Here is a 144179-nt window from a genome sequence, read left to right as displayed (position 1 = left end):
ATGTCCGATCCAGTGATTTTGACCTGACTTGGACCTATACCGATACTGGCCAATACCCATCCCTGGTAGCCGTCAGTGCCACGTTTACTGTCTTACATTAGAGGTGATAAACACTTTGAGTCACAAAGTTATTTGTAGGAAAAAAAGTGCTCAAATCTAACCGACTGATTAACTCCCATCATAGAATAGAACCCTGTTATTCCACCAAACAACATGCTGTAACATGTTTGTCCTCATCGGCCTTTTAATGCTTCATGCAGCGCCTCATGTAATGTCCACATGAGAGAGAGAGAGAGAAAGAAAGAGGGAGCAATCACCAATCACTGAGTCTTTAGCTGCTGTGTACTAGACCAAGCATCACCTTATTAAATCATTAGGCCATATTTCATAATCATAAGGGGCTCCCAGCCAAAGGCTGACTTGAATCGATAAGCTGTCATCTTAGAATGGAGGCTGTGCAGCTGCGAGGAGTCACTGCTGCTGCTGCTGCTGCTGCTGCTGCTGCAGCACAGGCTGCAAGTGCAAGAGGCATGTGTGACACAGGTGGTGATCTTTCACCGATGTGCGCGACACAAGTCAGTCTTTCACCTCAAGACGGAGACAGACGGCCCCTACGTCTCCTCCTCTCCTCTCCTTACGTCCTATCTCCCACGTGCAGCTCTAATATGACGTTTGCACTGACGCACAGGCAGCGCGCTGAATAGAAGGAGTGTAATTATGGAGCCCTGTCTGTGTCTGAACCAATCTGGCGGATGCCTGCCTCAGACACACGGGGGCCGTGTGCACGTTCTACACAGAAACAGTGTGGGCGCGCGATAATTAAAACATTGTCTCACAAAATAGAATTACTCTCTGGCCATTTAAAAAAAAATTAAATTTAAATTTACAGAGGTTGTAGCCTGTGTTAAAGGTCTAATCATCTGCATCAGTGTGAGCACGAGACTCAGCACAGTTTATCCTCCTCTGCAAATTACTCATCGTGTTTGATGTGTTGATTGCAAAGATAAGCACTTCACAAATATTTATATTTACATACAATTGATGATATTTTTTCTCCCCTTGACTAAGCAGTCAAAAAGTCCCTCATTTAAAAAAGTTCAAGGATTTGATGCCTCAGTACAGATACATTAGAATGAGCAAATATGAACGCGTTCGCTCCTCAAAAGTCAGTTTCTCGGTATCGGTGCGCGGAAAATGAGTTGTTGAATTTAGCTTAAGGGAGTAAATAGATATTATTTCACTGAGTTCCATCATTGCTTTCACTATATGAGACACGGAGAGTGATCGCATGAAGTGTGAGGTGTACACCTGCTGTAGTTTAATAGAATTGGAAGGTGGATTACTGTTTTCAATATTGATTCTGTTGAATTTAATATTTTCCCCAATTTTCCCACGGCTGATCACAGTCATTTTTTGTGTCGCTACAGTAGTGCAGTCAATTGTTAATATTATGTTCTAGTACACATCAGTCATACATTTACAGCCACAAAAATACACAAATCAGCCACCTGTCATGCAATCTGTGGCCATTAAACAGCAATTTCCAATACTTTAATGTACAGTTATCCATTGTGTTGACTAGTTGTGGATTTTATCTGAGTGATTGACATTTATTTAACTAAAGATAAAGGTGGGCCATTACTGTTACTATAAAACGGTGGTGCTTGATAAGTCATCTACAGAGGACTTGGAAACAGAGAAAACAAAGTAAAACATCGTCCTGGGTGAAATAAATAACACATAACGTTATATTTTGTTTGGCAACTTACTTGCAATTCTCAGTACACATAAGTAGAATCTACTTAGAAACACATGAAACAGCCATGTGATGTAGAATTGTATGCTCTTTTTTTTTACAAAATATAGGCGTTTATACACCAAAAAATTAATAAGTCAAACGACTTGACCTTCTGTTGACTTGTTTTTTTAATTCAACCACTATGAATAATAACTATAACCTTATAGCCTGTGTTCTGACCTCTGCACACCCAACAACCGTTGTATTAGTCCAGATGAATTATACACTGGTGCTCTCTAGTGGCAGCTTTGGTGTTTGAAAAATAAGAGTCTGCGGTGTCTCGTGCATGAACACCACATCAGAGTATAGTATAGGGAGATTAAATATAGGACAGTGTCCTTTTTTTCTCCCCTATTAAAATAGCACAACAGGTATTTTCATTGCAGAAACAGTAAAATAAAACAAAACCAGCTGAATTTACTCAAATATTTGCATCTTTCAAACGTCTGCATTCTGTTTGGATTCTGGCTCTGTGTCACACATTCATACAGAATGGAGGCATTGTTGATGTTATCAGTAACATCCGTGCAGGGAGAGCTCAAGAACTCATTCTTTTTGTCTCCACTGTCTCATATGTGTTATTTATTAAGGGTGACTGTTCTCTGTTTCTAATGATAAATGGTCTCAACCTCAAGTCTAAGAATAATATATGGTTTACCGAATTAAATCCAGCCCTAGTTGGACTGGGATTTCTTTGTCTGTGTGGGTCTCTTCCACAGTTTCTTTTTTTCAACTGCAGGAAAATACGGACACATGACAGATACAGCACACAGCTAATAAATACAGTTATAAGAAAGATAATCTTAAAACAAAAGACCTGGCATTGAAAGATACCCAAACACACACAAAAACACTGTTAGAAACAAGGCAATAAAAACTGGTAACCAAAGTGCAAAATGTGCAGAAGTAAGACTTTAAGACTTAAGTCAGGGGTCAACGGTTTTCTCTGTTGTAGTTCTTAAATTTCACAAACGAAACAGACTTTAGTTATTATGTTTATTATATATAAATAATTATACATGATGTCATCTTCATTTTATGGGTCAAATAGTTTCGGTGGTCGCAGCAAAATATGATACGAAAAAAAAGAATTCAACATAAAATAAGTGTATGAATGTAGAGTAGAGTCTCAGCTGCCGAGCAACCACGGGTTGCCAGTTATGTCTGAGCTACAATGGCGGAGAAAACGAAACCTAAAAGACCTCGGTATTTTGAATTTGGGTGTATTGATTGTTTTTGGCCACATTCTTACATATGGCGCCTTTAAATTGTCCTTAAACCAAACTTGGATAATACATAGCATTGAAGTAAACACTGCAAACACAAGTGTGTAAAAATAGATTGTATTTTGTGCATTTTACTAAAACTAACTTTCCAGCAGGATCAGATATACATCAATGGAGACAGTCATTCTGAAATGACTGACTGATCAACAGACAAAAAGGCTCCTTGTCCTTTTCTTGTCTCATAAATTAATAGTCCTGTCTTTATGTAATATTAACATCATCTCTGCTTATTTGTCTTTTTTGGCTGCCAAGCTTGCTGGATTATAAGAATTAAGCAGAACTTCAAGAACAGATAGATATGTGAAGGAGTTTGAACAGCAAAACAGTCCTTTTCATTCATTTCATAAGCACAATAGGAAAAAGTCAGTCTTTTTTGTGTTTTTTTTCACATGCAGCATATTTAAAGAGCCTTTATTAAGACATCTTAAGTTTACTCAGTACTGTGTCACTGCATAATTTTACTGATTTCTAAAGGAACCGCTGCCCTTTTTACTCTATTACTTTTATTCCAGAGCAGTTATTGATCCAGAGTATGACCACCGACTGGATGTTGTCAGCAGTGTACAATACATTTTATATTTATTCCTTAATTTATTTCAGATTTTTGTTGCCATAGCGATAACCAGCATGTGTTCTGAACTTCCGGCGGCGGGCAGTCGGGGCTTCTGGTCCTCTCCTTGGTAACTGCATTCTTTCTGGTCTGGGATTGGTCGATGGAACGCTCTGGCAACCAATAATTGTGGGAGAAGCGTCGTCCTTTCAGAAGCTGGTTCTGGATCAGATGGTGAGACATGAGATTCAGTTTGACACCTGTGTGTCAGTTAGGTGTAGATAGCACTTCCTCATCACCTAAAATAATGAAACATATTGTTGTTATTAATTAAACTATAGTTCATTATTTGTTTCTAAAACACTAGTTTCTTATTTGTTGGAATTGTCGTCACCCCCGGTAACCATGAATACAGCTGTCTGGACAAAATAAGACAATCTGGTGTATTTAGACCTTGCGATACTTAAATAAACAAAACCAAACGTTTCATTTGGAAAGAACACCTGTCGCTTTGTCACAACACTCTTTTCTCCAGTTGGATACGGAGCTTGTGCACCAAAGATAATGTTAAATTATATGTATTCCACATACGGTTTATCTCAGTTAAAATTTTACATAGAGTTCTTTGACTTTTGGCCAACATGCTGCTTCATATAAGGAGATAAGTGGAATTTAGAAGTGGAATTTTTTGTCCAGACACTTTTAGTTATTTTGCCACAAAAAAAAACCAAAGAAATGTTACCAGTTTAAAACCCATTTCTTGACTCAGAAAGTCCTTGTGTTTTATTTAAGTGTAGCATTTCATGTATTTTGGATATTTTTAGTTTTTCACATTGAGGTAAATGAGTCTAATGCGATGCTGTAGTTTCCATATGGCAATTACCTTTTTATAATTTTTAAAGGCGCCATATGTAAGATTGTGGCCAAAAACAGTTACTACATCCAAAGTCTTTTAGGCTTCATTTTCCCTGCCATTGTAGCTCAGACATAACTGGCAACCTGTGGCAGCTGAGACTCTACTGACTGCAATGATTGGTAGACGGCGGTAGGTGGCGCCACATGCCAAAACATGATTTCAAAACATAAACATGATTTGCAGTCTGCAAAATGTTTTTTTTATGCGAATATTTTGGCTGTACTGTTGTTGTTGGTGAGTTCAGTTTGTTATATGAATATTATTCATGAGTCTCTGTGACATATTAGGAGGATTTTACAGCCAGTTGCTTTAGATTTATTACATAATGCACCTTTAAATATATAATGTAAAACATGGGTGGCAAGTTAAGGTTTGTCCATCTCAGAGGGAATTGTTTGTGAGATAAGATCCTGGATTCATACTTGACAGGACGAAGGACTCTTTGAAGAGTGAGGATTAACTGCTGTGTCATAGAACATGTAAAGTTACTACTTCCCCGATCCTTTTTATTGCTGTCGTTGAAGGCTGAATGTGTCGGTGTTGATGTCACAACATCACTCAAGTGGTCATCGCCGCTTGTGCTGACTTTGTTCTCCTGCTTCCTAAATAGTAATAGTCATGGATCCTGAGCATCTCCAGAGAACTTTGCAGGATTTATGTAAAGATCGCTTGAGAATGGGATCAGTCAATTGCAGTAATCATATACGTGTTGTGGAGATTTTGATTATCAGACGAGACAACCAAGGATGGAGTTTCTGGGAGTCGGTGATGAGTTGAATCCCAGAGTTTGAGGGGTTTGTAGTTCTTAAATGTCATAAATGCAACAAACTATGGTTAATTTATCTCTCTATATTGATATATAAAACTTATTACATGATATCTTCATTGGTGAATCATATTTGTGGAGACGGGTCACCTTTTCATCCTAAAGGTTGTAGACCTTTGGATTAGGGAATGTAATATTCTTGAACACTTTGAATGCTGCACATACATGTGTGTCGTGTGTTAGCTTTTTAATTAACTCCTCAGGATCTGTATATACACTGATGTTTATGAGGAGCAGCAGTGTTTATATAGTACACACACCTCTCATTTTTGCTGGGTGGTTAGCATAGAGTTACCATTTTTATGTCTTTAATATTGAATGTACGGTATGCATATATCTTTATCCCCCCCTATCTTGCAGTGCAGTGCATTATATGACCACTTGATGTCAGTGGTGTCTTCTTTTAATCCAAGTGTCTCATCAGAGCCACCATTGACCAGCCAATTACTCAAGGAATATGAAGCAGGCGGAGGAAAAGTAGACAGATTCAAAATCCTGAGGTCTGAATCCTATAAAAGTGCAGAGACTTACCGAGGTCAAGCACTTAGAACACCTGCATGTGTGAGATGATCACTGAGTCACAGAGACACCCAGTGACAGTGTCTTCATTAAATTCGCCGCAGGCAAAAGGTCAGATGGCTCTCTTCTCAGTGGGCAGGAGGTTTGTTCATATGTGTGATTTTCACGCACCCACAGAGAGGGAACATCAGACTGCGACGCCGTCACATATCAGGCTTTTTTAGGTTTTCTCCTACACTCTTAGAAATAAGAGTTCCAAAAGGGTTCTTCCACAAGGGCTGAGGTTCTACCCGGAACCATTTGCTTGTGAAAAACCCTTTCCCGAAGAAAGGGTTTTTCAAGAGTTCTTGGTAACACTAATGGTTCCAGTAAGAACCATTTTGATCCAGAGAACCCTTTTAAACCCCTTTCCTGAATAAAGGGTTGTAAAAGGGTTCTTGGTGGAACCCTCCAAATGGGTTCCAGTTGGAGCTACCTGGAGCAAAAAGGGTTCTCCTATGAGGACAAGCCAAAGAACCTTATATGGTTCTACTTTGCACTTTTATGTCTAAGAGCGTACCATAGCCCAACATTGGTACACTCTTTTATATTACACAAAATTGTTATATATATGTAGTGAATTAGTTCATTATTTTTTCTTTTCTTGCCATTGGAACGACTGCCTTTAACTGTCTTTTCATAGTTTTTATTTTTTGTAATATTGAGTATTTGCCACATGCGATATTCAAAAAGGCCATAATAAGTATTGTGTGTCATTAAAAACCCAGTAAAAGTTTTCTTTTTTGGACAGATGAACAACCATCCCTGAATTAAATGTAACAATCTACAAGAAATTAGACTGAAGTTCAAAATGTGCATCATAGTGCTGAGGTTGGTGAAAGAAGAAATAATAATATATAACCCTCCGATGAACCGACTCAACCCAATTAACTACAAAACTAATGTGATGTTTAATTTGTATAACCTTATGTCCACAAAACATTTTATTATGAATGAATGAATGAATGAAAAGTGCTGTTTCAAATAAAACCTTTCAAAATTGCCCACAGACAAAAAAAATAAACGCACTTCATATGAACCAAAAGGCTTATGTATGAAATAAATTCACAAAGACGAAAAATAAGTAAGCTACAATAAGCTACAATTTTAGGAAACACAAAATTCAGTTTCAGTTGGTTATCGTGTTGTTTTAAACTTTAGTTTTTATTTCAGTTAAGGCCTAATCATCACAGCTGCAGTAAAAAGCACTCACAGTCAGACTCACAGTCAGACTCGAGGTGCTTGTTTTTTTAATGAACTGCTAATAAAACGGTTTGTTTAACAGCTTTCTGGTGGTTTATTGGTTGTTATGATCCGACTTCCTGACTGGCACTTCCTGTGCTGTGGTTGGTGCAAATCCACGTCTAGGATGTGACTGCTTTTTTTTTTACTTTATTGTGGCAAAAGTAGTTGTGCCTTGACCTGCGTGGGATGACATTTCAATAACATAATAACAAAAATATTTCTGCTGTGGTAATGGGTACAAAACATGGCTCCAACTTGGTGTGACCTTTTTGGTATATTATGGTTGTTGCGCTCCAGAAAAGTTAGTTTCCCTGTTGTACTCGTTGTGTTATTTCTTACAAGTTTAACACTCGGAAGATTCTTTCAATGTCGAGGGGTTTTTAGAGACAACACTACAAGAAAAGCAATATTCCTCTTTATTAAGAAAGCTGATGCCGACATAATTTTTCTGCAAGAAACTCACTGGTGTAAATTTTGGAAAGGTCAGGGGGATCAAGCCAATTTGTCCTCATACCTCTCACCATTCTGCAGGTGTTGCACTTTTTTATTACATACGTTTCCAGGAGACACTTAAGAAAGGTTCAGCTCCGAGGATGGCAGGCAGATTATAGCAGTTATAGACTATCTATAGACTCACAGAGAGACAAACAAATGCACCCATACGGGAACAATTATGAGGACTTGGGAAAAAGGCAAAGAACACTGCACAGATGGAAAAAACAGACAAGTGGAAGAAGTGGTCGAGTATAAGGACGCTAAGACGGGTGGATATTGGATTGTCATGTAGCACCACTCAAAGAGAAGAAGGGGAATATGGAGAGGAGGACGGAGAAACCAAGTGATGGAGATGGAGATGTCATCCACCAGCTCTCAAGAGAGCGCACAAAGGAAGAGGAGAGCATCCGGAGGGAGGGAGAGACACAGAGAGGTGGATGAGATGAGATTAGATGGTAAGAGCAGAGAAAGAAAGAGGGAGGGGGTGGTTGGATAGATAGATAGATAGATAGATAGATAGATAGATAGATAGATAGATAGATAGATAGATAGATAGATAGATAGATAGATAGATAGATAGATAGATAGATAGATAGATAGATAGATAGATAGATTGATTGATTCTAATGTCTAATATAATAATCCTATGGGGCTACACAAACATTGATGTGGCTGCTGCATGTGCATATACTCACTGTTCTGCTGCTTAACTAACCTTGATTGGTGCTTTAATTGCTCATTGACAGATAATGATGTGGACGTGTGTCCTGGCACAGACTGAGTCATTTTTGAAAAGGATCCCTGAAAAAATGTGTGTGCAGGAGAGCAGACACCAGAGTGTAGTGGCACATATCTCATAAGAGAATCTCCCTCTGGTTAATATGAATCATGAAACAATACAGTATGTTAGGAGTGGTTTTAATCAAATATAAGCAAAATGGCTCGATAAGGTAATAATACTGTAAAACACTTAAGCCAGGGGTGTCAGACATATGCCCTGTGGGTCCAATCTGGCTACCAGGATGAATTTGTGAAAAATACTATACTATATTTTTCAGTTCCAGATACCTGTGTGCCTTTCATAGATCCACTGTAATCTCTCAATTATAACACACACACATGTAAATGGTTAATTTAGGCATAATATTGTTGAAATTGCATTTACAACTTCATTTCTTAATCTAATTGCTCCTTTCTGAAGTTTAATGATAGGATCCAAGTGTTTTCCCCTAAATTTTGGCACAGTATGACACATAAGGCGTTACAAGTGAACAGTACAATATCCCGAGGCAGTTTTTAATTCAACAAATCCTTTGTTTTTTGAAGAATGGTAGTAGATGTGGATAATTCACATTAAATGTGTTCCATGTGTGGTTTCCACGTCTTAAGTTATAGGAGCTGCAATCGAATTTAAGACTAGCATAAAACTGCATTTTGTTGCTTGTATGCCTCATCTCTACTCATCTCATCTCAATGGGATTTTTCTGATAAAATAATGGTTAAATTAGAAAAGAAAGAAAATAAATTACATTTTTTGGGGGGAAGTAACAAACTTTCACGTCTTAAGATTTTGTGTTGGTTGTATGTCATATTTATATATACATAAATGTGTGTGTGTTCTTGTACTTGCGGCATACTGAGGACCAGTGAGGGTTTTTAACCAACAAAGTGAGGTCATTTTTACAAAGTGAGGACATTTTTGACGGTCCTCACTTTGTTTTCATTCAAATCACTTCCTTAGGTTGTAAACATGCTTTACTCTGTTTTAAACTGAGGTCCTCAATTTAGTACAAAAACCCGTTTTCCAGCCCATGTGCTTCACACACGTTTTGCTCTGGGGCTCTACCTGCAGACATGTTACTGGTACTGCACCCAGTAGTTCTTCATAGATGTCATATATGAAGTAGATATTTGTAATTGTGTTGATTTATGAAGTGGAAATGCTGGTCCTCACTTTGTCAGATTTAACCCCAATTTATGAAAGAAAAATAAACATTCAGTCCCAAGAGGTTAATGTTATTTTTATTGGCTAAAATAATTGATCTGATTGATTGATTATTCTGTGCTGTCTCACAATCTCAATGGGATTATCCTGGTAAAGGTCATATAAACAAAAAAATAAATAAAACAAAAAAGAAAGAAAGAAATGGCGTCTTTTGGGGAAACTAACAATCTTATGGTAGGAGATTTAAAAAAAAAAAAAAAAAAAAAGTAGGAGCTGCGAACAATTTAAGATAAGTATAAAACTACATTGTGTCAGTCTGGGCGGTAAAATAATCTGTTAAATTTAACCCCAAATTTTGAAAGAAAAACAAACATTCAGTCCCACGATACGTTAAGTGGATAAGTGAGAAAGTGAAAGATCAAGCTGCATTTAGATCTGTTCAGATTGTTTCTTCTGTGCCGTTTGTTTTTTTCACCCTTTTTTTCCGAGAAATAACGCGGCCTTCATCCTCTTGTTTGTGACGGCTTCCTGGAAAACAAAACCTCTGGCCTGGCCGCTTTTTTTTTTTTATGAATACATTTGTGTTTCGCTGCATGTGCCCTTCATCCCATGAGTTTTCTCCCCTGCTGTGTGAGCGCACACAGGTGTGCACAAAAACACACACACACACACACACACACACACACAGGCGGTTTCCCTGGAGGCGAGGCGGGGGGTCTGACCAGGACAGAGATGGACTCACGCTGGGATGAGAGCGGATGAGAGTGTGATTCACATCTATCGCTTTCTCTTTTCAGCCTCTCACTCTTCCATCATTGACACAGCTCTCCCACCTCTCTTTGCTGTGTTTGCCCTGAGTGTCTGAAACGTATTCCGCACACAAACTGTTGCTGAACCTTTAGAAGCAGTTACATACTTTGTCGTTTGAAGAATTGTGTATTTCCCCTCGTTTTCTGTACTTTTTTTTTTCTCTCCTCCATCATGTGGCTTGCTGGGTACCAAACCCCTCATTACTCTAATTTGGAAAACACACCGCTCCCTTAATGGCCTCTGGTGCCTGAAGAATATCAAGTGCTTCTTAATTCTTTATTTCTATTCCAGCTTTATATCAGCTTCCACCGGCTCCTCTGTCCTTGTTTCCATCAATCCAGATCCCATTTAGAGCCCCTCCACACACCGCCACCACAAAAGATGGCTCGGACCATTTTTTTAAGGCTGTATTTCAATTTATTTTAAAAGCATAAAAAGCACCATGTCAAGTCCCCCCGTATTTCAGGACATTCGTTGTTCCAAACATCCACGTGTTTACCAGTTTCGCCCGCTGCTGTTGATGCTCGGCTGAATGTGTAGTTCTTTAACCCTATCATTTGCTGAATTAGACAAAATCTCCATGGTGACCGAGGCAGCAGAGAGCACAGGATGGCCCTTGAAGATGCATTAGGACCTTCTTGTGAAATGGGGAGGGGGCGGGGGGGGATTCATCTGTAGGCTTCATGAGCTCAGCTTGAAATTGACTCCGGGTCACTGCACATCTAAATGTGAGCGGCGCCGAGAACAGAGTAACAAGAAGACAGACGTTTAAAAAAATAAGGTTTGATAAACAAGAAGAGGAGCAGGTTTGAAAACACCTTAAAAACACACAAAACTAAAGCAGTCATTCATCGAGCTGGGTCAGGTCCCACAGATGGGTTTTATTCAGGATTTATTTATTAATAACACGTGGACATTATGATATTAATTATGAAACTGCTTAACAAATGTATTAGACCACCACCCAAAGCCACGGCTACCCTAAAATAATTGTTTTATGTTTCTGTAATGGTTAATACACCAGTCTGTAGAAGCTCTTTCACCAAAATGATATTTTTAACGCTAATTATTAGTTATCCGTGCATTTTCAAATCGCCTGTTTTACAACAACAACAAAAAAAACAGGGAAAAAATAGTAAAGCACATTATTATTTCTTCATTAAGATGTTAACATATAGTTATTTACTTGCATTCCTGAACAACGAAAAAATCACTTTTAGTGGTTAAATGTTAAAAGAAGCCCACTGAGCCGGCACAAATTTGGGTATAAAAAAGGTGAGTTCAGTTTGTTATTTGCCATAATAACAATAACAGTTTTCAACTAAGTTTTTGAAATGTGTTAAGCACTGTATAGCTCTTAGAAAGTGTCTGGTTTATGGGTTTTACAGGTTGAAACAGTCAAAAAAATGTATATTATGCACAAGTGGGTCGTACAGTGAGATTTGACAACACACGTGCTGTAAATACTCACAATAAAACCAAAAAGACAAATGTTCTACACTTTTTTATGACAACTCACATTATAATAATAATAATTAATCAGATTTTTATAGCACTTTTCAGGTCACTTAAAGACGCGGTAACAAGAAAACAAAAGAAAGGTGATCAGTATTGTGTGTTATAACAATCACACATGTAGTTGGCTCTGGTGAGCTCACACACAGAGCAGTGCGTTGGCAGTTACGGTAAAAAAGAAAAAAATCAGTCATTTTAATCCAGGATTTTGAAAGAATTGTGTGTATTATTTACAATATTATCTTACAAAAGATGTCTGACTGTTTTTAATCAAGCTTGTATGGAACAAAACATACAGACAGCAAAAGCAAATAAAATGACTGAATACATGTGTGAACTGTGTTTGAAGGTTGAAGGTCAGGTGTAAAAAGATGTGACACTAAATAGAAAATAACTCAAGTTTTTATTTTAAACAATTTTCATAGTTCTCTTCGTGAATCAATTTTTTATATTTTTTCCAAATGACAGGTGAGAAACATTTTACTTGATATATGAGACATGGAAACAATTTCTCACTGTTTTTCAAGTATGTGATTATATTATATTTGCAGATGGCCACAGAAAACCTCCGTATAGAGTACAGTTTGATTTTATTTTTGTACTATTATTATTTATTTAAGGAAAGGGACAATGCATATGAATAAAAATGTAAATCTAAAGATGCCAGGTTGTAGCCTGAGGCTAATTTCCACCTGTCCCCCATTGACAGGTTGATGTTATATAAGGGATATACAAAAAATTAATTCAGGGAAACAAAAACATAGATATAAACAAGTTAGATAAAGGAGGAAATAAATATACACATACTCAGATACCTACACAAGACAGTAGTACTTACGTTATAGAACACAGTCCCTTAAAATAATATTGCACATAAACATGTTGCACAAAGCCCATTATACATCGTTACACAAATTCATATAATGTTCTGTTTTGTACGTCTGAAAATGAACCAATAAAGCACATTTCTTTTTGAACTGACAACATATATGACAAATAAACACGCCACATGTCAGTCCCTGGTTCCATCCATGTATTGTAACTCACATGTGTTCCCATAATGAAACACAGCGAAATGAAGGCTTCTCTTCACCGATCGCTCAGCCTTTTTCCCCTCAGCTTTGTCTGCACCTCTGTACACCCATCCTATAATTTCCTCTTTTCTACTCCTCATTCTCCTCCACCCCGCACACCCCCCACCACTCCATCATCCACATTCAGGCTAATTGAATTGGATTTCAGAGACATCTTAGTTTTTTTCCTCAGTAACAAATGATTGAATTGAATGGCGTGAAATCATAAGGATTTCATATGAAATGCAGACTTTTCTTATGCATGAGGAACGTTTAAGGGGTTTTTAGTAAGAAAAAACTGCATATAGTGATCTTAGGCTTTTAATAGAACTGTATAGTAGTATATTTTATAGTCAATTACTAAAGCAATGTCAGGTTAATGCCACAGCTGCCCTAAATTAACAACACTGGTGATTATTAAAATGAGTTTTTTATGTTACTGTAGAAGCCGTTTAACCAAAATGGCATTTTTAATGCTAAAATATAATGATTATTGTTGTGCATGAATTTTTAAATTGACTGTTTTACAAAAAAAAACTAAATAAATACAGTAGTAGTATATTTTATAGTAAATTACTAAAGCAGAGGGTGATTCATGTGTTTCATTTTAGTGCAGCCTGGTGCAAACTGGACCTGTGCCCTGAAAAAAAAAAAAAAAAAAAAACTGACAAGCAAAACACAGAAATAATTTCTTCCGTCCTCTTTCATTTGATTTAAGCAAACAGTGGGAGCAGAAACCGCCTCACCACTTCTCCTGGTTGTAAACCCCTGAATAAATGACTCACTAAATGCGAGATTTAAATGTGTTAACATCACGGGCGAGCTTGATAAATTACAATTAGGCAGCGCCGGGGCCTCGATAGAGAAACAAACATAGTTAGAGGGCAAGACATTTGCGAGCGTGTGATAATGAATTCTAATGGATGGGCAGGAGTTAGCGGCCAGCTGGACCACTTCTGATCAGGTCCATTACTAAGATTCGATAATATCCCCCATAGACGAGACTTGAAGACATGTTTGTCGTGGGTGTGTGAGTTTGCATAAATGAATCGTTAATTTTGATTGTTGGCATAATTTCCACGGGCAACATAAATCTGCCTCCCTAAGTGCAGTAGGACAGAGTGAGGACATTTTGGTGTGTGTGTGTGTGTGTGTGTGTGTGTGTGTGTGTGTGTGTGTGTGTGTGTGTGTGTGTGTGTGTGTCTGGTCGGTCTTGTCTTTCTATGCTTGAGTGGACCACTCCCTGGCAAAACACCTTTTTTGTGGGGACATTTTTCCTTGTGGGGACATCCAGTCCCGAACGTGGTTCAAGCAATGTGGTAAAGACGTGTGTGTGTGTGTGTGTGTGTGTGTGTGTGTGTGTGTGCGCGCGCGTGCATGTGCGCGTGCATGCTCTTGTCTTTCTATGCTTGTGTGGACCACCCCCTGGCAAAAAAACACCTTTTTGTGTGGACATTTTTCCATGTGTGGACATTATGCCCTGTCCCAAACGTGTGTGTGTGTGTGTGTGTGTGTGTGTGTGTGTGTGTGTGTGTGTGTGTGTGTGTGTGTGTGTGTGTGTGTGTGTGTGTGTGTGTGTGTGTGTGTGTGTGAAATATGTCCTCAAAATAGAAGCTGCTCCATTCTAGGTGATTTTTTTAATTCTACTTTTTTCCAGTTTAAAGGGAAAGTTCAGGTTTTTAAGTGTGGTTGGTGGTTGGAAGTCCATCCATCCATTTTCTACCACTTTATCTTCCACATGAGGGTCACTGGTGCCAATCTCAGCTGACAACCATCCACCCCCACGCCTGCGGTCAATTTAGAGCGTCCAATTTACCTAATCCCCAAACCTGCATGTGTTTAGACTGTGGGAGGAAACCGGAGAACCTGGAGAAAACCCATGCACACATGAGGAGAACATGCAAACTCCACGTAGAAAGACCCATGTTCCGACCGGGTCTCAAACACGGGTCTTCTTGAGTATCCTACTCAATTACAATAACGCATTATAATGTAATTCATTACTTTCCACCTCTGGTACCTCATACGACCACACAATAAAACTGATAATAAACCCCATATATCTTTTAATCTCAACTGGTGCATCTCATTCCCCATTAATTACTTCTTTGCCCAGTGGTTCGATGATGTGACCTTTCATTCCATATCCTGTCCCATGAGTTAACGAACATTGAGCGACACACACACACACACACACACAACAGGAGCACATATACAAGTTTAGTGCAAACTCCGAGTGAACACACATTGACTGATCTATGTGAGTTCAGAAAGTCATGTTGACCTGCACAGAACACACATTAGGCTACATCCGCTGGCTGACGTTGGCCACTTCCACATCTTGCATATTCTGTTAATGTCAAGTGGAGGTACAAGAACAAAGCTTCATGATGTTCAAGAGGCGTAAGGAGCAGCTGAAGCACTCGGCTCTGCTCGTCAAATTACCTTGCTAATGGCCGGATTGTCACACGGCTTCATCTCGCTGGAGAAAGAAAGGACAAGTGGGGGGAATGAGCATTCTCTTTCTTGTCATTCATATGTCTATTTATAGAGTATATTTCTTTAGTCCTGCTTTTTCAAGCACATCCTGCTGCTGGTGTTGAAACGGTAGCGATGATGTGGTCGGGGGCTTAAGTTGGTAATGACTTGGTGTGCGGTGTAAGTAGAGTCCAGTTGTATTGTGGGCCTGTCAGTTGGGTTTCGGCACTCTTTCAAAGTTGCCTAAGTGAGCTTTTAAATCGAGGAAATCCTCGTTCACCTGACCTGAGCCATCATCTGGAGGTCGGACGGTGACACGCCCGATTCATTGTCCCTCTTTAAAAATGCAAAATGACATCTATTAGTTTCATATCTAATCATATGCTTCACACGTTCTATATAATGGCTTTATTCCAGGATTTTATAAGCTGCTGCATCCTCTCCCTGCACATTAAGCTGCACATGGTTCACGTAGACGCGATGACCTGCTGAAGTTCAGGAAAGGTGATTTAAATGACTTTGAACATAGTTACTGGTTTTAGACAGGCTGGTCAGAGCATTTCAGAAACTGTTGACCTACTGGGATTTTCATGCACAACTATCTCTAGGACAGGGGTGTCAAACTCATTTTCACTGAGGGCCACATCAGCATAATTGTTACCCTCAAAGGTCCAGATGTAACTGTCATAGAGAATAAATGTAACTAAATGTAACCGGATATAATGTAAAATAAAGGTAACTACTCTGTAACATATTGCTAAATAACCTTCTGCATGTATTACTTGCATTATAGCTGTAACCTGGTCCGCGATGTTGATGCCGTCAATCGCCATGCATTGTGGGAAATGTAGTTTATGGTCAATGCACGCCTTAAAGCAGTATAGACCTATTTTAACACAGATTTTTAAGACCAATTAATCACTCGTGGGCCACATCTGGCCCCCGGGCCTTGAGTTTGACATATGTGCTCTAGGGTTTTCAGGATATGGTCCCAAAAAAAAAATATCCAGTGAGTCTGGTTTGAGATGATATAAATTGTGTAAAGTGTAAAGTGTGTATGTGGATCAGGTGACAATCCTTTCCTTTCACAGTCATAACCTCCAAAGATTTGAAGATCAGAGCTCACCAACCAGCTGTCATTGAGTTCTCTGCCCTCGCTTTTTAACTAATAATCTAAAAAGGTTTAAAGACGGCAGCGGCAACAAAACATGCTTAGTATTAACCACACATGAAGTCCCATTGCTGACTTTAACTTATAGGATGCTGAAGATCTGTAGAGGTCGAAAGCAAATAAGTGCAAATTTGATAGATTTTATTTGATGCTACTTAATGTACAACATTTAAATAAAGTTTTTTTTTTTTTTTTTTGTTAATGCAGGCATTTAGCTGATTATTTACTATTGCACAAACACACACCTTTAAGAAACACAGTCTCTTTTATTGCCAAATTGGTATCAACACACTTGAAATTTCACGATAACAAAATAATGCAAAATATATATAAAAGTACATCAAGAAAAGCAAAGAAGTTATTGTATAAAACACAGTCAAATGAGAAAACACAGTATAACATTAATGATGGATCAGGATTAGAAAATATTCATGATGAATATCTGATGTGAAGTGTACACGTGTAAGTGGTGTGAGGATTAATATGTCTATATGAGGAGCCGGTGCGTGCATTAATGTAAACCATAATGTCCATGAGGAGCCTCTAACCTTATTGAAAAGGCTCACATCAGAGCGGAATGAACTGTTTTTTGAAGGCATGACGTTCTGGACTGAATGGAGCGCAGCCTTGTGCCAGTTGCCCTTCCAAAATACTTACTCATGGTACCATTTATCAGTTTAAAACTTTTTTCGAGCACAAAAAAGGCTTCTTTCTTCCTCCCTTTTTAACAATAATGTTCCCCTCAGTACACACAGATGAGCCAGAACAAAGTATAGAGAAGTACTTTATTGTTAGCAAAGTCCAATTTCCTCATAATTGTCTATTCCTTTAATGACTCACATTCTCAAATCCTCAGCAGGCACACGCACAGAGAGACGCAAAGAGGTATGTTTTTGTCATGAAGAGAAACCATTTACTCATTTTGTTGGAGGCCTAAAAGAGAGGTTGAGCAGTCTAAGTGGATTTTTCATTACTAAATATAATAGGGCAAAGAAAATTACAGCTGCTGCTGCAGAAGGAGTATTGCTCCTGTTCTTTTTACAGTGATGTTTGTAATGGCCGAGGAGGTACAGTGCAGCTGCATAAGAGCATTACAGAAATTAGCACAGTGCTCGCTCTGCAGCGTGTGCGCTCTGTCCCTTCTGTCTCAGTGTCAGCCTTCACTCACCTACTATCCGCAATTTGGAAAGGTACATCCGAACTCACAAGGGGAATGAAAAAAAAAAAAAAAGAAGCTTATTTTATCTCCTGCCACAGCTCCAGACGGAGACAGAAGTGGAACCCTCACATAATCGAGGAAATAATATTGCAAATGGAAAGCTATTAGGGGGCGGTCGAGCACTTTCTCATGCTGCTTCTGAAATATGTCATTTATTATGTGCCGCTGCATGACAAGCTCGGACTCAGAAATTATCATTTCCTCACAAGACGTGTGCGCTTCAATATATACCCAGACCCTCGGCGCACATGTCGTACATTTACAAGGAATTGATGAAGGTCATAAGCTACATATAAAATTTTAAATTACAGAGAAAAGAACCCCCTCTGCGACTGTTTAGTTTGTGTCCTCGGTATTTGTTCCCTTCTCTGCTTCTGCCCTTGTAATTTAACTTCCTGGAAATAAAACACTACATTTAAAAGTATGAATGCTTGCACTGGCAGACGCAAACACTCAAACCAATGTTAAAAAGGAACTGTTGCTTAAATATAATTTTAATGATAATTGTTTTATCACTGACATTGACTACTTTAGCACCATTTAAAGTTCATTTCACAGGAAGCTAATTATTCATTTAAATACAAACTCTGTAAAAGTGATGTATTCATTCTGGTCCATAATATTATTATTATTATTAGTAGTAGTAGTATTATTAAATTTAGTTTTATAAGAACAGATTATTCATTGTTTAGAATAGTTCAATCTTTTTTCAAAAGGGTCTGAATAATTGCTAAAATATGCTTGTACAAGGACATTTTGTGAGTTCATGTTATCAGTCTATTCTCTCCCTCAATTCTGTTGTTTCTTAACACAGTTTAGAGACTCCTTGTTAGTTCATTGTTGACCTCGGAGTTTTAAGTTTCAGTATAACCAAATTCAAGGGCCTTTTTATTTATTTATTCTTTTAGCATTTCGACTGCTTTCTTCCATTACTATGTTAAAACATACAGCATATACAGAGGTTATAAGAATGTTCAGAACTATAAGAACTATATAAACACACCTGAGCAAAAAGTACTCAGAATGTTTAAAATCGGATTGAATTTGTGAAATTTTGAAACTACGTCACTGTTCAAAGTTCACTTGGCTCGTTTTTATGAACAAAAACAAAAGAAAAACTGTCTAATTGTGTGACTTCTGCACAACTATTGCGACTTTATATCGCTCCTTAAAATGTGATATAAAATGAATCATAACTTTGACACAAATAACACGTAACAAGACGTCCTTTTTAGTGCTGAAATAATTAATTACTATTTTAATAATCGATTAATCGGTTTGAAGCTTTTTTCATTATTAAAACAAGATTTCTGATTGGTTTAGCTTCTTGAACGTGAATATTTTCTTTGTTTCTTTGCTCCATAATAACTTAAAATTCATCATTTCCAGGTTTGACAAACACTGGTCAGTGTTTTTTTTACATTTTAAGGACCAAACGATTAATCGATTAATCGAGAGTCCCACGGCAAATGACCATGGGTGCACCTGCGGCACAGATCCGTGCCGTGCACTAAGGGTTAATCGAACCCTTCTCGTTTGTTTGTATTGCTTTTTATTGAGCCCACACAACAGATGACATACAGCTGCGTTTCATAATCATACACCTCACTTGTCGGACATTTTAGCAGAGAGAGACGAATATACACGAAGGCCAGCGTGGATCCTGAAACTGAATAAGTAAAAACATAAGTACATTTTTTTTTTGGTCATACATGTTCTATACTCAGCAACACTGGGCACTCATTATCTACCTGTCAGCCTAATGAAGTGTGTCTGCACTGTATGTGGCGAGGTTCGACTATAGCTACAACTCCCACTGAGAGCACCCCCCCCTTGTTTAATTTTCTCAATCACCCAATACTTATTCAAACTGTACCCCTCTTATGGGTCTCTTCTCTTCGCCTCTCCATTAACCCCTCCATTTTATCCAGGCCCATTAGCACATAACAAGCTATTGACATTCATAGCAGGGTCCCGATTTAGATTTCCAACCTGATTCTGCTTTAATGAACCCCGACCAGCTACCTAAATAGAAATCCACACAATAGCATGAGGCAGTAAACGTCGATGAACCTTCTGCACGAGCAAACGGACTTATAATGCATGCTTACATTTCGCAGCGTTAACTCTTACATGTCTTGTATCATTGCACTTAAATATGAGACATTCATTTGTGCGGTAAATAAGATCCCTAGCACCGGAGACATGGTTGAAGGTGCTTTTAATACGTTCCATGTGCTTTAATAAAACCATTACAAAGCAAATGCAACACGTCGGCGCACCAGTCCAGCTAAAGGTCAAATTAGCTCTTACTTCATATGCATTTACGCAGTTATGGAATGTGAAAGAAAAATAATAAACTCATCAGAAAATTTTTTATTTCAGCATTAGGTAAATACAGGCAAAGCATCACATATGCATGTGCACATTAAAGATAAAAATGTAAACGAGGATCCATAATGAACAGAAATAATCAAAAATCATGGCCTCTCCTTTAGCTCCCTCTCGTGTGGGGGAGTTTATTAAAGGCCTACACTGCCCTTAAATATTTAATCATTCTCCGCAGAAAATAATAGATATACTGAACGAAGTCATAGGCTGGAAATTCATTACAACAATCAGACTATGAATTATTTTGTATCCTCCAACTCCCTCCTCTCGTCTCAGATGTTATACTCTCATCTTTGGCTCACTTTTTAAATGTTATACGTACAATATTGGACGCTCGGCTCTGAAATATCCAAACTAAAATGTGAATAGCCAATTATTGACATATCCTATAGATCAAATGTTCCATCCTGCTTGGTAATGATGCCGTGCGTTCAGGCAGGAAATAGCTCCTTGAATAGATGAATGAAATGCGCCGATGACAAATAACAGACTGTCGCATTCTCATATGGCAGATGGGATGCATTGCAACACACTGCTTGGTGATCAGCAGACATTCAGTTCGCACATTCTGCTCTCTAAATCTGAAGCAGATGGCTAGATTGATTTCCAACCCTAAAAAAATACCTTTGTTTCAATTTTGTGTGAGGAGGGGGGGCCTTTTGTGGCACTGCTGCTGTGTGGTCTTATATTTTATACCATTTAGTTTGCATTTTTAATCAAGAGCAAAGTGAAACTTCCCTGTGTTTTATCTTCTCCTGGCTCTTGCCCTCGTCTCCAGCTCCTGCAGTACTTTCTCACTCACTTGTTCTGCCTTCGTCACAACAGCTTTCCCGCCCTCTGGTTCGACCACAATGGTCATAAGACAACACATGTCCACCAGCCCTTCCTGACATCGCCGCATCCCCGCGTCGAGCTCACCCCTCCGGGCCGGGTCACGCTTCAGAGACGCCTTCTCCGCCACGGAGAAGCCCAGCAGGTCCGTCAAAACCGCATCCGACAGCTCCACGTCCATGTTACTCGTTCCGTCCGATATTGTTGCGCACACACTCCAAGCATTGTTCTTGCTGGCGAGTTTCCCTAGAAGAGTAACAATGAACGCTTTGACGCAGATCTCTGTGGCGCGGGGGTGTGGCTCAGACGCCAGGTCCTCCAGGAGACACAAGTACGTGAAAGGTGGAGAGGTCAGAGTGAGAACAGGAGCTGTGCTGTCACTCTGTGTATCCTTTTTAGCAGACAGTCTGTTGTGATCCGCACTGTTGGAAGTTGGCTCGTGAGGTGCTGTGTGTCCTGTGGTGGGCCCTGAACTGTCTGCTTTGGTCGTGTTCGCTACGTCTCTTCTCGGTCCCTGTGCTCCAGGATGCACTCCAAAGTTTTCTACCTCTTGAAGAAAGCAGTCCATGTCCTCATCCATAAAATCTGTCTCATCGTCGCTTATGACTTGTGGTTCATGTGACGGCTCTGGTGTGGAAGTTGCGGCTGCTAACTGCCCGTTAGCTCCTTTAGTGCTGCCTAAAAGGTCTCTGTTCTGTGCGACAGATCTGGAGTTGCGAGAATCGGAATGCAGCCCTGACAAATGTGCGGTGCTGTCGAAGCTGCTGGGATTCGTCGATGTTCTGGTGTTACTTTCAGATGTGTTTCTGTGACTGACAGACTGCGCAGTAACATTTGCGGTTTGCCGATAAATCACACTACTGTCCAACTCATCCAGGGGAATATCGTCAAAGTCAGGAAAGTCTTCTTCGGCCATGTTGTGGTCTTGGACCACTGCCTGAACCTCGTGGTCAGAACCCTCCTGGGTCACACCACCTCTGGCACTGTGGGTCAAACCACTTCTGTAAGAAGAGTGGGTAGAGGCTTCACTTCTGTAGGACAACAGACAATAATATTGGAGTTAACAGAGCTTTTAAACCAGCTGGTCTTTTCAAAAGCATTATTGGGTTCGTTTAAATCACCCACCTGGATGACGCTGTGGAGACAACACTCCTGACAGAGGAAGTGATGTCACCCAGGGTCCCATAGCCACTGTCTCCAACAGAATCCACCAGAACCCTTTGCACCGCCTCCTCCTGTGCCTCCAGACTGGCCAACAACTCTGCGTCATCAAGGTCCAGGTCTTCCTCGCCAGGGTTAACTAAACAGAAAACCAAAGGAGACATTAGAGCATGGAAATATTGGTGATTATAGCCATAAAAAATTGATTCACAGGGATCTACCTAAGGGGTGTTTGTGGGGTCAGGAGTGCCACGAGATTTTAAACATCAAATTCAAGGATGTTCATGACACAGCACAAGCTTGTTTACGAGACAAAAAGACACGTCTTTATAATGAGATCTAAAGGGCTCTGCAAGGCTTGCAGAAAACAACCAAAAAGAGGAGGAGGTTCGTTGTGTCAACACTTATTAAGCTGAAAATGCCTTAAATTTGCCATTATGACGCCTAAAACATTGGTTGCACAGTAAATTATACTGTTATTCTGACATTTATGAGAACATTTGCTCTGACTTTGTCCAACCAGAGAATCGTTGAAAATCAGGGATTCCCTCAATTGATTCCCAAGTTTTAAGTAATAATAATTAAAGAAATAAAATTAATGAAAAGAAAAAAAAACAATACACATTTACAGACGTTGCCTTTATTATTTTGGCAACCTGAGAATTATAACACAGAGGAACTGTGATATTGTATGTTATTTTGTATCCAAAATAATAAAGAGGGGTCTGACCTACTACAGTTGGATGTGGACCTTTATAAACACATTAGCTCTGGTCTGTATACCTTGTTGTGGTGCTGTTGGTCCCTCGTTTTCGTCCTCCTGCTGCTGCTGATGCTGCTCCGCCACCTCAGCAAGTCCAAGTGTCCGGCACAGCACCCGGCCCTGTCAGAGAAGTAATGTATAAATTTATGATGCAGTGTATACTGCATACAGTCAGGATTAATGCCCTTTGGTCCATGCTAAAAAACAGTAACAATTTAGCTTTTTAACAGAAAACAAAAACAGTTTACCTGTGTATTCCTGTCCACTAGGTCTTCCACCTCACCACCCAGGACTTTGATATTGGACGGCCCCAACAGCAGCATCCCAAGTCGGCAAACCATTTGTCCATGCAACTGCAGCTTTGCGCCAGGCCTGAGAGAGCCACCAGTGTTTAAGAAAACGTACTTATAATGCAAGTAGGAGAGATTTTATTTCTTTTTACATCATTAACAGCAGACATTGCAATTGTTTTACAGATCAATTCTTTACCTGAGGGCTGTGCTGAGTGCAGGGATGGGCTGATACTCCATAGCCTCCAAGCTCTGGACTCCATCCGTTATCTGAGCAACAGAGAGAGAGCGTAAGTGACATTACCTTACAAAACGAAGTCCAACACTATTGCTGCTCTATTATTTTCTAAATGTAGTTCAATCATACCATTAGTTGTTGTTTTTTTTAGCTGCAACATTTAATTGCCGGCCTTTGGCAAACTACGTCTATACATTTTCAAAATCAATCCCATGACTCTTGAAACTGTGACATGCTGAAAATGGTCGAAGAAATTAATATTTTTTGAATAAATGCTCTCGTTTCTAAGCAACACCGGCCCAGCACTATTCTTGAGAAACCTCAGAGCAGCAACAAGTGTAATGCTGAAGACAGCATCTCATATTACAGCAATTTGATTTTTCATATATTCTCATTGCTTGTTCCTATTGACTCAGAGTAGGTCAGGAAGCGAAGCAGAAATCTTCATTATTCGACCCAACAAAACATAGAATTGTATACAGTATTTTTACACTGTATTTATATTACCGCACACTGTCAAGGGAAGTTCATTCATTATGTCAGTAAGTGCTGTAAGAAAACTGTGATCACAAACCTTTTGATAAAAAATAATAATATACCCTACTGTTCAAAAGTTTGGGGTCACCTATACAATTTGTTTTCCATTAATAGTCACACTTTTATTCATCAAAAGAGTTGCAAAATAAATAGAAAATATAGTCAAGCCATTGACAAGATTAGAAATAATGATTTTTAACCAGCAGAACTGTTTTCAGCTGTGCTAACATCATTGCACAGGGGTTTTCAAGGGTTTTCTAATCATCCAATAGCCTTCTAACACGATTAACAAACACAATGTACCATTAGAACACTGGAGAGATGGTTGCTGGAAATGGGCCTCTATACACCTATGTACATATTCCATTAAAAAACAGATGTTTGCAGCAATAACAATGTATAGAGTGTATTTCTGATTCATTTAATGTTATATTCATTGAGAAAAAACATGCTTTTTCTTCAAAAATAAGGACATTTCTAAGTGAGCCCAAACTTTTGAACGGTGGGGTATATAACAATGTTCCGTCACAACGTTTTTGTCATGAACGCCTCTCACCTGCAACAGTAGCATACGTGTTGGTCTGGCTTCCCAAGGCCTCTGGGTGGTCTGCGTGACTGCCGACACATCATCGTTGCCACAGTCTGTGCCCTTCCATTTCTGGAGCTGACCATAAGCAGGCTGACTGACGTCCAGTAATGAGTCAACCTGAAACAGAGCAGGAAAAAAACAACCACAAATTAACTTAAAAATGGTTCATTCAATTATTACATATGTGACGATGCACTCGAAGTACAAAACCATATTTATACCATTCTGTATTTGAGATGCTAGTTATACAGAAGAGAGGAACACGGAGCTTGTGGCTCCCATCATTGTATGTTCAGAACATTTTAATTAAAGTACTCTGGCTCAGGGTCTCCAGCTGAGTTTTTATATTTTCTGTCTAAAGGAAAACTGGAATCCAGGGGTGCTTTGTAATAACATGGTTTCTGACAGCCCTTCACTCATGTCGTTTCCATGAACTGCTCAACGCCCATAACTTTGCTACAACAGCTTTTTTTAAGTGATCATTTTGTGACTTATTTGTGTTTTTCACAGAAATCACACCAAACGTGAAAACGTGATCTATGACAGTAGTAAAAATATTAAAAGATTTCTAAAAACCAATACTACAAAAACATGCAATTAAATATTATAAAATGATGGCACCATTATGCAAACGCAATACATGTGAACTGTTTTTCCTCTTTCCTCTTGCCTGTGTTTTGGTGAAGGTGTAGATATTGTCCTTCACGGCTGATCACACCTGTGGTGCTTCTTCAATATGCACAAATAAACCCAAAAATAATGATTTTTTTGTTTTCTTTTTAATTAAGCCTGTACCTGAACGCAGAAGGTGCCGCTGAGTTCAGTCTTAAGTGCCTCAGCAAGTCTTTGAGGGAGAACAGGACAATCCAGGTCCCTCAGATCCGTCAGCAGCCACTGGTCCAGAGCCTAAATTTACACAAAACACAATGAAGTACGTGACGTTTTAAGCCATTAGCAATGCTGTCATTCACAGCAAGTTTTCCATTTTCCACCATTACACTCACTCGTTTCTGTAAAGCTCCGGTGTGTAACTGTGTGTATATATATATATATATATATATATATATATATATATATATATATATATATATATATACATACATATACATATATGTATACATACATACATATATATATACACATACACACATATATATATATATATTACAACCATATCTCACAACCTTACTCATGTTTCAGAGAGCCAGGGTTCATTCCTTAACCTAAAGTTCTCTTTAAATGCATGTTACACCCCATTCATATGTGAGAAAAATGGGGATGAATTTGCTTCCATTTCCCTTCAACAGCATAGCCGTTATGCCTTTTGCCTTCCCTCCGCCAGTGTTGATGGTAAAATGCATCACTGTGTCACCACAGACACAAAAGCAAAACAATGCAATACTGAGAAACAGTTGTGCGGAGCTGATGATCGGCTCAATCAAAAAAATATGTGAACTAATTTGACAATGGTTTAAATATAATGGACATTTGTTGATATGGATGTGTCATTCATTACAGCGTGAACAGCTCTAGGTCACACCTCAAAGAAATTATTTAGTAAGCAAGGGATTTTCAGGGCACAATGACTCACTGGAGTGACATGAACATGTTTATGTGCATCAATTTATTCACAACATGTTATATTTAGGCTACACTGTGGCGTACTAAAATGCGTCAATAGACAAACACACCCTACAGGACTTCACCACCAAATGAGCTGACACGAGGCAATTTGAATTCAAGCTGTTTATACAATGCATGGAACATGATGACATACAGTATGACAACCAAGATTAGCAGCTGACAAACAGGGGTGAATGTATCATTCGTCAGTAAAAAAAAATACTGATGATAGAGTTCTTAAAAGCTGATACATTTGTCAATTTTAAGCTAAGAAAGAGGCATAAACCACAGCCTGTGACAGTCAGTGTTACTCTGAAGACTGGTTTGACCTAAAAACAAAATCACCCAAAGAGCTAAATTGACTTTAAAGTGCCTACCTGTTGGTTAATTTGCTGCTGTGACAGATGACCTGGCCCACCTGCCTCTTCTTGTAGCCATTCCACACAGGCTTCCAGCCAGGCATAGGGCACCTGGACATGCCAGGAGGTCTGCAGCCAGGCTTGGGTGGCACAAACCACTGCCTGGATCTGAGGGGCCATCCTCTTTTATCCAGGAACACAACTAGTCTGGTTATTTTTTAATGAGCTGCAACCAAAACTTTTCTGACTCCAGCTATTAAATATTGAATTGCATTTATATCTACAATATTTTAAGATTTACTTATTTACAACTGCAAGAGCAAATAAACCCTTGACAGGTTTTGTGACAGCACAATAATTGTCAGATCTCTCCCAAGAAGTGGTCCAGAAATGCTGCATTTAATTGAATTCAATGCACAGCACAGTGCAATCTTATGAGGGCTTAAGGTGGGACACCGTGCTGAGGGGTCTTCTCTCTGGACCACAGAACCCACTTGACAGCTTAATAGAGAATACACACAGACTTGCTTCTGTTGCTTTCCTGTGGGCATATGAGTAAGGCTAAGCCCCGTGTCACTGCGGAGGGTCACGTCTGGAAACTGTGGAGTACAGAGGGAGAGACTTGGAGATTAGTCCAGGCGAGGCAAAATACAAAAAACGGGTCAAAAAGCTTATATTGAAGTGAGAATTGCTGTAATAACAGTTACCGGTGAAGCACGGAGACAGCCTCTGACATGACTGGACTGAAGAAGCAGGCAGCCAAGGCGCCAAAGTTAGACTAACCCAGAATGACTGTATCCGGATATGACGATATAGATGCGATTTTGAGTTATGAATACTAACATTAATGACTGTACGTGTTCTTACAAAAACACAAAACAACACTTGACGACATCATACCTTACAAACGGGAATAACTCGAATATCCGGCGTAACTGTTACAGATTTAACACAAGTCAAGTAGGCGGAAAGAGATGCCGTTCTGTAGCTTTGAAGACGCCCCACTCTTGTGATTGACACCTGCACTAGCCAATAGTGACTCTCGCTCCTTTGCTTTGTTTCCCGCTCAACCAATCAGCACAGTTCATCGCCACTTGAACATTCCAGGTTCGGTAGAGAGGAAAGTGGAAGAGCAAGGTCTTGCGCCGCAGGTTTGTGTTTTGACGACACTATTCCGACTTTTGTGAGCAACAGTACGTATAATGCAGCAGAGTTACACGTTGGTTACCAAAAATAATCGTGTCTTTTATGGTATTTTGTGACTAAGTGTGTGTTTTTGTACTGTGTTGGCTAATTAGTTGGCCTGGCTAGCTCAACTTGTGCTCAAACGAAATTATGGCAACATGGCGAAATTAGCTCGCTGCTAGCTAACGCGACTAAATCGGTTCGTTGTATGAACCAACCGCATACAGTTTATACTCGCTTCATAAACTTGGTGCGTATTAATGTTTTCAGGTCAAATATTCTATGATGCACCTGGTCTTCATTTGGTGGTGTGATGAATATAAACAGGTTCTAGCGAACGCAGTTACCGCCGAGCTACTTAGCTTTTGGTTAGCTAGCACCTAGCATATTCCGGGTTGAGTTAGCATAATGGTGAATCCGGTTACACGTCGGGGTAATGGTTGGATACGAATGCTTTATACAAGTATGCATTAATAAGCTACACTTGGCAGGAATTTGAGTAGTCGCCGTATTCTTTGTCCATCACAGCTGTGTTATGTAAGAGATGTTACTTCGGTTGAAGCTTCCCGATACCACTGATACCAGCAGTCGTAATGTACTTCCTTTATGCCGACATATTTGAATGTCAGTATAAGAAATTATATAGTAATTGTATCTCCTTTCAGATTATGGTGTGTTTCTATTCATGTTTGATACAAGGGTGCCCAGTTTGTAATTCATTATTTTAGCGAGTATTTTAATGTATGTGTCCCCTCCGTATACACGTAGAACATGGCACAATGTTAGAGACCGTGCGCATGTTACTCGGCTGCCTCAGTTTTTGCATGTTGTGTTTCAGTGTTTTATGCAGCCTCTCCCCTTTCAGGTCGAAGCAGCTGTTTGGTTCTTGCGTGTTTAGTACCGCCTACCAACACGCCCTTGTCCTTGCAATAAATATCGGTGAGTGCCGTTTTTCGACCAGTTTTTATCACCCTTTCAGTTTGGGTCTTTGAGTAACCGAACCTCCAGGACACGGTGTGTATTATCCAATTTATTCTTCTCCTTTCTTACAATGCTGTCAGACTACCAGAGCTCACAGGGGCCAGCTTCGTGCCTGTCTACATCTGCTGTTGCCAGTTCTCTGTGCCGAGGTGCCCTGCCCATCTCTTCTACTCCAAGAAGACCATGGACACAGACATTGAACAGCTCGACGATTCATTTAGCAACAATGAATCTAACGGTATAGCACACTCAAGATTTTTGATAATATTGTCATGTTAACAGGTTGGATGAATTTGTGAAATGTTGTGAATGGGCAGCAGTGGCAGGCTTGCTGTTTCTGATTAGTTACTGTCCTGATTTTAGAGTTATCTAAGATGTATAACATTTTCAATTGTCTGTGCAGCAGTTGAGCCTAATATATATAATTTTTGCAAGCCACTTTTTGTGTCCAGTAAAAGCAATTGTTAGGAGAAAAATACAGGTGCAGATACAAGGTGACTGTGCATGTCAGGAAAGGAAGGTTTAATGTAAACTCGTCACATGAATACAACTGAAACCTTTTGCTCTAGCATACGTTGAAAATGTTACAATGCTCGTTTTGTTATGTGGCAGAAAACAACCTGAAAATGTTATGTAGTTTTTTAGTTTAATATTTTCTTGTGGAAGGCTGTGTGCAGGTTGAAGATTGTGTTTTTTTTATCTCCCCATGTCAGGTAAGCGCCCTGCTGAGGATGCAGATGAGCAGAAATCCTTCAAGCGCTCCAGGAATTCGGAGGAGATGGTTGAACTTCGCATCCTTCTGCAGAGCAAAGTAAATCAGCTTCTCTTTCAAAAAAAAATCTAAATTTTCTTATTTTTTGGGTATTTGTAGTCATTGTGCTTTTTCTGATATTAGTAGTATATTCTCCCGTCTTGTCTGTCTTCAGCGTTTTCAGTTTTTTAAGTATTCTCTTTATCCCCAGAATGCAGGAGCAGTAATTGGAAAGGGTGGAAAAAACATCAAAGCCCTGCGTACAGACGTGAGTACTTACTTATTTACCAGGAGTTTTTATTTTGTTGAGAACATTTATTTTGTTCTTTTACGTTACCCTTCACTCGTTAAGTCCATCAAACCTACCCAGCCTTTACAATATGACAGGTATTGTTTTTATAACAAATCTTTACTCAGTGATAAATGATTAAAAGTTGTTTTGGGTATTTGGCATCTTATGTGTAAACAAGGGATGTGGTTAGCTGATGCCTGTGTTGATATTAGCCTTCTGCTCATGAGATGATCTAAACAGCCCCTTGTGGTTGGTTTCATGATTTTCTTGTCATATGAACATCATGCGATGGCCTCAGCTAATCTTGACCCTCGCGCAAAAGTCCAAATTTATGTCCATTTGTTTCGCGATAATGATAATTTATTGTAGCAGTCCTGTTGTGGCAACACTCATTCTCTTTTTAAGTTAAATTTAATGGCACAATGCAGTGTCTGAGTTCACCCGCAGCAAAAAATAATTTTTGAGAGTTAAGAAAACCTGGCCACCTCTTACTTGATAGTGTGCCACTTTCTCTAGCCCTCCACATTTTGTTCTACCTCCCCCTCCCCCTTTATCATTGTCTCTGGTCTATTCCCCAAGTTTGAACTCTTCATGTTTTTATTATGCCATTACCCATTTCCAATGTCACATTTTCTCCTGTTCTCTCTTTGACAAACTAATCTCTGAGAGAAACAAATTAAAATTCACATTTGAACAGTGTAGAGCCTGTATATTAAAAATGTATTCCTCTTCCCTCTCCCTTGTTTTTTATTTTACTGTTGACTTTTTTGCCCACTTCCTCCTCTGTTGCCCATGTTCTGGATGGCCCCTCCTGCGCCCGCCCACCTGACACCCTGGTTGGCCCTGCCCATAATCGTGCCCTGTCCCTAAATGGGCGCCTTACTTGATTGACATCTGTGCTCGAATGGCCCTGGCCCCTGCCCATGCCACGCCCAGTACAATGCCAGTGTGTCAGTCCCAGACAGCAGTGGGCCTGAGCGGTATGTCCCAAAGCTCCTCCCTCTCACTGCCTGACTACAGGTCAAACAAAAAAGAAGAAATGAATAATAAATAATCATCCTGCCTCTGTCAAGTCATTGTATTTTAACCTACCTGTCCTCAGTGTTGTAGCCTAAAGTCAAAATGTTTAAATGCGTTAATGTCCAAGTCTTCCTGTTGAGCCTGTGAAAATCATCATTTTATATGAGTTCTTAAAGTCGCATCAACGTAGAATCATAGGGAGGTGTTGTCAGGATTTTTCCACTATTTGCCACTGTCTTTTTAAATCTTTGCAGCAATCTATGCATTATATAATTTTTAATGAATTTCTTGGTTGTCTTTTCCCTTTTATCTTTCACATTTTCAACCCCATACCCCTCAGAGTGGATAAACTGGTGTTTTGTTTTGTTTGTTTAGTCTCATAATCCTATTTCTGCTTCTCAAACCATTCATTCCATTCTTTCCTTGTGATGTCCTCATTGTATTGACATACTAGATTGTTGTTCCATTCTGAAACACATAAGGCAAGCAAGGATTCAAGTCTTGTGTGTGTGTTATCTCCTTTTCTCTCTCCTCCTTCATCTGAACTTGTTTTTATCTGCTAGAGCTATTGAAAGTACTGATTATACCCCCCCCCCATCCTCTGCATTTTTTGGGGTTTTATGTTTGTCTGCTCTTCAGTCCCTTCAAAAATCATCAACTCAAGTGGTGGCAAACTTCATTTTTATGGTGTAATCTGCCACTCTTCCTCAGCCGTCTGCCATTCTGCTTCCATGTACAATTGTGCCTAAGTTCTCTTGATCAGTAAATTCATTTTTTTTAATTTCATTACGTCGCTGGGTGGATGCAAACAACAAAACTTTATTTCTAATATTTTTGGCCATATTGTGTTTTAAGTGGGGCCATAAACAAATTACAAAAAAAAGAAATAGTTAATTCGTTCTATCATGTCCAATCATCCAAATTGTGTTTAGAACCTTATTTTTGAGTCTTTGTAGTCAGTGTTTGTAGTGTGCATCCATCAAACAATGCTTTAGATTTGGAAAGTTCTCTTTGGCACGATTGGTGCCAGTTGCTGCCTGGGCTTTTTCAGATGTCGCCTCCCCTGTGTTGCCCCTTCAGTGGTCACCAATAGCAGTTGCTTTTGTTTGGGTTCCTTGTAATTTTCTCTTTCTTTCTCTGAAGAAACATGCTTTCATTGTATTGTTTGGATGCCAGATTTTTTCCAGTTACAGCTTTGATATTTACCATTTTACCTAGAATTTGAACGTAAAGACCTGACTGCAGCAAATGATTTAGATTTGTTAGTCTCAGGCCAGGGTTGACCAAATGGGGTTTCTTTGTTTTATCAATGGCAAAGTGGATGTCATAAATTCTCTGATCTGAATGTTGTTTCCTTCTTCTTGGTATGCCTTGTTGGCACCCACGCCCACCCTTTTTGCGTGGCTCTTCTGTCATTGGTGGGTGAAATATGAAGCATCCTGAGCATCAGTGCCGACATCGAGACAGTTGGAGAAATCCTGCTCAAGATTATCCCAACACTGGAAGAGGTGCGAACATAGTTATTTCTTTTTTTTTTCAGTAGCATTAAGCTATGTCTTTGTCTTTGTTCAAAGCCTGTGCTAATTACATTTTTTAGATTATTATTTTCCAGTGAAATAAAATGTAGTAGAATTAACATGTTAATTACCCCCTCAGTACCAGCAGTACAATGGTATGGATTTTGACTGTGAGCTGCGCCTGCTGATCCACCAGAGCCTTGCTGGCTCAATCATCGGGGTGAAGGGAGCCAAGATCAAGGAGCTCCGGGAGGTATGTGGATACAAGGAAACTGGGTCTTATTTGCAATTGAATTTGTGTGAAAGCACTGTACAGACAGAATTGTAAGTAATGTTCAGAGCCTGTTCTCACATAGCACTGCAAGTCGCCCTATACAGGAAATAATTTTTTCCTGGCTGCCTTTTAAGTGTAGTCTTCTATTGAATTGTTATTCTCCTGGGTCAAATTGTGATTTGTTGTACGCTAGGCTTATTTAATTTCTACAGTGCTATCAGTTGATTTAGCCTTTCACATTTTCTGTACCTGCATATGTGACTTTTTCTAGAACACAAAAACCAGCATCAAGCTGTTCCAGGAGTGCTGTCCTCAGTCGACAGACCGCGTTGTGCTGGTTGGTGGTAAAACTGAAAGAGTGGTGGAGTGCATCAAGACTATGCTGGAGCTCATCGCTGAAGTAAGAGTCTTTCATGGTGTTGGGGAGGCCTTTTTGTGAATATGCTAGACTTACAAGTCGTGTAGAAATATCTTGATGACTGAATATAAATATATAATTTTAAGCATTGCGCATATGTCAAAATAGTTAATGCCCCTTGAGATTTTTTAAATATGCAGGAATAACCTTGTTGCTAGTAACTGCACATTTAGTTCTTTGCACATTCATGTGCTTATAAATAATGTAAAACCCCTAAGAGCAAATATATTCTCTCCTTTTTCAGGCTCCCATTAAGGGCCGTGCACAACCCTACGACCCCAACTTCTACGACGAAACGTATGAATATGGCGGATTCACCATGATGTTTGAAGAGAGGGGGAGTGGCCGTAGACTTATGGGAGGGTTCCCCATGCGTGGTGGAAGGTCCAGTGGTGGAGACCATGGGTTCGACAGAATGTCCTCTAGCAGAGGGGTACGTGGACCCATGCCACCTTCTCGCCGGGATTACGAAGAAATGAGCCCCCGTCGCGGTCCTCCACCCCACCCAAGTCGAGTCAGCAGGGGGAGTAGCCGTGGACGCAATATGTCCATGGGACACCCACACAGAGGAGGGTAAGAGACGGAAGACGTGCTAGGCTTCTCTGTTGCTCTGCTTTTTATCTCATGCATAAACATTACTCCTGTCATAAATCATTAATGTAGTTTGTCAAATTACAATGAGAATATTGCAAATGTTATTTGTTTTACTGAATACTTGTGCTAAATTACTGCAAGTTCCTGCTTATCTTTTTGAAGTTGACTTCTACTACTTCGGTTAACCTATTGAGTTTAAAGTGTACAAAGCTGTACATATGCAAAGCTTTATGCCTCTTCAGTTGCATATTTTCATTTTCAGTGAGATTCTTAACATATTGTAATACATTTTTACATGTCTAGTGAGCATAATAATGAGTACAATTTTAGTCCAATATGTAACTATGCAGCACCCTCCTAGAAATGATTTGTTTTCATGGTTATCATTCCATTAATTGTATGTGCTCATCATTGTATGTCTGGGTGTGTCTCTTTCCCATTTCCATCTTGCCCACAGAGATGATCGTTACTATGACTCGTACCGTGGCTCAGATGAAAGGTCAACGTAAGTTTCTGTCCCAAACCTGTTTTAACCTACCTAACTTATCTTAACAGGGATACTTTGACATTACGATATGCTATTTACTATTACTTGTCACAGTACAAGTCCTCTATGATAAATTATTGGTACCTAAATTGTGCTTCCTCTGAGCAAGCATTTTTAACCCTTGGTTCTTTGACTGAAATCAATAATTTACTAGTGTGATCAGTGTGTGCAAGTTATATATGTTGAGGTATCCCTACATATCCTAGATTTCCATTCAGCACTACTTTACCTTTGCAGTTTTTCATATGTGGCTGGTTATTCACTCCTCCTTATAGCTCATGTTAGACTTCCTTACAACCTTCCCTCCTATCACATCCCTAACCTGTGATACTAATTACTGCTTTGCAGATATCTGTTCGCAAATGCACTCAACTTATTTGGAGTGTGGTGTTCATAACTACAATAATGTTTTATGGCGTTCTCTTTCCTGTTTTGATAACCCACCCAGATCTGCTTTTCACTCTTACTGTTTTCCAGTTTAGGTCGTGCTAATCAGTTATCTTGGACTCACTTTTGCGGTCAAAGGTCACTGACCTGACAAAACGCATTTTTGTCCATAAGTCAAAAATCCACGTGCTGTAATTAGGAGATGATCAAATATAAAATGAGCCAAACATATTTTGTATATGTTATTTAGTGCCATAATTTAAGAACGGAATGAAAATATTTTCTACCACCATAAGAGTAGCACCTGCTTGTTGCCCTTTGAATGAAGGAAGAAATAGATGCATGACCCGTCTTGTGTTCTCAACTATTTTACTAGGCGTTTAAAAATAATTTCTTAAGAATGAATCTGTGCATGTCACAAAATCATAATGTATAACCCAGCCGTAGTTTGCTGTCCACATGCATAGTGGGAAAAAAAGGAAATCAGACTATATTAGGCCTGATGTCTGGCAAAATATGTACATTTGTATATATTCTCAATTAGTATGCGTAGTACATCATTGTTACAAGTGATATGACATCAACATTTGTCTATAATTCCTTTAGGAACAATAAGAATACCAAGTAAACCACAAGATATTTCCTAAGCTAATTCCATCTTGTGAACTCAGTTTTGAGGGGGGAGAAGCAGCCGTCCTTGGCTCTGATCATCATCACCACCACCTGTCACTCCTCTCACCATAACACTGTCAGAGCTGTTCCTGTTACTGTGTGGGAAGATGGCTGAGAGGAAATGTGTTTATACTGTAATCTTGCTCAGCATGTGTGTGCAGTTTGACCTAGACCAGAAAATTTCTTTGGAACATTGCCAAGCATTTTTTTTGTCTCTAAACAAAATTGTGTTTCTCTCCATCCCCACCCACATCTTTCTTTCTCTCCATCGCTGCCTCTCAACCATCTACTGTCCTGTGTGGCTGTTTCGTCACCAGTGACAGAAGAAGCAGACCGGATCGCTATAGCGATAGCATGGTTAGTGACCCTTTGCTGAGTACATGCACCTTTTTGGTACTAGCTTCTTTTTGAACAGCAGCAGGTTAGCACAGGGTTTTGTTCTAGCTCTATGTAATATGCTCTGATTGGGTTTTTTTTTGTCGATATGATAATGGTAGTTTATTGAAAATACAAACATGATTGTCATTCATGTATGTGCACATCGTGCACTCTCATCTGAGGCCAGGCTATACATCCAAGCCAGGCTTGGCATGGCATAAGCCATCCCACCAAATGACCATAATCACCACAGCCGGAGACACCCCATAATAATCAGCTATAATTGCCCTCTTACTGTGTACTTTTCATGGTCAGCCTGTGTTTCCTGCAAAGACTGGGAGGATGTTGGGGGTGGGGGTAGCCATAGTTGGTTGCTAGGCAATAATAACGCTTTGTTGACAGACTGGAAGGTCTCGCTCTACCTCGCACTCTCTCTCCCTCTCTGAGAGCTGGCAGGATACTGCCTGTTGTTGCTCGGCAACAGCTTTTTGAATTGCCTGTTGCCCTGGTGACAGCAGCAGCTGAATAGCAGGTGAAAATGGGGGCTGACGGAGATGCAAGTAGAGACGGGAAAGGGGGATGGAGGAGGTGGAGTCTAGCTTATGGATGAAAACTGGGTGGCTTTTAGTTTTGTCTACTCCATGGATAAGGCTGGTGCATGATCTATACCTTCACACTTCCAACCCACCATCCATTCGTCTCGGATCTGTAGGAAAATGAAAGGAATCGGCCCCACTGAACGTAACATGTCTGTATTTCTGTTTTTTTACAGAGTGGAGGAGGATATGGTATGTGTTCAACCTTACCTTTTTATGGACTTAATAAAGATGGTACTTCAGTGTTGTTTCTGTGGCTTAAAGAATAGGCAGAGTGCCAACCCTCAGTCATCCTGCAGTGTCAACGATTTTGCTAGGATGTGATGTTTATGGATACAATTATCTTGAATTAACTTGTCAGTTTTGTCTGTTGCTTCTTCTATGCTAGATAACAATTCCTCCTGGGATAACTACCATTCAGGTAAGTTTTGACACATGATCTGAATGATCAAAAATGGCAATGTGGGCAGCAAAGAATTTATTTTTCATGCTCCACTTGTAGTTTTTCTGTCTTCCACTGCTCATCTGTATTTGTCTTCTCCTTTTCTTCCTCGGCATCAGCAGGACGTAGCTCCTATAGTGACATGGGAGGGCCTGTCATCACCACACAAGTGACGATCCCCAAAGATGTGAGTAAATGACAGCAACCTTGATTGTGATCTTTAGTTTTGAATGCTTAAAGTTAAGTATTACATACCAGGTGTGCAGACCTATGTTACCTTCTATATTAGTTTTACCATGTACACACACTGTAACAGAGTTATTGTAGTCTTTAACTTACCTCTTTTCTCGGAAGATACACAGATATTTAAAGCTAATCTTAATTCTACTTGAAAGCAATGCCAAATTAGCTGACACTTTAGCTAATGGGCAAACTGAGGGCAGGAGATGTAAATATAGACACTGAGTATTACTGATATTATGTTTCAACAGCAAAATATGTGCAGATCTAAAAGGATGGGGTGACTAAGTTTTTCCAAGATGACCATAGAAAGATTATCCTTAAGCCATTTGCAAATGCTTACACACCTCAGTGATGCAAGATACTCACTTGACCTGTTATGAGACTCGGTCCACACCGTGCACTAATCAACCACCCAAACAGACCTGACCTGCAGAACATGAGCTCTCTGCTTCTTTTCATACGCCTAGGACTCTACACATGTATGATGCATCCTCCAGGTCTTAACAATGAATGTTTACAGTATAGCATCCAATCTGTGCAAATCTATTCTTTTTATGGGCTCCAAACCTGAACCAAATTATGAATCCCAATCTGTATCCAGATAAACTCCAAATTGTATAATATCTTCTTTTGGTCATTATCAACTTCACCAGAAAATGTCTTTAAAGTCGGTCTATTACTTTTTGTGTCTGTCGTTTCTCCCATCTATCGTTCTACACGCGTGTATGTTTGGGTTGTGTTTACCCACAGTACTCTGCCTTGTAGTCCACTTCCTGCATTTGGTTCACTTGAAGAAAACGCAGACCTACGTTTCTGCGCATCAGAGTATGGTTGTGCAGTCACACCTCCCCAAATGAAGACTTTTCAAGCAAATGAACTAGGTTTCGATTAAGAAGGGCTGGTGTGACTGCACCCTTAAACTCAAGCAGCCTCCACTCCAGCTCATGAAGCCTTTTTGCAACTTTTGGAAAAGTGTAAATCTTTGACGATGTCTTACATTTCACATTACACTTTCGGATATGTAACCACAAGGCATGAAAAAGCATTTGACCAGTGGGATCATCTTCAGCTTTGTCTCATTCTCTCCTTCACCAACAGCTGGCTGGGTCTATTATTGGTAAGGGAGGTCAGCGGATCAAACAGATCCGCCACGAGTCCGGCGCCTCCATCAAAATCGATGAGCCTCTGGAAGGTTCCGAGGACCGAATCATCACCATTTCTGGCACGCAGGATCAGATCCAGAATGCCCAGTACCTTCTACAGAACAGGCATGTTCACTCACAGACTCCTAGAAATTCTTGATTCATTTTTGTAGTTGTAGCTGAACAATTGTTTTACTTTGTCATATGAAAGCCTATAAGAACCCCTGTGGGCCTACAACTTGGCCTGAGTTTATGTCAGAGTTTCAAAATGTGCATGCTTTCTTAAAATGTTTTCTTTTAACTGACTATTTCACGGGCATTGATAGAATAAGTAGACTTAAAGATTGTCTAATGTGTCTTTAGACCACATCCTCATACAACTTAACTCATCTGTTAGGTTAAACTTTCTGCTGCCTGCTGATTTTTCTCTAAACTAACCCCTTCCTTTCTTCCCCATGCAACTTGAAACTTGTTCCTTGAAACCTTCCTCTTACATGAAATGGTTATGATGGGGTAGACAAACAGTGTATAGTTCTTGTATAACACTTAAAAGGACAAAACAATTGGCACTTCTCAACTGAATATGACGAACACAAAAGTCTACTTTCCATCTAAACCATTTCACTGTCAAGCAGGGAGTGGATTGATTCTTCCCCTGGCTGCTGCTGTGTGGAAGACTAGTGATTTTGTTGTTTTTAGTTAGATCAACCGACAACAAATCACAGTCTGCCAAATAGCATAGGCTCCTCCTCTTCTGTCTCCCTTGGCAACCAGTAAGCACGTATAATATACACTTTGCTAAAACATCTGTTGACCTGCCGTCGCTGTCTCATCACTAGTGTAGTGTTGCCATGGTAACTAACACCTGCCTCCCTCTTTGCTTCTCTCCTCCCCCCGTCAGTGTTCTGCTCCTGCTTGGGCAAAAGGGCTAACCACACCCCACTCTCTCCCTCCTCCCTCTTCTTCCTCTTCATCATCCTTGTTTGCCTTCAACCACTTATGTCACCCTTCTTCTCTGCCCATCTTCACGTGATGTTTATATCACTGTCGCCTCCTCATTTTTCCTCCCACAGCTTTGAATTTACTCCATCATTGACTTGTGAATTGCAATTGTCCCTCTTGTTTTTATTTATTTCTTGCTCTTTGTATTTCAGTGTGAAGCAGTACTCTGGTCATATGCTGTAAATCCAGGAGACTCAGATTGAAGCAGACCCAGATTGCCCCTTACCCCTAAACTATCTGCCCCCGTCTGTCACATCAGACTATTATTCTGGTTCATGGATGTCATTTGTTTTGTGTTTTTTTTTTTAGTTTAATATTATTTTTGTAATTTTTTTTTTCCTGACGAAATGTCCCAACATTCCTGTGCGTATAAAATGTAGGTGTTCTGCATTTTTAGTAGCCCATTAGTTTGTCAGATCCTTTTTTTTATATATAAACTCACATCTGTCAAAATATTCTTAATCTCTTGATAGACAAAAATAAGCAACCTTTATTTTTCGATGGTCTTGTTTTTTATGACGTCTTATGTGTTTGTGTCTCTGGTTCCAGTCTGTCCTGTGGGTGAGTGAGTATGTCGGCACGTTTGGGTTTGTCTGTTTTTATATAGGCCCCTGTACACACAGTTGTACCATATTACCACTCTGTGCAACTTTCAGAATGTAAACTACATTTGTTTTCGCATTGACCGATTAATAGTTTTTTTTCTTCTTCTTCTTTCTGACGAGATGTGTAAATTTTACCCTTATGAATGGATTATGGGATGTTTAATTTGAGATACTTGTACACAACAGTTACAGGACAGTGACGCATTTCTTTTTTAAAATATTCATAGTTGTGTGTGATTTAAAATATTCTAATTGGTTGAGACTTCTTCACAAGTGGACAGGAGTAGCTCGGAATGATTAATATACAAATGATACGGAACTCAACTCTTTTGTCCCCCCCTTCAAATTCCCTGTGCTCTGTGCTTGTTTGCGCTCCATGCTGTAGACTTCACTCTCTGAAATTGTAAAATGAATAAAGATGCCACTTTTTACTGAAACACGGTTGAGTTTTTTGCAGTTGGATCAGTTTTCTCTGGGATAAATTTTGATGTGATCGTCTTGGCTGGCACTTTTTTTTAACCTGCACATAAGAGACATGGAAGCATTTGGGCTAACAAACTTACTTTCCAGAAACATGAAATCACTAACAAACTGATGTCCTGTTTTGATATGATTACTTTTAATTAAATATTTACTCATTTCAAAACAAACATGAAAAGCATCTTCCAAACAGAGTAGAGATCTATAGATGCTAGCCGTTTGACACCTTTGCATACTCTGTTGAAGGGATTTATTTGCCCAGGGACTACAGATGAAATTTAGCTAGTAGCTAATTCTGGTAAGGCTGAGAGCCTTGCATTGTCCCTGTTAAATAAACAAATCAATACATTTAATTATAAATGTAAATGTAATCCATGTTTTTCTTTTCCCTGTTGCAACTGCAACATATGCCCAAACTATAATCAATTTTGTCATCAGTTAACATCAAATCCAGCATTTACTTCCATGTATATGGATGGAATCATAAATACATTCTGCTTTAATAACTTAGCTTAGATTTTATATTCGAAACGGATGTGTCCTTTCCTGGCGTCTTGTGATTGGTTCATCGCTCTGTGACGCAGACGCAGGAGGCTCTGATTGGTCCAAAGCTTGGAACCAGGTAGCGGAAGCTCGACGCGGCACGAGCTTTTCAACAGCACCGCCTTTCATTGGTAAGTTAAGTGTGGAAAAAGTCATATTAAATGAAACATTGCGTAACTTAAATTGTGCTTTTTAAAAAATGAACGTGACAGCGTTGCTGGTGCACACTGCGGAAACGGAGGGTTGACTGTCAGTGTGGCGACGTATAGCTCTTTCACTTTGTTTGATAATCCAATCTAATCGAGCAACTCACGGGATTCTGTCAAATAACGGTGATTTTGTATTCATGTACGTAGCGTTATGTATGTAACGTGAATCACGTGGCCACTGAGAATGTATCACGTGCGTCCGTGACCTGTTGTTACACGGACAGTGGAAGAAGACCTTCACTCACAATCACAAGGCTTCCACTCTGGGGACCGTCAACAAATTTCTGTTCATATCGTGTATCGCGATTTTTAAAAATAATTTCCTCACAGGCGATTTATCAGGATAATCGAGAATGAGGAAAGCCCTTCATTTTTTTTTTTGTCGTAGTGAAGTGCCACAAGAAAATTGATTTACTGTATAACATTATTTTTTTTTATTTTTTGTTTGTTTAAAACTGTATTCTATTTGCGTTAACGTGGAGGTTTTCACACCGTCCCTTGCTCACACTTCATTCTGTCTTTTCATTTTGAATTATCTAATGATGCAGAGGATGACCTTTAAAATGCCACTTCCCCAGTGCTGTATGTAAGATGTCGCTGTTCCATCACGGAAAGGGCACCAGCCCATACGTACAAATATAATCGACTTATATGCATGTCTTCATTTGATAACAAATGAAAGGATTAGCACCGTGAGATGCACCCTCTTTTTTTTCCATGGGAGTCCTCAAACACAGAGCATCCAAACAAGATGAAAACGGTACTTAGAAATATATATGAATGTCAAGAATGATGAAATAAATAATATAAACACAAAATCATATGCAAGAACCACAGGTAGATTTAAGGTCAACAAACATAATTCTTAAACCTGCTCATTTCAATACAGGCCTAGAGATTTATTTTGAAGCTTGTTTTTACTGTGTAATAATCCTAATTATTATGATTGTAGTTTTACAACAAGAATTACTGTACTATACTGCCTACAACGCACTCCTCACTTCACGCTGTCTTGTAATTTTAAATTATCCAATGATGCAGAAGACAATCTTTAACATGCCATTTCCCCAGCGCTGTACTGTATGTAAGATTGCTGTTCCAGTGTGGAAACGGCTCCAATAATCACATGCCTCCCTCTTCACCCGCCCATACTGTACAGAACAAGTCTAATCTTAGTTTATTTTTGCAATGATCAATGTGCATACATGTAATATTCTGAGCGCTGCTTTAGAACGTGTGTGTTCGTTTCGTCACACAGTCTCATGGAATCACCGCTGCTTCCCAGAGAGTCCGGCCGGTTCATCGCGGAGCGGAGTCGGGATGTGTTTGTGGACGAGGACGGAGTGCAGAAGGTGGCAGAGATGCTGTACTCTCTGCAACACAGCGACGTGCTCACTGCCAGTGGCTGGAAAAAGGCAAATCCACTGGCCCCGACACCCACTTCTGACGAGGGGAGTATGGCCACAGCTGGCACCACCCAGAGAAAATACCATTTCACATAATACTTAAGTAGTCATCAAGAGGATTTTTATTTGTGGGTTCTTTGACTTGTTCTGTATCAATAGTTAATTGTGGCTTAAACAATAAGTCAAGTTAATGCCTGCCAATTAGCTATTAAAGTGTACTATCACTGGGTTTCACAATGCTGGCACAACAAACAGTAAACTCATTAATGATTAATTAATAAAACCCGTAATTGCAGTTGCAATAAAATGGCATTTTATTAGTGTTTATGTGAAAGTGACAGAAAAAATGTCAAATAAAGTAATTGCACAATGATTTATGGAATGAATTAGCTTTTATTGGGTATCCTCAAAATGAAACCTAGGCATCAATGTGGAAAACACTTTCTGTCTTTTAGCCGCGTGTCCCAAAGCACATTAGTCAAAATGGTGAATATCGTTTGGTTTGTTGCTCTAAACTGTGCAGGCTTTGAACTGGGTGTTTGTGGTCGACACCATGAACTTCTGCTTTTGGCCGGAGAAAGAAACCCAGCAGTGTGAGGTGACGTACAAAGGGACCACTTACACGGGTTACATGACGCTGTGCGCTGCCATCACCAGGGCCATGGAAGAAGGTGAGAACGCAAGAAAAACAAAATAGGTGACGCGTTGACACCAGAATTGAACATGTTTACTGGGTCACACAGCAGAATGTCGGCTGTGTTAACCCCCTGAACACACAATTTAATACTTATCCCTGTAAAGCCCAAACCATTAAATAATTGACAGAAAATTCCAATTCTTTGAAACTGGAGCGTTTATTGGTCCTTCTGAACAAACAAACACATTTTTTTTCAAATATCAATTTCCATGTAGGGGTTTTAATTTGTATCATATTTGATACAGTGGGTCACAATGCTCAAAGATTTTTTTTTCTTGAGCAAAAAATACACAAACCAATCCAACAAATCAAACAAACACATTGCAGCAATGGAATTGGCAGGATGGAAGTCTGGAAGACATAACATTTCAGTTATTTTTCAGTTCACAACCTTTTTATTTTGAGTGATGGTAGGCTTGAAAACAGATGTTCAGACAAAGATGCACTCTGCATTTCTCACAGTACACATGGGCGAAGTGGCCTTAATCTTAATCTAATCCCATAATTTTATACATCGGATTTGTCAAGGAAAATATTGTGTGGGAGGCTCAAAATGTATCACATATGATACGTGTGGCGTTATAGGGTTAAAATAGACTCTTCTGAAAGGAAGTCAGAATGAGTATTCGAGATACTTCTAAGACAGGTGTCAAACTCAAGGCCCGGGGGCCAGATGTGGCCCGCCACGTCATTTTATGTGGCCCGCAAATGATTAATTGGTCTTAAAAATCTGTGTTAAAATAGGTCTATGCTGCTTTAAGGCGTGCGTTGGCCGTAAACTACATTTCCCACAATGCATGGCGATTGTGTTACCCGCAAAGTGACGGCACCGCCACGAGATCACAGTGTATTTCACAGTCACAGTCATTGTATACGCATCATGCGATGAGTGAAATTGAATAAGTAATAAATACAGAAAGTTATTTAGCAATATGTTACAGAGTAGTTACCTTTAGTGTACATTATATTTGGTATAATGTAACTATATTTAGTTACATTTATTCTGTATGACCGTTACATCTGGCCCTTTGAGGGTCACCATTATGCTGATGTGGCCCTCAGTGAAAATGAGTTTGACACCCCTGTTCTAAGAGATGCTTTTATTTTATAATAGCCCATTGTATTTGTCTGGATAACACAGACTTGTCTATGTCTACATCTGCTGTCATGATTTCAAAACACTTTCCACACATAGCGCTGGAGTATTTTTAATTAAATTGTAGGTTAATTTGGCGCGCACCAATAGCAGACTGGAGTCAGATGTGTAGGAGGTGATGCTGTTACTTACATTTTTCCTCAAATCAACACAGAAAATTAACCCGACTCTTGATGAATAAACAGAAAACCTAGATTTATGAGGAAAGTGTAGGGCCAGGCTCTGACAGTCAGACATGACGCCTCTCTGCCTTCTTCATAGATTGATGTCTATTCATGCCCCTATAGATACATTTAAAGATTTCCTTTTTCTCTCCGCTGTTGTCCATTATTGTATATGTGCCCTTTACATGATCACCGACTGCTAGGAAATTGCTTGTAGTGCTCTGTATGTGCCTGCATGTGCATCATTTATAATAAGCATGAATGACTGCAGAAATGAATCAATTATGTCTACAGTGTCTCAATATGGGGTAGATGTGGCCTTTAAAAAAAAAAGAAGAGGAAAAATAAAGAGTTTCTTGGAAAAAGCATACGTTTCTTTGTCGGAGTAAATTATGTTTATTGAATCTCAAATTGGCTACATTGTTATAACTGGCTATAACCACAATTTAGTAGCATCAGGGGTCTTATTCCTCTCCTCCGTCTAAATAAATAAGTTTTGTGACTTGCGCTCCGTCCACAGGTTTACCCATCACTGATCCAAAGTACTTCTCGAAGATGAGCGTGGAGGAGTTGGGACACGTCCTTCGGTCTGACAATGAAACGCCCATGCCGATGCTGCAGGACCGTCACAAGGTTCTGGCATTATCGTGTATTAATAATGTTCTTCTACAGCGCTGTAGTCGCTGCCACTTAAAACACAATCTGTTTCACAAACCACAAATCTAAGGTTTTAAGGTGGACAATGGAAAAGCAATTTGGGGCATTCAAGGCCATGCAAAATGTAGAATAAATAAATAAATAAAAGCAATTAAGGTGATTATAATGGGTCAGAATAAAGTATATTTACGGTAAAAAAAGGTCAGTTCAGAAATGCACTAAAAGGAACTCAGCCATCATTCAGTTGATTATATTCTACGACTACAGTAACCTTCTCTCTCGTCTCTTTCGCTGATCAGTGTTGCATACTTGCACAGCAAATTTCCCTTTTTCCACTCCGTTGCCATATGTTATCTGAATCTGCCTAACAAGGTGCTGACAGAAGGCGGCCTCGTGTTGCTGGAACACGGCGGAAGTTTCCGCAGCTTCATCAGTCGAGCTGGGAACGACGCCCGGAAGATGGTGGAGCTCGTCGTGGAGAAGATCCCCTCCTACAGGGATGAAGCCACCTATGAGGTTAGAGTTAGAATTAGTCTATTATTGTCCAGATTTGCAGATGCATCACTGCTTGTTTCATGTAGATGTGGAGGAAAATGATTGAAAAGTGAATAATAATGTCACGTAAATAATAAGTAGCTGCAAGGACTAGAGGTGACTGTGTTTGCATGTACAGTGAATGCACTGTCAATAAATAGAAGTGCATTTAAAGAAGCTGTGATGTTAGAGTTCCATCTCCTGGCCAAAGACGGTATAGCAGTATTTTCTAACGCTCACTTTATACTTTTAGGGGAAGAGAATCTCACTCTACAAGCGAGCCCAGATCCTGGTGGCAGATTTCTGGGGTGTCATGGAGGCCAGAGGAGAAGGAGACATCATTAACATGGACTGGCTCACCATGTTTGCAGACTACAGGGTCCCACAGGCCCTCGCGTACCTTGGGGTACTTCGATACTCTGACACGCTGATGCAGATGCTGAAGAACGGTGAGCAGAGTAGTGCATGCACATAAAGACCCGCATCGTGAATCGACGTGCACATGTTTGATGTGTGTGTTTCTTTCAGGTGAGCCGCTGTGTTCGGGGGACAGGAGAGAGGTGGAGATCCGAGGTTGTTCCATTTGGTCTGTGGAGCTGATCAGAGACCGACTGTGCGAGCTGGTGCAGGAGAGAGACGGACAGACGTGTGACATCAACTCTGCCGTCATAGACTTCTACCTGTGGCCTTATGCCAAGCAGCATCACAAAGAGATGGCGCACATTCCCATACATCACACTCGCTGTATTTACTACTGATGAATAAAATAAAAATAAGGGGTAGAGCTTCTCTGTGTTTTGTGTTTTTTTTTACAGCTTTTAGATAAAACATCCTGCAGCAGACTGGAGAGAAACTGTTAAAATTATTTACTCAGCCTCTATTTTTTCTGCGACAGTGATCATACACTCAGTTTGAACGCATACTGAACTGTGAATGTTCAATATTTCTTTACAGTGTTTTTTTTTTTTACTGCAAGTCATATTTCTGCATCACAATGTCTACAGCGCAACACCTCAGGTCCTTCATTCACTTCAAGACTACAAGTATTATTGATTTATTTAACACATATATGGCCAGGAACAGGATTAAAATTGGATTTAAGCTCCACAATTTTCAAAGAAATGTTAGTGTTATACATTTTAATGAATAAAGTTAAATATTCAAAAAAAAAATTTAATGCAATTTAGCCATCAACTTTTTTTTTTTTTTTCACTTTTAGGTGAAAATATTCAAATAAATCTTATATCTTTATAGGTCCTTTTTTTGAAAAATATATTTATTTTCAACTTAGTACCTATTAATCTTTTAATTTATTCGGTGCTGTTTTCATTACAAACTTTATTGATAACAAATATACAGAACAACAGATGTGTACTCCTTGTATATAGTTACAGTAATGAATGACTGGAAAATATTATAAACTAATAGTAAAAAAAAAATTCAGTAAAAGAATAAACAAGAGAAGTGAACAGAAATAACAAACCAACAAAAAAATACAATGTATTTTGTGTTTCCTCCACACGACGGCGCTGTTGCTTTGATGTTCCACTTCCGCCCTCGAGTCACCGGCCTATGATTGGCCTCTCCTGAGACACCCAGCCCAGCCTCGACGGCGGTTTCCCCGGCAACCGAAGAGCAACAACACACCGGAGAGTTTGTCATTGGATACTTTTGACAATAATGTACACACACGAGGACAACAACAGGTGTTTTGTGGCCGTAAACTGTCGCTTTTTTTTTTTAACGCAAACAAGTTAACGTTTCACCTGTCTACGTGGTGCTGAGACACCAGAGAACTTCAGCGGGATGGGCGAGGTTTTTGTCCGGGTGGCGGTCCGCATCCGCCCGCTGCTCCCCAAAGAGAAGCTCCACAAACACCAGGAGTGTGTGCAGTTGGTGCCGGGCTCCTCGCAGGTGATGTTCGGCTCAGACAGACTCTTCTCCTTCGACCACGGGTTCGGACCGACAGTTGGCCAGGATGAAGTGTACACGTCCTGCGTCCAGCCGTTGGTGCAGTACCTTGTCACCGGCTACAATGCTACCATTTTCTGCTACGGACAAACCGGTTCAGGGAAAACGTACACACTGGAAGGAGGGAGCGTTGGTAAGAGCTTGAGCCACGAAAATATCCATAAAAATGGAAATATACTCAAGTTAAAGGTTGAGTTACTCAGTTACTATGTTAGAAGCATGTGTAGAACATAAATAAAGTACTTTAGCATTATAAAACAGCACACACACTATGATTTCAGGTTGTCACTAGCATGTGGAGTTCCACAGGGCTCATGTCTGGGCCCCATCCTCGTCTTACTGTATTTGCCAGTTCTTGTAGTATTTTAATAAATCAGTTAATCTGCATCTCTCAGCACCTTTACGCTGACAACTGACAACTATTTATATTTGTATAATAGATCAAATGTAAATGAAAATAATTGTTGCTAGCAGCCTTAAATTTCAATAAATCTACTAGTAAAGACACAGGCAAGAAAATTTGAACATAAAAACAGATAATTGTAGGCTTCATTATCACGTTTGTTGTATATTTATGTATTTTACTCTTAATTGCACTCTGTGTGGTAGAAAATGTATCTTTTTTTGCCGTTAGCCCATTGTTATTTGTGCCGTTTGTGATACATATTTTACTCTGGTCATGATCTTCCTCAGATGAAGATGGAGGAATTATTGACCGCGTGGCCCAGGATTTGTTCTTGTCACTGGAGGAGAAGAAGAAGAAGAGCAGTGACGTTTTGGAGGCCACAGTGTCGGTGTCCTGTATGGAGCTGTACAGAGAGGAGCTGCGTGACCTGCTGGAGCAGCCAAACGTGAACAAAGTCTTTCATATTAGAGAGGACGATAAGGGCAACACAGGTAACAAAAAGGTTTTTTGTTTTTTTTAAGAATTCTGTGTAAAAGTTGCATAAAGTCGGCTGGATGTGCTGTAGACAAGTAAATCAAAACAAAGCTCAAAGGCCAGCACACTGTGGTTTTAAGTGTTTCAAGCACACTATTAGGCAAGGTGAGTGTATTAATATTGTATTTCACATTTCAACAACAAGTCATTTCAAAGTGTTTTACAATAAAAAGACAGAAGAATACAGCAGCATTAAAGATGTAAAACGCACAATAAAACACTATAAAAACATATAAATAGAGAGGTTAAAGAAAGAGAGATTAAAAGAAACTAAAAGTCGCAGTTACAGCTGAGGTGCAGCACTGGTGATAATTACAACAAGTAGGTTTTCAGGCTCGATTTAAAGGAATGAATTGATTTAGCAGACATGCACTCTTCTGGGTGTTTGTTCCTGATATCTGGGGCATAAAAACTAAAGGCGACTTCTCAATGTATTGTCCTGGTTCTGGGGACACAGAGCAAACCTGACCCATATGACCTCAGAGGTCTGGTTGGGTCATAGTGAGCCAGGTCCTAAATGTATTATGGGCCTGAACCAAAAAGGCCCCAACTAGTATTTTCTGACAGAATTAGGAAAGTAATTATTGTGATAAAACAAGATCAGACACTGATAATGATGTTGTGTTCCTGTGTATTTTCAGTGGTGATGGGTGCCAGAGAAATGGTCGTGACGTCAGCAGAAGAGCTTCTCTGCGTTCTGCAGACGGGCAGAACTCTGCGCCACGTCGCCAGCACGGGGATGAACGAGCGCTCCAGCCGCTCTCACACTATCATCACCCTTAAGGTCGCCCAATGTTTCCACAGCGACAACTCCTCCTTAAAGTCTGTCCGCTCCTCCAAACTCTGCCTGGTCGACCTCGCGGGCTCAGAGCGTGCCGGGAAAACTGGCAACACTGGGGTGAGGTTCCAAGAGTCCGTCCGCATCAACACTGGCCTGCTCGCACTCAGTAAAGTGATCGGCGCCCTGTCTGAGCAGGGTCGCACAGGGCAGAGCCAACACATCCCGTACCGTGATGCCAAGATCACCCGGCTCCTCCGCGATGCACTGGGAGGCACTGCACATACGCTGATGGTGGTCTGCGTCAGCCCCTCTCACCACAGTGCAGACGAGACTCTGGGCGCTCTGCAGTTTGCCTCCAAGGCCCGACACATTCGCAACAGTCCCAGGGCGACGTGCACTGAGGTGAAATCGTGCAGCGTCGCTCGGTTAGCAGAGCTCGAGTTCGAAGTGCAGACGCTGAGAGAGCTGCTGAAAGAGAAAGAGGTGGAGATGCAAAGGGAGAGAGAAGGTGGAAGAGGACTAGAGGAGGAGAGCTTCAGACTCTACAAACTCTTATCACAGGAAGCCGCAGCTCTGCTCGCTGATATTTCCCCTTCTCTGAGTAATTCTTTCAGGCAGCGGCTGCAGGAGTGGCAGGAGAGACTGGCAGTCGTCAATAACACACATCAGATCGACAGCAAGGATGATTCACAGAGGGATGGAGACCGGCCTGACCATGTTACAGTATTAAAGCTGAGAGAAGAGCTCAATAAATGCCAGGTAATGACTCAGATTATGGAGAAAAATATGTCAGACTACTCTAAAAGTTTGCAAATGAGATTACAAATTAAGAGCTTGTTCATAAACCAAGAAGAAATACAAGTTACTGTCAGAAAATGTTGATTGGAGTTTATCAAATGTGGAAATGACGATGTTCTCAAACTTTTTTTTTAGTTTTAATTTTAAGTTCTTTGTCATATGGAGCAAAGAAAGCCAGAAGATATTAACTTTTAATAAATCTCATTATAATAAAAAAAAAGGAGAGAGATTTTCCTCTCTTCATCACACCGTCACAACTCAGGGAGCCTAAGATGAGAATATGTAGGAGAAAAGCAGAAGATGCTTTAGATTCCGGAAGAGAGAAAAACATGAAAATTAGAGAATTATATAAAGTTTAATTGTATGAAAAATAATTTTCTACAACTATTAGGAGGTGCTCAACCGACAGGAGCAGCTTCTGGAGCAGAACGATGCAGAACTGAGACAGCGAAATAAAGATGCTGAGAAACATCTTCAAGAGAGCAAATTCAACCTCGAAGCCTTAGAACAGGAAAAGAAGCGTAATCGTTTGCAGGTGAGGAGAACAACTTTGAAAACATCTCCATTCACTTTTAGTTTAAATTTGTGTCTGTGCCGACATCTGCGTGACCGTTTTCCAGACTGAACAACTGGTGGAGCTGCAGATTCTGAACGATCGTCTGCGCAAAGACATCACGACTTCACATAGCGCAACATCTGAGGTCACGGTGGAAGCAGACGCTTCTGAGATGACGAGAAAGAGGCCCCACAGTGTCCCTCTGATCGGACACAACAGTGGAGACCAGCAGCCCAGGAAGGTACGCAACTGTTTTTATTCTGCTGTGTGTTTATACAGACACACTTGCTTATTTCCAGTAATTGAAAAAGTTGATTTCTATAGCACATTTCACAGATGGTTAAAAACAGACACAAGAACACAGATTCAAATCCATAAAAAAACATTGTCTAACTAAATGTCTGCTTGAATGAAGGAGTCTTTAGCTGGTTTTTTAAAACAATCAACATAATTTAAGCAACGTAAAAACTGAGGCTAACGCGTTCCATAATTCCAAGGAAACTTGTCCATGAAAGTTTCTAACAGGAAGGACCAGGATTTTAAAATGTACTCTAAAATGAACGGGTAACCAGTGAAGTGATGCTAAACCTGCCGTGATGTGATCTCTCTTGCTAAACTACCCTGGAGACAGTCAAGCTCTCTCTTATTAAAACAAATAAAAAGAGCCTGTTCAAGTCTAAACGTGTAGAAATAAAAGCATTGACAATCATTTCAAGTTCGGCCTACAGTGTTTACTACGTACGCTTGTTGCTCACGGCTGTGTATTTCTGTCCAAATACAGATTCACACCAGTCCACCTACATATTCCCTTGAGAGAGTGATGGCGGCCTTTAAGGTGCGGAGGAAGCGCCTTCTGGCCGAGCTCGATGAAAAGGACGAGGTGATCTGTCCGTTCATAAGACAACAGCCCGAGAGCAAAGCCAGGGTTCAAGGGGCGAACACGGAGGGAGACGGAGACCGTGTGAGCAACATGGCGTTTAAGTGAGTTTGTGGAATATGAAGCTATTTTTCCTGCCAATTACACCTATATACAAAAAAAAACAGACATTGATATAAATCTTATCTCAATTTATGAAACACAGCTTACTCATCAATCTGGACTTTCAGTTAATTAACCACAGAAAATCTTGCAGCAGGTTAACCATTGTTGTTGGGCAATAGCGCCCTTTATCCCTCATAAAATCGTAAAATATCACTGCCTTGTTGTGAGCTTGTGCTTATTTATGTGACTAATTGAATATTGTGATTTTTACTTCAGCCGCTCTTTAACCCAAACATGGACCGCCTCGCAGAAGAACAGGAATCCATCGGTACAATCTCTGGGACTAAAAGGTATAGTTGTACGATATTTCTAGAGAATTTGATTTATATTTCCATTTTATAATATTATGAATGACTGTTTATTTCACAGAGACTGAGGGGAACCTTGCCAGACTACGGCCCAGTGTCACTCAGAGAATAATCCAAGATCTGTCAGTAAACATTCATATGAAGGAGGAGCTCATCACAGATCTGGACAAAACTGGTCTGTTCATATAATGATTCATCAAGAGAGTCTTTCTTTACAGACAGTTATGTTTAAATCACTTGACTAAATCTCTAATATATTTGTGTAAAGCAGCTGTGTGGACAAATAAAGTGTTTTTTTTAATTAAATCTGCTGTACTTGTGTCTTCACAGACAAGACGTTCCAGGCGGTGGACAGACACGCTAAGACCAGTGGAGATGACCGAGATAACCCTGGGTTATTGGGAGAACTTTTCATGCAGAACCAGAAGATCCGGACAGATCTGTATCGCAGCCTTCAACACATGAGGCTGGAGAGAGACCAGCTTCAGTTCAGCCTCGGACACCGAAGACCGAACACTGACCACGAAGCTCTCAGCCAAAGTGAGGTTAGTTGTACAGATTTTTTTTTTTAAAAGAACAGACCCCAAGATATTACTCTAAATGTCTGACTTCACGACTCCTCTTCCTCACTGTAGGTGTATGAGAGCAGCTGGTTGGAGCAGCAGGAGGAGCAGGTGCTCCAGAGGAAAGCAGAGCTGCTGGATCTGCAGGAGGAGCTGAGGAGCAGAGAGGAGGTGGTGCTGCGCAGAGAGGCCTGTCTGCAAGAGAAAAGCAAACTGGAGGTCAAGATATTACGATCCAGTCAGGTCAGTGTCTGTCTGTGTGTCGTGTGCTGTTACAGGGTAGATCGTCTCTGTCGTGTTTACGTCTTTTTAATGGCATACTCTTTAGGCTCTGAGTCACAACCTGCTGCGAGTGTCAATGCAGTTGAAGTCCGTGGAGGAGCATCTGCAGAGCAGCAGCACTGGAGGAGTCACCACAGAGGAGCTGGAGAAGGAGAGAGACATGCTTAAAAAGAAGAAGGACACTCTGGACGCACAGCTGAAGGAAAACAGAGTACTTACAGCTGAGGTCTGAGAGAAAGAAACCACACGTTATGTGTTATAATAAGACTGACATGTGATTTTGCTGAATTAAAACTAAATTAAGTCCATCTTTGTTTCAGGAGGAATATCACCTGCTCCAGCTGGAGGAAGCTATTGAGGCTCTCGACGGAGCTCTGGAGTTTAAAAACCAGTTTATCGAGGACAAACAGAACAAGCTGTTGATCACCGAACCTTCTCGAGTCTGTGATGTCATCAGGAAGCTGAAGGAGCTCTCACCACCGGAGGCTTCAGAGCTACTCGTCAAATATTTCAACAAGGTAAGGAAAAATACACACTCACACATGAGTATTGGTACGGAGCCCCAGGCCTGACATTAAAGGCGCCATATCTAAGAATGTGGCCAACAATGGTTACTAAACTCACATTCAAAATACAGAGGTCTTTTAGGTTTTGTTTTCGCCGCCATTGTAGCTCAGACGTAACTGGTAACGAGTGGTTGCTTGGCAGCTGAGACTCTACTGACTGCAATGATTGGTAGACGGCGGTAGGTGGCGCCACATGATTTGCGGTCTGCAAAAGATTTTTTTTTTTATGCGAATATTTTGCCTCTACTGTTGTTGTTGGTGAGTTCAGTATGTTATATGAATAATATTCCTGAGTCTTTGTGACATATTAGGAGGATTTTATGACCAGTTGCTTTAGATTTATTACATAATGCACCTTTAAATAATAATTTGTGGGTTTTGTATCATTCCCATCAACAACTTTGTCAGCTGGGTAAGCAACTGGAGGGCACCCTTGCTTGAAACTGTGACACAAATATGTCTTGCATGTGTTTCAACAACATTTCTTTTAAATGTTTAAATAACTTTATTTTAGTGTCTTAAAGGGGGGTGCAACTCCATTTGCCTACCCAGCTGTCCAAGGGAACGATACTAAATCTGAAATCAGTATTTTGTGACCACAGTTTAGTATTTCGTGGCCACAAATTAGTTTTTTTCTTATTATATATTCTTATTCATCCAGGCCAAATTTCTCCAAATTTCAGATTGAATGTAGATTCTTTTAAGAAATCTTGTAGTTTTCTTGGCCATTCCATCTCTTTATATTGCCAATTTGCATGTAAAATTCCACATATGCCTGGTATCCGCACTTTGTGTTCTTCATTTATTAAAACTGTGTCCTACTGTGCACTGATGAAATCCTGTTTACTTTTTTTTTTCTCCAGCTGGAGATTTATGTCCCTCCTTTTCTCCTCTTCTGTTATTCCTTCCTTGGGTTTGAGTCAAAGATATGTCAGAAATGTAGCAGAGATATTTTCTCTTCTTATTCTATTGCTCCCTGTGTCATTATAAACTTAATCAACATCTCGGCAGATGTTCTTGTACCTTATTTAAATATTGCAACCTGACATACAACCTCCTGTTGAGCCCTGTCCTTGCTTTTCCTTTCTCCGTATGGGAACAATATCTTTTGTAATTATACTGTGTTATAAAATATATCAACCTCTGCAGGTTGTTTGTCTTCGTGAGAAAGAGCACTATTCACGTTTGCATAGTGAAGAGCTGGAGCTTCGAGTTGGGGAGCTAGAGGCAGCGTTGGGGGACATGGAGACCACCATGCAGCACCTGGCCCTGGACGCTGACCGCAGGTTCATAAATCAGTGCAAGGATTATCAGAGAAACATTGAGCTACTGTCGCTAAAACTTCAAGGTAGGTGGCAATATCAGGTCAGCCTGGACAAAAAAAACCCATTAAAAATCATGTCTCCCCCTTTTTCTATTGCTCTGTGAAGCATGTATCTATGTGGCTGAATAGTGCTGTATAAATAAACCTACCTTGCAAAAATGGTTTTCATGAATAATGTAGCCGTTTTTTTCCTGTGTGTCCTTATGTGTGTTTAGAAGAGAGTTCAGGGCAGCAACAGCAGGCCGCCCCAGAAAGACTGCAGCATCTGGAGAAAGAACTGTTTTTCTACAAAAGCTACAGTCGGCAGCTCAAACAGAATCTCAAAGCACTTGGCAGTGGCGCCCAGCAGCCTGACGATCAGCTCTCACATGAACAGGAGCACAGACAAACACACAGTAGGCAGAAACAGCAGGCAAACCCAAACATCAACAGTGAACAGGTACACACACAGAAACATGTTGCAACAACACACACAAAGATATTTACGAAGCAAACAGACCACATGATACAGAATGATTCTCCTGTCAAGAGATGTGTACAACAAACCTCATGTCCCTCCTTCGCCTCTGACCTTCAAACACACAACACGCCCGAGTACGACCTGATTCAAACACGCACACAGTCCCAGGGTGGGAATGTAAGAACGACTGGTGAAGGTGGGCACAGTTTTGAGATGACACCGGTCCGTTTGTGCCGCAGAAAGCTGAGACAGATCTCTGCGACTGACCTGCGGGTCTCTGGTTCTTCTGCAGGGAGGCACAAGTCTGATGTGCACAAAAGTACAGAATCAATATTAGAGGACTCCTTAGAGCTGCCGAGAAAACCGGACAATCCTACCTTCTGATTATTTTCATTTTATAATATGAGATTCTTACATTTTCACCAATTTCATCCACTGATCCATCCACTCCTTTTACATACACTATTAGTTAAAAAGACACTACATCTTAGAGAAAACATGGTAATGTTTGCCAATCAACTATAGAGCTCTTCCATGTGAGGAAAAACAAAGTTTTGCACTTAAAGTGGCCAGTAGGTTTTATGCTCATGTTTCTATGCACTTGTTTGTTTTGAATTGTCTTTTTTTACACTTTGTGTGCACTACGTTCAGTGTGTGTGTTGATTGATGTTTAAATTATTTTACACAGACCAAGTTTATTAAAATTCCTAAATGCAAAGCAGAAAATTAAATTGAGGTTTGTCGCAGAACTCTTCGAGTACCCTAATCTATCTATCTATCTATCTATCTATCTATCTATCTATCTATCTATCTATCTATCTATCTATCTATCTATCTATCTATCTATCTATCTATCTATCTATCTATCTATCTATCTAAAGAAGTCTGGTATAATATACTATAATAGAACAGTGTTTATACCAAGTACCACCTGAGAAAATACTGAGCCCTTGACGTAACACCACCAGATTTATTCCCAAAAATCCTCAGCTCCACTCCGATCACATATATTTTGTATACAGTAGAACAGTATTTCTGATTTTCCTCCAGGTACCACCAGAGGACACTCATGTACCACTGGTGGTACACACACCGCAGTTTAAGAACCATGGTACTAGAAGATTGCTTAATTAAGAGTAAGAAAACTTAAAGTATTGCTAAGTGCAAATGGAATCACACTTAAATACTATTGCATGGACAAGCCATTTTGCTCTGAAAATGTATGTAATACATTTTATATTTTAGTATATATTTGCTGTACTATCTGGTTATATCTTAATAATGACAAATGCACACACGCCGTCGGTAACGTGACTGAATGGCGGTACCGGTTCTGATTGGATCTGGCAACACAAATATAATAACGACTTTCCCAGCCTTTTCGCCTTTTTGTCCCCTCCGGGCTGCTGTACTTAGCCAGACAATAGTTTGGTAGCAAAGCAGCCACAGTGCACAGTCCCGTCACTAACAGGTGAACGTCTTCTCTACCAACTTTTACGTGAGTATTGCATTTTCAGCACAAAACAGCGAGTGTACCAGGAACTAAATGTTAACGTGAATATACGTCTGTGTTGTTGACTGTCATTCACCTCTACTTTTGTACTTGTTGTGAAGCTAACAAAACGGCTCAGCGTTTTTATAGCAAGCTAGGTTAACTTGAATGGTTGCACTGCTAGCTAGCTGACTTTTAAAAATGGTCTAATGTATCTATCGGCACCGTGTCGACACGGTGTTGTTTGGAATAAGTGTGTTGAATGAAGTGTGGGAATGTGTTTTAATAAAAAAGACCTGACCACCAGGAGCTAGCTCGGTGTTTTTCGACTGGCCTCTCGCCGCCCTGACTGAATTGTTTTTAATATTCTTCATTATCAGTTTCCACTCCGCAATGGCATCATCTGCTATGATCACCGTCCCCACCACTGCCTCCCGCTTCGCCCTGCTACAGATAGACTCGGATTCGGACTCGGATACGTCCGAGCCGGGGAAGAGCAGCACTAAAAGCGCACGGGAGTCCTCCGGGAAGACCCGGCAGAGGAAGGCAGGGACAGCCGGGGCGAAATCGACTCCGGGCAACGACAAGAAGAAGGAGAAGAAAAAGAAGAAGAAGGAACAGCAGCAGAGTGAAGCAAATGAGGTGAATGAAGACTGAAGCATGTCATCATGCTCAGATTCATACATATACATATTACATGATCATATACATGACAGCCGTTCTGTGACATGAACGACTGTTATGTTATTTTTCCTGAAATGAAACTGCGTGGTGTTCAGTCTGAGACACTGTGATCAGTTTCGTTTCAGCTTTTACAGGAGGCTGGATTTATTTGGTGTTTCTGAGATTAGAGAAAGCTATTGGACAACACAAACCTCTGCCAAGGCGGACACTTTAGCCATGTTCACACACTCAACTTTCTCTCAGGGTTAGAATTTGATTTATATGATTCTGAAACTGGATCTGTGTCTGGATCACTACCTCATTCTAATAATGTCTTCCCTGGGCCCCGACCTACATTACAAAAAAAAAAAAAACATTAAATGTTCTTCACTTTTTTAATTTTGTTCACAAACAGACCGGAAAAAAGATTGTGTCAAGTAATTTGTGACAAATGAATTATGAGCATCTGTCTGCACTCACCTGGTGCACAGAAAACTGTAATCTCAAAATGTTTACTATTTTGAAAAAACCTTGGGATTGAACAACCAACTGCAAAGACAGAACAGATCTCTTACATTTAATTTAGTAACAGCTTATCGTAGAGCAGTAATGTCATATTAGGTCAGTGTTGGGATTAACCATATCTTTCTGTTTAGTTGCGTAACCTGGCCTTCAAGAAGATTCCTCAGAAGTCTTGTGTCCCACCTCCCTCTATGACACTGTCGGGAATAGCAAGTGAACTTCTCAGCCCTTCATCGGAAGACCCGAGTGTACCTGCAGGAGGGTGGCAGCAATGGAAGCAGAGGGATGAGCAGGTAAGAGGCAACCACCATTCTAATAACAAAAATGTCAGCAAGTTAAAAGTACCATTTAGAAAACTGTTCCCTTCCTCCTTTTGTGTGATGTTATTTACTAGAAACTTGTAGGAAGGTATCACTTTTTATAAGCTGTAGAAAAGGGCAAATTTATCATTTTTTTCTCTTCTTCCCCCTTTCAGATGACCAGTGAATTATATGAGGCAGATTTGGAAAAGGCCTTGATTTTAAGTAAATTGGAGTTTGAACAGAAAAAGGTACAAAGCTATATATATATATATATATAGCTTACATGTGCTCTCCCATTTAAGCTGAAAGTCAGCATAGCTCTCCATATAACCTTATAATCACTGTTTGATGAAAAATATGCAAACATACTTTTCTCTATATATGCTTTAATTCCCAGAGCAACACAAACGCGTCCTCGCCAAAATCACGGGGAGGAAAAGAGGGGGGAGGGAAGAAGGACAAAAAGAAGAATCAGCAGGCCAAAGAAAAAAAGACCGTTTCTCTGCAGGACTTCCAGGCTGAAGGCAGTTTAGGTAAGAGAAACGTACTCTGTACTTTCAAATGCCAAAAGAGTTAGGATCTCATCATATGACTGAAAAATGTCTGTTTGAATAATACGTCTATGTTTTTTTTATCTTTCCAGAACAGTCATGTAAGAAACAAGAAAAAGAGGTGAGCAAAAACAAACACAATCTAGATATACAGTAACAATTTTATTTTGGGGTGAATATTGTGTGTCATGTGGCGCACTACACTGCAGTTGGAAAAACTGATCACATTCTTACCCAGGATCCTAAAGCACCAAACACAGCGCTAGGAACTGGTCAGGACGAGAAGTTTTTTAATGAACTGGAAAACGACATCAGTCGGATTATCCAGCAAGAAAAAAGACGTGAGCAGTACACGACCAGCCAGGGACAAGAAGTAAACACGTCCACAGAACATGAACCGGTGAGTAGACGACAAAATACTTGTCTGTGTGAAATTTACCTCAGGTTTTGACATGAACACATATTTTTTAATGTGACGTCCCCTAAGTGAACTTTGATTTTTCCTTTCTCGGGTGTGAGAAGTATAACATTCTCCTGATTTGCTCTGTTTTATTCCTGTTAGGACCCAAGAGCAGAGCAGCTGAAATATGATCTCGAGAAGAAAGACAAGGAAATAGTAGAGCTAAAGAAGACAATATCACAGTGGGAGGTCAGTATTCATATCCATGTACTTTTATTTCTATAATTCCTCTGGAATGTTGGAATATCACCAATTTTGAAAGTTTTAGAGTTGGTTCTCTTTAGTCAGATATTATGCTCTTCCCTGGCTGGTTCATGTTATGTTGTTTCTTTCTTGATATATGCTTATGTTCTAAAATGTGAAAATCCCACACAGGCACACCCCCTTGTGGAACGCTGCTGCAGTGTCATGGCTCAGCGTTGTAAAAATGCCTTGACATGTTTAATCATTCTTCTTAAACCACAGCTATGGCATGTTGTGCATTTCTGTTTTAGTTTAATCCACAACATCTTTTAAAAGGTAATATTACTATTAACCCTATAACGCCAAACGTATCATATATGATGCATGAGTTTTTGAGCCCTCCGCATGAGCAGTGTGACAATTTTTTCCCTCAAAAACCTGATGTATAAAATTATGGGAAACCCGACAGAGATGCAAGCACTGCGTAGGCCACTTTTCCCATGTGTACTGTGAGAAATGCAAGAGTGCATCTTTGTCTGAACAACTGTTTTCAACCCTACCACAACTCAAAATAAAAAGGTTTTGAACCGCAAAAAGAGTCAAAATAACTGAAATGGTAGGTCTTCCAGACTTCCACCCTGCCAGTTCCATTGATGCATTGTTTTTGTTGGATTTGTTTGTGTATTATTTGTTCAAGAAAACTGTTACCTGTTGTATCAGTTATGATATAAATATACAAATATGAAAACTCCTATATGGAAGTTGATATTTGAAGATTTTTTTGTTTGTTTGTTTTTCAGTCAATTATTTAATGGTTTGGGCTTTACAGGGTTAAAAAAAATGTTTTCTTTTCTTTCTACCTCAGGTGAAATACAGAGAGGTGAAAGCTAGAAATTCCCAGCTGCTTAAGATGCTCCAACAGGGAGAGAGTGAGTTGAATTCTCTTAATGTTCTTGTTTATTCTTTCTCAATAAATGATACTAATGTTTTTTCTCTGTCCCTTAGTGAAAGACAAAGCAGAAATCCTTTTACAGGTAGAAGAGCTACTAAATATAAAAGAAGAACTGTCATCACAGGTGTGTTCTAGTAAAATAAACATTATGAGTATTAAATGAAGCTGCTTCACAAAGTTGTACCTTTTTTAAGTGTATTTATTATACTTTTTTTGTAGGTAACATTACTGCACGCTGCCCTTGAACAAGAGCGATCTAAAATCAAAGGTCTGCAATCAGAACAACCGAGACATCAGGTGAGAAAACAGATACTCATGCTCTCATTTCTCGTGCTGACGAGTGGAAACTGCAGATGATCCATTGCAGGGGTGGAAAAAATGTCAAAACCAAAAAAGATATCAAAATAATATATTAGTGCAGGCAGTTGGACTGAATTCTGCATTTCTGTCATTTTTTATTTTACCTTTTATTAATTAGATCAAATTTGAAAATGCTCCAGTAACACATTTCTTATTTAATAGTGATGTACTTTCTCTGCTCCTCTGATTGACAGGGAAACAGAAAAGGGAGAAAGGGCTCAGAAATGGATGTATGAAGGCTTCTGAAGGAAAAGACCTGGATAGCAAAAGTTGAACAAGCAGACATGCATATGAAGAAAACAACTGCTCATCAGGTTTCTTTTTCCCTCTCTTTCTTTTATAGCTTGAATTCTGTGTCGGCATAAAATGCATGTCCCCCTACACACACAAGAAATGGCTACGTTTGAAGGTTTTGTTGAAATGTTGGCTTGGTACTCGGTGCTGCCACCTGTAGGCACATGAGTGCCATTGCATATCTGTTGAAGGCTGATTGTTAGCCCGACTGGTTCTTTTTGTTTTAATGCCAACAGGTTTTACTTAGTTTGCCTTTGTTTTTTTTCACTGTTAAGTAAATAAAATGCTTTTCCGGTGAACAAAATTATTTCAGTTTTTCTTCTATATATTGTCGACTTTTTAGGTAAATGTGATGTCTTAAATTCTGTGTGTATAGAACAATGTAAAACACAGACAATGAATAGTTTTAATAATGGTGATACTAAACAATTTATAGAGCACTGAAAAATTAGTTTACAAAGTAAAGAATTAAAATATATGAAGTGTGTGTATATATGCATATGGATATATGTATGAGTGTATATATGCATATATGTATGTGTATGTGTGTGTGTGTGTATATATATATGTATACATATACGTGTGTGTGTATATACACAATTATATAATATAATAATATAATATATATATAATATATTCATATAATAATATACAATTTATTTTGTGATTTAAAAAAAAAAAAATGAAGAAAATCTGGGCCACTGTCTCTTTAAATAACCCCTGGTTCATAATCAAATATGTGGTATAATAAAAGCTCCTTGCAGATAATAGCATTAATAATTATATAATAAATACATCTGTATGCACTGTAATGAGGCTAAAATATCACATTGCTTAAACCGAAAGCTTTTAGTGGTGTGGTATCTGGCCTGCATCTCAGACCTGGTCAGAGCTGGCACACATCCATATACAACTTTCTGCCGAGTCATCGGACACACTGGCTCCTCCACCCAGAGACAGAGTGCAGCCAGCTCCCCGTGTCTGCTCGTCTTCACCGTCAGCCTCTACAGGACTGAGATGTCAGACGCTGGGACGGATGAACTGTGGGCATCAGGGGAATGTCAGGAGACCAAAATGATCCGTGTTTCTGTCAAGAGTCTAACGGAGAGCAACGACTTCACTGTCCGCTGTGACTGCACTGTCAGACAGGTAGGTCAGGAGTCTAAAGATGCTGTATTTGACAGGTTTGTGCGTACAAATGGTTTGGTTTGTTAATCCAGACTAAACCATATCAGGCATACTATCAGTTGGTTGCCACTGTCATCTTTTTTTTTGGGGGCTAACAAAATGCCTTTGTGTTTTTATTGTATATGTGTATTAGCTGAAGTGGAGCCTATCAGATCGTCTTGGGGTCCCAGCAGAGCAGCTGCTGCTGATCAACTCTGGTCGAGTTCTCAGAGAGTCGGAGATCCTGAGTCACCTTAAGAGACAGAGTGAATCAGTCAGACTCTGCATGATCCAAAGGTAAACAACAACACATTTTCTCATAATGTAGTTATGTAGCTAACGATAAAAACACAATTTTTATTAGGCGTGTGGCTAAATATATATTTTAATTTTTAAATGCTGTAGAAAGCCATCTGAGACAGAAATATTAGCTGTGAATCTAATGGAATCTGATCTCTTCTGGAATGGAAGAACTCCTTAGTTGTTTAGAAGAACACTGAGGGTCACTATAACGGTTTTTGTGTTATTGAAATACACTATAAAAAGATGACCTTGAACAAAGCGGAACTATAAGCACTCAAATCTCCGCCAATGCCACTCAGTTTCTCATTCTCCTATCTTGTAAGGTGAGCAGAGCAAGTGTTAAAAGAAATTCCTGAATCTGGATCAGTCCTATCACCTTCACATTCTTATTTCTTCACTAGGCCAAAACCTAAATTTTGCTGCTCATAAGCAGATGGATGGACACGGCCACTTTTAGTTGTACACTCACAAATGCAGGAACAGTATGAAAGTAATTCATTCAGTATACAAACATACTTCATTTGTGTGTTTTTGTCAAATGTAGACGGCATTCTCAGATTTAGTTTATTTTTCTCAGGCCTCAGAGTTCGTCTGCTGGTGTAACCTCAGAGACGGTCCAATCAGAGGTCACGGATGTTCTTGAGCCTGAAACCCTCCCACCATCTCCCACCTCTCCCTTCTGTCTGGGTAAGAAAGCATTGAAGCAGAAACTCCAATCGTGTCCTACTTATGTATATGTATATTCACAAGTGTTTAGTGTGTCTTCTTTACCCTGTACTTTGATCTGATCTTGATCCCACAGTGGAAGGTTTGGACAGTCTTGGCCTAGCTAACAGTGGGCCCTGCCTCTTCACTGCGCTCCAGTGCCAGATGGAGGAGCAGCTTTTGGACGACCCTGAGATGATGCGCCGTGTTGTGGGCAGCCCACTCGTGCAGAGCGCGCTCTCCACCTCCAGCGCCCAAATAACCAGGCAGCTCATTCTGTCTAATCCCCAAATGCAGCAGCTCCTCCAGACAAACCCAGAGGTGGGAGACATGCTTAGCGACACAGACATCATCCAACAGGTGGGTGTAGTTTGGGATTCAACAAGCAAGTTACTACTACTCCGGATCCCCTTTTTGTCCTCTAATTTCTTAAATCCATTATGTCCATTATCTTCGATCTTAATTTCGTCTCAAGGTCCAGGAGCTCCTCAGGAACCCTGACATGATAGAGGAGGTGATGCGTAATGAAGACAGGACGTTGGCAAGCTGCAAGATGCAGCCACAGCAGGACACTCGTGAAACCGTCACTGGTGGTGACTCTGATGATCTTCAGGAAACTGAAGCGAAAATACAGGGACGTCATCCGAAACGATCACAGGTACAACACTGAAAATAATGTCTTATCTAAAGACACTGTAGTTCACGTTCAAGCAGTAACATGGCTTCTAGTCCTTTGTTGAAAAGTCATCATAATGTTTCCATCTAAATTATCCTAATTATATTGAACTCATTTTGCGTGATTTAACCTTTTGTTTAAAATCCAGACAGGATTACCCCAGGTGGCCACTCTCTCATCTGGAAATCCACAAACACTCAAAGCAGAGAGGGACCAGAGACCGGCCTCTGAGTCCAGTCACTGCACAGACCCTCTCAGAGAAATGACACCTGATCCAAACCCACAGAGCAACATCTCTACAGGCAAGGCTAACGTTTTAATCGGCAAAACAGTTCTCCTTGTTTCTCATCACTTTCTTCTTCCTCCTGCCTCAGGAATGCAGTCCCTGCTGGACGAGATCACAGCCAGTCCAGGTCTGATGGAGAGCCTCCTCTCTGGGCCGTATGTTGGCAGCCTTCTGAACTGCCTCAGCCAGAATCCTGACCTGGCTTCACAGGTGACCCGTACGACACAGAACATTCAGATCCCACAGCCCAACGTCTCTCATTTGATTTATTTGTTTTATTGGCTGTTGCACAGATGCTGCTGAGCCACCCTTTGTTCTCAGGGAATCCTCAGCTGCAGCAGCAGATGAGACAGCAGCTCCCTATCTTCCTCCAGCAAGTTTGTGCTTTCTTCACCGCTTGACTTTTGCACATGAAACACACACACTACTGCATAGACTCTATTGCTCATAATTGTCAATTATTGTGTAGATGCAGAGTCCGGAGCTACTGTCAGCCATGTTGAACCCTAAAGCCATGGAGGCTCTGCTACAGATCCAGCAAGGACTGCAGACACTGGCTGCAGAAGCTCCCGCCTTCATCCCCGCGTGAGTAAAACCGATAAAGAAGTTTACTTCATGGGTAAAATGTATTTTTTAATTACTCTATAAAATCTAAACTGTATATCTTCTTACAGGGCTGGACTCGGCGCCAAAGTCGGCGTTGTTCCTGATCTCACATCTAATTCTGTCCTCGACAGCCAATCAGGAAATTGTTCTCAGGTTGCCACGGAGACAGAGCAGCAGCAGCAATTTGTACATCAGATGCTACAGGCCCTGACCAACACCAATAATGGAGTATGTCAGTCTTTCCTTATAACATTTATCAGTAAATGGTTTGAACTGCTCTTGAATTTGAAATATCACCAAATATTATGTGCAAATATCCACTTAAACTGTGTTACACTGTAGGAATGCATATTATCAGCTTATTAGAAAAAGTTAGATTTTCCTTATACAAACCCACAGAGGCCACTGCATTTACATGTTCCTCCTTCTAAAGTCTAATTGTCTGTTAAGGTTTTTATTTATATAGTTATAACAGAAGTCACTATGGTTCATATATGCTTTTATTCAGTGTGGTCTATTAAGAACATACAGTAAATATGCTGTGGTCACATTTCTTGTTAAAATTCAGATTCTGTGGTTTCTCCTAAAAGACAGATGAGCAAAGACGGTGGAGAAGCAAGATGAGCGGTTTTAAAGCTGCAACTAACAATATCCATTGTTTTCACAATTAATTGAGTAATCGTTTGAAAATATCAGAAAATGTTAAATGTTGATCAGTGTTCACTTTTAGTGATTTCTTTGTTATGAAGAGCAAAGAAATTAGGAAAATATTCACATTTAAGAAGCTAAATCAATCAGAAATGCTTCAAACTGATTAATCAATAATCAAAATAGTTGACGATTAATTTAGTAATCGATAACTAATCGATGAATCGAGTAATTGTTTCAGCTCTGAGCGGTTCGCTCCTTTGCAATCATGTTATAGCTCTCGATCAGTGTTGAATTCTCTCTCCTGTCTTTTCCCCGTCAGCTCTGCCACGAGGAGGCAGAGTTCCAGGAGGAGCTGGAGCACCTGAGCTCATTGGGCTTCAGAGACAGACGGGCAAACCTGCAGGCTCTCATCAGCACCAGGGGAGACCTCACCACTGCTATACAACAGCTGCGCGGTCTCTGACACACACGCATACACGCCAATTTGTGCACATGTTGTCGTTTAGAAGCACTAACATACTAACGGACACATGTCAGCATATTTATATCGCTGTACTCCTTAACCGTCCATACGACTGTACCATCTGTGTGTAGTTTTAAAGGGCTCTATATTCAGTCCTGGCATAAAAGACACCCTTACTTTAGTCTGCACTGCACTTACACGTACACTTACTGATTACTACCTGCATTGAAAGTCCAAGAGTAGTGGATGCTGACCAGATTATAGAGCTTGCTCAGGTTAGTTTGTGTTAGATACATTAATAATGAATCTAACTGACTCATGAAATATATATTGATAAAACATTTTGACGAGGGATTGACCAATTATCGACGCAGATATTCGGCATTTTGGTGCATATCACTATCGGCTTTATTTATTTATTTAATTATTTACTTAATTTATTAATTACTTAATTGATTAATTCATACATTTTCAATTAACTTTATAAGAGATGCTGCTGATCCTGGGAACTCCCTGCACCTTTTAGTTTTTGTTTGAGCTTAAAACAAAGATAAGTGGAAGAAAAAATAACATATCAGTTACATTGACATTTTGGAACGCTTTTGGAAAGTTTACAGTAGAAAATTTAGGGAGATATTCTATTTGCTAGTAAGTTTTTATTTAACTTTTTTAAGACATGCTGCTGAGCCTGGGAGCTTCCTGCACTTTTTGTTTAAAACAAAGATGTCTATTGTCTAAGCTAAAATGCTGTTTAAATTTAAATGTTAAAGTTAAACGTTGGTGTTTGTATTATCCCAGATTTTGACGCCAATATTTTAACTTTTACCGCGAATGGATATCGGCTCCAAATATCGTTCATCGGCCTTCTTGACGACTATTAACCGGTATCGGTATCGGTATCGGCCCTGAAAAAAACATACCGGTCTATCTCTAGACTTGAAGTTGAAACAAAAGAAAGTACAGTTTACACTTTATATGCACTTTGATACAGCTCAGTATCAAATCCACTACACAGACTGTAGCAATTGCACTGACACATTATTCATTTTGCGCCACCTGGACCTTTAAACACTGTATATTCTGACAATATCCACACTCTCAGTCCCTGAACAAGAAGCATCAGATGTTGTTGTGCCGTTTATCTGGCCCGACTTGCTGCATACACGTAGAATGTGTCTCCAAAGTTGCACTTTATTCATAGAAACTAGGACTTTCAAGGCTAATCCACTCGACACTCAGGAGATAATGAATATAAATTCAGGTTATCAGTTATTTAGTTATAATAACACATTACTTAAAAACATCATGTGTCTGTTTAGTGACCAGTAATGCCTGATTTTCTTGAATTTAGCTTCTCTCCATACAAAGGAGTCCTTATTTGCTATTGAGCAGGATGTTGTAATCAGTCTCACTGACTTGTAAATGTGATGTTATGAGTAAAAAGTGCTGGGTGTTGCTCTGTAATTTTTCTTAGTTTTTTTTTGGAGTCCGTCAGCACTATTCTGTTGTCTCACGTTCATGCAAATATGCACATTTTTTTTATTATTGTTGCAGCACAGTTCATTTTAAAGTTGTTACGCTACATTAATTCTATAGTTTAGTTTCTGATTCGCTGCACACTATTTGATGATCTGTGCATTTGCAGGGAGCCTGTTAATCATTTAGTCTGTAATTTAGTCGTGGAGTGCAGGAGATGTTCCATTTGCATGAGCGTGAAAGAGAGCAAATCAATCATTACTCATTCTCGTAACACACAGTTCTGTATTCAGAAATCATAAATGTTATCCTGCAGTCTCAGCACAAACAAAAACTGTAAATGTATGAATTATTGTGTGCATATTTTGATTCAATCCCTTAAATTAGAAACTTCACTACCCATCAGAATCAAAATTTAAGGTATTTTAACATTATATCCCCCTTATGCTACTTACTGTATGTTGTAACGTTTACTCCAAACACTAGGGGGCACTTAATTTCTTCAGTAAATTTCATCTTGTAGTTGAAATCATGCAGTCAAATCCCACCGATGGCTGTTTAAATAGCAGTTTCTATGGTAATTTGTCATTATTAACGCACATTAATGACCTCTTTAAAGATAGACGACATATTAATTGGGGAAAAACATAAGAATAAAACGATAAGCATGAAACTATAGTGTTATACATAATCATCAACATAATATGTTTAAGTGAGTTGTAGTTCTTAATGTTAATAATGACTTGTGTGGTTACATAAGGGTTTGTGTGTCCTTACCCTCTTGGATTAAGGACACATACAATGACATCAGATAAGTGTGCATGTGATCCACTTGACAACCTGTGAGCATTTGTCTGTCCGTGCCAAACTGAAGGGGCTTTAATCTTCAGTAGTCTGTGTGTGTGTGTGTCTGGATGTGTGAGATATGAGAGTAGCCAAGGGGGGTTTTCTGGATTAGAAGCTCCTAAAATATTCATGTTGAGGTTTGCAGATGAGTCACAGTAACAAAAAGAGGTCTGCAGTGCTGAATGGAAGTGTGTGTGTGTGTCAACGCAAATAACAAAAAAGCCTTTACCTAAGCTAACCTTTAAAATTATATAACCATATTGTCTATTATTGTTCTGCATGACTTGTTGAACTTGACATCAGAGCATGACGGGTAGTAACTATTAACCATCCATGATGAAAAGTTATCAAAATGTTCAGCATCAGATAATGAACCTGTAAAGTTTAAGATAAAACTGCAGATAAGACAGACACCTGTATGAAGTTCGCTTGTGATTTACAGATTATCAATAAATCAAGAAAGCAATTGGGAGATTAAGTTGATTTAAAGGTATTTGTTACAGCTTTAGCTCCCTGTTATAGAAATATGACCTATAATGCTAACGCTGAAATTACAAATGACAGGATTAAAATATTCAAACTTATTGATTTTTATTCAATACAAAACAGTGAATACAGTAACAAAATACATCCAAACTCAAATATTCTATTATCATATTCATTTAAAAAAAACTAATACATTATTTTGCTTCCATAATTAGATGCTCTGCTGCATACTGTTCCATAACAAATCACTGTATAACTTTATTCACGCAGTAAACGCAAATCACAGGAGTAGATGATCTCAATGGTGACCGATAAAAGACTTTTGAGTCACTCAAATTAATAAAAATGACAGTCGGATGCTACGATTTTCAATGTTTCTGGCAGTGCAAGAGTGAAATCAGGAATCTCCACAATACATCATGCTGTAAGTGGTGAGTAAATGTCAACATTTCATCCACAATCCACACACTAGATACTCATTTATTTCCATGTAGACTAAAGTGGTCCTTACTGTCTTCCCTTAAAAACATGGTTATCCTCATCATCTTCGGTCTCCTGCTGTGGTTACAGCTTCACTGGTTGTGGCTTGCGGCTGATAATGTGCTTTTCAACCTCCATGGCTACATCATGAACGTCTCTCGTGATGTCAAAGAGCAACGCGTTCTCCTCGTCCCCCAGCGGCGCCTCTAAAAGCTCAAACTGGGAGCGCAGAAGGTCTGCTCTCATGTAATGACCCGTGCGGGACGTCATCCTCTGATGGATGAGAGTGAAGTCGCCGTGCAGGAACAGAGAGAAGACGTCGGGAGGAGCTGGAGGAAGGGCTTTTTGCTGGAGGGCTATGGATCCATGCAGCATGATGTGTCTGTAGAGGCGCTTTAGGGCCGAGCATGTCACAAAGGCATTGCTGCCCGAACACCTTTCTCTAAGGTGAGAAGAGACACATGCACAGATGTAATGTTGACGGAGGGGTGGAATAAGCAGAGGAGCAGGAAGAGGAAAAAATAGCTATGACGACCAGAGGAGTTAAGAAAGATCTCAAAAGGTCTTTGATGTTTCTGCAAACCTTTTAAAAAAGGAGATGGCATAAGTTTGACTTGCCCTTCTCCTCCTCTTCTACACTTTCTCCCACTTTATCTGTCTTTATTTGCCTCAGTTTCCCTTCCGCTCTCTTTGGTTTTCATCTCGATTTGCAAAAGCACCTTTGATCATCTTTGATCTCTTCCAGCGATTTCACGCCTGCGCGTCTTCCGCTCGCCGCTCTGTTCTTCTGCTTCTTCTGCCCGTCGACTTCTGTCATTAAGAAAGTATTAGTGTGTGTGCTTTATCTTATCTGCGGGTGTGATATTCTCACCTTTGAATGACTTCATGTAGTTGCAGGAGCCAAGGTAATCTGTCCTGAGGAGACAACAAAAACAACAACAAAGTCAAATCATTTACAGTTGTTGCAGACGGGTTTAAAACATCACATCACTCTCATCCTGACCTCTCTTTCTCATGTCTTTTAATTGATTTCAGCGCATCATTACCCCACAGGAGCAGCCGTAGATCCTCAGGTTAGCTCCACGGTTACGTTTAAAATCTCGTGTGCCTTTGCCATTACTGACTTTGTAACCTGCCAGAGGAGATAAGGCTCATAGATTTGGTGGTTTTTAATTTAAATAACTTCTTATTAATTATTGAATTAAACATTTATCCTTCATTTTGCCTCCCGTTGAGATACAAGATCACAAATAGTAACACTTTCAGATAGAAAACTCATAACAGAATATAAAAGCCTTCTCCTAAAAGGAAGTAGTTAAAGGAGAGTAAAAATAGAGACATAATAACATAATACCCTTAATCCAAACCCCTCAAGAAAGAAGGTGAAATTATGTTTTGCAGCTCATTTAAATCTCTGAATCTAGTGAATATTGAACTCAAACTTGAATTTTAAAAAAATAATTTAAAAAAATCAGACGCCGTCTCACTTTTGAGGAAACCAACGTGACCACAAACTGTTTTTTCTTTGCCCTTTAATGCAAAATAAACGAGGTCACATATGCTCCTGCTTTCGTCAAATCAGCAGCCAGCAGAAAGATGAGCCATGTGCTGCAGGTGATTCAGAAGGTTACTCACATAACCTTTGCATAGATGTTGCTCATCTGATTATACTAACTGTTGTGATGCTGCATGCTTTCTGTGTAGTGGACGAGAGAATCTCTGATTACATTGATATCAGAAATGGAATCTGTCCTAATTTGGGTACAACTGAGGTAGAGTACATTTTTTTCCCCAAACACAAAGAACTGAGAGGAATCACATTCTTTAAAGTCCAGATTTCTGGGCAAACTCATGTCCTGTCCACTTGTGCCCAGCCTCAACCTGCCAAAGACTTCATCTTTTAATCGCCACACAGCCAGCTGTTGAGCATGTTCAGATAAAAAGCAGTGGATGAAACAGGTTCCAGAATGACTCCCAGTTGCGTGGGGCAGCCATCACTGGCTGTGTCAGCAGACCATCTGCTGCTTTTTTTTTAAGTTACCACGAACAGAAAAGGATACGTATGAAACAACGAACGACAGATGAATTATAGGACTGTCAGCTGTAAAATATGTTGTGTAGAAACTCTGTGTCTCCTCGCTGCTGCGTTCACTGCTCTCTCTGTCTGAAAATCTTACAGGATGATTGACTCGACGACGAGTGAAGGCAAAGTGCCAGACGCCGGGGACGCGGGACACGTTTTGACTGACCTCATCTGTGAGCGGTTCACCCTGTGACATCTTCACAATGTTCTCCTGTGGGTGGAAATCATCTCCTTCATGCAGCGGCCAGCCGAACTGATGAAAGGAAACGCATGTGCAGTTGAGTATCAAGCAATGTGTGAACACAAGCATGTTTAAGGGAGTGTGTGTGTACCTGGTTTTCCTTATGTTGTGGGGACGTAAATCTGTTTACACAGTCACATTATGGGGACAAAAATCAAGTCCCCATAATGTTAATTACTACAATTTAAGTCTGAGGTTAAGGGTCAGGGGATTAGGATTAAGCCAGTAGTAATTATGGTTTAGGTTATAGTAACTCTCCACAGAAATGAATGTAAGGCAATGCAATGTCCTCTGAAGTCATGGAAACGTGTGTGTGTGTGTGTGTGTGTGTGTGTGAGTGAGTGAGTGAACAGTTACCTTTTCTGCAAGAAAAGCTCCTAAGGTGCTTCTGCGGTAAAAAAAATAAAAATAAAGGAACAAGAGACAACCGATTCAGTGACACCAATGTAATTTACCTAAAATATTCAGGTTTAGATGACATTTGGTCCAATACAGTTTTCTTTAATCTTCATTAACAACACATGGAGCATTTACCACCTACAGTAACATATACAGACAGACAGTATCTTATGTACTTTCCACAGCCAGAGACTCCCATTATGATGTAGATCATCTCATCTGTGGACCGTTGGAGAGACAAAGACACCTGTGGTGCGTGAAAGCACAACAAGAGTCAATATTGTAATGAATGTGTCTCCATAGTCAGTTAATCTCACATCTCTGAACTGTAGAAATACCATTTGTAATGACAAAAGCAGTGCTTTTATGTGACACGATGTCCCTTAACAACAAGTGATATCACCATCAGAACTGAATCAGACCCTTTTGAATCCATTCACAACATCCACAACACACAGTTTATCAGTAAAGGTTAAGATGTGTAAACATATCAAATGACTCTAACTCATTGTCATTTCCCCCGAGCACAAATAAAGTTTTTTGAAATTTGAACCATTGATAGCATAGAGGGGCAAACATGCCTCCCAACAAACTACAATATGTTATTACTTCTGATTAATGAGCACATTAGCATTAGAGCTAGTGAGCGTTTCGATGTTTCACAGTAAAATAACTTCACCTAAATGATAAAACAACTTTCTTATCCCGCTGTAAAACAACTGAACTGAATGACTGTACCTTGTTTCCGCACCACACAGACAGGCGAGGGTTTGTTTATTAGCGTACGTGATGACGTAAGACGTACACCGTCCGTTCCCCTGTTAAAGGGACAGTGCTGCATTTCTGCTTTCGTACTGAATTTATTTTTATTTCTTTTTTAAAAAAGAGGGAAATTACTGACTGAAAAACATTTTTGTTTGACAGACTTTATACATCTCTGAATAACTTGATATTCCCCCCATTTGCACTCAATAATGTATTGTAATTTATTATAATCACTTATTGTATTATTATTATTATTATTATTATTATGGTTCACTATACGATCTTTAGATCTATAGAATTGTGTTATTTGTCTATAATTTCTCTACAAAAGATCGCAGTTACAAAGTGTATTATTATTAATATCATTATTATTATTACAACAATGTACATTTCACCACTGTGGGACTAATAAAGGACTATCTTATCTTATCGTATTAGTATTAGTATTAGTATTACTGGTAGTAGTAGTATTAGTAGTAGTATTATTACACATGAGACGATGCTATGAGGATCTATGTTGAAATTTTGAGAGAGGGAGGGAGAGAGAGAGAGAGCCCTCCTCCCTCCTGTAGATCATAAGCGCAGGCAGACGGATGAACGCTCTCATCCATTCTCTTCTCCATCTCTCCATTATCCATCCACCCTTTCGTTTCCAAGGGCGTCGCGACGGATTGACTCAAAGCCACGCAGCACACATACACGTCCAGTATATACATGTGTGCGCGTGTGCATGCGTGAGTGCCCCGCGCGCGCGTGTGCATGAGCGAGCGCCTGCCGCCTGCCCTCGAGCTGCTGTGTCGTCCGTGGATCTCGCTCGCTGACATGAGGAGCTGAGACAGAACCGAGTAGAAGGATGAAAATGCTTCGGTTCCGCAGACCCAGCATCCACTCTTTGGACCAGGAGATCCTGTGCACGGTCCGGTTACTGGACGACTCGGAGATCTCCTGCAGCATCCAGGTGAACGAGCACACTCATCACTCCTGCTCATGCATGTGCACATTCACTCACAGGTGCATTTTCCTCACACACGTTATATTCAAATCTCCTGTAATTCTTCTGTCGTCTGTGCATGCGACACACTGTGTGTATTGTTCTTCCACGCTGCTGCTGCTGCTGCTGCTGCTGTGATGTGCACGCTTCTGGTCCTCATACACCATTCACTGTACATGTATCTGAGCACAGAGAGGTGGGAAACCTAACCTCACTGTGATCCATTCATTCATACATTTGTGTTGCAATATATGATGAGAAGTTGTGATGAAGTTCAGCAGAGGAAGTGATGCCTGGGTGTGGTGGTGATGATGATGATGATGATGATGATGATGACAGGGCAGAAAGCTCTGTCTCAGCTCATCATGTAAACACGAGTATTATTTCACTGTACTTAAGTAAGCTTTACTTTGTTGTTTCTATTACTAGCAACTATTTCTCCACTGCATTTCCTCTAACTATCTTTGTTAGTCGTTACTACCAAATACAATCAGAAGAAGAAGAGTTGGTAATGGTCTGTATTTATGTAGACCTGCTATACGCTACAGTTTTGCAGTTCACACGCTTTAACATGAGGTTGAGTGTCTTGCTCAAGGACACCTATAGATGAGCAGAATTGATCCCACAACCTTCCCAGTTGAAAGACAACTCACCCTACCACTGAGCCACCATGGCTCAATCCTGACTCGTCACTTTTTTAATACTTTTACTTCTAAAACTTTTCATATCAGAAATTACATAAATGTCATATACTTTAATATTTTGACTGTAATTATTATAAATAAGTGACTTCAACTTATATCAAAGTCAATTTCTGGTAAGATACTTGTACTTGTACTCAAGTATCCCTTTAAGGTACTTTATATAATACTGAAACCTAATAATAATAATAATAACAATGTTTATTTACAATCACATTTCATACAAAGGATTGTGTGATAACACTTTCAGTAACAATTAAAACCTATTAAAGATATAAAACATATGCACGATCATGCAGTGTGTCGCCACTTTATGTTCTGATGAAACATCCTTTTCAAAGTGGAAAATTAAGTTTGTATTGCTTTTGTAAATTGCTCGCTCTCCTGCACCAAAGTCCAGAGAGAACATGAGCATGGACTTGTCGATCCACGAGGAACTTCATTTGTGTTATGTTCATTTTGTTAGGAGCATTTTGGTCGTATTTTCCGGCAGTAGAACGGCAGCTCTTAGCTGAAAAAACAAACAGAAAGCTGAATGCCAGCGTTATAAAGCAGCAAACATAATCTGTAAATATCGCTGACTTAAGCAGGTGTAGATTGTGTTTGGTGAGCTCTTTTTTAAGTGGCTACAAAAAGGACATCAGGTCTCAGATGAGAGTGATGATGATTTCAATGTGCGCGAGCCTTCAGGTGTCTGCACGCCGCAGGTTTGTGCATGGCGATGCTTGAGTAAAAGTACAAGTATCTCACCAGAAAATGACTTGGGGTAAAAGTCACTTTTTTATAATATTACATAAGTCAAAGTTTTAAAGTATATGACATTTACTGTACTTAACAATCAAAAGTTAACTACCATGGTGGCTCAGTGGTAGGATGAGCTGTCTTTCATCTGGAAAGGCTGTGGGTTCAATTCCTGGCTCTGCTAGTCTACATGTGTCCTTGAGCAAGATGCTTAACCCCATGTTGCAGCATGTTAATGGATAGGAAAGATCACCGAGATTAGGAAAGCTCTATATAAATACATATATTACAACGCTGCACTACTGCATGCGCAAACTGAACTATTGCACTGTTGCACCAAATCCTTCAAAGCAGCAGCAGCAGCTTGTTAACAGTGAATGAACAGCAGCTCATCTCGCCCTGAGCCGCTTTCAGAACAAGTTGTCAGCTGCCTCGGGGCCTGTGTGGTGTGACCCTGACAGACTGAACACACCTGCCGCATGCCAAACTGACTGTGACACTCATCTTCTCTGTGTGTGTGTGTGTGTGTGTGTGTGATCAATGATTTACAAAACACTCAGGCATGTATACCTGCGTGTGTGACTGTGAGAGCACAAAAGTGCCTTAAACTCCGTGTAAACGTCTCGAGAACACTGACGCGAGATGCATAAATGCAACACTGTGACTATGGAGGTTTTTAGCTGAGTGTCCACCGTGTCTGTGCTCCATAAGGAAAATGGACGGTTATTTTTTCTAGCTGACTGCGTCTTCCAGGACTTTCTTTAATGGCCCTGTGTTCCGTTGTTGAGTTGCTCCCCTCCTACATATTTCATGACATCCTGCGCTCCTCATGCTACTCGACCACAGCAGCAGCAGCTCTCCTATTTCCACTGTAGGGAGACTCACATCCTTTACTTTAGATGTTTTTTTTTTTCCTCTCCTCGTTGTCACTGTCTGTCTTGCTTCTGTTGCCCGTTGTGCTGCTCTCTGTTATTTGGACTATGTAGGTCAAAGATGGCACTGAATGCAATCACTGAATCTTGAATAGTCATAATAAGTGAGTTGCCACCATTTCTTTAAACTTTACTCTAAGCTGTCTCTTGTCAACTCTGCATAGCCACATCCCTTTTATGGCACTTGCACGGATTTAAATGATTGCATAAAAGACTTTTAAATATCTTGGAAAAGCACAAAAACGGAAAATATTTCTGCAGAAGGGAGTTCAACCGGCAGGGCCAACACACACCTACAGTCATTTTAGAGCGTCCAATTAAACTCTGCATGTTGTTGGACTGTGATAGGAAACCTAGAGAAATAAACCCACACGCAACGACCACAAGAAAGGCACCATGTGTTTAATACATTTAAAATACTGTAATTATACAAAACAACCACATATTTTGAGCAGGCATGGTGACATGAAGCAGCTCCTCAGCACTTTCAGTGTTTGTCCTCTCTACTTTTATAATACAATAGCCAAAGTAAACTTAGTGTATGTACTAATATATTATATTAGTACATACACTACCGTTCAAAAGTTTGGGGTCACTTAGAAATGTCCTTATTTTTGAAGAAAAAGCTCTTTTTTTTCAATGAATGTAACATTAAATGAATCAGAAACACAGTCTATACATTGTTAATGTGGTAAACGACTATTCTAGCTGCAAACGTCTGGTTTTTAATGGAATATGTACATAGGTGTATAGAGGCCCATTTCCAGTGTTCTAATGGTACATTGTGTTTGCTAATCGCATTAGAAGGCTATTGGATGATTAGAAAACCTTTGAAACCTTGTACAATTATGTTAGCACAGCTGAAAACAGTTTTGCTGATTCTTTGACCAAAGGGCAAAATGATTATTTAGAATAAAAATCATTACTTCTAATCTTGTCAATGTCTTGACTATATTTTCTATTCATTTCGCAACTCTTTTGATTAATAAAAGGTTTTTTTTTAATGGAAAACACAAAACAAATTGTATAGGTTGTATAGTGTATGTTATGTTATTAGTAACTAGCACTCTGGCCTTGGTTATGTTTTAGTGACACCGACCCCAGCTTTTGTATACTTAAAGTGGTCAGTAGCTGAGTGAGCCTGTGTGCAAGCTTGGCGCTGTAGTCTTCTCTAGCTGTGTGTAGTCGGTCGTCTCTGCGTATCACGTCACATTAGTTACTGTGTACTGTTTCCCCAGGTCAAACTCTGCCTATGCCAGTCGTGCTCATAGAGACCTAAACCTGGTCCTAATTAGAAACTCTCTTTCTCTGAGTAATTGGTTAAGTTTAGGGTTTAAGACTTGGATTGTGGTTATAGGTTAATGCTTGTCCAAATAAATGAAAGTCAGCACAGCGTCCTGTGTGTCAGGCCTGGAGGACGAGCGTGTCCAGCTTCCCTCTCTTATGTTCATGGGTAATAGTAACTCTAACCTGCTGCAGGACAGACACGTCAAGATCAATGTACATCGACCTCATCTGCTCCTCTTTATCGTCCACTCTTGCTCTTCGAATCCCCTCCGTCCGTCCTTCTCTTCCGTCCTTCTCTCCCGTCTCCTCCGGGCTCTCGTGTTCCCCATCCTTTACCTCGCTGCTCCTCCTTTCACCCCTCCTACTCGTTCTCTGCTCCACTTTTCAGCCTCATATTTACTCCCCAGGAACGACTTTTCTCCCTTTCTATTTTTTTTTACATCTTTCATCCATATCTTCTCCCTCCTCCCTCCTCCCTCCTCCCTCCTCCCTCCTCCCTCCCTCTCCTAGAGATCTCTCCATTACTCCCGTCTCCTGCTCTGTGACACATCATGTATAATTAAAAAAGATCACTGTTCTTCATGAGGCCAACATCAGTCACTTGTCAAGTGATGCACTGCTACACAATGTGTGTGTGTGTGTGTGTGTGTGTGTGTATGGGAGGTAAAACTACGTTCACTTACATGGAAGTGGACTCAAAGTTCTGCCGTTAGGGAGAAGTCCCTGCTTGGCACCAAAATAACTTTCAATAACTTGAACTTCTGAAAGCTTCTGATGTTTCCTTCCCTGTTTGTTCCGTTTCTGTTCTCATCACCGTGTACACATATACTATTTAAAGATGCAAATGGTTGCTGCTATTGATTTTCACTGCCACTGCATTGACTTGGTCCAGGAGAGATGAGGTGGTGCAGCAGCAGCAGCGTTGTTCTGCGTGTGCATGTTTGGGTGCAGTGCTATTGTTCCTGGCTGATGGAACAAGTTATAAATAACATCAGTTTTCTATTTTTATGCCTATTTGATGCTCTTTCGATGATGACTAAAGAGAAAAAGAATGTTTTTTTTCTCTTATTTGTGCTTGCGACTGAGTGGAGACAGGGGAATGAGATGGCAGGAAGGGAGGGACAACATTAAAAGAGAGATGGTAGACGAGACAAGATCAATGTCATCGTCATAAATGAGACGATTTAGAAAGGAATGTTAAAAATGGAAGACACGATGTGAAGGAAAGACAAGGAAGGTCTAAGTCAGGTCAGGGGTCACACGTGGGCTTTTATTGATATTTATTGTCCTGCTCAGTGACAGGTCAGACTCCTCACTGTCACCTGACTAAATGATGACCACTTATAACCTCCTCTCATCATGGCTGTGCTTCTATTTCTGCCTGTAATGCACAACAGAAAAATTACATTTTCTGGGAAAAGTGGGTTGAATGTAGGAAGACTTTATTGGATTTTGGTGATGATCTGTGCAAGGATCTGGGTTCAGGATTTGTGTGATATTGTATTGGCAGAGGTTTGTGCTCTCTGATGTTGTGTTGATAATGTGTGTGTGTGTGTGTGTGGATTTTAAGCAGATAAAGAGAAAGCGGCTGTTATGTGATATGAGTTTGTGTTTATGAGCTCCTTAAACCCCTTTTCTTTTTGGTGTAAGAACATTCAAATACACTGATGTTTCATGATCTTTCACACCCTCAATAGACAAAGAGAACTCCCATCATATCATAGTGAGATATGTTTTATGTCCACTGCTTTTTCAGCATTACAAGAGTGAAAGGCGTGGACAAACACAAACAGTCAGGGACCTGCAAACAGGCCTTTTATTTACACTCATTCTCGCACATTTTCACACACAAAGTGTCATCGCTCTGTGCAAGCGGCGATAAGGCAGCTGCTTCGCAGCGTCCCAACATGTGTGTGCAAACACATTGCAGCAGTCGCTCTCTCTCGCCGTCCCACCGGCCCGTGACTGAGCGTCCGGCCGTACATAAAACAAGAGCGATGACGGTCCATCACAAACGGAAAGTGATTCTGCTCCACATGTTGATAAGTGATGGCTCTCCCCCCCCCCCGGCTAAGATTATTAGGCCGTGTGTGCCCAGCCATGAAGGGTGTGGAAGGTGCATGTGACATATTTCATACATGTGCGTTGATTTGTGCGTGCCTTGGTGTGCACGTTTACGTGTCTATGTGCTCGCTGCTGCACTGCAGGTGACGATAAGGCGATAGGTCACAGTCACTGCTATCAGCACTTATAGCTGATTAAAATAGTTAATTCCCTTTATATATGTTAGGGGTGCACGATATTTGACCTTTTGCTGATATGCCGATATATTGTAAGTGCTTGGGCCGATACCTGATACCGATATACTGTTTTTTGCATAGGTCTTTTAGTCTCTTTTGTAGTGAAATTAACGTCATATTTTGCATGTCGCAGCATTTGTAGATTTACATTTTCTTCGTTGAGAAAAATAAATAAAGGTTAAAAATATAGTTGTTGAGAGTGTCAAGGAGGTAGCAGTTTAAAGGAGTAGTTTAACCTACTGTTGTAGTCATTAGTCATCATGTCATTGGTGTGTTTGCAGATTATAATACATTTTAAAACTGTATATCTATATATAAGGTAATAGATGTCAACCTTTAATGATGGTTCATCTCTAAGCAAGTATGTTAAGTATCATTCACTTATATGCCTCGGAAATGCATGCACAGGAATAATAAAATAACTGAAAAAATGTGAGATGTAATTGAAAATCAAAGGCTCGCCAAAGTAATTAATCTTAATCTTAGGGTTAGGGTTGGATATTTTTGACAAAAACCTGTGTATGTGCTATAAAAGTGATAGAATATGTTGAATTCAAACTCTTAGGGTCCCAAAATGTCATGACGAATTGTTTCGATATTTCAGTCTGGATAAAAGAGACAAAAGATGGTGCAAATGGTTCCATGTAGAACCTCAGCCCTTGTAGAAGGACCCTTTTGGAACCCTTATTTCTAAGAGTGCACCGAGGATAAAAGAAGTCCTTCGTATACCAAACAGTCTGTAGAAGTACACGTGGTCAGTGGTTTGAGAGGTTAGACCTAATATGTCTGTGACACAGCAGGTGTGAAGTCATACCTTCAATTTCCATTAAGAAGAGTGAGCATTTTTACGAGCTGGGAAACGTCCTGATAAAAAGTGCGATGACGGGGAGGCTTTTACAAAGAAAGGTGGAGGTGGAGAGGTCAACTATCATTTCACAAAGGTTTCCTCCTTGAATATAAATTGGATGTGTTCCATAAAAGACAGAAAGGGCTTCTCTCTCTCTCCCAATCCTTTTATCAGCCTAGCCCGTGAGAATGATCTGCATTTGCATCCCGAATCTATAGCTGACTCATTAAGTCAGGTGTAAGGTATAACAATCAACTTAAAGGTCACATATTATGCAAAATCCACTTTTTAATCATTTACATCCTTATATTTGGGACTCTGGAGGCCCTACCAGTCAGCAAAGTGTGAAAAAAGATGACTCAGTCATGTCAAGTCCAGGTGATAAAACATGCAATGTTGACATCCGCGCTCACCGGACGTCTGCGAAAAGTTCTATTCTTGGCTCCACAGTGCAGCGCAGAGTTCTACACAAACTTCCAGCCTCAGAGGATTTATCTGTCCAGTGGATACACATTATATATGACGGCAAAGTGCCTGCTAGAGCCTGCAAATGATCACTTTTACAAATGCTAACTGCCTTTAGCTCACAGTAGCCTCTGTGGCTGATGTCATTTCCTGTCCCTTAAGTTTTGTTTTAATTTTTTTTTTAAGGTGGACCTAAAGAGATACTACTAGACAGAGCGTTCTGAACAGGGCTGTTTTGGCAGGGTGATTGAACTGCTGTGGTGCTTCATCCTTATGGTATTTTGACCAAAGCATGTCACAGACATGTTCATTAAGACACCAGGGAACTAGTTTATCTTGGAGAAATAGGGTATAATATGGAACCTTTAAAATAAATTGTGTGTGTAAAGTGTGTCATAAATTTGCAGCAAATCACTCTTCAAACTTCTTTCTAAATTTTCCCACCTCCAACTAAATAAAGCAAATATGTCAGGCTCTAACATGAAAGAATGTGACATTTAAAGAAATATTATGTGCCAAAAGCCCTGGAGCCCCTAAATGACTCGATTCCCTCTCAGAGTAAACAACATTATGTCTCTCAGATAAATGCTGTAAACAGCCAGAGTGTACACTTATGGTCCAACCAGACAGTGTGAAGTGACTTGCTTTATGCAAATCCAAAAGCTCCTTGAAGTGAACTGAGAAAGGAAAAAGAGGATAGAGAGTTATCACGTTTGAGGGCGATGGGCGGAATGTGTTTCTGCCTCCTGAGAAAAAGATAGAAAACAGCTTCATTGTTAGCTCTCCCTGCTCTTTGATCTATTCAATTGCTTTTCCCAAACCCTCAATGTCAGGCATCGATTAGTCTCTCCTGCATCCCGGTCAAGCCTCTCGATCAATGCACTTGTTCGCCTGAGGGCTCGTGGATGTGGGTGGTAAATACACACCGGCTTTAGAAATATTGGCAGCGTGGTAACAACAGTTAACAATGTAGTCCCATATACGCGCAGAGGTCTACTCACAAACTTATCTTAATTGGCAAATAAATTGGCAGATTGGTCCACTGGCGTCTTAAATCTCCATTTCCCTAAAGAGCAGCAACAGCAGCTCAGAGAAGCCATGAATTAGTGGAGCGCTTGTTTTAACTGCAGCCTCAGATTGGTTTGTGTGGAGGTAAAGAGGGGGAAATAACATTCATCTTTTAAAACCTCATTATTTTATAGTTATTGTTACACTACCATTCAGAAGTTTGGGGTCACTTAGAAATTTCCTTTTTGAATGAAAAACTTTTTTTTTTCCAATGAATATAACTTTAAATGAATCAGAAATACACTCTATACATTGTTATTGTGGTAAACGACTATTCTAGCTGCAAACGTCTGTTTTTTGATGGAATATGTACATAGGTGTATAGAGGTCCATTACTAGTGTTCTAATGATACATTGTGTTTGCTAATCGCGTTAGAAGGCTATTGGATGATTAGAAAACCCTTGAAAACCCTTGTGCAATGATGGTTGCTGGTTCTTTGACGAAAGGGCAACGTTTTTATTTTGAATAAAAATCATTATTTCTAATCTTGTCAATGTCTTCTTGACTATAGTTTCTAGTTTCTCTGAGCCAAAAAGAGTGTGTGTTGGCATCCTCACACACAATGTTTCAGTCAATTAAGCGTGCCATGTCATGAAATGAATCGCATCAAATTCAGTAAGGTACCAAGTCATAATTGAGCTGGCATGCATATTAATTTAACCACAAACGAGTGTGTGCAGGGTCCTAGTGTTCGCCGTGAAGTCACGAGACGTAGATAGGAATCGGAAGAATTGAGTAAAGATTGTTGAGTTGTTGTTATTAATAGAGATGTGGCGACAAGGACTCTATTTCTAAATATAGTCTTACAGATTTTAGTTTTGATTTGGCTTTGTTTTTTGTCACTGCACTGGAGTCAGCTGGTATGTGATCATTATGTGTGTGTCACTGCTTTTGGATTTTACTCACCCAACATGTTCTTACTTTCTCCATCTTCTACCACGTTATCCTCAAAGTGAGGCTCACAGACAGGGGGCGCTGGTGTCGATCTCGGCTGATATAGGGCGATAGGCGGGGTCACACCCTGGACAGGACACCAGTCCATCATGAGGGGACACATAGAGACAAACAACCATTCACTCTCTCACACACACACACACACCTATGGTCAATTTAGAGTTTGCCGAATCCCCAAAACGCATGTTTTTGAACTGTGGGAGGAAACTGGAGAACCCGGAGGTAACACACACACACACACACACACACACACACACACACACACACACACACACACACACACACACACACACACGCACACACACACACACACACACACACACACACACACACACACACACACACAGGGAGAACATGCACACTCCATGCAGATAGGGAACTGTTATTATGTTATATACATTAATTTTTTTTACAATAATCTCAAAACAAGCATGGACATGAACAAGCACATTTGAGTGACTAAAGAAATCTAATATTTTGGTCAAAACTGACATTCAGTGTCAACTATTTGACTTCTATGTTATTCAAAGCTTCTCCTATAAATTGTTTCTTATAAACACTCCATCAAATTGAATTATAGTCTGAGCTCATGTTCATGTTCGTTAAAACACAACAACTACAGCAGATGTGATCGAGTCGGCAAACTTACTTGACTCGTCCAAGTTTGACAGACTTTTTCGTGTATTCAGGATAAAATAAATTATTGATGTTTGTGTATTTTTACTCCTTGTCCCCATGTAATTGTTGCCGCGTGTCTGGTGGACTCTGAGGATGAGGAGGTCGGGTTTTGCCTTTATCGAGAAAGAAAATGGTAGAGCACGGGTGGATTCGCTCCGGTGCGCACACACGTCAAAGTGCACTTTGCTTCTGCTAAACTGAATACACTCTACGCCGAGGCTCTATTTGAAGTGTGTGTGTGTGTTGAAGCGAGGCAGAAGAAGAAAGCACTTTGCCGTCATTAGATGAGATCATGTAGTTACAGGATGACCAGGTTAATTTTTAATGCTCAGCCTTTGGATGTATGAAATATGAATTCAGCCCTTGTTGGACATGATACAGACTCATTATATTTCTCCGTCTTGTATTCTTTAAGTCGATCTATGAGTCCCTCTCTCTTATTTACTCTCCTTTTTAGCTCTGTTCTTTCCCAACTTGTCTGTGTCAGCCTCGCGGCATGTTTGGCCCTGGCTCGCTCTCTGTCTAGTCTATTCTCTCTCTTCCCTCTTGGCATCAGTTCTCTGCCCTGGAGAACCAGACAGAGGCACGGCGTTGTTTGGCGATATTCTGCTTTAGAAGCTGTGTGTGTGTATGTTTCCCGTCTTTTTGCTCTGCAGATTTAACAGTTTATTGACACCGTTGTCACGGATCGGTTGCGAGTCCTAAAAGAGATGTGGAGAGACACTGCAGCAGACAGAGGCGGCCTTTTATCCTACACGTACGCCCACAAGAACACACCGACTTGTGTTACAGTGACATAACAATAAACCCGATCCAGCCAACAGTGTTTCTCAGCGATGCAACAAAAGGTCACAGGGATCGAGCACCTTCCTTTGCTGCTTTTAGAATCTCTGTGTAACAGGTTACATTAGCTGCAGCTGAAAAAGTAATTATCTTACTTACTACTTACTACTAATTAAAGCGACACTATGCAGGATTTCACCCCTCAAATAATGTCTGCAGGACTATTTTGGTGGTCAACTCATAACAGAGTGAATGTCACCCGAGTTGGTCCGTATCGCCCTCAGTGGCGATGATGTAACTGCTGGTTTTTGGGTCCGTGCCACAAAAAGAACTACAACATTCTACTCTCGACTCAAAACTCACTTACTCAGACTAGCCTATACCCCACATGCATTTTAAAGGTGCCATATGTAAGAATGTGGCCAAAAACAGTTACTACATTCAAATTCAAAATACCGAGGTCTTTTAGGTTTCGTTTTCTGACATAACTGGCAACCCGTGGTTGCTCGGCAGCTGAGACTCTACTGACTGCAATGATTGGTAGACGGCGGTAGGTGGCGCCACATGCCAAAACATGATTTCAAAACATAAACATGATTTGCAGTCTGCAAAATATAATTTTTAATGCAAATATTTTGTCTGTACTGTTGTTGTTGGTGAGTTCAGTTTGTTATATGAACATTATTCCTGAGTCTCTGTGACATATTAGGAGGATTTTATGGCCAGTTGATTTAGATTTATTACATAATGCACCTTTAAACTTCATCTACTGTGTTTATTTTATTTTATTTTATCTTTAAAAGTTGAAAATGTTCATTGAGTGGATGTCATGGCAGAGGAAGCACAAGAGCTAAAGCGGGTTAAGGAGACTGATAGAAATAAGAGGCCTGGATAAGGGAGAATATTGTTGCGGCCTTCACCTGCTGCTGTTAGCTTTGTGAGGGAAACTCGACCAAGCACGACCCGGTCCTGTTACTGTTGGAGGAGTAAGTGTAAATAATTTATTTATAATCTATATCTGTGTTACTTTAACCCTAGAACACCATTGCCAGGTGGTTTTCACCCTAGGAAATACATTTATGTGATTTTCATGAAAACCAAATTTTCATCTTCATTGTTTTTTTTAGAAATGTTTTGTTCCCAAATTCCTAATTTTCCAGTAATTTTGGAGCATTTTCATATGGTCAACTTGTGATGCTTTTCTTTCATTTTGTTAGACATGACACAGTTTAAAATAAAAGAACACTACTTAAATGTGTCATGTATTGTCATGTTTATTTGTGGAATTAACGCGTTAATTTTTTTAAACTCATTAACGCACTTTCTCACTATCATCGCGCTACGGGTAGACGTGCAGTTTATGAACAGGCAAAGCGGCGGGCAACTGCTTGGGGCCCCGAGCCGATAGGGGGGTTCCCGCAGTCGGACCTTAATGCATCAGTGAGCAGCTGCATCCCCGTCTCCCTTAAACAACAAGGGTTGATTTGCAATGACATCTCGGTAGGAAACCTCCCTAACGGGGCCCCACGTCTCCTCACGTTAACCTGTGTGAAGGTGAAGGAAAATGAAGAGGAGTTATCAATCAGGAAGTTAGAAGAGGAAGAAGAAAAAAGAAAGAAAGACACACAGTTGTAAGTGGCGCTGCTGGCGCAGATAATGATATAATCATAACATTAACAGTCACTGTCTAACTAACGGGGACACAGACAGCAGCTAACATTAGCGTCAGGATGCTAGCTGACGCTAACGCTAACTAGTAGAAGCAGTGCTTCAAAGTGCTGATGAGGTATTTCCTGCTGTTGGTTTAGTATCACAAGAAAACTATTTAACTTCTATACTTTATATTTTGTTTATAATGTGAGTTATTTACAGTGCAATGTATAGTTTAAAAAAAGTTATTTACAGCATTTAATTTTTTCTATTTATTTCTATTGTTTTATGATGTGTTTTTTTTTTTAACAATGTAATGTTTCTTTTTTACTAAGTTTGTATAGGTTTTTACAAGTTATTTACAGTATTTTATTGTTCTTTACATTTATATTTCACATACTTTATTTATCTCTCCGTTCCTACAACAATATAAAGAGAAAAATCGATTTTTTTTGGCATATTTACGAATGGTAATTAATCGTGATTAATCGTGATTAATCCACAGCTACCCTGTGATTAATCTGATTAAAAATTGTAATCTTTTGACAGCCCTAATATATATATATATAACAGTTATATTAAATTATAGGTTCAGTTATGACATTTTATTGTACTACAATGTCATTTATACAGGCAGCAGCAGAGATTGTTGATAAGAAAAATTATACTAATATCAACTTAAATTATAGCATATTAATAATGACTACTGCTAATCATATTAATAATAACATTGACATTGGACCTGGATCCTGCAGCCTGCAGCCTGCAAGATGAGGACACAGAGAGAGAGAGGACAGGAAGGAAAGAGGTTAATGTAATGTAATAAAGTCATATTCATAGCTTTGTAAATTCTAAAAATGGAATTATCTTCTCAACATGTTGGTTTTTTTATGGTTTCATCTCCAGGGAACTTGTTTTCTCTGTGAATTGACCTGAAATGATGCTGCGGTTTTGCCTTTGAGACGCTACTTGGAACTCAGTGTGTGCTGTTTTTTGTTTGATTTGTGACTGTGACATTTGTATGAAAATATCCTTGGCTTTTTTTTGTGACTGTTTGTGGCAATTACTGCCCATAACAGATTGTTGACCAAGAAATGACGCATGACTCACTGAGACATTTATTTGAAAGGTTGCCTGGGCGAGAGTCTCCAGTGTTTTAAAAAAGAAATAATTCAGTACATGCACAGGAATTTGCTTTGCTCGTGTAAAAATGAAATAAGATGTAAGTGACACACAGACAAACAGCCATCAGCAGCTGCCAGTACTCAATTAATCAAAAATAATCATTAGTTACAACCATATCACTACACTACACCTCCTTCTCCCAGACAATGTACATATGTGCTCTTTCTCTGTAAGACCTGAACTTTCTATATTAGATGGATGTGAGCCTGCACTCATGGCCAGCTGTTGTCAATCAATCAATCAATCAATCAATCAATCAATCAATCAATCACCCTGCTGCAGCTGCTGCTGCATGTCAGCTGCAGACGCTGCACACAGAAAACGGCGAACGCAGTTAATGACTTGGGCCTAATGTCCTTATTGCCTGCTGAGGAAGAACAAAACATAGCGACCATTGCTGACCGAGCAGCCATGTGACAGGAGAGAAGACAGCAGGGGTTTGTGAGAGTGAGCGTGTGTGTGTGTGTGTCAATCTTTTTCAACTGTATAGGGATGTGTGCCGCTGTAATCAGCACATGTGAGTGAATGAACGACTCTGCACAATAAGTGTGTGTTTGGTCTTGTGTGTGTGTGTGTGGCTTTGTGAGGACATTATGGCTGGTCCTCACTTCTTTAAAGGGCCGTTTGGTGGTTAAGACATGGTTTTAGGGTTAGAATTGGGTTTAGGTTAGGCTTAGACATTTAGTTGTGATGGTTAAGATTAGGGTAAGTGGCTTTATGTCTATGAGGGTCATGTGTGTGTGTGTGTGTGAGCACAAATTTTGATTCAAACCTATCTCTGTGAGGACATTTTGTCTGGTTCTTGCAACTTTACAGGTTTTAGGGTCACACTCTAAGAAATAAAAGTGCCAAGTAGAACCATATAAGGTTCTATGGCTTGTCCTAATAGGAGAACCCTTTTGGAGGGTTCCACCAAGAACCCTTTTAAACCCTTTATTCAGGAAAGGGGTTTTAAAGGGTTCTCTGGATCAAAATGGTTCTTACTGGAACCATTAGTGTTACCAAGAACCCTTGAAAAACCCTTTCTACGGCAAAGGGTTTTTCAGAAGCAAATGGTTCCAGGTAGAACCTCAGCCCTTGTAGAAGGACCCTTTTGGAACCCTTATTTCTAAGAGTGTAGACTTGGGGCGGTGGTAGCTCAATGGCAGAGCGAGTCAAAGGTTGTGGTTTTCGATTTCCCGGCTCCGTTAGTGTCTACATGCGGATATGTCCTTGTGCAAGACACTTAACCTCACATTGCTCCTGACGGACGAATGGATGAGTGATAGGAAATGTGCTGTATGAAAGGGTGAGTGAATGGGTGTGAATGTGTGAATGGCAAAACTTTAAAGGAGCTTAGATTGGCCATCAAGAGTAGAAAAGCGCTTTATAAATACAAACCAAACTCGCTTAAGGTTAAGGGTTAGGTGTGATAGTTAAGGTTAAGGTAAGGGGAAAGGGAATGCTTTATATGTGTTTGTGTGTGTGTGTTTGTGTCAGGTGGTAAGTACTGTATATCACAACAAGGTAAAATGGTCGATTTCCTTCTGAATCAGTCAGGCCTGCTTAACTGAGCAGAGAATCCACCTTCATCAGCAGGTCACAGAGACTGCCACCCCCCCTCACACCAAACCCCACCTCTTCACTAGATCCATATGATGCAACGTCAACTGCAATTTTCAAATCCCCAGAGGCACAATATTTTGTTAAAGCCAAAATGAAAACACTGTTTTAGATAAAATATTGTCCCTACAGTGATAATATTGTGTATGTTCTACGATGAAAATGTGAACACAATTATGTAAAATTGAATCACCATTCCCTCTAATATCGCTAATCATAATTGCAATTCCAGTCAAAAAAAATTGCATTTCCATATTTATTCCAAATCGTTCAGCCCTAATTGTACAGTGTGTGTTGTGATATATGTGCACCTCCATATGTGTGCATCAGTGACATGTCTAATCATGGTTTGCATATATTTTTTGATATTGATATTTTTGTGTGAAACCTTGTGTGCTTTTAGGTGATGAGATGTACATGTGGACTGAATTTACTGACGTGAGTCTTGAGTATGATCACAGCCGATGTATAATCACAAAAACACCTTCTTGTGTGTCTTTCCATCATGTCTCACACACTCTGATAAAAATACGTCACAGACATATCACCCGGGAGACTTTGTTCATGTGATGATGCTCTGGGAGATTAATCTGCATGGATGGAAAGACTGCTCAGATTGCTGCTTAGATTAAAGTATACCTGCATGAAATAACCTCCAGAATGACTGTGTATGTGTGTGTTTGATGTCTTCACAGAGAGACACTAAAGGCCAGTTCCTGTTGGACCATGTGTGTAACCATTACAACCTGCTAGAGAAAGACTACTTTGGCATTCGATATGTGGACCCCGAGAAACAGAGGGTAACTATCACACACGTGCAGGTGACGCCCAGAAACTGTCAACAAATTAGTATGAATTATGATGTTCTGCATCCAAAGCGCATTAGAGTTTTGCACTCTTGTCTTTGATTGTCTCATCGGCCCAAAAGTGTATTTAAAAATTAAATAAAAACATAAAAATAAGCTTTTTTTTTAACTTATTAAATATTTCTTTTTCATAATTATAATTATAATTCAGGTTTATAAAATATTCAGTAAAAAGGAAAAATACAAATAACCAGAATTGTGTTTTTTTGTGTGTGTCAACCAGAGAAAGCAGCTTTGCTCTCTATTCACATGCGTCACTGTCCCCGTAATAATAATATCGCTCACCTCTGCCAGCAGAATGGCACTGTGGGGAATTAGTGAGGAGTTTATTCCAAAACAATTTTAATTGAGAAACAGCTACAGCTGTCCAGTCTCCTGTATTTCAGACTGCACTTATTTATAATCTATATAAATAAAGATTCTACTATGCACAAATAAAAGTGCTCAGTTATTTATTCAGGAAAGGGTTTCAAATGGTTCTCTGGATCAAAATGGTTCTTACTGGAACCATTAGTGTTACCAAGAACCCTTGAACTAAATGGTTCCAGGTAGAACCTCAGCCCTTGTAGAAGAACCCCTTTGGAACCCTTATTTCTAAGAGTGTGTACTTAAACACAACATTACAAAAAATGAGCAGGACTGTCTAATAATGCACATAAATGGACAGACAAATACAATTTACTGTGATCGATTGTGATTAAGAGCATTTGTTTTTTCATCATTACACTGAAATTAGTCGGGGGATGTGCAAACGTAAACTCACATAATTAATGTTGTTAATTAACTCACAAATTCACATATTATTGTCTTTGCTTTAGTCAAATTAGTTAGATTCTCCCTTAGATCCTCCTGTATCATAGACTGTTTCCATCAGAAGACTTTATATACGACAGATTTTCCATGTAGAACTATTATACTATATACTATATACTATAGCTATTGTTCACGTTGATCTTCTTCTTCTTTGGAGTGTGTGGTTGCATTATTTATTATTTGCTGCCACATAGTAAATACATTATGAGAACTTCATGTTTTTATATATAAAACTCTACCACCACTTTCAGTGTAGTCGCACCTAATATGTGAGATAATGTACATAAAAATAAATATATATATACATATATATATATATATATATATGGTTACATGTGTGATGTACACTGACAATAACACAATATGTCTCTTCCTCTCAGCACTGGCTGGAGCCCAACAAGCCTGTGGTGAGGCAGCTGAAGTGTAAGTGTGCTTTCTTTTTATATCATTTTTTTTTGAGAATTAAAATCACATGCATTAAACATTACGAGGGTAAATGGTCTGTGTCCATTCAGCAGCACTTTTCCAGTTTTGATGACCATGCAAAGTTGCTCTACATCTACAGCAGAGTTACTTATTCACTCATACAGAGAATCTACCCGTCAACCACTGGGTCACAACCATATATTTTTGTTTTATGATAGACATAAATTGACATTTCTGCCAGGACACACTGCTCAAATTGCCATTTCAGAGTGGTGACAGAGCTAGAGATGCAAGAAACAGCAACTTTTCCCTTCATAACAAGGAGCCAAAGTGATAAAAGAAAGTGTTCCGACAACAAAAGTGTCGCAAAAGACAAAAATCTCCATTTCAAAGCAAGTGAACAAGACTTCAGAGCATTACATTGAACTGTATAAGTTATATTTTGCACTGCTCTGATTTGATTTGAGTCAGACCTGGTGTCATCTTGCATTTCCTTTTAGTGCAGTTTCTCTAAAATGACATAATAAAATCACACAGTGAAAGAGGAAAATTGTGCATTTGCTTCATGAGCAGGTGCAGATTAGTTTCCACCACCTTCCTCTTCTTTTTTTTTAATTCTATTTATATATTTTTATCTAATCCAACCTTACTCTGGGCTTTAATTCTCAGATTTTGACTCACAAAAATAAGAGACCTAACAGTAAGAGTAAAATGTTTGTGGGCAGTTCGTTTCTTGACTATTATATTTCTCTCTTTACAATTATCTCCCCCTCTGTTCCCCCCTGCCTCTTGTCTGAAGTTCACCCTCCCTCTTAATGACTGTTCTGCTCCCGCTTTCCTGTTATAAATTAATAAAGGAGCTATTAGCGGTGCTTTCAGCTTCGTCGGAACATGTGTGTGTGTGCGAGGGCAGGACAGGAGGCAGCGCCAGGAGATCGGCGACAAACACGGAGCCACAGAGGATGGAGAGATTCCAGGGGAAGAAAGAGTGATAAAGAAGACGTATGGGGAGATAATTCAGAAGAGGGAGTGACAGATAGTGGGGGGGAAAAATCTGATTAGGAAAGAAATGAGGGGGGAAATAAGAGACGGTGGATAATGGAGAGATGGTTTGAGATAAAGGAGGCTGAGAGGAAAGAGAGAGGAGGAAGATCTGAGTCTTTCTGTAACATCAGTTCAGTGTGTGTGAGAGAGAGAGAGAGAAAGAGAGAGATGAGAAATTACTGTTTCTAATCTGTATTAAGATTGTTTTTTTTGTCTCAACTTTCTTTTTTCCCTCGTCAGTTTTAATCCGTATTAACCCTTAGTGCTTACTCATGATAAACTGCCATGGGAATAATGTACAACTCCTTATATGGGCATCCTGGGGGTGTGTGTGTTTGTAGGTCACATATTCATGCTTTACAAAATGCACTTTTTGGTCTTCTTACGAGTCAAAGTTGTGATTCATTTTATGCCGCATTTTTCAATTTGTGATATAAAGTAGCGATAATTAAAAAAGTCACATTAAAAGTCACAAAATAGACTGTTTATATGTTATTTTTGTTCATAAAAACAAGCTAAGAGAACGTTGAACTGTGTCGTGTTTCCACATTTCAATTCCATTCAATGTGATTTTAAACATCTTGAGTACTTTTTGCAAAGGGTGTGTTTATATAGTTGGTGAAAATTAAAAAAAAATATTCATCAAATTGTCTATTGGTTGTGTTGAAAAAAAAAGGAGAAAAGGCACTCTATATTCTCTATATTGCACATTCTTCTAACCTCTGTGTGTCTCTTGTCTTCTGCAGCTCAGCAGCCCTACACCATGTGCTTCCGGGTGAAGTTTTATCCTCATGAGCCGATGAAAATCAAGGAGGAGCTCACCAGGTATGAAGTCATGCATTGTTGATTTCAGGGTGCAAAAGAACTATTTTTCTCCGTTTTCCCTCGTTTGTTGCACGATGCTAAAACAAAAGAAGAAGAACTCCGAAAGAGTGTTTCCAGGCATCTGTTAAACATTAAAACTGCAGTGCAGCTGAAAAATGTATGAACTGCACAAAACTTCGAGACAAGAAGCTCAACAGTGATCTGACAGAGACATAATATGTGACTCTACATCTGCTCACAAATAACCAGCAGCAGCTGAGGGACTCGCAGATTACCTCACAATACGATGCATGGTCAGTGATACCAATAACATCACGATACAGCCATTCTGTGCTTAATCATTATATTGCGAGACAATCGTATATCGATACATCAAAATATCTGACTGAAGAAAAAGTGAGAAAGAAACAGTGAGACATTTTTACACCTATTACTGTATATGTCCATTAATCTGTCCTGTCCCTATTTCTGAATAAATTAAAACGAAACAAAAAATACTTTAGTACTGCACACAGTAAATGAGAGTGGGGATAATAAAGCACAGAGTTTGAGACAAAGAAGCTGAAAGAGAGAGTTAAAGTTTGTCAAATGTGATCACAGAATAGAGAAGATCGGTTCAGCAAAAAGAAAGAAAGAGTTAAAATATACATAACCATGTTGTTTTTTTCCAAACCCGACATGCAACAAAAGACTGAGTCTATAAATCTAATCCTCCATCTGATCTCTTACACTTTTCCTCCCGCTGCTTCTGTTCCTCTGGTCCAGAAACACGTTTAATGAGTCAGGTGACTCAGAGAAGCAGCCTGGTGTGAGGAAAGTCATCTGTATCCATGGCAACACACACACACACACACACACACACACACACACACACACACACACACACACACACACACACACACACACACACACACACACACACACACACACACACACACACACACTTGTGTCATCACAGCACAACTGTCATCTCTTCTGCTTCTTTGGTTAACATGCAAAACAATTCAACGTATCAGCAACAAGTCTCCATATAGAAGTTGTTCCCATAGTAACTACAGTGTCAGGCCCTGGTGTGTGGTGGTTGTTTCCATGGCAACGGGCTTGTTTCTCTCATTCCTGTAGCAACACACAATGTATATTTACAATCTGAGTTTCATTTTTCTGACGTCATGTGATGCATGTGTGTGCAGGTACCTCCTTTACCTCCAGTTAAAGAGAGACATCTACCACGGTCGTCTCCTCTGTCCTTTTGCTGAAGCAGCATATCTGGGAGCCTGTATCATACAGGGTGAGAGACGTGATGACAGCCACGTACTTTTCTTTTTATTTTTATTATGTTATTGATGGTGAATCTTCATGTGATTTTGCATCTTAGAGTTAGATTTAAGATTTACATTAACACAAAGAAACTGTGTGTATTTAGCAGACTTGTTCACATCTATAGCTGCACCCAGTCAACAATATATTTTCTCAGTTATACAGTGCTTCACAAATGTGTTAGACCACCTGGTATAAAAAGGAGAAAACGTTATATACGTAGAAAATGTTATTGTTCTTTTTTGGGCAAATAACAAACTGAATTCACCTTTTATTTTTGAGATTAATTCAGATCAATTAATCAACATTCAACCTCTAAAATAAATTTTCCTGACCAAGAATACAAGTAAATAACTCTAATTTGACGTCTTAGTAAAGAAATTATAATGTGCTTTATTACTTTTTCAGTTTTTTTGTAAAACAATATGGATGGCAAAAGTAATAATTGCATTTTAGCATTAAAAATGACATTTCAGTTTAAGAGGTTCTACACTCTTAGAAATAAAAGTGGTAAGTAGAACCATAAGGTTCTTCAGCTTGTCCTCATAGGAGAACCCTTTTTGGCTCCAGGTAGAACCTTTATAAAAAGCCCTTTTGGAGGGTTCCACCAATAACCTATTCAAAACCCTCTATTCAGGAAAGGGGTTTTAAAGGGTTCTCTGGATCAAGATGGTTCTTACTGGAACCATTAGTGTTACCAAGAACCCTTTAAAAATGCTTTCTTTGGGAAAGGATTTTTCAGAAGCAAATGGTTCCAGGTAGAACTTCAGCCCTTATAGAAGAACTCTATTGGAACCCTTATTTCTAAGAGTGTACATACTGGTGTATTAACCATGACAGAAACATTTTGATCATTACTAATGCTGGTAATTGAATTCAATTTTAATTTATGTTGGTATTATTTCAGTTTGGAATGACCGAGTTCTGTGTTTTTAGGTTTTAACGATGTATTAAATCATTTGTGAACAGCGTTTGGTTTCAGGTCTAACATGTCACACACATTTCATATAATCTCTTTCACTCTGAAGTCAAACTGAATAGAAATAGTGCATCAGAAATAGTCTTGTAACCTGTTTTGAATGTCAAATTTAATGCCAAAACAAAGAAAAAGTTGCCCTCTGACCTTGGCTGCGTTGAAACACCCGTTAATTCCTTACATTAATCTTAAATCACAGCAGCAGAAGCTGCTTGCTTTCCCGAGGATTACGAGAGGAATTAGCTGTATCACGTACGTGAAACCCTTGTGGCTGATATACAAATTGCTGATCTGCACGAACACTTTTGATGAGATAATTCCCCGGAGAACACATTAGCTGCTCTCTTTAACAAGGGCAGGTCCTTATCCCACTTTGTTAGGGTGTTGATTATAGAGCCCGGCCATCGTTTGAGGATTATTAGATTTTAATTAAACTTCAAAGGTTTTTGAAGCTTCTTTTATGACGGCTAATTAAGGATGGATTTTGGAAAGTATTTGGTCTATTTTGTTCCGCTTTAGCTTCAAATTCAAATGTGAAAAGTGTAGTTTAATGTTATTATTCTGCAGAAAGATGGTGGAGCATAATATACACAATTCCTAGTGTTAAACAATTTGTCTCCCTCTCTCTCATTACAGCTGAGCTTGGGGATTATGACCCAGAGGAGCACCCATCAGACTACATCAGTGACTTTAAGCTGTTCCCGAAACAATCGCTCAAACTGGAGAGGAAGATTATGGAAATACACAAGAATGAACTCAGGTAAATGTGCGAATGAGTGAGTGAGTGAGTGTTTTACCCTCTGTCTGACAGACGCGTACGCTTTATGATCATTTGCAGAGGGATTACACCTGAATTATTCATGTCTTTCACACTCGGTTTGGTTTGCTTGTTTGCTGGGATGTTTGGAATTTAAATTTTGATCAGAACCAAACTTTAACACGATGGATAGAGTTAAGAGAAAGCTGAGGGGTGGAATGCCTGGGAAGAAAATGACCTCCCAAATATCTTACTGCAAGAGTTCAGAGCCCCAGACACGGATTTATACTTTATTTATCGCCTTAGGCAACTCAGTCTCCACAGTTTCACCGCTCCACACACAACCATTCATCAAAACACAAGTCCAGAGTGCATGAGGAGACACTGCATGACAGGTAAGACAAGATAAGATAAGATAAACCTTTATTTGTCCCACATTTGCAGTGTTACAGCAGCCAAAAAGGTAGAAAAGTAGAAATAAGGTCAGGAAATAAAGACTATTAAATACTATTAAATATGTGCAAGAAACAAACAACAAGATAAAACAATAGCTTTGCTACACACATATATACACACAGTGTTATAATTTACACTATTGCACAGGGAATGAGGCAGTTTTGGTGCAGAGAGAACGTACTAAACGCTAAACACAATGCAAAGTGCGACAACGTAGATCCAAACTGGACTTAAAACAAGGTTTAAGAACAAAAAAGAAATAAATAACTAAAAATACAGGGAATAAAAACTACAAATATAGCGATAAAAACATGCATAAATATATGAATAAGTAATAATAAATAAAACATAATGTCAACGCTGCATTGAACAACGTGACAGCAGAAGTGCTTTTGGGTCACTTTAAACTGCAGAGACACGCATATATACAGTATATATATAAATTGTATTGTATTGTGTGTGTGTGTGTGTGTGTATATGTGTATATATATATATATATATATATATATATATATATATATATATATATACTCTGATTTGTGATTTGGCGAAACAATTTCTCTGTGATGTTTCTTAGACAGATGATCAACCATTACCTGTGTATTTGTTGGAAAATACCTGCTTAATATTTGTCATTATGTACAGCACTGGGGATATTATGCGAATTAAAAAAAAACAATAATAACAATAATAACAGAATAACATAAAAATGAAATGTTTTCGTCAGTTTTCAGGGCTCCTTTCCAGCATCTGAACCTTGTTTGTCTCTGTAATAATAATAAAAAACAATATGAGGAGAAGGTGATTAATACTCAAAGGTTTCACTTTTTATCTCATGATAATAAAAGTAAGATTCATAAGATCAGATGTTATAAAATAAAATATTACCAGAGGTGCAAATTTATTGTTACTGTAATTGAGTAGGTTTTTTTTTTGGGAACTATTGTACGTTTTAAATCCCGTCCGTTGTGCATCCCTGAGTGAGTGAGAAAGTGAAAGCATTTGTGACCGTTGACCCTTTTTGACTGACACATCGTGTGTTTACATATTTTATTTTGTCAGCACTTTAATTTCTAAAGGTTTGCCTTTAATTAAAAACAATTCATGTGAAATGTGTGTCCCGTTGTATCCCCATAAAAAGTAAGTTTTTACTTTTTAGACCTGTACTTTTACTTGTACTTAAGTAAACAGTGATGAAAGCAGTGCTACTTTTACTTGAGTAGAATATTTCAGTCCTCTTCCCACCTCTGCATATTCCATTAAAGCTCGTCCACTGGGTGGTTGGTGATTATTTCCATCATGGCTGCAGCTCATGGATGATGATGTGAGCTTTGTGACGGTCGCACGCTGTGATTATAGAACATCAAAGCAGAGTCCGTCATTTCCCACAGCAGCAGCAGATGATGATGATGATGATGATGATGATGATGATGATGATGATGATGATGCTCTTCTTCTTCTTCTCTCTGCCCTCGACGGCTCTGACTGACAGGATTAACAGATTAGTTAGTGACTGAGCTGCAGAGAAAGAGGTAGTTTCAGGTAGTTTACAAGTATGACTTTTATTTAGTTAGGGAGTGACTTCTTTGTCTCACATGTTGAGCAGCAGCACGTATCGCTCGGTTTCTTAACATTGCAGCACTCAGACTAATGCAAAAGTATATTATACTCTGTATATGGGTCACATTTAATGACTTAAATCTATTACACACAGTGTGTCATATACTACAGAGGAGGTGACCCCGGGTAGTGAAGTGTCACCACCTTTAAGTATTAATTTAAGGGGTATTGTTGACGTTCCAGAGGAGGAGTGATGCTGTGCATGTTAGACTGCTTTAGTTTTGCATGTGACAAATAATGAATCATTACATTTTATTCAGGAGGCTGATTTTCACCCCAGAGAAAGTTTGGCTACGTTCTAGAGGTTTTTTTCAGGGTAGAGATGAAGAGATGTGAGGATACATGCTGCTGTGTGATCTGAAATAGAAATGTGAGCACCGTCGGTGTCTAGTAGCAGCAGCAGCAGCAGAAATAAGGATGCACAGACCATGGAGGCAAATAAGGCAGGCACAGAGACGTGGTGCGCATATTTTAAAGATATGGTTTCAGATTCTCTAGTAAATGAAATAAAAACATGGTCCAAAATATGCATGGAAAAAAATAATTGGTGAATGAAACACTTCTTTTAGGGATGAGAAGAAACCAGTACCAATATCACAAACTTCAAGTATGTAAATATACATTTCTGCACGTTTTATTTTATACTTTGCACTGTACTTTTGCTCTAATTTGTGTCTACTGTGTGGTTTTATTCTCCGTCTTTTAACTGCAGCAACATGTGAATTTCCCCAGTGTAGGATCGACAAAGTCTAATCTCTCCTAATCTCATCTGATCTCATCTAAACTACCAACACCATCAGTGTTCAAGTCAATACAGTCACTTTAGAGCATTTATGAAGCACGAGGCTGTCGACACACATTTCAACGACTTCATTCTCCATCTGTGTGACAAATATTGTTCTCCCAAAAAAAGAGAAAGAAAGAAAGAAACAGCCCAAACATGACTCAGCTAAAATGCTCTTGCTTGTTTTTAAAAAAAAATAAAAAATGTTTACAGTCTGTGCATAATGGTGCATACCGATTCCTATCTCTAACAAAATCCGCTTCTCATCTTGATGGCATCATACATGAAGTTGTCTGGAGGAAATAAGGAATGGTGTGTTTTTGGGATGGTGCTTTGACACAATTAAGAGCAGACAAGGACCATTTCCACACATGACTGAGAGAATTTTAACAAGTACTTAAAAAGTGTTTCAGAATAAAATGACAGTCTCAGGTTTTGGATAAACTCATTGATAGATGTCAAATGGCCCTTTTCACTATGGTCCCGCCTTGGCACGGCGTTGTGTACAGAACATTCACTAGACTGTGAGATTAATCCATATTTTTAGGATTGTCGAGTCTTTTTAACTGATCTACTGTTCGCCATTGTTCGGCTTGATTATTGTGTCGGACACCTCTTACCGTGCCGTGCCGGTGTAAACATGCCAATAGTCAGCAGCTTAAGATGTTTATCAGTCATCCTGTACCTTTTCTGGTGCATACAGTAAACCAAAAATGGTAATAGCAAAAGGTGATTACTTTTTACAGAAAAAAGATAACTACTCTCACTCAATCCATAGGAACACATCATGTTTTTCCTAAGGAAAAAATAGACGATATGTAGAGTTTTTGTAACTGAAGACATATTTTACATTAAGAGAATCACTGCATTTATTTAACAAACCTTTATTTTCCTCTTCTCTCTTGCCTCAGGGGTCAGAGTGCTGCGTTCGCAGAGTTGAACATGCTCCAAAGAGCTCACAGCCTGGAAACGTACGGAGTTGACCCTCATCCGTGCAAGGTAACACGACTGAGAAGCCACAACTTGTTTGTAGTTGATCTAGTTCAAGTGTTCGGGATTAACCAATAATATTCTCTGCTCTTTTAAGCCAGAACTTCCACTTTTACCCGTCAGTGCCATGTTTGTAATGGAGGTAATTAAGAACAAAAACAGCAATAATTAGCATAAGTGTTGCATCAAACTTCATGTCACTTGCAGCCGTTTGTTTTTTTGCAGGCTTCAGTGGAAAGTTTGACGCTTTCCCGTTTCATACACATTACTGATCTGCGCTCTCTCATTTGCATAATATTCAACTGAAAACAACTTCAGAGACGGCAGTTTGTTTTGCATAATAATGTCCAATAGAGATGTGATGAATGAGTAAAGGACCTCATCACAACATGCTGAGCAGATTAAAAAAATATATGTTTTTAAATTGACTCTGGTGCAGATCAGATCCCTTTACCTGCTTCACTGGAGCAGTTACTGATTTGTTTTGCTGGAAATGGCTACAGTAGCATGCACGTGCAGATCTGCAACACAAAAATGTGTTCGTTTTAATTATTATTTAGAGCTGGGTTTGCTAGTTTTTATTTTTTGTAAATGCTTAGTTTCAGTTTAGTTTTCATTAGTGTTAGTTTTTTTTGTAATATGGAGTATTTGTCAGGTGCAAGATTCAAAAAGGTCATAATAATTGTGTCATAAAAGCCCAGAAAAAGATGCCATTTGTTTGCCATTCAAAAGTTGAATAGGACTGGAACTGAATTAATGGTCAACTATTTTGATTATCGATAAACAAGATTTCTGATCGTTTGAGCTTCTTAAATGTGAATATTTTCTATATGGTTTCTTTGCTCCACATAACGAAGAAATCATTCAAACGGATTGAATGAATGAATCGTTTATTTCGGGCATGACAAGTAATCAACATCTGCATACATCATCATTTATATTCATACACATGACCGAAAGGGACAGCGGGAGAAGCAAAGCTTATCTAGTCCCGCCCCCATGATTCATTTTGGTTTGTGGAGAATATCGTCATTTCCAGGTTTGACAAACACCGATCAACGTTTTTTAGCATCTTCTGACATTTTGTGGACCAAACGATTAATCGAGAAAATAATCAACAGATTAATCGATTACAAAAGTAATCATTAGTTGCAGCTCTAATTCAGACACATGAACAGCCTTCCCTGAACCATATATAACAGTCTACCAGCAATTAGCCTGAAGTGCAAAAATGTGTTCATCATCAATAAAGTGCAAAACGTGAACATAATAATAACTAACTGTCATGAGACACATCACATTGCTTGTGAGTCTCAGGAGCTCAATGTGAGCAAAAACATGAGCAAATAAAAAAAAAAAAGGTCATTCATTGAAAACATTTTAATATTGTATATAACTAATGAAGATGTGGTCTCAAATAAAACTTTTCAAAATTGCAAGCAGGGAAAAAATTAATAATGACGAAAAGAAAATTGAAATCTCGAGTTTCAAAGTCGAGATCTTGAGTTTCCAAAAAATGATTTTTTTTTTCCATTTTCTTTTTGAAAAAAATAAAATTTTCATATTTTTTTGGGATACTCGAGATCTCAACTTTAAAAATTGAGATTAAAAAAAAAAAAAAAAAAAAAGTTTTTTGTCTTTTTTTTGTCTTTCTCATGTTCACTTCAGGTGCTCCGTACAAAGGATTATGTATGAAATACATTTTCATCCATGTTTTTTTTGTCAATCCTAGTTTTCCTTATTTCGTTAGAAAGTCAAATCTGTGGTGAACACAGACTGATTTCCAGAGAGATTAACGCGGCTGTGTTTTCTCTCACTCGCTGGTGTCAAACTGTATCTCATGCTCTCTGTTTGTGCTGCTGCTCGTGTTCTTGTTGCCGTTTACTGCAAATTAGATGCTTGTAGTTTGAAGTGAACAAACAAGAGGTGTTTGGTGTAGGTGACATTACCATGGAAAATGATTAATGGCCCACTTGCTTCCCTACTGTTAGCTCGCCTGCATCCCATCATGCCACGTGATGCCTCTCACTCTGTGTGTGTGTGTTTTTGCAGGACTTCACAGGCTCCACAGCCTTTCTCGGGTTCACAGCCACCGGTTTCGTGGTCTTCCAGGGAAACAAGAGAATCCACCTCCTCAAATGGTACAAATGTTGGCTTGAAGTCTTAAATGTAAACTGCAGTGTTTAACATCTCAAATGACACTCGGTATAAAGATTATTAGGAGGTATTTAAAATGATCCTCTTTGGATTTAGTTGTCATTTCAGAGGTTTGTGTGACCAGGTCCCAACCAAGTAAATGAGGGACAAGGAGAATTGAGTATACTTTGTAAAAGCTATGGCTTACACAATATAGAACCAGTCCAGGGTTATTTCCCCCCACACACTTTTGATTGTTTAGGAGTATTAACATATACAAAATAAGTAACTATAACTGATTAAAGGTAGGGTAGGAGATCCTGGAAAAACAGTTAGCAGTAACGTTTGGCATGTTTTGGTGATTTTTTTTGGATACTTGTTCAAATGCATCCATCAATTGGTTGCAATTCAGGATGTGAAGTGGATTTTAAGTAAATAATCTCGCACACCACCTTTAAGTATCTGTAACTGTGGCTGTAGCTTTGTTTTTCCAGTTTCTTCAATTAGAAAAGACAAAAAAAACCCTCTGAAAATGTCCTTGAGCTCCTTCAACTAGTTGTGAGTAGTTTCTCTGCTCTTTGTTGTAGCTGCGTCTTCTTTTGTTCGCTGTATTTTCCATAACTTCTTCCTCAAAAATCTGTATTATTTTGTACATTTACTATTTAGAAAAGCATCAGTCTAAAGCTTTTGGGACACCTGGTCACCCTACTGTTACACCATGTAGTAAACATGTTTTTAAGCCATTAATGCTGTTAAACAGTGGTTGGAAAAGTGTTGGGATTAGTAATATTTCAAGTAGCTCAATTCCAGTTTTACTCAGTCGTATGTAGAGTGAGTTTTTATTTTTTTTATTTAATAAATGTTATATAATTTTAATGCTCTGATAATAAATTTATGAGCATTCATTTTGAAGTGTGTCATGATGGCATCATTTGAACTACTTCAACTGTAAATATTTTCGGGGGGGAGATTAAGATTAATGGCGGCCTTTAAATTAAAGACACATTGGAGCACATAAAAATTATTTATCTCTCAATGTCAATGTGTGAGTAGCAATGCAAGCACAGCACTTAAATGCACTTTATAACTACATTCTGCTGCTGTAAACTAATGTAAACGGTAAAACTGGATGTTTATAAGGACGTCATTCTTTGCAGGGTGGACGTCAGCAAGCTGAAGTTTGAAGGAAAAACCTTTTACGTCATAGGGATTCAGAAAGAGGTGAGTGTGTGTGTGTGTCGTCATGCATGCTGCTTCTCCTCCTCTGCATCGTTATGAAGAAATAAATACATGTGCTGTGTAGTGTTGATGCAGATGCACATCTACTGTCTGTTTTTCATTGAGTAGCTTGTTTCTGACTTGTGTACAATAGTTGTTTTTATTATTTCCCTCCCTCCCTTCTTCTTTTCCTTTTCCTCTTCCTTCATATTATGTGTAATGTCTCATCAATGTCCTGCAGTATAAAAAAATGTACTTCTGGTCTGCCATCTCTCACACACACACACACACACACTGTGTATGTGTGCCACTGTTTCAGATCTCGGTAACAGGCAGGATTCACTGTAACAGGATGGTGGGTGTGTTTACGACGACTAAGCTCCTCACTCACGTCACGTGTTCCCAAATATGAGATTCCTTCACGTGTTAGCCGTGTTGTCGACGTGAAGACGCACACGTTTACAGGTGTCTCACATTTGGGTACACAGATTCTCATCTCTGTGTTTTGTCCTGCTGTGTTACATTCAGAGCATGACTCAGTGTGTGTGTGTTAACACTCTATTATGCAAGAACTACTGATTTCTGTGTTTCACGTCGCTTTGCCGTTAAAATATCCATTCATGTATTTAAAGCCATACTCTTTTTGAGTCTCATAACTTTACGTCTTCATAACAGAAGCTTAAGCTCAGCTCTCATCTCGCCTTTATAGCTCGTCAGTGTGTGTGTGTGTTTCTCTGGCAGCTCGTGAATGGCTGAAGATGCAGTTTTATCTTTGTGTCTCTGTCTTTTCTCTCTGTGTGTGTTAACATAGTCGTCACTGGTGAGTAAACACAAGTAATAACAGCAGCACAACAGCATTGTACTCAAAGGTCCAGTGTGTAAAAATTAGACTGCAACAAACTTAGACTCCTTCACTCTCCCCTTTCTTTTCCAAAGGTATGAGGTTACTGTAGGATGTAGTTCTTCTTCATTTCATTTTAAATGCAAGAGACACTCTAGATGCTTTGTTTATTGTGGGTATATAACATGGCGGCGTCCATAAAGCAAGACTCTTGGTGAACTTACAATGAAATAACTTATTCTGAGGCTAAACAAACATTTTTGATTATATTTTAAAGTGATAACGCACTCATACAAACATACTTATGGGTAGTTTCTTCCAATAAAACCTCTTACATTTTACACATTGGACCTTTAACTTGTCTAAGTGATGCCTCTCCCTACACTGCTGCCCTCAGTTCCCCTCCACCGTTAAACTGGGTGAACCTTTTTGTCATTTGTGTCGTTATATTGTCGGTGTTGTCATTTCATCACCATTTTAGCTATAAATTAGCTAAAGATTAGATTATTATTCTTCCTCCCCCACAGCCACATTATCTGTAAACTATAGATTATGTGATATTGTGATGCATAATCTATAACCTGACCTTTTTATGTGTGTGACCGTGTTGGCGTTCACGTTATTTCATGTATTATCATGTTGTTGTATTTGTCTGATTTCAAGTCATCCTCACCACACTGTTATTTATCCTCCAACACATCACCTGTTCTGTCCCACTTTGAGCTGGTTTTCACTGTTCAAACATCTTAGAAACAGTCGTTTTTTTGTCACTATCTGGTGTTCCAGCTTAGAAACACATTTTTAAAGGTACAGTGTGTAAAATGTACATGTTACAGGTGAATCCTCACCACAAACTAGCTCTTCGGTCCAAATTTGCAGCCTTCATAGAGCTGACCAGGGTCCTGATCTATAAATAAAACATATCATTATTTATTCTTCAATTTTTGCCTCGTGAAAATAATTTCACCTACATTTTACACACAAAATGTTTACCATAACCAATGGCTGAGGTTTTCTAAACACTGTAGATCAGGGGTGTCAAACTCAAATACAGAGTGGGCCAAAATTTAAAACTGAACAAAGCCGCGGGCCAAGGTTGAACAAATTAACCTTTTAATAGGGACCCAAACAAGTTTTGCATTGAATATTGAACAAGCAAGGCTTATATAACTTTATAGTGACATGCAAAATCGAGTTTCAAATAATAATAATAAGAATTAAAAAATATCAATGGCATATCAAATAAAATTTAAATAAAACATTTAATGCCTCTTTTCTATTTGCAGCCTTCTGAGGTAAATATCAACATTAACTTTTACCACAAGCTAATAAATTTGAAAATAAAATAACAATGAATAAATCAACCATTCAGGCCTTTTTACTGCTCAGTTTGCGACACACTGATCTAATCTGATGTGCCCAAGACAGATACCTGGCATCTTTTCTTGGATGCTAGTTCATAAATGTCGGGGTTCAGGCTTTGAGCTGAGGCAACCTTCATTATCGAACGAAGGTGTTCATCAGTCAGACGTATCCTGTGAGACGTTTTCGTCATCTTCATTGAGGAGAAAAGTTGCTCACATAGATAAGTGTATAATAATACCGGCGGGCCAGCTCTAATGTTAATTTGAGATTGCCTCAAGGGCCAAATGAAATTACACGGCGGGCCAAATTTGGCCCGCGGGCCAGAGTTTGACACCCATGCTGTAGATCATGATGGTGTTTCATTTTTGTAGTCTAGGAGCAGTTAAATTTTACACAGACAAAGTGGGACCCAAGACAATTTGTTAATAATGTTTTAAAATTGAATTCTGGTACCTTTTTTAAAACACGCCTGTGACTAGATACACAAATGTGTGTAACCTACAGTATCATAACTGATGTGTGACACTGAGGGGGCTGAGCAATACAGCTGACAGAGGGTTTAAAAAAAAAACATATCAAGACTGAAAATGATCCCAATCTTTTGCTTTTTTTTTGTCTACAAATCATATAATGTGACGCATGGTTGTTCAAGTCACTCCCATATCACAGATCCTCCTGTTTCCTCTCTTCTTCACCTCCTCCTCCTCCTCCTCATTGTTGTTGGGCAGCATTGATCTGGGCTCATATGACCGGACTCACAGGAACTGAAATCTTTGACATTTACAGGAACATAACCTGTCCCTCCTCCTTCTCCTCTTTGTCCATAAAGACCAATGTTCTGCTTTTTACTGCTGAATGCCCAACTATATCTGTCCTAACATCTTGCTAAGCTTTTGGCTTTGGGCCTGTGGGTCAGCATTTTGCACAGCTCCCTCTCATTGTGCTCAGCACTGCTCTTGTCCTTAGTCACACACCTCTTACGGTTACCTCATTTCTCTCTCTCTCTCTCTCTCTCTCTCTCCGTCTGTCATTTTCTGTGCAGAAGAAACTGGTGCTGACGTTTCACACGTCAACCCCTGCAGCGTGTAAGCACTTATGGAAGTGTGGGGTGGAGAACCAGGCCTTTTACAAGTGAGCATACACACACGCACCCACATAACATCCTGTTGTTTGGGTTAAGACATGTTTAAGCTCGTAAATCTGCGACTTTATTTTCTCGTAGATTTGCCATATACTTTTTTAGTATATTTTAAAGTATACTTTTTTCAAGTATAAATAAGTATTTTTACTGGATTATGTTACATTTCCTATCCTGTTTAGCACATTTTTGCTCTTCTAAACTTATTTTACTGATACACTGTTGTCCTTCACTGGGGAGCAGCTGAATGCTGCGAGGCCTTTTCTCTGATCTGCAGACTGTTGACACTGTGTCAGGAATAGAATGAGGCTCGGGGTGAAGGGAAAAAATGTGTGAGAATAGAGATTAAACTTGACTTTTGTCTGTCATCATGGGGAACACAAGGTTTGCGGGGGCGAAATGTATATGATTGACCTCGCCAGCCTCAGTCAGAGGTCGTTGTATAACAGCAGAGGAAACGGGAGCAAACTGTGCTCGAGGTCTCAGGACTCAAGGAACGTCAAGGACTTTAGTTCTCTGTGGACATAAAGTTTTTGCTGAAGTCTGTTCAGGCAGCAAACCAAAGCAGAAAGACATTTATGAAAGTATATGTTTATTATTCGTTAGTCATATCATTATTGCAATATTTTACAGCTATGATCTCATGCATCACTAAAGTCCATTTCCTTGTTTTTTATGAGTTGGCATTTTCTCCTAAACAGTGAATAAAGTTTGTATTTAAAGTTGTGTGAGGATTGGATGGAGGGAAATAATGGAGCTAAGAAACATCCACCTGGGTGAGATTGAGATGTTTACACCGTACACGGTGTCCTTCCTCCTCTAGATTATTAATCCCTCACTGATTTTTTTTTTTAATTTTAGCTATTCTTCTGCAGCAGCTGATCATCCTGTTGAAAATACATGCATATGGATGAAGTAATAAACGCCTCCGGGTGTTGCCTGAGCCTGTATAAGAGTGGATATCGACTTCTTAATGACGGCGGCTCATGTGTCTCTGAGAGGTGGACAGAAGGGGGGAGTGGATGTCGTCTTGGATGTCAGACAATCATTTGAGACTCTTAATCGAATCATAGTGAATCGAGTTTGCGCTGTAAATGGCAGCCAAGCAGAGCGATGGGAACATGCAGTCTCTGGCACCATCTCTGCTGCTCTGGAACCTGGTTACACGTGATAAATGAACCCGAATAAAAACATGAAGTGTAAACCTGTAAACTTTGACACAGCTTCTTCCTCTATCTGCCTTTTAGGAATCCAATCTATACAAAGAAAAGTCACTTCCAGTCACTGAAGCCACATAGGCTAAAAGAACAGTTTGATTATGAGTTATTGTTTTTACATTTTCTTACAGTCGTCATCTCTTTGTTTCTCCCTCTGTTTGGCAGGTGCATCAAGTCGAGTCAGATAAAGACGGTTTCTAGCAGTAACATCTTCTTCAAAGGCAGCCGGTTCAGATACAGGTGAGACACTTTTCAAGTTAGTTTACAAGAGTGGGTATAGTTTGATATAGAAATACAGGCAGACATTTGACAGTTAAAGGAAAGCAAGGGACTGTCCTGCAACGGAACGGAACTACGGGTCAAACACAGGAATTATGACCCATAGGTATGTTATGTATGTACCATAACAGCAGTCTGTTTCGTTAAAGCATTGTACTTTGGTGTGCCGGACACAGGTTTGACATTGTCTGTAACTCACTGTCGTTTTTTTCTTTTTTTTTAGCCCTAACCCCAACCTTGGGCGTAGTTGAGTAGAAAAATCCCAGTGCGTGAAAAACTTACCTATGGGTCGTTTTCTAAAAGCGTACCTCATATTCAGGGGTTGGACAAAACAACCCATAGTTACGGTTCAGTTGGAGGACAGGTTGGAAAGTACTGTAAGTACAATCTGTGTGTGTTCAGAGAGAAAACAAGGGCAAAGGGAGAAAGGGAAACAAAATGATGCTGCAATTAAAGGAGAAGATAGAGAATAAATATACAGATCATCAGTCATTTGATGTATTTTATGTCCATGTGCTTTCCCCATCCTCATATCCTTAGAGCTTTATCTTTCAACTTGTCCATAAAGTGATTCCATTCGCTGCGTCTCCTCGTTAAAGTGAGTGTGGTCACCATGGTTGCTGTGGTTTACGGACCCCAATATGACAGGAAAACCTCTAATGGAAGGCAAGCTAGTCTTGATTTTTCTCCAGGATTATACTTCAGTTCATCATCTAAAGCAGTGTGGCCCAGAGGTCCATGATGATGAGTAACGCCGTAGAGTTTGTTCTGAAATATGGGAAATGGTAATTTGTGCAAATGCAAAATGTAAAAAAAAAAAAAGAAGGATTTGTGGTGTTGGATCTGTGGATTACAGCATCTACCAAACACGAGCATTAATTTTAGCAGCACGCTGCGGTGTGAGCGTCCTCTGAGCTATCAAGTGCATGTCAACAACCCCAGGTGATAAATTTCACCCGGGAAATTACAGCCTAACCATCGATCTCACCAACAGTCGACTGCTGGGTTGGACGGTGTGTGGCTGCCGGCTTTTTAATTGAGTGGTCAGAGTCCAGAAACTTTAACTTGTCCAACAGTCTGTTAAAGCTGCTGAGGAGGAACCTGTCCGCTCAGCCGAAACAGGAATAGTTCTCGCTGCAGAATTGTTATTTTCTGACAGAGACCACTGCTCTTATAGAGCTTGTCTTACACACACACACACACACTTGTCTCCAGCTTGCAGCATTTATAAAAAGGTATCACACCGTTTCAAATTAAAACTATTAAACCTTGAGCAGGTTTGTCTTCGTCATTGATTTAAAGCTGCAGTGCGTAACTGTTGATGATTTGATGCTGATGTTGTTTATGTTCCTCTGTTCAGTCTACGTAAACAGAAGCGATGTAGCATTATTTTTATGTGGCATCCTCCATCAGTCCTGACTGAGGGTGTGTGTGTGTGTGTATACACAGCAGCACATAAACATTTATCCTGTCAAAATGCTGAGCGAGTGGGTTTTTTCGAGCTGTGAAATCCATTCTGAATTATCACTTTTGTGGCCGCCTCTTTGTCCTCTCAATCATCACTTTAACCTGTTTGCAGTGTCTCAGTATACTCGTCCAAAGTTGCTGTTGCCTCCGTGTGTCTTGACATTAAATAAATCACTTCCTGTTTGCAGTATTGGAATGTCAGCAGGGCCACTTTTAAATCGAGACCCTGATATACTGAGAAAGACAGAGAGAGCCGTGTGGCACAGATAGACTTTTCACACAAGGATAGTGCTGGAAAATGTCACACCTTCATTTGGTTTGGTTAACTTTCACACTGCACTTTTTTTTTAACAATGTCACGCATTTGAACAGCTTTATTTCGGGAAATTTCCGCCCCAAACAACCACTGACCAGGAAGAAAAAAAGCCTGGCTGATTGATTGGCCAGGAACAAAAAGGGAAATCCATCGCCTTCAGGAGAAAACAAAAACAAACAATGGAGCAACACCAAATTTATGCAATCTTTCTGTTTTTACTTTGGTGTTTTAACCTAATTGGTTTTTCACAAGAAGCTGCCCAACATGAGCAGGAGGCGAGGCAGAGAGCTATCCTCACTTCCTCTCTTTGGTTCGCTGGATAATCCGTTTGCATTTCCCACCGTCAGCAAATGGCACCAGGGTTCACTTGCAAGCGAACTGAGAGCCACTTAATCAGCATTGTGTAAATTCATTTGGTTTGAATGTAACATGCATTTGTTGATATTTAAAAGTTACGCACTACCAGAGGTGGAAAGTAACGAAATACATTTACTCAAGTTACTGTATTTACTTTTTTTGTGTATTTTGTATTTTTTAAGTACAATTTAAAATCAGCATTTTGTATTTTACTTGAGTACGTATTGACTCAAGTATTGTACGTAAGTTACTTTATAAATCCTATCCGTTACTGAGTAAAATTAAAAATTCAGCACAGTGAAGACCTACAGGGGGAAAATATACACCAGAACCAGACGAATGATGATGTGATTAGCACCAGCATTAGAATTAGCATCACAAAAGTGACGTAATATCCTGTGTCCTGTGCCTGCTCTAAAATAGTTTTGGATTTCTGATCCCTTGTCATATTTCTACTACCCTCACACCCCACGCAGAGTAACTAAGTAACTTTTACTTTAAGTATTAAGTATTTCAAATGAACTACTTTTTACTTCTACTTGAGTACATTTTCAGATGACTACTTTTACTTCTACTTGAGTAATATTTCATCAAAGTATTTGTACTTTTACTTGAGTACAATATTTTAGTACTTTTTCCACTGCGCACTACAGCTTTAAAACAAAAACTGACTGATTATACAAATTGCTGTTGTCTTTCTTAGTGGGAAAGTAGCCAAGGAGGTGATTGAAGCCAGTTCTAAGATCCAGAGAGAGCCACCAGAGGTGCGCAGGTAAGGACCACTTTAAAATCTCTCACACATTTAAGAAATTAGTCATCGCCTGTTGCTTATTTAAAGGTGCATTATGTAATAAATCTAAAGCAACTGGCCATAAATTCCTCCTAATGTCACAGAGACTCAGCAATAATGTTCATATAACAAACTGAACTCACCGACAACAACAGTACAGCCAAAATATTTGCATTAAAACATTTTTTTGCAGACTGCAAATCATATTTATGTTTTCACATGTGGCGCCACCTACCGCCGTCTACCAATCATTGCAGCCAGTAGAGTCTCAGCTGCCGCGCAACCACGGGTTGCCAGTTACGTCAGAAAACGAAACCTAAAAGACCTCGGTATTTTGAATTTGAATGTAGTAACTGTTTTTGGCCACATTCTTACACATGGCGCCTTTAAAACTAATGATTGTGTTGTTGTTTGTGTTTTCAGAGCCCAGTTTGGACAGAGTCGAAGTTTTAACTCACTGAGCCATAAAAACCTCATCATGAACATGGAGCCTCTGGTTCCTGCACTGCCCTCACCTAACGAATACGAAGAGACTGCCACAGACAATGGTAGGATATCACTTATTATTACACACACACACACACACACACACACACACACATGCGGCCCTGCCACAGCACAGACTCATGTGTCTCCCTTGTGTAGGAAGCAGCACATGCACAACGTGCATTAATTGAGCAGCTGATGCTTCCATCCCTCCATCAGTCTCGTCTCCCCTGGAGACACTGATCACAGCACGCTAAAAATACCCTTGCCATGATCCACGCCAAGGATACCACCATATCTGTGTCTGTGTGTGTGGCTGTGGTGGGGGTCCATGTGTGTGTTAAACTGTGTGTGTGTGAGAGAGAGAGAGACGTCAGAGCCACAGACCCAGCTTGTGTTCTCATCGAGTAAAAGTCAATTAGAAGTTCCAGTGCTTGTTTGGCTCCGAGCAGTCTGTCCCTGTTCACGCATGTGTACACAGCTGCATGCACAGACACGCTTTCTGTTGTCTTAGTTTTTCTGGATGCGTGTGTTTGTGAATCTTCATCTGGGGGTTGAATGCAAAGCAAGAAAATACAGACAGTAAATGGACATAATAAACTGCAGTTTAACTGTGAACTCTGAATGTGAGACTGTAAGATAAGTTTAGACTTGTGTTTTTTGCTGTAGCACATTTTAATTCACCTATTTAACTTCAATTCATCACACTGTCAGACGATCATATAGGGCTGAACGATAGCGACTGCGATTAAATCAGAGGGAATGGTTGATTTTTACATCATTATTCTCATTTTCATTCAAAAAAATGTATTCAAAATGATAAATGTGTGATTTGTGCAGATCTGTGAAACACAAATATGTTCTCTGCAGAATAAGATGTCTATAGCAGGACAATAATACATATAAAATGATATTTTGACACATTTTAGCTTTAACAAATATTGCACAATTCAAAAATTGCAATAGGCCATATTGTGATTTTGATAAAATGTCAATTAATTGTTCAGCCCTACTCTAGAACGCATATGTAAAACATATTAAGGACAAAGCACAGTTTTTGGTTTTTGTATTTTTGTATTATTTTGGCAACTGGTACTTCAAGCAATAATAATAACAATATATTACTAATATAAATAGTAAAAAGAGATTAAAAGCATTACTAGTAAAAGTGCAACATGATATAAAAGTGTAATAATGTCTGTTTTCCATATTATTAGTGTAATATTCCATAGATTTTCACTGTGGTGAACTGTATAATAGGGTAGTCGCTGAGGGATATCTCAGTCATCCATTATCTAGCCTGTTGTCGACTGACTCACAGTCGATCCTGGATCAGTTTGGTTCTCATGGGATATTGGAGAAAAGCAGTAAAGTTTCTTTTTGTTGTTGTTTGGCAGAGAGACAAACCCTACTGAGGCAGCACAATTCAGTTAGTATTTCCAGGCCTTGTTCCCTCGACACATCCTCCCAGAGCAGATTTATAATAGCGGACCATAAAATATGTACTTCAGTACAACTACGGGTTTCCCCCTCGTGAGATTCTTTTCGAGTGTCATCGTGATTCTTCTGTTTCATTTTCTCAAATATTCCTTACACTCCCCCCTGTGACCTATTATCTGATTGAAGCATAAATCTTGTTGTTAAGGAGAAGCAGGTAGGGAAGATGAGAGCAGAGCGGGGAAGGAAAGGAGAGAATAGGAGTGAGGAGAAGATGGACTGAAGGCCTGAGAGAGTAAACAAAGGTCAGCAAAGGTGTATACAGGCTCTCTTTACAGTATATGTAAGGATGACAGCTTTTAGAAGAGAGAGACAAAACCAAATATAGGCGTTACAGGAAGTTACAGTAGTGATAAAGTTCCAAATACTGAGCAGCCGTTTGATCCCAAACTCCCCTCGTCTACAGGACACATAACACCATATTGCTCTTAAATGTTGTGCTGGCAGTTTTGATTTGGTATGATCAACATGAGTTGAAAGGCTGAAAGGTTGAAAGGTCCTTGTTCAGTAAGTGTATGGTACAGTAAATGAGTGTGTGAACCTTTTTATCAGCTCAGTCGAGCTTCTTTTTTTTTACCAGGATGTTTTTGTCCGTTTGTTTGTCTCTTTGTGAGCATCATAACTCAGATTGTAGGCGACAAATGTGAATGAAATGTTCCAGGACGTAGGGTATAATAAGATTTTTGGTGGTGATCTGGACACAGATCTAGATTTTAGTTTATTCAGACTGTGGGGAAACTGAATGGCTGAATGGATCTGGGACACAGTGATGTTGACCGTGCACAGTTCTCTTTGAGGGTGTAAGAGCTTAACCTGTCTGCATCTGCTCTGCTTTATGTGCCATGGTTTGTTTACAGTCTTGACTAGACTCTCCCCATGGTTCAGCCCCTCTTGGTCATGAGTGTCAATCCTGCTGTGGCACAAATATAAGGCTCATCTGATGTGACATTATGACAACAGTCATAGCCATAGATTTTGCAGTCTGACCTCATATGTGTACTTACTTCTATTCTGTTCCTTCCACCCATGTAGCCTACAATAATAATATATAATATACAAACTGTTGATGGACTTCTTCTCTTACACCTTTCCTCTCAGAATTTACTGCCGTCCTCTTGCTTCGTGAGGCCTCTCTCTCTCTCTCTCTCTCTCTCTCTCTCTCGCCATCGCTTTCCCATCTGCCCTTATCTCATTTATGGGAAAATCAATCCTGTCTTGGCTCAGGGTCAAAGATGTGCAGCGGTTACCGTATCGGCTGTCTCCGTTTGTTAGTTTGGGAGGGGCAGGAGGTCGTCATCGAATCAGAAGCAGCTCGTGCAGCTCGGACAGGATGCAAGAGTAATGACACAAGATTGAATTTGAAAATGGCTTGTTTCCTATGCTACCTCTCCTGCCTCTCTGTGTTGTCTGATTTTCTCTACTTATTCAACAGAGAATGTTTTACTAGTGGCTTATAATTTTTTTGAAAATAGCTGAATCGTACAGATGTGGAAGATTCTGAAGCATGAAATCAGAGAAAGATGAGTGTGTGGATGATCTTACTGTCGTCTTAAAGCTACTCAGTGAGCTAAGTTACAGTGAAAAGAGGAATTTATTGTATTGTATATTATAGTATGGTGCAACTTTAGAAGACTTCAGGTGAAGATGAACGTTTTCTTCAAATGAATGCAGCTGATGTTTGGTGCAATAGTAAATGGTCTTTTTAAAGGTTTAATGAAAAAAAAAGTACTCTGGTTTTTCAAGGGTTCTTGGTTACAGTAAGAGCTCCAGTAAGAACCATTTTGATCCAGAGAACCGTTTTAAAACCCCTTTCCTGAATAAAGGGTTTTAAAAGGGTTCTTGGTAGGTTCTACCTGGAGCCAAAAAGGGTTCTCCTATGAGGACAAGCCGGAGAACCTTATATGGTTCTACTTTGCACTTTTATTTCTAAGAGTGTATGCAGCTTATTCCTCTTTTGCTAAATGCTTAAATGTAAATGTAACATCAGTCTTCCAATAAGAGTGGAAGCTGTTATATATGCATATTAAAGTACTGTTTATGTACATGAATATGTCATTACAATCTCTGTTTGTGTAATGGTCAGGTGTCTGAATGCTTTTGTTCATATATTCCATACATATTTCTAAGAAAACAAAATATTATTATTATATATTATATATAATGCTGTATATAGCACCTTTCTCGTCTTGTTGACCACTTGATAAAACACTTATTCCACTCGCCGGTTCACATCCATCTATAGGCAGCAGTGTCACTCATCCATCATTCACATTCACTCGCTGCCAGCAAGACCATCAGGAGCAATTTGGAGTTTTGCTGACACAACTGTTTTGCCATCTGCGTATACAACCAGTTGGAAGTTTAAAGGCAGAAAACAATATATAGATACAAGATATAGGTTCTAAATGGCTGTGTAGCCATTTCAGAAATGTCATTTGGGATGATGATGATGATGATGATGATGATGGCACAGCATATATTTTGTCAGCCTGTTCCACCCAAAAAATGACTATACAACAAAAACAACCATCAGAGAAACACATTCCCTTCACACAATGATTTGTGTGGTCTTATGTTGTTTGCCCCCATTTCAATGACTTTCATTGTGGCCCTTTTGTAACAGCTCTTCCTACAGCTGTGGTTCAAAGACAGAGTGTAAGTACGGTACACATACAGTACAGCAGTTGAATGCTTATTCTTATGAGGCGGATGCTGCGAGGGCTTCGGGATAAAGTGTTCTCAAGATGGTCCAGGATAACTGTCTATATTCAGAGCACTAATCTCTGCCATTACAGGGGGGAAACTGGAAGCTGACCCGAGGTCTGCGCTGACCTCGTTCTGTTCTTTGTTTTCACTAAGGTTATTATTCATGGATGTTTCCTGACTTCATTTTCATGTCCATCACTTAAAACGGCATGTGGGACCCTTTGTGTTTTTAATTAACAGTTTGAACATTAAGTGTCTCCGTTGGAAGGAACAAAGAGATAGTTGCGCAGAAGAAAAGAAAAAGTGATCCCCACCCCTTCCTGGGCCTGGCCTGCATACCTCTCTGTAATCAGTGTTAGATTAGCTGCCCCTCTGGAACCAGGACCACCTGGTTATATATAGAAATCGCAGCTTTGGACCTGATCCTCCTCTAATGCCCCTTTACTCTTTGTTACATGGCTGACATTCACAGTAGGGCTCATGATGTCTGTTCGTCAGTGGGGTGAACATCTCTCATCATCTCCCTGTGTGTGTGTGTATGCAAAGGCATGCATGCGTGTGTGTGTTCATCCCAGCCTCAGATCTGAGCCGGTAGCCTGGTCACTCAGGGTGTCGGGGTCTTGCTGGACAGCTTGTCCAAGGTTTGTCGTCAGTCAGTGATGGAGCTTGTTGAGCACAGAAGCAGTAGTGATGTCGGAGTCGGCTTCATGAAGAGCGGTTTGGAGCTGGACGTTAGCGACCGCTTCGGTGTTGAGGACACCTATAGGGGAGCAGGACTCGGGTTGGACATGTCCTCTGTCAGACTAAAGGCAGACGAGATGCAGGAGGCACAGACTGGGCCTCTTGAAATCTTTCACCCGGGAGAGGCTTCAGACGAGCAAGCTTCGTCCATCGCGGTGTCGGAGGCTTTGAGGTGCCAGGTGAAGATAACCACACGGCGCAGCCTGCATTTACGTATAGCCAATCACACGGCGCGGGATGTTTACGTGCGACTGGTCGGGCATGAAGGACGTATCACTGGGATCAGTACAGGACACCAGAGAAACACGCTGGAACAGAGTAAGCCCACAGAACAAATACTTAAAAACACACAGCATATGAAGTAATATGTGGTCATTTTGTGTAGTTTTCTCAACACGGGTGGCATTAAGATCATTTTTGATAGATCAGACCATAGCCAAGTGGAAAGACTACTTGGCTTGTGACTGAAAGTTTGCCAGTTTGAGTCCCCACCAGGTCAAGTGCTGTGGTACCCCTGAGCAAGGTACCCAATCCCCCATTGCTCATAGTTAATCCCAGATACATGGGAGGGTTGTTTCAGGTCATGAAGATCATCTGGTATACAAATCTCTAATTTGCAGATCATCTGTTGATGGTGAGGTCATGGCCGAAAGACAAAAAAACAGCATAGTGAAGTAGTAGTTTCAGTGATGCATCCTTGAGTTTGAGAAGAGCATCTGGGAATGAAAGCAGCTTCAATGACTATTACATTTTGATTTTGGTTAATTTTACACAGGTGCATATAGTAATGATTTATATATTTGCACAAGCATGGTAACTGCACACCCATATCACTATGACACATTAAGACAGAGGCATCGAGGATGTCCTTCTTGTTGTAATCCTCTTGTTGGCACATTCTCCATTCTCCACTTTGCTGAAGTGTCCTTGAATCTGTCACCGTATCTTCTTCGGGGGTTTAGGTGCGATGCTTTGCATCTGATCCTGTTCGTTTAGTTTGCTTGAAACCGCGTAGTAGGAGGAGAGTGAAAAGGGTGATCGATTTATGCAAAACAAGTCGTATACTTACCTGCACAGTCATACAGATAAATATACTCTGGAGGTGTCAGAGTGTCAGTGATGAAGTGGTGAAGATAAATTGATGTGTCAACGCTTCCATAGCAGGGGAAAACCCTGTGTGTGTGTGAATATGGAATCCTTGTGGTGTGAAAGCTTGTATTTTATCCAGTAGGTCAGAAATCAGACATGCGAAGTATAAGAAACGGTAACGTATCTGTGTACTTCTATGTACTGTGGAAATTCTTTGCTGCTGGTGAAGAATGAAATAGAGAACTTCTGCTGGCCGACAAGTTTTTATTTTCGTTGCAAGGAAAAGGTCAATCTTCACAGGAGTGATCCTAGCTGGAGAAAGACCCAGAGCATCGTGAGCCCTCCACATTTATACCTGAGCAACTCCCCTTTTGCATTCCTCCAATAGACAAAGAGTCTGCCATTCCAGGTGGTGTTTTTACACCTATTTGTCTACTGTAGGTATCGGGGAGCCGACTCCCTGCGGATGTCGCAGGAAGGTGTCAGTTCAGGCTAGACACAATACACAATACACAAAGGACCTGGTATTCTGTGTTCGGCAGGTAGAGGGTGATGGGCAGTTGTAGCTCTGAGTCAGAGGAATTGAATTTACCGTTACAATACTTTGTATTCAGTTACAGTAACATCATCATTATACTCTCAGCACATTCATTTCCTCTATCATCAAGGAAATAATTATCCTCATTTGCAAAGAGCAAACAAAAATATAAGTTGTCATTTTAAGTACAAATGAAATCACTGGATCACCTTATGATGCACATTAATTATTTATGAGTTATCCTCTGAAAGTTTTAGTGAAGAGGATGAATGAACTCTTTTTTCTTCCTTAACTGATTATAAATTGTGAAACTCATCTTTGATTTATACTTTTCCTGTTTCTGTGCCGGAAGACAAATATTAGATAAAAGCAAATTTGGGCAGTTCCTGGGCAAGTTCAGATGCAATATTTCATTCGTTAATTTTTCTTCTGCTCTTACTTTTCTATATTTCAGGTTTACCTCCGCTTGTTCCTCTCCCTGGGTTCACATGCTTTGGCTTATTTAGCAGACTCTGTTTCCATGGTAGCTTTCACCAATCGCTCCCTGCATTTTTCACTTCCCTTCTCTTTTTCTGCTCTTTAATTTCCCTCAACTGGTGGATGAATCAAGGCCTTGACTTTCTATATGACTATGTTGACTTTTAAATGGATCACAGAAATTATATGCTTTGGTGATCTGGTGAAGTATACCAATATATTCTTCTTGTGTGTGTGTGTGTGTGTGTGTGTGTGTGTGTGTGTGTGTGTGTGTGTGTGTGTGTGTGTGTGTGTGTGTGTGTGCGTGAACTATGAATGATAAAAATAACTACAGCTGTCTTCCTGCTATAGATTAAGCAGGGGCTGGGGTGTAAATGTCCAGTGACATATGACTCATCTTGTCGACACATTTCTAATCCAGCGATCACACACACACACACACACATACACACAGAGCTTTTATTATGAGGACACGGCATTGACTTTAATGCTTTAACGTAATCTTAATCTAACCACCCTTGACCGGTACCAGGTTGAGGTTCCAAGGCCAGCTTTTGGTCTCCATAAGGACCACTGTAACAAATACACACACATTCAGATCCAAAGATGCATCAGCAGTGATGTCACCGCCTTCTGTGTAAACATCCTGCACATATACTGGTTACACTAATGGTAGAGCTGAGGTTATGTATTTACTCAGTGTCAGGCTTGTGAGTTTAGTTTGCATGTCAGTGGCCTGGAAGAAGAGCGCCATCATGTGGCTAGTGTGTTCATCTGCAGTGTAACACAAAGGGAGAGGGAGGCGCTTGATCTGAGTCCAAACACATTTCTAAACTAAACTGCAACAACAAATATGCAAATTAACTGAAAAGTTGTCTCACACTGATTAACACAACACTTGTTTGCTTGAAGAATAATTTAAGACGCTGTTGATTGTGTGATCTAACTAATTTAAAGTTATAATAGGTTTTTTACAAGCTTTAAAATGGGTCAGAGGTCATTTCTTGTGTACTGTGTTCCTAGTATAGATAATAACTAGATAATGACAATGGCACATTTTCACATCCTCACTTGTCATTTTTTTTTGCCATCCATCCATTTTCAACCGGTTTGTCCTCCACATGAGGTGTAGACAATCCCTGCTGACATAGGGCGATATCTCAGCACAAATATACTGTACATAAACAACAATTTACTCTTATTCTCACACTCAAACTCCACAAAGACACACAATGCATACATATGAGGCCTCAGGAACTCTGGGAAATATTTGTGGTCGTAATCACGAGTACAGTACATGTACAGAAAATAAATATTTGGTGTCTGTTCTTCTTCCCTCCTCAGGTGTTGTTGTCGTGAAGGACGCAGTTCCCCTCTCTCCTCTCAAACCTTCAGCCGTGCCCACGGACGCCGAGCAGCAAAGCACTGAGGGAGCAAACTCTGCCTTGAGCAATCATCTGCAGCCTCCCCACGTTTCCATGGAAACTGCAAATCTTCGACCTCAGTCACCCAAAGCGGAAGATGAAGTGGAGGAAGACGACGAGGCCAGCGGAGGACTCACCATTTCGGAGTTTGCCTACAGGTGCGCAGGAGTTCCCAGTTGTCTATGACGGTGCTTTATAGCTTCTGTCATGGCTTTGTTTTTCCTTTTAGTTTATTTTGGTTCCTGTGCAAGGAATCAGTTTCAGGTGAAAACAGTTTATTTTCCTGTGTAGAGCTACAGTTTTATACTGGCACATTGCTTTTTTGAGTGGATATTTCACATTTGTGATATGCATGTATGAAATCAGGGGACATAATGACAACATAGGTTGAAAGAGACAGCAATTATCCTTTATCTAATAACATTAAAAGTGTATGTGTAGTATACTGTTCTTATATTGTTCTTAGGATTTTCTGGACACTTTTTGCTGTAAAATTCAGAACTATCCTTCATCACACTTGTTTTTTGGCTTTGTCTTAAAGCAAAGCAGAAACTCTGTGTTTCACTTAACTGTAACATTTTATATATTTTACGTCTTTGCCTCCTCAGCCCCTGTGCCAGCATGCTGCCCACTCCCGTCGATGACAGTCAGGGAGGTGTGGACGTGGTCTTCTCCTCTCCGGTCCAGAGTCCTGCCAGGCTGCTGAGGGAGCTCCACGCCGACCCCGACATCCAGGCCCAGCTGGAAGCCGAGAGGGAGCGAGACCGCGCCTATGAGCGCACGCGAGTGGCTGCCAGGAGTCGAATGGGCGGCGTCCTGACCACCAGCTTGCAGATGCTGTCGTCCAACGACAGGGTCAACGCGTGCGTGCTGAGCGCGGTCCGCTTGGTCGCCGTGGTGATGGGCGTCCTGCTCGTCACTGTGCCCACGCTGCTGCTCCTGCTGGAGTCGGACATCGACGTGTCGTTCCTCCACGAGATCCGACAGACGCCGGAGTTCGAGCAGTTTCACCACGAGTATTACTGCCCGTTCCGCCGCTGGGTCCTGTGCCGGATCAGCATGGCCATGGAGAACCTCTGGTCAGATTAAAGAGGGAAATATGAAGTTTGACAAAGGACAGGATGGGGAGTCAGTGTGGGGAGAATCAGAAATGCCCAAATGTCTGTCTTAACATCTAATTTATTCTTACATTCAGTCTTAAGAAGTGGTGTCACTCGACTCAAACGCCTCATAGTTGAAATGAATTTGATTGAATTGAATTTTATTACTTATAAGGGCTCCACAGAAGTGTCACAGGACATTTTATTTAAAAAAAAAAGGGCCTCACATGGACCTTTGAATCTGTGGCATCAGAGACATAAGATTAGATATAATAGTCTTATCATGGGATATAATTACCTGTTAAGATTGGCACTTGGAAAAGAGTCACTGAAGAACACAAGGGAATGAGAAGTCATGACGATAGAAAGCGAGGGAGTTCTGTGAAAGTTTTGAAGGTTTGTTCACTCCTGACGCTGACAAGTCCGTGCAGAGACTTTACGGTAAATGTCACAAACAATCGTGGTTGGTTCTTGTCGTCGGAGCAGACCCTCTGATTGGCCGTCAGTTATGAAGGAGTGTGAGGGAACACAGAGAGAGAGAGAGACATCAACAAAAGCCACAGTCAGAGACACATTATATACATATATACAGTATATATTTAAAACAAAGGAGATAATTAATACCAACCTTAAATTAGTTGTTTTTAGTGTTTTGTACATTTTTATGTGATCCAAATATTTCAGGAATTTTTCAGCCAGAGGATCTACTTTTGAGTTTTATTTTGAAATTTACAAAAGATTAGAAAAAAAAAGAGAGAGAGAGGCTAATTTATTGATGTTATATCGGGTGATGGGTGTTGAGCTATTTTTTCAGACTATACAGTCGACATTTGTTGACCTGATAGCACCCTGGGTTTTTTTTTTCCCTACAGAGGCTACAGCACAAACCTTTTACACAGACCACAGATTACAACTGTTTCAGATTATGTGATGTCATATCAGAGATGGGAGGGTGGCATGAGAGGAAACTTCAGTCTGTTTGTGGTGTGCTTTGTTCAATGTCTTCAATGTTAACATGTGGGTTTTAACATAAAACGTATTGGGAGTGACTAAGGCAGGATCAGGTTTGTTATGACTTGTTGAGAGAAAGTTAATGTGTCATTTTACATTTTTCACATTCTGGAGCTTGAGGCTGGTGATTTATTAGTCACTGGTGTGATGTTTTTTATGTGACCTCTGTAAATGTTTGACCGAACGACACAGGACTGGGGCGAGAGGTGTGTTCATGGTCTTGTAAAAAGGACATTTTCTGTTGTCGAAAACAGGTACAGTTTCAGGTGTTTAACTGACAGGAGGCAGGTCTGCATTTTAGTCACAAAAAAAGTTGTCGCCATTGGTATGAAGATGGGTGAAAACATATCGAACGTCCTGTGTCTATCATCCACATCCCTCAGATGTCAACAGAGACGATATCTTTCGTTTTTTTAATTTCAGCGACAAAACAAGGCAGAGCTATGAGGAGTGCTGGATTGGAAAAGATGCTTTTGTTCACACAATTACAGATGAGGTTTCCCAAAGAGTCAAAGATATAATAGAATAATGTTAAAGGTTATGGATTTAAAGAATTATTATTTTGGTACAAAAAGGAAGAACAGGGTGTCAAAATGAGTCAGTATATAACTGTGTCTAATTTGGCATTACACAAATGTGAGGTCACTGCAAAAGCAACATTTAATTTGATTTGAACTTGCAGCCACAACAGTGTGACAGTTGAACACACAGCAGACGGTGTCAGTTTGGGGTTCCAGTGTAGAGTAAATGACTGTTAGATCAAATTAAAAGTGTTAAGTGGGGGTTTAGTTTGATGTGGATCAACTTCTCAGGTAAGGACATTAAACACCTTATGTTAAAAATAATTGAATCAAAAAAACATAGTGCATTCATGCCATTCTTATCCTATTATAGACATCCAAACACTTTATGTACATATTTATAGCAGACCTAATTATGGCAGCAACCTTGTCTGCCTTGTTGTAGCGTCATTCCACCGCAGTACGTATGCATCCATGTCATTCTGATAAAAATAGTCCTTCACTGTTGAGAGCCAGTAACTGTAGCCCGAGTTTTATATATCGTTTGAACCTCCACACTGCTTTTGCCATGCCAATTTTTTTAATTGGTACATCTATTAAGGCTCTCGCACAGTATTTCAACTCTCTTCAAACTAAAGCGTTTATTTACAGGAATCACTCTCTTCAAAGCACATGACCATAACATCCCTCGCGTCTTCTCTCCAGTGTTGCTGCCTCATACGATCAGCCGCATCGCAGAGTACCTCTTGTAGACTTTATGCATTGACTAGCTTTATGCATCGACGAAAATATGCAGTAACCGTAGAAACATTGCTTATTCGGGACAAAACGTTTATTTTCTTACTACGATACATGCACTGATGTGTCTGATGCTGAAACCAAGCAAAGGGCCAAACCACTATGACGACGACGACGTTCGCCTCTGACGTCACTGACTCTGACATGAAACACAACCTCACTGCAGTGGTACGAGGCTGATCTGTGTGCACTGCTCCTCTAGTCTGCATGTGCATCAAATTGCTTAAAAAAACACATCATCATGTAAAGGCTGTAAAGTTTGTCCCTGGCTTTATTTCTGGTCTTCGTCGTCTTCTGACTAAACCTGGGAACCTTACTCTTCGATCTTTTCAGTTGACTTTGCCCTCATATGTAAATACCATTTTTATAGATGTGGCAAAAAAACAGCAAACAAACAAAAAAACTATATGGGTTAAGACTTACTTTCTGTCTTGCCTCTTTGTGTCTTGTCTGTGTAAAGAGTTGTAGATATAGGCTTGGCCGTCTTGACCATCTTAGGTGAACGCATGCTTGCTGTGTTTTTAAAGAAAGGGAAGAAAGGTTTGAGGCATTAACGGAGTTTGAATTAAAATTTGAGATGTGCTAGCACAAACTGTATAGACAGTAAAAAAAAAGAAACCACATCATTTGTTGTGTTTATAGGAATGTGAAGATCCAGTGTGTAATGTTTGGGAGGGTCTATATGTGTTACTGTCTAATTGTTACACACTGGACCTTTCCACAGCTGAACTGAATTATCTTGATACTAAAACAAATGAGATAACTTACAGTGCCCAACAACATTGTTAGACCACCTGTCATAAAAATGAGAAAACATTACAGAAATCTCTTCAAAAACTTGTTCAAAACTAATGTTAATGTTATTTATTTGGCAAATAACACAGTTTTTATACCCATGTTTGAGCTGGCTCAGAAATTAATCAAGTGTAATTCAACCACTAAAACTATATGTACTGTTTACGGAAAGTAAATACTTTTTTCCCCAGTTTTTTTGTAAAACAGTACATTTAAAAAAGAATTATGGACAACAATAATAATTATATTTTAGCATTAAAAATATAATTTCTGTCAAAGAGCTTCAAAATACTGGTGTATTCACCATTACATAAACATAAACAACGATTTTGCTAATTACCAATGCTGTTAATTTAGGGCAGCTGTAGCATAGCTACAGCGTAGCTTACATTAGGTGGTGGTCTAATAAATTAGTTAAGTACTGTATGTCTCAGGGCAAAAAAAAGAGAAAGATTTCTGCTCACATTGGTCACTGAGGTCTATATTTGACCGCGTTGCTTCATTGTGCTTTTGCTTTGTGATGCTAACGATAACACCTGACGTCATTGCTAATGTAGCATGCTTTTAGCCGAGTCAGTAATTAATATATTCTGTTTTGTATGAATGGAAAGTGATACTACACCATAACTCATTGCAAAAAAACAAAACAAAAAGGATAAAGGCCTTTGGGTTCTGATAAAACTGATCTGACTGAGACTGTAGCATTATTTATTAGCTTGTAGCTCATTTATTAGCTCATTTTATGAGATTCATAAAGTAGGTCAATTAATTTCAGATTTAGCTCTAGTTTTGAGCCAATGACGTAGTTCCTGTGTTTTATGAGCACCCTTAAAAAATTGACTTTTATTGCCTGTTCGTACGTAAAACTGTGATAAAACTGTCATTGAGGTCACAAAGCAGGCGATGTCACATTAAAGGGTAATTCACAAGTTCCTGACATGTCAAGTATTTACAAACCTTAAATTAAATTACCTTTCTTTAATCATCAGTTACAAAAGAAAAAAAAACAAAATACACAGATACTGCTTTTATTTGATTTATTTAAGATTTTAAATATTTGAACTCAGGTCAACCATATGCAAATTTGCTGGACATCACATAGCATACAGGAGAAAAATAAGCTGATATTTATGATATTATTTCATTGTTGTGTGGGCATGTACGGTAGCAGATTCTCTTGCACGGTCACTTTGTTGTTTTTGATTGTCAAATTGATTTGTTTTGTTGTTTTAGTCTGATTGTTTCTTCTTTGTTTTGTTTTTGGTAACCCAGTCTCTTTTGATAACAAACTCTGGGACATTTAATTAAAATAAGAAGAAGAATCATAAAAAAGTTTTTGTTTTGTTTTTTAAAGAAAAAGCATAAAAGTATAATGACCCCCTTTCTTCTGGGACAAACCAAGCCTTATGAATTTTGTGAAGTTAAAATTTTGAATGTTTGTATGTTTTAAAAGAAAACAAGGATTGTTTTATATGTTAATACTTCCTCAATAAAGCTCCCTAATGAATATATATTGAAAGACGGAACTTAATGTATGGACTGTATTTAAATTACCTCATATGACTGTTTGTTGTGGTTTTCACAGAGGAGCAACTTCCTATCCAGTTTTCCTAACCTGTCCTTAAAAAAACAATTACAGCTTTTTACATGATTTAAAGATCAATGACAAAACTGAAGGTGTCGTCCAAAATTTGACAAATAACTCCAAAAAGTATTTTTTTTTGTCAAATTTTGGACGACATACTATACTATGACTTTTTTGACCATTTAAAGTGTGTGGTCCAAAATTAAAAAAAAATAATTAAAAAAAACTTGTTCCAAAATTTGACAAAAACGACATACTATACTATGTCGTCCAAAATTTGACAAATACAACATACTACGTCGTCCAAAATTTTAAAAAAATGGTCCAAAATTTGACAAAAAACGACATACTATACTATGTCGTCCAAAATTCCAAGGTGTAAGGCTGCCCCTTTCAGTTTTTGCGGCATCAGTTGTTTTTGAATCAAATATTCCTCTTAATGTAATATCACGTGTGTCCACCGGAGGGCAGTTTCAACAGTTGAACAGCCATGAATCAAATCTTCCTCCACCTGTGATATCTCGTTTGTCCACCGAAGTGCAGTTTAGATAAATCTATTTGGAATCATCCACTTCCTGTTTGCCATTCAGAAGTTCCACACATGTGGAGCCAGCAGAAGCAGGAGAAGCTGGACGAGGAGCAGCAGGGACAAACATGTGGTAACTGCTGCTTAAAAATTATCCTCACATTTCTTAGATGTTCTGTTGACGCATTTTTTCGGTCCAAAACTTGACAAAAACGTCACACTATACTATGTAGTACGTCATACTACACTATATCGTCCACAATGTGACCATTTTTTGAAAAAAAAATTGGTCCAAAATTTGACAAAAACGACATACTATACTATGTCGTCCAAAATCTGACCATTTTTTTGAAAAACGTTTTTTTGGTCCTAAACTTTAAAAAAAAAGGTCACACTATACTATGTAGTACCTTATACTATACTGTCTCCAAAATGTGACCATTTTTGGAGAAAAAAAGTTTTGGACCAAAATGACGTACTACATAGTATAGTGTGACGTTTTTGTCAAGTTTTGGACCAAAAAAACGTTTTTCAAAAAAATTGTCAGATTTTGGACGACATAGTATAGTATGTAGTTTTTGTCCAATTTTGGACCAAATTTTTTTTCTCCAAAAAGGGTTACATTTTGGAGACATAGTATAGTATGACGTACTGCATAGTATAGTGTGACGTTTTTGTCAAGTTTTGGACCAAAAAAACGTTTTTCAAAAAACTGGTCAGATTTTGGACGACATAGTATAGTATGTCGTTTTTGTCCAATTTTGGACCAAATTTTTTTTCTCCAAAAAGGGTTACATTTTGGAGACATAGTATAGTATGACGTACTGCATAGTATAGTGTGACGTTTTTGTCAAGTTTTGGACCAAAAAAACGTTTTTCAAAAAAATTGTCAGAATCAAAAACGACATAGTATAGTATGTTGTTTTTGTCCAATTTTGGACCAAATTTTTTTCTCCAAAAATTGTCACATTTTTGGAGATAAAGTATAGTACGACGTACTGCATAGTATAGTGTGACGCCTTTGTCAAGTTTTGGACCAAAAAAACGTTTTTCAAAAAACTGGTCAGATTATGGACGACATAGTATAGTATGTCGTTTTTGTCCAATTTTGGACCAAATTTTTTTTCTCCAAAAATGGTCACATTTTGGAGATATAGTATAGTATGACGTACTGCATAGTATAGTGTGACGTTTTTGTCAAGTTTTGGACCAAAAAACGTTTTTCAAAAAACTGGTCAGATTATGGACGACATAGTATAGTATGTCGTTTTTGTCCAATTTTGGACCAAATTTTTTTTCTCCAAAAATGGTCACATTTTGGAGATAAAGTATAGTATGACGTACTGCATAGTATAGTATGTCGTTTTTGTCCAATTTTGGACCAAATTTTTTTTCTCCAAAAAGGGTTACATTTTGGAGACATAGTATAGTATGACGTACTGCATAGTATAGTGTGACGTTTTTGTCAAGTTTTGGACCAAAAAAACGTTTTTCAAAAAAATTGTCAGAATCAAAAACGACATAGTATAGTATGTTGTTTTTGTCCAATTTTGGACCAAATTTTTTTCTCCAAAAATGGTCACATTTTGGAGATAAAGTATAGTATGACGTACTGCATAGTATAGTGTGACGTCTTTGTCAAGTTTTGGACCAAAAAAACGTTTTTTCAAAAAACTGGTCAGATTTTGGACGACAGTATAGTATGTCGTTTTTGTCCAATTTTGGACCAAATTTTTTTTCTCCAAAAATGGTCACATTTTGGAGATATAGTATAGTATGACGTACTACATAGTATAGTGTGACGTTTTTGTCAAGTTTTGGACCAAAAAACGTTTTTCAAAAAACTGGTCAGATTATGGACGACATAGTATAGTATGTCGTTTTTGTCCAATTTTGGACCAAATTTTTTTTCTCCAAAAATGGTCACATTTTGGAGATAAAGTATAGTATGACGTACTGCATAGTATAGTGTGACGTCTTTGTCAAGTTTTGGACCAAAAAAACGTTTTTCAAAAAACTGGTCAGATTATGGACGACATAGTATAGTATGTCGTTTTTGTCCAATTTTGGACCAAATTTTTTTTCTCCAAAAATGGTCACATTTTGGAGATAAAGTATAGTATGACGTACTGCATAGTATAGTGTGACGTCTTTGTCAAGTTTTGGACCAAAAAAACGTTTTTCAAAAAACTGGTCAGATTTTGGACGACAGTATAGTATGTCGTTTATGTCCAATTTTGGACCAAATTTTTTTTCTCCAAAAATGGTCACATTTTGGAGATATAGTATAGTATGACGTACTACATAGTATAGTGTGACGTTTTTGTCAAGTTTTGGACCAAAAAAACGTTTTTCAAAAAAATTGTCAGAATCAAAAACGACATAGTATATAGTATGTCGTTTTTGTCCAATTTTGGACCAAATTTTTTTCCCCCAAAAAGGGTTACATTTTGGAGACATAGTATAGTATGACGTACTGCATAGTATAGTGTGACGTTTTTGTCAAGTTTTGGACCAAAAAAACGTTTTTCAAAAAAGTTGTCAGAATCAAAAACGACATAGTATAGTATGTCGTTTTTGTCCAATTTTGGACCAAATTTTTTTTCTCCAAAAAGGGTTACATTTTGGAGACATAGTATAGTATGACGTACTGCATAGTATAGTGTGACGTTTTTGTCAAGTTTTGGACCAAAAAAACGTTTTTCAAAAAACTGGTCAGATTTTGGACGACATAGTTTATAGTATGTCGTTTTTGTCCAATTTTGGACCAAATTTTTTTTCTCCAAAAATGGTCACATTTTGGAGATATAGTATAGTATGACGTACTACATAGTATAGTGTGACGTTTTTGTCAAGTTTTGGACCAAAAAACGTTTTTCAAAAAAATTGTCAGAATCAAAAACAACATAGTAGAGTATGTCGTTTTTGTCCAATTTTGGACCAAATTTTTTTTCTCCAAAAATGGTCACATTTTGGAGATATAGTATAATATGATGTACTACATAGTATAGTGTGACGTTTTTGTCAAGTTTTGGACCAAAAAAACGTTTTTCAAAAAAATTGTCAGAATCAAAAACGACATAGTATAGTATGTCGTTTTTATCAAATTTTGGACCAAATTTTTTTTCTCCAAAAAGGGTTACATTTTGGAGACATAGTATAGTTTGACGTACTGCATAGTATAGTGTGACGTTTTTGTCAAGTTTTGGACCAAAAAAACGTTTTTCAAAAAAATTGTCAGAATCAAAAACGACATAGTATAGTATGTATATAGTATGTCCAATTTTGGACCAAATTTTTTTTCTCCACAAAGGGTTACATTTTGGAGACATAGTATAGTATGACGTACTGCATAGTATAGTGTGACGTTTTTGTCAAGTTTTGGACCAAAAAAACATTTTTCAAAAAACTGGTCAGATTTTGGACGACATAGTATAGTATGTCGTTTTTGTCCAATTTTGGACCAAATTTTTTTTCTCCAAAAAGGGTTACATTTTGGAGACATCGTATAGTATGACGTACTGCATAGTATAGTGTGACGTTTTTGTCAAGTTTTGGACCAAAAAAACGTTTTTCAAAAAAATTGTCAGAATCAAAAACGACATAGTATAGTATGTCGTTTTTGTCCAATTTTGGACCAAAGTTTTTTTTCTCCAAAAAGGGTTACATTTTGGAGACATAGTATAGTATGACGTACTGCATAGTATAGTGTGACGTTTTTGTCAAGTTTTGGACCAAAAAAACGTTTTTCAAAAAATTGTCAGAATCAAAAACGACATACTATAGTATGTCGTTTTTGTCCAATTTTGGACCAAATTTTTTTTCTCCAAAAATGGTCACATTTTGGAGATATAGTATAGTATGACGTACTACATAGTATAGTGTGACGTTTTTGTCAAGTTTTGGACCAAAAAAACATTTTTCAAAAAAATTGTCAGAATCAAAAAAGACATAGTATAGTATGTCGTTTTTGTCCAATTTTGGACCAAATTTTTTTTCTCCAAAAAGGGTTACATTTTGGAGACATAGTATAGTATGACGTACTGCATAGTATAGTGTGACGTTTTTGTCAAGTTTTGGACCAAAAAAACGTTTTTCAAAAAAATTGTCAGAATCAAAAACGACATAGTATAGTATGTCGTTTTTGTCCAATTTTGGACCAAATTTTTTTTCTCCAAAAAGGGTTACATTTTGGAGACATAGTATAGTATGACGTACTGCATAGTATAGTGTGACGTTTTTGTCAAGTTTTGGACCAAAAAAACGTTTTTCAAAAAAATTGTCAGAATCAAAAACGACATAGTATAGTATGTCGTTTTTGTCCAATTTTGGACCAAATTTTTTTTCTCCAAAAAGGGTTACATTTTGGAGACATAGTCAGAATCAAAAACGACATAGTATAGTATGTCGTTTTTGTCCAATTTTGGACCAAATTTTTTTTCTCCAAAAAGGGTTACATTTTGGAGACATAGTATAGTATGACGTACTGCATAGTATAGTGTGACGTTTTTGTCAAGTTTTGGAGTTAAAAAAAACATTTTTCAAAAAAATTGTCAGAATCAAAAACGACATAGTATAGTATGTCGTTTTTGTCCAATTTTGGACCAAATTTTTTTTCTCCAAAAAGGGTCACATTTTGGAGATATAGTATAGTATGACGTACTACATAGTATAGTGTGACGTTTTTGTCAAGTTTTGGACCAAAAAAACGTTTTTCAAAAAAATTGTCAGAATCAAAAACGACATAGTATAGTATAGAATGTCGTTTTTGTCCAATTTTGGACGAAATTTTTTTTCTCCAAAAAGGGTTACATTTTGGAGACATAGTATAGTATGACGTACTGCATAGTATAGTGTGACGTTTTTGTCAAGTTTTGGACCAAAAAAACGTTTTTCAAAAAACTGGTCAGATTTTGGACGACATAGTTTATAGTATGTCGTTTTTGTCCAATTTTGGACCAAATTTTTTTTCTCCAAAAATGGTCACATTTTGGAGATATAGTATAGTATGACGTACTACATAGTATAGTGTGACGTTTTTGTCAAGTTTTGGACCAAAAAACGTTTTTCAAAAAAATTGTCAGAATCAAAAACAACATAGTAGAGTATGTCGTTTTTGTCCAATTTTGGACCAAAGTTTTTTCCTCCAAAAAGGGTTACATTTTGGAGACATAGTATAGTATGACGTACTACATAGTATAGTGTGACGTTTTTGTCAAGTTTTGGACCAAAAAAACGTTTTTCAAAAAAATTGTCAGAATCAAAAACGACATAGTATAGTATGTCGTTTTTGTCCAATTTTGGACCAAATTTTTTTTCTCCAAAAAGGGTTACATTTTGGAGACATAGTATAGTATGACGTACTGCATTGTATAGTGTGACGTTTTTGTCAAGTTTTGGACCAAAAAACGTTTTTCAAAAAAATTGTCAGAATCAAAAACGACATAGTATAGTATGTCGTTTTTGTCCAATTTTGGACCAAATTTTTTTCTCCAAAAATGGTCACATTTTGGAGACATAGTATAGTATGATGTACTACATAGTATAGTGTGACGTTTTTGTCAAGTTTTGGATCAAAAAAACGTTTTTCAAAAAACTGGTCAGATTTTGGACGACATAGTATAGTATGTCGTTTTTGTCCAATTTTGGACCAAATTTTTTTTCTCCAAAAATGGTCACATTTTGGAGACATAGTATAGTATGATGTACTACATAGTATAGTGTGACGTTTTTGTCAAGTTTTGGACCAAAAAAACATTTTTCAAAAAAATTGTCAGAATCAAAAACGACATAGTATAGTATGTCGTTTTTGTCCAATTTTGGACCAAATTTTTTTTCTCCAAAAATGGTCACATTTTGGAGATATAGTATAGTATGACGTACTACATAGTATAGTGTGACGTTTTTTTCAAGTTTTGGACCAAAAAACGTTTTTCAAAAAAATTGTCAGAATCAAAAACAACATAGTAGAGTATGTCGTTTTTGTCCAATTTTGGACCAAAGTTTTTTTCTCCAAAAAGGGTTACATTTTGGAGACATAGTATAGTATGACGTACTACATAGTATAGTGTGACGTTTTTGTCAAGTTTTGGACCAAAAAAACGTTTTTCAAAAAAATTGTCAGAATCAAAAACGACATAGTATAGTATGTCGTTTTTGTCCAATTTTGGACCAAATTTTTTTTCTCCAAAAAGGGTTACATTTTGGAGACATAGTATAGTATGACGTACTGCATTGTATAGTGTGACGTTTTTGTCAAGTTTTGGACCAAAAAACGTTTTTCAAAAAAATTGTCAGAATCAAAAACGACATAGTATAGTATGTCGTTTTTGTCCAATTTTGGACCAAATTTTTTTTCTCCAAAAATGGTCACATTTTGGAGACATAGTATAGTATGATGTACTACATAGTATAGTGTGACGTTTTTGTCAAGTTTTGGACCAAAAAAACGTTTTTCAAAAAACTGGTCAGATTTTGGACGACATAGTATAGTATGTCGTTTTTGTCCAATTTTGGACCAAATTTTTTTTCTCCAAAAATGGTCACATTTTGGAGACATAGTATAGTATGATGTACTACATAGTATAGTGTGACGTTTTTGTAAAGTTTTGGACCAAAAAAACATTTTTCAAAAAAATTGTCAGAATCAAAAACGACATAGTATAGTATGTCGTTTTTGTCCAATTTTGGACCAAATTTTTTTTCTCCAAAAATGGTCACATTTTGGAGACATAGTATAGTATGACGTACTGCATAGTATAGTGTGACGTTTTTGTCAAGTTTTGGACCAAAAAAACGTTTTTCAAAAAAATTGTCAGAATCAAAAACGACATAGTATAGTATGTCGTTTTTGTCCAATTTTGGACCAAATTTTTTTTCTCCAAAAAGGGTTACATTTTGGAGACATAGTATAGTATGACGTACTGCATAGTATAGTGTGACGTTTTTGTCAAGTTTTGGACCAAAAAAACATTTTTCAAAAAACTGGACAGATTTTGGACGACATAGTATAGTATGTCGTTTTTGTCCAATTTTGGACCAAATTTTTTTTCTCCAAAAAGGGTTACATTTTGGAGACATAGTATAGTATGACGTACTGCATAGTATAGTGTGACGTTTTTGTCAAGTTTTGGACCAAAAAAACGTTTTTCAAAAAAATTGTCAGAATCAAAAACGACATAGTATAGTATGTCGTTTTTGTCCAATTTTGGACCAAATTTTTTTTCTCCAAAAAGGGTTACATTTTGGAGACATAGTATAGTATGACGTACTGCATAGTATAGTGTGACGTTTTTGTCAAGTTTTGGACCAAAAAAAGTTTTTCAAAAAAATTGTCAGAATCAAAAACGACATAGTAGAGTATGTCGTTTTTGTCCAATTTTGGACCAAAGTTTTTTCCTCCAAAAAGGGTTACATTTTGGAGACATATTATAGTATGACGTACTACATAGTATAGTGTGACGTTTTTGTCAAGTTTTGGACCAAAAAAACGTTTTTCAAAAAAATTGTCAGAATCAAAAACGACATAGTATAGTATGTCGTTTTTGTCCAATTTTGGACCAAATTTTTTTTCTCCAAAAAGGGTTACATTTTGGAGACATAGTATAGTATGACGTACTGCATTGTATAGTGTGACGTTTTTGTCAAGTTTTGGACTAAAACACGTTTTTCAAAAAAATTGTCAGAATCAAAAACGACATAGTATAGTATGTCGTTTTTGTCCAATTTTGGACCAAATTTTTTTCTCCAAAAAGGGTTACATTTTGGAGACATAGTATAGTATGACGTACTGCATTGTATAGTGTGACGTTTTTGTCAAGTTTTGGACTAAAAAACGTTTTTCAAAAAAATTGTCAGAATCAAAAACGACATAGTATAGTATGTCGTTTTTGTCCAATTTTGGACCAAATTTTTTTTCTCCAAAAATGGTCACATTTTGGAGACATAGTATAGTATGATGTACTACATAGTATAGTGTGACGTTTTTGTCAAGTTTTGGACCAAAAAAACGTTTTTCAAAAAACTGGTCAGATTTTTGACGACATAGTATAGTATGTCGTTTTTGTCCAATTTTGGACCAAATTTTTTTTCTCCAAAAATGGTCACAGTTTGGAGACATAGTATAGTATGATGTACTACATAGTATAGTGTGACGTTTTTGTCAAGTTTTGGACCAAAAAAACATTTTTCAAAAAAATTGTCAGAATCAAAAACGACATAGTATAGTATGTCGTTTGTGTCCAATTTTGGACCAAATTTTTTTTCTCCAAAAATGGTCACATTTTGGAGATATAGTATAGTATGACGTACTACATAGTATAGTGTGACGTTTTTGTCAAGTTTTGGACCAAAAAAACGTTTTTCAAAAAAATTGTCAGAATCAAAAACGACATAGTATAGTATGTCGTTTTTGTCCAATTTTGGACCAAATTTTTTTTCTCCAAAAAGGGTTACATTTTGGAGACATAGTATAGTATGACGTACTGCATAGTATAGTGTGACGTTTTTGTCAAGTCTTGGACCAAAAAAACATTTTTCAAAAAACTGGTCAGATTTTGGACGACATAGTATAGTATGTCGTTTTTGTCCAATTTTGGACCAAATTTTTTTTCTCCAAAAAGGGTTACATTTTGGAGACATAGTATAGTATGATGTACTACATAGTATAGTGTGACGTTTTTGTCAAGTTTTGGACCAAAAAAACGTTTTTCAAAAAAATTGTCAAAATCAAAAACGACATAGTATAGTATGTCGTTTTTGTCCAATTTTGGACCAAATTTTTTTTCTCCACAAAGGGTTACATTTTGGAGACATAGTATAGTATGACGTACTGCATAGTAAAGTGTGACGTTTTTGTCAAGTTTTGGACCAAAAAAACATTTTTCAAAAAACTGGTCAGATTTTGGACGACATAGTATATAGTATGTCGTTTTTGTCCAATTTTGGACCAAATTTTTTTTCTCCAAAAAGGGTTACATTTTGGAGACATAGTATAGTATGACGTACTGCATAGTATAGTGTGACGTTTTTGTCAAGTTTTGGACCAAAAAAACGTTTTTCAAAAAACTGGTCAGATTTTGGACGACATAGTTTATAGTATGTCGTTTTTGTCCAATTTTGGACCAAATTTTTTTTCTCCAAAAATGGTCACATTTTGGAGATATAGTATAGTATGACGTACTACATAGTATAGTGTGACGTTTTTGTCAAGTTTTGGACCAAAAAACGTTTTTCAAAAAAATTGTCAGAATCAAAAACAACATAGTAGAGTATGTCGTTTTTGTCCAATTTTGGACCAAAGTTTTTTCCTCCAAAAAGGGTTACATTTTGGAGACATAGTATAGTATGACGTACTACATAGTATAGTGTGACGTTTTTGTCAAGTTTTGGACCAAAAAAACGTTTTTCAAAAAAATTGTCAGAATCAAAAACGACATAGTATAGTATGTCGTTTTTGTCCAATTTTGGACCAAATTTTTTTTCTCCAAAAAGGGTTACATTTTGGAGACATAGTATAGTATGACGTACTGCATTGTATAGTGTGACGTTTTTGTCAAGTTTTGGACCAAAAAACGTTTTTCAAAAAAATTGTCAGAATCAAAAACGACATAGTATAGTATGTCGTTTTTGTCCAATTTTGGACCAAATTTTTTTTCTCCAAAAATGGTCACATTTTGGAGACATAGTATAGTATGATGTACTACATAGTACAGTGTGACGTTTTTGTCAAGTTTTGGATCAAAAAAACGTTTTTCAAAAAACTGGTCAGATTTTGGACGACATAGTATAGTATGTCGTTTTTGTCCAATTTTGGACCAAATTTTTTTTTCTCCAAAAATGGTCACATTTTGGAGACATAGTATAGTATGATGTACTACATAGTATAGTGTGACGTTTTTGTCAAGTTTTGGACCAAAAAAACATTTTTCAAAAAAATTGTCAGAATCAAAAACGACATAGTATAGTATGTCGTTTTTGTCCAATTTTGGACCAAATTTTTTTTCTCCAAAAATGGTCACATTTTGGAGATATAGTATAGTATGACGTACTACATAGTATAGTGTGACGTTTTTGTCAAGTTTTGGACCAAAAAACGTTTTTCAAAAAAATTGTCAGAATCAAAAACAACATAGTAGAGTATGTCGTTTTTGTCCAATTTTAGACCAAAGTTTTTTTCTCCAAAAAGGGTTACATTTTGGAGACATAGTATAGTATGACGTACTACATAGTATAGTGTGACGTTTTTGTCAAGTTTTGGACCAAAAAAACGTTTTTCAAAAAAATTGTCAGAATCAAAAACGACATAGTATAGTATGTCGTTTTTGTCCAATTTTGGACCAAATTTTTTTTCTCCAAAAAGGGTTACATTTTGGAGACATAGTATAGTATGACGTACTGCATTGTATAGTGTGACGTTTTTGTCAAGTTTTGGACCAAAAAACGTTTTTCAAAAAAATTGTCAGAATCAAAAACGACATAGTATAGTATGTCGTTTTTGTCCAATTTTGGACCAAATTTTTTTTCTCCAAAAATGGTCACATTTTGGAGACATAGTATAGTATGACGTACTACATAGTATAGTGTGACGTTTTTGTCAAGTTTTGGACCAAAAAAACGTTTTTCAAAAAACTGGTCAGATTTTGGACGACATAGTATAGTATGTCGTTTTTGTCCAATTTTGGACCAAATTTTTTTTCTCCAAAAATGGTCACATTTTGGAGACATAGTATAGTATGATGTACTACATAGTATAGTGTGACGTTTTTGTCAAGTTTTGGACCAAAAAAACGTTTTTCAAAAAACTGGTCAGATTTTGGACGACATAGTATAGTATGTCGTTTTTGTCCAATTTTGGACCAAATTTTTTTTCTCCAAAAATGGTCACATTTTGGAGACATAGTATAGTATGATGTACTACATAGTATAGTGTGACGTTTTTGTCAAGTTTTGGACCAAAAAAACATTTTTCAAAAAAATTGTCAGAATCAAAAACGACATAGTATAGTATGTCGTTTTTGTCCAATTTTGGACCAAATTTTTTTTCTCCAAAAATGGTTACATTTTGGAGACATAGTATAGTATGACGTACTGCATATTATAGTGTGACGTTTTTGTCAAGTTTTGGACCAAAAAAACGTTTTTCAAAAAACTGGTCAGATTTTGGACGACATAGTATAGTATGTCGTTTTTGTCCAATTTTGGACCAAATTTTTTTCTCCAAAAATGGTCACATTTTGGAGACATAGTATAGTATGATGTACTACATAGTATAGTGTGACGTTTTTGTCAAGTTTTGGACCAAAAAAACATTTTTCAAAAAAATTGTCAGAATCAAAAACGACATAGTATAGTATGTCGTTTTTGTCCAATTTTGGACCAAATTTTTTTTCTCCAAAAATGGTCACATTTTGGAGACATAGTATAGTATGATGTACTACATAGTATAGTGTGACGTTTTTGTCAAGTTTTGGACCAAAAAAACGTTTTTCAAAAAACTGGTCAGATTTTGGACGACATAGTATAGTATGTCGTTTTTGTCCAATTTTGGACCAAATTTTTTTTCTCCAAAAATGGTCACATTTTGGAGACATAGTATAGTATGATGTACTACATAGTATAGTGTGACGTTTTTGTCAAGTTTTGGACCAAAAAAATTTTTTTCAAAAAAATTTGTCAGAATCAAAAACGACATAGTATAGTATGTCGTTTTTGTCCAATTTTGGACCAAATTTTTTTTCTCCAAAAATGGTCACATTTTGGAGACATAGTATAGTATGACGTACTGCATAGTATAGTGTGACGTTTTTGTCAAGTTTTGGACCAAAAAAAACGTTTTCAAAAAAATTGTCAGAATCAAAAACGACATAGTATAGTATGTCGTTTTTGTCCAATTTTGGACCAAATTTTTTTTTCTCCAAAAAGGGTTACATTTTGGAGACATAGTATAGTATGAACGGTACTGCATAGTATAGTGTGACGTTTTTGTCAAGTTTTGGACCAAAAAAACATTTTTCAAAAAACTGGACAGATTTTGGACGACATAGTATAGTATGTCGTTTTTGTCCAATTTTGGACCAAATTTTTTTCTCCAAAAACGGGTTACATTTTGGAGACATAGTATAGTATGACGTACTGCATAGTATAGTGTGACGTTTTTGTCAAGTTTTGGACCAAAAAAACGTTTTTCAAAAAAATTGTCAGAATCAAAAACGACATAGTATAGTATGTCGTTTTTGTCCAATTTGGACCAAATTTTTTTTCTCCAAAAAGGGTTACATTTTGGAGACATAGTATAGTATGACGTACTACATAGTATAGTGTGACGTTTTTGTCAAGTTTTGGACCAAAAAAAACGTTTTTCAAAAAATTGTCAGAATCAAAAACGACATAGTATAGTATGTCGTTTTTGTCCAATTTTGGACCAAATTTTTTTCTCCAAAAAGGGTTACATTTTGGAGACATAGTATAGTATGACGTACTGCATTGTATAGTGTGACGTTTTTGTCAAGTTTTGGACTAAAAAACGTTTTTCAAAAAAATGTCAGAATCAAAAACGACATAAGTATAGTATGTCGTTTTTGTCCAATTTGGACCAAATTTTTTTCTCCAAAAATGGTCACATTTTGGAGACATAGTATAGTATGATGTACTACATAGTATAGTGTGACGTTTTTGTCAAGTTTTGGACCAAAAAAACGTTTTTCAAAAAACTGGTCAGATTTGGACGACATAGTATAGTATGTCGTTTTTGTCCAATTTTGGACCAAATTTTTTTTCTCCAAAAATGGTCACATTTTGGAGACATAGTATAGTATGATGTACTACATAGTTTAGTGTGACGGTTTTTGTCAAGTTTTGGACCAAAAAAACATTTTTCAAAAAAATTGTCAGAATCAAAAACGACATAGTATAGTATGTCGTTTTTGTCCAATTTTGGACCAAATTTTTTTTCTCCAAAAATGGTCACATTTTGGAGATATAGTATAGTATGACGTACTACATAGTATAGTGTGACGTTTTTGTCAAGTTTGGACCAAAAAAAACGTTTTTCAAAAAAATTGTCAGACTCAAAAACGACATAGTATAGTATGTCGTTTTTGTCCAATTTTGGACCAAATTTTTTTTCTCCAAAAAGGTTACATTTGAGACATAGTATAGTATGACGTACTGCATATTATAGTGTGACGTTTTTGTCAAGTTTTGGACCAAAAAAAACGTTTTCAAAAAACTGGTCAGATTTTGGACGACATAGTATAGTATGTCGTTTTTGTCCAATTTTGGACCAAATTTTTTTTCTCCAAAAATGGTCACATTTTGGAGATATAGTATAGTATGACGTACTACATAGTATAGTGTGACGTTTTTGTCAAGTTTTGGACCAAAAAAACATTTTTCAAAAAACTGGTCAGATTTTGGACGACATAGTATAGTATGTCGTTTTTGTCCAATTTTGGACCAAATTTTTTTTCTCCAAAAAGGGTTACATTTTGGAGACATAGTATAGTATGATGTACTACATAGTATAGTGTGACGTTTTTGTCAAGTTTTGGACCAAAAAAACGTTTTTCAAAAAAATTGTCAGAATCAAAAACGACATAGTATAGTATGTCGTTTTTGTCCAATTTTGGACCAAATTTTTTTTCTCCACAAAGGGTTACATTTTGGAGACATAGTATAGTATGACGTACTGCATAGTATAGTGTGACGTTTTTGTCAAGTTTTGGACCAAAAAAAACATTTTTCAAAAAACCGGTCAGATTTTGGACGACATAGTATAGTATGTCGTTTTTGTCCAATTTTGGACTAAATTTTTTTTCTCCAAAAAGGGTTACATTTTGGAGACATAGTATAGTATGACGTACTGCATAGTATAGTGTGACGTTTTTGTCAAGTTTTGGACCAAAAAAACGTTTTTCAAAAAACTGGTCAGATTTTGGACGACATAGTTTATAGTATGTCGTTTTTGTCCAATTTTGGACCAAATTTTTTTTCTCCAAAAATGGTCACATTTTGGAGATATAGTATAGTATGACGTACTACATAGTATAGTGTGACGTTTTTGTCAAGTTTTTGACCAAAAAACGTTTTTCAAAAAATTGTCAGAATCAAAAACGACATAGTATAGTATGTCGTTTTTGTCCAATTTTGGACCAAATTTTTTTTCTCCAAAAATGGTCACATTTTGGAGATATAGTATAGTATGACGTACTACATAGTATAGTGTGACGTTTTTGTCAAGTTTTGGACCAAAAAAACGTTTTTCAAAAAAATTGTCAGAATCAAAAACGACATAGTATAGTATGTCGTTTTTGTCCAATTTTGGACCAAATTTTTTTTCTCCAAAAAGGGTTACATTTTGGAGACATAGTATAGTATGACGTACTGCATATTATAGTGTGACGTTTTTGTCAAGTTTTGGACCAAAAAAACGTTTTTCAAAAAACTGGTCAGATTTTGGACGACATAGTATAGTATGTCGTTTTTGTCCAATTTTGGACCAAATTTTTTTTCTCCAAAAATGGTCACATTTTGGAGATATAGTATAGTATGACGTACTACATAGTATAGTGTGACGTTTTTGTCAAGTTTTGGACCAAAAAAATGTTTTTCAAAAAAATTGTCAGAATCAAAAACGACATAGTATAGTATGTCGTTTTTGTCCAATTTTGGACCAAATTTTTTTTCTCCAAAAACGGTCACATTTTGGAGATATAGTATAGTATGACATACTACATAGTATAGTGTGACGTTTTTGTCAAGTTTTGGACCAAAAAACGTTTTTCAAAAAAATTGTCAGAATCAAAAACGACATAGTATAGTATGTCGTTTTTGTCCAATTTTGGACCAAATTTTTTTTCTCCAAAAAGGGTTACATTTTGGAGACATAGTATAGTATGACGTACTGCATAGTATAGTGTGACGTTTTTGTCAAGTCTTGGACCAAAAAAACATTTTTCAAAAAACTGGTCAGATTTTGGACGACATAGTATAGTATGTCGTTTTTGTCCAATTTTGGACCAAATTTTTTTTCTCCAAAAAGGGTTACATTTTGGAGACATAGTATAGTATGATGTACTACATAGTATAGTGTGACGTTTTTGTCAAGTTTTGGACCAAAAAAACGTTTTTCAAAAAAATTGTCAGAATCAAAAACGACATAGTATAGTATGTCGTTTTTGTCCAATTTTGGACCAAATTTTTTTTCTCCAAAAAGGGTTACATTTTGGAGACATAGTATAGTATGACGTACTGCATAGTATAGTGTGACGTTTTTGTCAAGTTTTGGACCAAAAAAAGTTTTTCAAAAAAATTGTCAGAATCAAAAACGACATAGTATAGTATGTCGTTTTTGTCCAATTTTGGACCAAATTTTTTTTCTCCACAAAGGGTTACATTTTGGAGACATAGTATAGTATGACGTACTGCATAGTATAGTGTGACGTTTTTGTCAAGTTTTGGACCAAAAAAACATTTTTCAAAAAACTGGTCAGATTTTGGACGACATAGTATAGTATGTCGTTTTTGTCCAATTTTGGACCAAATTGTTTTTCTCCAAAAAGGGTTACATTTTGGAGACATAGTATAGTATGACGTACTGCATAGTATAGTGTGACGTTTTTGTCAAGTTTTGGACCAAAAAAACATTTTTCAAAAAACTGGTCAGATTTTGGACGACATAGTATAGTATGTCGTTTTTGTCCAATTTTGGACCAAATTTTTTTTCTCCAAAAAGGGTTACATTTTGGAGACATAGTATAGTATGATGTACTACATAGTATAGTGTGACGTTTTTGTCAAGTTTTGGACCAAAAAAACGTTTTTCAAAAAAATTGTCAGAATCAAAAACGACATAGTATAGTATGTCGTTTTTGTCCAATTTTGGACCAAATTTTTTTTCTCCAAAAAGGGTTACATTTTGGAGACATAGTATAGTATGACGTACTGCATAGTATAGTGTGACGTTTTTGTCAAGTTTTGGACCAAAAAAAGTTTTTCAAAAAAATTGTCAGAATCAAAAACGACATAGTATAGTATGTCGTTTTTGTCCAATTTTGGACCAAATTTTTTTTCTCCACAAAGGGTTACATTTTGGAGACATAGTATAGTATGACGTACTGCATAGTATAGTGTGACGTTTTTGTCAAGTTTTGGACCAAAAAAACGTTTTTCAAAAAACTGGTCAGATTTTGGACGACATAGTTTATAGTATGTCGTTTTTGTCCAATTTTGGACCAAATTTTTTTTCTCCAAAAATGGTCACATTTTGGAGATATAGTATAGTATGACGTACTACATAGTATAGTGTGACGTTTTTGTCAAGTTTTGGACCAAAAAACGTTTTTCAAAAAAATTGTCAGAATCAAAAACAACATAGTAGAGTATGTCGTTTTTGTCCAATTTTGGACCAAAGTTTTTTCCTCCAAAAAGGGTTACATTTTGGAGACATAGTATAGTATGACGTACTACATAGTATAGTGTGACGTTTTTGTCAAGTTTTGGACCAAAAAAACGTTTTTCAAAAAAATTGTCAGAATCAAAAACGACATAGTATAGTATGTCGTTTTTGTCCAATTTTGGACCAAATTTTTTTTCTCCAAAAAGGTTACATTTTGGAGACATAGTATAGTATGACGTACTGCATTGTATAGTGTGACGTTTTTGTCAAGTTTTGGACCAAAAAACGTTTTTCAAAAAAATTGTCAGAATCAAAAACGACATAGTATAGTATGTCGTTTTTGTCCAATTTTGGACCAAATTTTTTTTCTCCAAAAATGGTCACATTTTGGAGACATAGTATAGTATGATGTACTACATAGTATAGTGTGACGTTTTTGTCAAGTTTTGGACCAAAAAAACGTTTTCAAAAAACTGGTCAGATTTTGGACGACATAGTATAGTATGACGTACTACATAGTATAGTATGTCGTTTTTGTCCAATTTTAGACCAAAAAAACGTTTTTCAAAAAAATTGTCAGAATCAAAAACGACATAGTATAGTATGTCGTTTTTGTCCAATTTTGGACCAAATTTTTTTTCTCCAAAAATGGTCACATTTTGGAGATATAGTATAGTATGACGTACTACATAGTATAGTGTGACGTTTTTGTCAAGTTTTGGACCAAAAAAACATTTTTCAAAAAACTGGTCAGATTTTGGACGACATAGTATAGTATGTCGTTTTTGTCCAATTTTGGACCACATTTTTTTTCTCCAAAAAGGGTTACATTTTGGAGACATAGTATAGTATGACGTACTGCATAGTATAGTGTGACGTTTTTGTCAAGTTTTGGACCAAAAAAAGTTTTTCAAAAAAATTGTCAGAATCAAAAACGACATAGTATAGTATGTCGTTTTTGTCCAATTTTGGACCAAATTTTTTTTCTCCAAAAAGGGTTACATTTTGGAGACATAGTATAGTATGACGTATTGCATAGTATAGTGTGACGTTTTTGTCAAGTTTTGGACCAAAAAAACGTTTTTCAAAAAACTGGTCAGATTTTGGACGACATAGTATAGTATGTCGTTTTTGTCCAATTTTGGACCAATTTTTTTTCTCCAAAAATGGTTACATTTTGGAGACATAGTATAGTATGACGTACTGCATAGTATAGTGTGACGTTTTTGTCAAGTTTTGGACCAAAAAAACGTTTTTCAAAAAACTGGTCAGATTTTGGTCGACATAGTATAGTATGACGTACTACATAGTATAGTATGTCGTTTTTGTCCAATTTTGGACCAAATTTTTTTTCTCCAAAAAGGGTTACATTTTGGAGACATAGTATAGTATGACGTACTACATAGTATAGTGTGACGTTTTTGTCAAGTTTTGGACCAAAAAACGTTTTTCAAAAAAATTGTCAGAATCAAAAACGACATAGTATAGTATGTCGTTTTTGTCCAATTTTGGACCAAATTTTTTTTCTCCAAAAATGGTCACATTTTGGAGACATAGTATAGTATGATGTACTACATAGTATAGTGTGACGTTTTTGTCAAGTTTTGGACCAAAAAAACATTTTTCAAAAAAATTGTCAGAATCAAAAACGACATAGTATAGTATGTCGTTTTTGTCCAATTTTGGACCAAATTTTTTTTCTCCAAAAATGGTCACATTTTGGAGATATAGTATAGTATGACGT

At 38.6% G+C, this 144179-nt stretch overlaps 8 protein-coding genes across 10 annotated transcripts; 6 read left to right on the top strand and 2 right to left on the bottom strand.

Moving 5' to 3' along the window:
* Positions 1–21021: 21021 nt before the first annotated feature.
* On the bottom strand, positions 21022–26847 carry rmi1 (RMI1, RecQ mediated genome instability 1, homolog; the record flags this gene model as incomplete). Its single annotated transcript, XM_083905156.1, has 8 exons — positions 21022–22138; positions 22233–22407; positions 23052–23151; positions 23280–23403; positions 23521–23591; positions 24653–24802; positions 25481–25591; positions 26686–26847. 8 exons carry the CDS (start codon positions 26845–26847, stop codon positions 21022–21024), a joined length of 2010 nt encoding a protein of 669 aa, XP_083761282.1.
* Positions 26848–27778: 931 nt separating this feature from the next.
* hnrnpk (heterogeneous nuclear ribonucleoprotein K) lies at positions 27779–40130 on the top strand. Of its 3 annotated transcripts, none has more exons than XM_083904589.1 (17): positions 27779–27818; positions 28718–28791; positions 28914–29071; positions 29547–29644; positions 29796–29852; positions 30813–30856; positions 32332–32404; positions 32553–32666; positions 32959–33087; positions 33350–33678; positions 34157–34204; positions 35623–35662; positions 36456–36471; positions 36668–36700; positions 36844–36908; positions 38063–38232; positions 39261–40130. In XM_083904589.1, the coding sequence occupies exons 3-17, from the start codon at positions 29017–29019 to the stop codon at positions 39289–39291; spliced, it is 1302 nt and encodes a 433-aa protein (XP_083760715.1). In that variant the 5' UTR covers positions 27779–27818; positions 28718–28791; positions 28914–29016; the 3' UTR covers positions 39292–40130. The 3 variants fall into 3 exon arrangements, with proteins under 3 accessions (XP_083760715.1, XP_083760713.1, XP_083760714.1); XM_083904587.1 differs by having other exon boundaries at positions 36841–36908; XM_083904588.1 differs by having other exon boundaries at positions 27787–27860; positions 36841–36908.
* Positions 40131–42207: 2077 nt separating this feature from the next.
* Positions 42208–46317, top strand: qng1 (Q-nucleotide N-glycosylase 1; the record flags this gene model as incomplete). Its single annotated transcript, XM_083905248.1, has 6 exons — positions 42208–42396; positions 42875–43022; positions 44889–45001; positions 45398–45541; positions 45813–46008; positions 46088–46317. The coding sequence occupies 6 exons, from the start codon at positions 42208–42210 to the stop codon at positions 46315–46317; spliced, it is 1020 nt and encodes a 339-aa protein (XP_083761374.1).
* A 1048-nt stretch (positions 46318–47365) lies between these two features.
* Positions 47366–55534, top strand: LOC310940224 (kinesin-like protein KIF27; the record flags this gene model as incomplete). The annotated part of the gene is made up of 15 exons (XM_083905155.1): positions 47366–47663; positions 48224–48427; positions 49112–50010; positions 50441–50584; positions 50670–50846; positions 51387–51566; positions 51864–51915; positions 52017–52130; positions 52286–52500; positions 52591–52761; positions 52847–53026; positions 53121–53318; positions 54516–54714; positions 54906–55129; positions 55220–55534. The coding sequence occupies 15 exons, from the start codon at positions 47366–47368 to the stop codon at positions 55532–55534; spliced, it is 3570 nt and encodes a 1189-aa protein (XP_083761281.1).
* Positions 55535–56566: 1032 nt separating this feature from the next.
* gkap1 (G kinase anchoring protein 1) lies at positions 56567–61216 on the top strand. The gene is made up of 12 exons (XM_083904928.1): positions 56567–56648; positions 57023–57284; positions 57962–58120; positions 58303–58377; positions 58527–58662; positions 58773–58801; positions 58919–59080; positions 59243–59329; positions 60189–60252; positions 60329–60399; positions 60495–60572; positions 60830–61216. Exons 2-12 carry the CDS (start codon positions 57036–57038, stop codon positions 60869–60871), a joined length of 1152 nt encoding a protein of 383 aa, XP_083761054.1. The 5' UTR covers positions 56567–56648; positions 57023–57035; the 3' UTR covers positions 60872–61216.
* Positions 61029–65786, top strand: LOC310940223 (ubiquilin-1-like; the record flags this gene model as incomplete). The annotated part of the gene is made up of 12 exons (XM_083905154.1): positions 61029–61085; positions 61776–62078; positions 62251–62393; positions 62977–63086; positions 63187–63470; positions 63586–63762; positions 63929–64082; positions 64155–64276; positions 64360–64443; positions 64536–64651; positions 64741–64900; positions 65643–65786. The coding sequence occupies 12 exons, from the start codon at positions 61029–61031 to the stop codon at positions 65784–65786; spliced, it is 1854 nt and encodes a 617-aa protein (XP_083761280.1).
* Positions 65787–69158: 3372 nt separating this feature from the next.
* Positions 69159–72011, bottom strand: LOC310940222 (putative gluconokinase; the record flags this gene model as incomplete). Its single annotated transcript, XM_083905153.1, has 5 exons — positions 69159–69516; positions 69946–69989; positions 71324–71410; positions 71756–71786; positions 71974–72011. The coding sequence occupies 5 exons, from the start codon at positions 72009–72011 to the stop codon at positions 69159–69161; spliced, it is 558 nt and encodes a 185-aa protein (XP_083761279.1).
* A 1404-nt stretch (positions 72012–73415) lies between these two features.
* Positions 73416–120792, top strand: frmd3 (FERM domain containing 3; the record flags this gene model as incomplete). Its single annotated transcript, XM_083904981.1, has 16 exons — positions 73416–73520; positions 89443–89547; positions 90807–90849; positions 92643–92721; positions 93912–94009; positions 95651–95774; positions 99543–99630; positions 101674–101762; positions 102915–102978; positions 103295–103330; positions 106224–106312; positions 107702–107776; positions 110659–110727; positions 111169–111293; positions 119624–119861; positions 120312–120792. 16 exons carry the CDS (start codon positions 73416–73418, stop codon positions 120790–120792), a joined length of 1908 nt encoding a protein of 635 aa, XP_083761107.1.
* Between the last annotated feature and the right edge of the window lie 23387 nt (positions 120793–144179).

This window comes from Microchirus variegatus (assembly GCF_963457635.1).
Source record: "Microchirus variegatus genome assembly, chromosome: 18".
In the NCBI taxonomy this organism is placed as follows: Eukaryota; Metazoa; Chordata; class Actinopteri; order Pleuronectiformes; family Soleidae; genus Microchirus; species Microchirus variegatus.
This window is presented reverse-complemented; position numbering and strand designations above follow the sequence as displayed.

Coding starts and splice junctions, on each gene's coding strand:
- hnrnpk (XM_083904587.1), top strand. CDS start 29,017: ATGGACACAGACATTGAACAGCTCGACGATTCATTTAGCAACAATGAA. Junction 29,645..29,795: donor GCATCCTTCTGCAGAGCAAA/GTAAATCAGCTT, acceptor CTTTATCCCCAG/AATGCAGGAGCAGTAATTGG. Junction 33,088..33,349: donor TGCTGGAGCTCATCGCTGAA/GTAAGAGTCTTT, acceptor CTCCTTTTTCAG/GCTCCCATTAAGGGCCGTGC.
- gkap1 (XM_083904928.1), top strand. CDS start 57,036: ATGGCATCATCTGCTATGATCACCGTCCCCACCACTGCCTCCCGCTTC. Junction 58,121..58,302: donor GGAAGCAGAGGGATGAGCAG/GTAAGAGGCAAC, acceptor TCCCCCTTTCAG/ATGACCAGTGAATTATATGA. Junction 58,802..58,918: donor GTAAGAAACAAGAAAAAGAG/GTGAGCAAAAAC, acceptor ATTCTTACCCAG/GATCCTAAAGCACCAAACAC.